The 143,199-nt window shown below is 39.3% G+C and overlaps 8 protein-coding genes, 1 long non-coding RNA gene and 1 pseudogene across 17 annotated transcripts; 7 read left to right on the forward strand and 3 right to left on the reverse strand.

Moving 5' to 3' along the window:
• Positions 1-2,539: 2,539 nt before the first annotated feature.
• On the forward strand, positions 2,540-13,610 carry pdgfbb (platelet-derived growth factor beta polypeptide b). The gene is made up of 8 exons (XM_068336593.1): positions 2,540-3,480; positions 7,738-7,834; positions 8,865-8,921; positions 9,130-9,323; positions 9,503-9,691; positions 10,102-10,918; positions 11,072-11,222; positions 11,306-13,610. The coding sequence occupies exons 1-7, from the start codon at positions 3,415-3,417 to the stop codon at positions 11,203-11,205; spliced, it is 1,554 nt and encodes a 517-aa protein (XP_068192694.1). The 5' UTR covers positions 2,540-3,414; the 3' UTR covers positions 11,206-11,222; positions 11,306-13,610.
• Positions 13,611-17,872: 4,262 nt separating this feature from the next.
• On the reverse strand, positions 17,873-24,191 carry csf2rb (colony stimulating factor 2 receptor subunit beta). 2 transcript variants are annotated; one of them, XM_068336592.1, is made up of 14 exons: positions 24,057-24,191; positions 23,289-23,406; positions 22,942-23,132; positions 22,691-22,845; positions 22,328-22,469; positions 21,910-22,042; positions 21,666-21,820; positions 20,856-20,989; positions 20,557-20,734; positions 20,159-20,255; positions 19,748-19,814; positions 19,563-19,645; positions 19,274-19,436; positions 17,873-18,963 (listed from the first exon to the last, which is right to left on the reverse strand). In XM_068336592.1, the coding sequence occupies exons 1-14, from the start codon at positions 24,148-24,150 to the stop codon at positions 18,622-18,624; spliced, it is 2,052 nt and encodes a 683-aa protein (XP_068192693.1). In that variant the 5' UTR covers positions 24,151-24,191; the 3' UTR covers positions 17,873-18,621. The 2 variants fall into 2 exon arrangements, with proteins under 2 accessions (XP_068192693.1, XP_068192692.1); XM_068336591.1 differs by having other exon boundaries at positions 19,274-19,460.
• Positions 24,192-30,729: 6,538 nt separating this feature from the next.
• pvalb6 (parvalbumin 6) lies at positions 30,730-62,802 on the forward strand. Of its 2 annotated transcripts, none has more exons than XM_068336608.1 (5): positions 30,730-30,946; positions 59,541-59,609; positions 60,005-60,137; positions 60,232-60,341; positions 62,113-62,802. In XM_068336608.1, the coding sequence occupies exons 2-5, from the start codon at positions 59,549-59,551 to the stop codon at positions 62,136-62,138; spliced, it is 330 nt and encodes a 109-aa protein (XP_068192709.1). In that variant the 5' UTR covers positions 30,730-30,946; positions 59,541-59,548; the 3' UTR covers positions 62,139-62,802. The 2 variants fall into 2 exon arrangements, with proteins under 2 accessions (XP_068192709.1, XP_068192708.1); XM_068336607.1 differs by having other exon boundaries at positions 59,544-59,609.
• Positions 62,803-63,847: 1,045 nt separating this feature from the next.
• On the reverse strand, positions 63,848-77,375 carry baiap2l2a (BAR/IMD domain containing adaptor protein 2 like 2a). Of its 2 annotated transcripts, none has more exons than XM_068337425.1 (14): positions 77,215-77,375; positions 76,726-76,801; positions 73,513-73,599; positions 72,341-72,402; positions 72,150-72,221; positions 71,804-71,884; positions 71,513-71,644; positions 70,667-70,765; positions 69,203-69,269; positions 68,291-68,498; positions 67,553-67,618; positions 66,564-66,729; positions 65,090-65,130; positions 63,848-64,696 (listed from the first exon to the last, which is right to left on the reverse strand). In XM_068337425.1, exons 1-14 carry the CDS (start codon positions 77,272-77,274, stop codon positions 64,615-64,617), a joined length of 1,299 nt encoding a protein of 432 aa, XP_068193526.1. In that variant the 5' UTR covers positions 77,275-77,375; the 3' UTR covers positions 63,848-64,614. The 2 variants fall into 2 exon arrangements, with proteins under 2 accessions (XP_068193526.1, XP_068193525.1); XM_068337424.1 differs by having other exon boundaries at positions 66,564-66,747.
• Positions 77,376-81,561: 4,186 nt separating this feature from the next.
• nptxra (neuronal pentraxin receptor a) lies at positions 81,562-91,207 on the forward strand. Its single transcript, XM_068337224.1, has 5 exons — positions 81,562-82,508; positions 85,359-85,641; positions 86,015-86,256; positions 87,676-87,855; positions 89,167-91,207. The coding sequence occupies exons 1-5, from the start codon at positions 81,807-81,809 to the stop codon at positions 89,395-89,397; spliced, it is 1,638 nt and encodes a 545-aa protein (XP_068193325.1). The 5' UTR covers positions 81,562-81,806; the 3' UTR covers positions 89,398-91,207.
• A 15,931-nt stretch (positions 91,208-107,138) lies between these two features.
• Positions 107,139-113,638, forward strand: LOC137609346 (extracellular serine/threonine protein kinase FAM20C-like; annotated as a pseudogene).
• A 1,061-nt stretch (positions 113,639-114,699) lies between these two features.
• On the forward strand, positions 114,700-123,963 carry sp100.1 (SP110 nuclear antigen, tandem duplicate 1). Of its 4 annotated transcripts, none has more exons than XM_068336756.1 (16): positions 114,700-115,053; positions 115,813-115,987; positions 117,280-117,501; positions 117,706-117,825; positions 118,018-118,151; positions 118,302-118,346; positions 118,444-118,486; positions 118,601-118,699; positions 118,831-118,956; positions 119,095-119,234; positions 119,600-119,668; positions 120,174-120,304; positions 121,297-121,375; positions 121,479-121,553; positions 121,698-121,841; positions 121,979-123,963. In XM_068336756.1, exons 1-16 carry the CDS (start codon positions 114,910-114,912, stop codon positions 122,063-122,065), a joined length of 1,833 nt encoding a protein of 610 aa, XP_068192857.1. In that variant the 5' UTR covers positions 114,700-114,909; the 3' UTR covers positions 122,066-123,963. The 4 variants fall into 4 exon arrangements, with proteins under 4 accessions (XP_068192857.1, XP_068192856.1, XP_068192858.1 ...); XM_068336755.1 differs by having other exon boundaries at positions 121,258-121,375; positions 121,979-123,962; XM_068336757.1 differs by having other exon boundaries at positions 121,258-121,375; positions 121,923-122,063.
• A 264-nt stretch (positions 123,964-124,227) lies between these two features.
• On the forward strand, positions 124,228-135,796 carry si:ch1073-357b18.4 (uncharacterized protein LOC797129 homolog). Of its 2 annotated transcripts, XM_068337708.1 has the most exons (5): positions 124,228-124,678; positions 125,503-125,568; positions 125,940-126,232; positions 127,311-128,211; positions 135,698-135,796. In XM_068337708.1, exons 1-4 carry the CDS (start codon positions 124,477-124,479, stop codon positions 128,181-128,183), a joined length of 1,434 nt encoding a protein of 477 aa, XP_068193809.1. In that variant the 5' UTR covers positions 124,228-124,476; the 3' UTR covers positions 128,184-128,211; positions 135,698-135,796. The 2 variants fall into 2 exon arrangements, with proteins under 2 accessions (XP_068193809.1, XP_068193808.1); XM_068337707.1 differs by lacking the exon at positions 135,698-135,796 and having other exon boundaries at positions 127,311-132,514.
• Positions 132,707-138,987, reverse strand: syngr3a (synaptogyrin 3a). 2 transcript variants are annotated; one of them, XM_068337710.1, is made up of 4 exons: positions 138,835-138,987; positions 136,321-136,468; positions 135,714-135,859; positions 132,707-133,790 (listed from the first exon to the last, which is right to left on the reverse strand). In XM_068337710.1, exons 1-4 carry the CDS (start codon positions 138,934-138,936, stop codon positions 133,581-133,583), a joined length of 606 nt encoding a protein of 201 aa, XP_068193811.1. In that variant the 5' UTR covers positions 138,937-138,987; the 3' UTR covers positions 132,707-133,580. The 2 variants fall into 2 exon arrangements, with proteins under 2 accessions (XP_068193811.1, XP_068193810.1); XM_068337709.1 differs by having other exon boundaries at positions 132,784-133,790; positions 136,321-136,555.
• A 1,154-nt stretch (positions 138,988-140,141) lies between these two features.
• LOC137609177 (uncharacterized) lies at positions 140,142-142,365 on the forward strand. Its single transcript, XR_011038306.1, has 6 exons — positions 140,142-140,277; positions 140,955-141,047; positions 141,190-141,267; positions 141,353-141,436; positions 141,560-141,767; positions 142,228-142,365. It is a non-coding gene; the product is annotated as an uncharacterized lncRNA (long non-coding RNA).
• Positions 142,366-143,199: the final 834 nt, after the last annotated feature.

A 143,199-nucleotide genomic window follows, 5' to 3' on the forward strand; every position in this document is an offset into this window, starting at 1 on the left:
CTCATAGCGCTGGATTTTCCATGAGTTCTAAAATTCAAACCTTCTAGATGGTCAAATCTTCAGTGATGTTTGAATCCAGGTCAGACATTGTTGTGTGGAGGATCTTTTGGAGTGAAATTACAAGCCAAAATCTTATCCTGCAATGGTACAGAATCCTTCAAAAATAAAAAAAGACTTCATACTTTATTTCCAGACACAAATATTGAAAAGTGATGAGGTGGTGCTTGCCACTGGGTGGCTTTTTAGCTTCAGATGTTCTTTACTACAGCGGTTACTGCTTTTTTGTGTTTGTGCTTCTTCTTCCGATAGTGAATGTGATGTTAATCGATATTTAACCACTTCCTGTTTAAGGTCGCTGCTTGTTTTTTGCAATAGATTTTTCTGTGTGAAGGTGTCGAATGGAAAGATCCCAATAAAAGAGATTCTGTGAGTTAGATGGTATGCAGGAATTCCTACTAAATCCTGAATATGGATTTTAAGTAAATCTGCTAAAATGCAGACAAACAAACTCTTTTGGTGGACTATTTTGTTCCCTTTTTAGAAATCTGTTTGTCAGTAATTTTTTGTTTTACAGTGAAAATGAATGGCAGAAAAGTATTTTTTTTAGAAACAGTTATTACATAAAGTCTGATCTTCTCACTGTACATCATCACTAATTCCTTAGTGGTGCTCCCTGCTTTCTTCTGTCACTATTGTTAACCCGTGGTGCCAGCGGCCTTGGCCAAACATGCAAATATAAAACGAATGTAAATATAGCTCCATCGCTCATGCTGTTTCCTCCATTTACTCATGTTAGGAAAACAATGGTATCCTAGTATTTGCCAGGTCATGATTGAACTAGAAGAAAAGAAAAAGTGCAGGGACATTGTTCATCATTATAGTGCAGAGACATGAAGGCAAACTACGGGAATAAGTTTTGACTTCATTTAACAGCTTTGTTATTTCACGTGCGCCACGTTTGAAACATTGAAAAAATGTTCTCGTTCTTTTCTGTCTGTCCCATATCGTTCTACGTCCTCCTGGTTGGCATCTTGGCATACTGTATATTTTTGTTTGAACATGCAAAGTCAGACATTGTGTAAAAATGTTCCCTAAACATGAGCGATCCCTCAAAGGTCAGAACTCTGAAAATAAGTCCTGCGATATTTAGAACACCTTTTGTTTCCTAATAGCCCAGCTAGAGGTGATGCTGAGGTAACAAGAGGAGTCTGTTGGTATGGCAAAAACCCCTGTGACCTCTCCAGCAATAATACACGCATATAAAGGTCTGTTATGCAATGGGCCTGATATAGGATCGTGGATTATTCATGTGTGTTCACATTGCTTCAAGCATCTTTTGTTTCACATTAAATCCATGAATCCCAACAGTGAATAAAAACTGATTTTAGGCATACATTTCTTATACAGCAAAGTTTCTCATTGATCATACACGTTATGTTTCTTTTTCTCCTGGTGTTTAATCCAGTATTTATTGGTGATGTAATGCCTGAGCTGTGGATATGTACAATTTCCGCCAGGATTAATAAAGTATCTATCTATCTATCTATCTATCTATCTATCTATCTATCTATCTATCTATCTATCTATCTATCTATCTATCTATCTATCTATCTATCTATCTATCTATCTATCTATCTATCTATCTATCTATCTATCTATCTATCTATCTATCTATCTATCTATCTATCTATCTATCTATCTATCTATCCATCCATCTATGATTGTTACTATTATTTAGAGATGGTTAATTCGAACTGCTAACAGATGATTTGGTTGTTGAGTTTGTTGATTAAGAGAGGAAAAAACATTTCCAGACTCTGCATTCATATCTGGTTTCACTCAGGATTAAAAATGAGTTCAGTTAATCCTACCCCAGGCTCAAATCAAATCCAACAATAGCTTTCTTGCTGACAAAAAACAAAACAAAAAACAAGCAAACAAATAAGCAGATTTACAAATGAATGATGAAGCAACTGAGAAAATGAATGAACAAATAAAAGGATGAAAGTACGAGAGTAACCAAAATAAACAGACACACATGCAAGCAAGCAAACAAACATGTTCTCAACAAAACCATACCAGCCATACAAACACACTAAAAAACAAACATCACATGACACTCAAACCATAAAATTGTTGTAATCTGTGTAGACCTACCCATAATTAGAGGTACAATTCATTTTTCTTAAACCATTAAGGTAAATCATTCCATCACAAGTCAATATGCTGCATAGCGAATACACTAAAGCTATATGCCCAGCTGTGGGTGTTGTCATTTATTAGTTGTTAGATTATAACTATAACTTTCTGTTGAGTTAATTCATCTATAATAATAATAATAATAATAATAATAATAATAATAATAATAATAATAATAATAATAATAATAATAATAATAATAACCAAACTTTATCCTGATCACGTGATTTACATAAAAACCTAATCTAACACAATTTGTGGAGTACTCTAAACCTTCCCTTTGAAACAAATTGTAAAAGCAACATAAAATGAAATAATCTAAGTAAACTGATCCAAAAATGGACCACAACGTCATTTTAGACGACATATATAGAAAGGTTTGACGACAGAGGAAATATTGCTGAGTGGCTGCTGTGAACACTTTCTTTTTCTTCTCAGATTATCATCCATTCTCCAGGCAGGGGGCGGGAGAGATACTGTTGAGTAAACCAGCAGCAGACTCTTGGAAATCTGCTCTTCCCCTCACCACCACCACCACCACCGCTGCGTAATCAGGCAGGTCCAGGGTTGAGGCGCACCGAGACGCACAGCTTTTCTTATTGATAAGACTCTTTAGGAGGAGAGGACAGCAAACTACCGAGCGTCCTTCTTTCAGAAGTTCGGCCTGTGAACTGGACTTTAGGGCTCATCACGGTTACTACTCTTGCCATAAGAGAGGTCAAATGGATTTTTAATTAATAGCCTTGGAATAATTTAAACTTCGCTTGCTTATTGAGAGTCCTGGATATTTTTCACATGACTGGATTTTGACTGGAAATGACGGTAAATCTTTAAAAAAAAAAACTATTTCATGTATCTGTTTTTATCAACAACAACAGCAACAAAAAAAACAACCCTCACATTTTTGCGCAAGGTGGATTAGTGGTAAATAAAGACGACTGAACACCAAAGAAAAACAACTGAAAGCGCGTTTTTAAGGAGCGTTGAGGAACCTTTTCCCCCTCCGACAAGAGAGTTTAAAACCTGCGCGTCCATCCGAACCCGAGTCCTCTCCTCTCTGCTGGAGCGACCACAGCTGCGGTAGCGGACCGTCCAGACGCGCGCAGTCCCCCGGTGCGAGCCGCTGTCCCCCCGCGCGCAGTGCTGAGGAGAGTGGGACCATCGCGCGTCCATAAATGCCCGGTCCGTCGAAGAGGCTCGAGGCTGGGCAGCAAGATGAGCTCGTCGGTACAGCTGCTCCTCGCGTTGCTGGCGGCGTGTCTGCGCTTTGGCTCAGCCGAGGTGAGTGGAGCATCCGACGCGGTTGGAATAACTTTTAAAAAATAGTTATATTATATTTATTCAGGACAGGCAGCAATAACTTCTACTACATGAGTTTACATCTCTCTTAAGTCCCTGGATATGTTCGTTGTGATTGAAAAAAAAGTTAAACTTTTTGAAATACTATAAAATATTCCTCATTTGGATCTTGACCATTTGCGCATTCCTTTCAAAAAAAAAGGCATACAGATCATCATGATTATCAATTAGGTGATTTTCATAATTTTGGAGTTTGTGCACCTGCTTCTTTTGGTTTGAGTCGTTTCCTTATTGCTTCAGAGAGGGGTGATCCTAGCAGAAAATAACAGTTATTCCTCTCATTAACTGGCGTTGTGACTGGATGCCCGGGGGCAGACGCACGCAGAGGTCGTCCTCCTTGGGTGATGAAGCAGGAAACAGAGGCTGCCATGACAGGCTCCTTCACAGCTGGGTGCTCCACGTGGGTTGAGGGATGGATGGATGAGGCTGCAGATGTTGAGCGAGTGAGCAGCATCATCATTCTGTCAAATCCTGCTGTTGAGGATTTTTTTTCATCATGTGAGGCTGGTAGCAGGGACGATGTTTGGTAATTTTGACACTCAGAGTAAAATGTGGGCCTGTGAAGGCAGGATGTGTGAAACAGACAGTACATATTTTAGTAGTGGTGCAGGATCAGCAGAGGTAAAAAAAGAAAGGTCTTACTGTAGATCATGGGTGCGTGGTCAATAATTGACATTGAGCTCAATTTAGGAAAAACATCTTGGAAGTAAGTTTACATCGAATCTGATCTTATCTATTTTCTGCCACAGATGCCATCTGTGTTTCTGAGCCGCACAATTCAACTCCACAATGAGGTGCCAGTCATACAGTTGTAAAACTAAATGGGCTCCAAACACACACGGCTAACAAGTCAGTCACAGGAAGTGGAGACTTAAAAAGTCAACAAAGAGGCTGCCACCCAATTGTGAATTTTGCTTTCTTATAATTTTTTTCATCCAGTCAGATGATGGAGTGGTTGCTCAGAGGAACTAGTGTCTTCACAGAGGAACAGGTTCAATACAAGTTAAGAGACTGGCTTAGAGCTTCCAGACCTCCTTTAATTCACGGAATCCATGCAATTAAATTTATGCTCATCGGATTTCTCCACATAAAGTTAGAATTAAGACAAACCCAGTTATGACAGAGGACTTTAATTTCCTACATTTTATAGTTTCTGAAGGGACAACATGTGAGAGAAAACTCAAATTTGACAGTTACAATATTTTAGAGGGAGACATGTACAAAGGCTTGAGAGCAGGAATTCCCCCCGTCTGCTTTTAAAGACATAGCAGCACAGCTGTGAAATGATGGCGTCTCCACATGATGAGAACGTGTTTGAGACACATCTAGTCCTGAGAGAGCGTGATGATTCAAAAGCTGCGCAATTTACATTCGTAGACTGTCAAAGAGGAGCTGAGACTTTTACCTTGAGCTGACTCAAAATGATCATTAACCTTGACTGCAGTGGACACCTTTCAACCCAGAGGTAAAGGAATTAACGAAAGTAACATTATTTGACCATTTTCATCTCTGCATACATGCAGACATCATTTCCTAAACAACATGCGGAACCTCACACGTGTGCCGCGCTGCAGCATCGGCAGCAGAGCCGACCCCCTAATTATATACGATTAGATGTTCCCTCTCCTCCTCATCTCACTGCAGCCTGAACCTGGCATTTCTCAATGTGTCCAACAAGCCCTAAGGGAGGGGGGGGGGGGGGGTTGGTGGATGGGGGGGGGTTAGCTAGCTTCAGGTAATAAGTGCTGGATTATATCACATCTAGGAAAAGTTTGGGACAACCTGAACCGTCATGATATAAAAAGGGAGTTTTTTTTGTAGATGTTCCTGACAGAACTTTTTTGTCACAGAGTGTGTTTTGTGTTGATATAGATTAAGTGAAATGAATAGCATGTGTCTGTACTTGCTATGATACACAAAACCTCATTCTGTTAACCTGAATGCAGGTCCACGACTCATCTTCTTCATCATCACCATCGTCTTGGTTTGAATAATGCATCCTCTTGCTGTGGCTGCACGTGCGTTTGCACATTCTGTCTGCTGATTCACAATCTGTTTATATCTGTTTTGTTTATTGGGAGCAATGTGTTTATTTAGTATTTCCTGCTTCGCAATTTGTCATGACAGCAGGCACCACCTTGGACAAAGGCACACATTCTATAATTAACATCAGACACAATTAGCAAAGCGAGCAGATTTGCTCCGTTGGCAAAGGGAAGAAATCACCATGATTGCTCCTCTGGGGCATCGGCAGCTCTGAAACAGAGATGTGTAATCTGGCAGGCATTTCCCTGCTGTAAAGTTTGATTCTCAGAAAAAGTTAACAATGGGGGAACGTCAATGGCGTGTAGTGTGAGCAGGATGGGAACACATGTTCATGCGTGGATTGCAGCTTCCTTTAACTAAAACCCGCGTCCTGCAGGGATTCATTATATTTGCTGGATGGAATCTCACACACAGTTTGTGTACATTGTGTATTTAAAAAAGCGGATAAATTTTAATTGTATGACGGTGACCAAAATGTGATGTGATAACTGCTGCGCTCACTGGAACGTGTCCCTTTGAGATCACTGACTTAAGTTCCAGCTCAACGTGAGTGGACAGACCAGATGAAGCACGTCCACAGTATTTAAACTAATGTGAGGAAGTGTCTCGACCCACGTCTGATCTTCACCCATTTTAACCTGTCTTTAATTCATCCATTATCTCTCTTTTATATGTTTATCCCTCTTCTTTAAATGCACCTTCTTTCACTGGTCCTCTCCATGTCACTCCTTCCCCCACTTCCTGACTCCTTCCTGACTTCTTTGACCCCTAAATGTTAGCAGATGAGAAGACACAACGCCAATAGTCATTCACCCCGCTCTTAGTGACCATTGTGTATCTGCTTTGGCTAATACCACCCCCTCCTCCCTGGCTGTCCTGCCATTAATGACTGCAGGGGGTTAAACCCACAGCCAGTCCACAGGACACAATGCAGAGCTGCTGCTTGGGGTTTTGGTTCGGTCATATGGAAATACTTGGTCAAATTAATTTTGTTTATTCACTTTAGGCTGGTGTTATTTTATGCTTTTGTTATGGCCGAAAAATCTTATGAGAAAAAGTAGAACAGGAAGACTTGTCCAGTCACTGATGCTGTTCCAACACCAATGTTAGCACATGTTGGCTGCGGTACCAGTGAGTAGAGGAGCATGCGTTGATCCAATAGCACATTGGTTATTAGTTGTGAAATGTGATTCAGGTATTGGTATTGCTTCTTGCTGCCCTCCACAGCAATGACGTGTACTTTGTTAAATATGTTTGTTTTTGTGTCTTGGTATTTTTACCAGCTGAGTAAAAGTCATGAAGAAATTCTAAAACATATACAAGTCAAAACATGCTTGTTTTTGGTGGTTGATCTTTGCTAATTTAATTTCTCAGTCAAACTGCAACAGATTGGGACACGTTGGTTCTGATGTACCAGTTTTCACAGTTGTTCAAAGAAACCATACAAACACAACAATTAATGACAACTTTGTTGGATGAAGTTCAAAAAATTTTTTTCAAAAGACTTAAAAACTTCAAACTTATGCTGTTCCACAAAATCCACATATAACAGGGCATTATGGGGCAGTTTGTTGGTGCTCTACGCCATCTGAAGGTTTGAATACAGTTTCTAGCTCAAGGTATGAATGGTGAACCGGTTTAAAATGTGGGACATTTCAATGTTTTTATCAACATGTGGGAACTTTTCACAGATGCTGAATGTATTATACTTATAAATAGCAAAAAGGAGCCGTCCCCAGAGGGCATCACAAACTAGATTTATGAGGTCGTTGTCTTTAAAACCTCATTAGTAAGTCAGCAGCGCAGGATGGAGTTCTCAATCTTAGCTTTTGGGTTTTGATAGAAAGGTTTCCATTTTTCTTACATTTTAAAAGACATGCAGAATAACACGCCTGTGAAATGGTTTTTGCAGACATGCTGCCGTCTTATTCCATTTCCTCAGAGGAATTGTTTAGAAAACTCTGTAGCACCTAAAGCAGGATGGATACAAGGCGGGGTACTTTCTGAAAGCTATTTTTGAATTTGTGTGCAATGCTGAAAAAATGTTTTCATGTGGTTTTCCCATGCACATTAGAGACTCTACAGTGTGGTCTTCTTCTGTGGTGACAGGATATTTATACGCATGTGTTTCAGGGGGACCCTCTGCCTGCAGCTCTGGTGGAGCTGGTTAGAAACAGCCCCATCTCCTCCATAGAGGACCTCCAGCTGCTGCTGCTCTCTGACTCCGTAGGTAAAGACCAGCGCATTCTGTTTTTATCTGACACAGATAATCAAAGCAGACACACTATTGGAGAAGCAATTTGGAAACCGTGCAGTGTTACTTAGATATTCATGTGGAAATTACATGGCTTAATGTAATGACTAAGTGTCTTTACATCTTAAATCAAACATTTGGTTATAAAAGGGTTTCTACCTTAAAATGCTGATCAGGTCTCTAATTCTGTGTAGGTGTAGCTCATTTAAGTATTTCTCATAAAACAAATATCTTTTCACAAAGTATTTTATTGAGAAACAAATGTCTTGTAATTGCATGCAGTTCAGTAAATATAAAGAACATACTTAGAACTTGAATGGACAATTTTCTATTTACAATTTTATGTTTGCATCAATGTGGATTATTACCTGTGCCCATAAGGGTCTAAATCTATCAGTAGTTCAACAAATGGGCTTCTAATCTCCTTTCAGAAGAAAGAACTTCTTAAAAATCAATTTTCATAAGATAATGTAATTATTTGAAGGCAGTATGGAGAAATGCAGTGCAGCCGTCTTTGTCAGTCAGAGTTTGTGGTGTTACTTTAATGGCAAACCATCACGGTGAGTTCACCATATAATATTACATAACACATAAAATGATTGTATATCAATACAAGCATGAAATGAAAATTAAAAAAGGGCTAATAAGTGGCAGCTTTTCTACAATAATTGTGACTAGCAAACATCACCAGTAATCAAACTGATTCAGACAAACAACAAGGAACAGTGAGGGACACACAAACACAAAAATACAAAAACATAAAGACATTATTAGTGAACAACACACTTGAGCTACATCTAGGTCTGTTTTTCTCACTCTGCATGTGAAAACTTAAATTTGATATGAAGTACCTTCCCCCCACCCTAATGTCCTATCTTCTTGGGCATGTTCACATTTACACACCCTCATAAAGATGGCGCTTGAAGGCCTCAGAGGAAAACGTACGGTACATCACATGCCAAAAACAAAGTAAAAATACTGTGTTGTGTTTGTTGTCTTGTTCCAGATGAGGTGGATGAGACTCCTGCAGCCAATGGAGGCCACAGACTACCAAGGAGCCTCGGTGAGTTTATCTAAGCTCTCTTCCTTCTGTTCAGCCATTTTTAGCCTCTTGTTATTTAGAAAAAAGTTAGAAACAAACTGTTGCTCGTACAGTGAGCCACACAAGCTAAACGGAACGGTAAATTTGGCTTCAACAATGAGCGTGCCTTTTCTACTACCCATAAAAACATTAGCCAGATGCTAACAGTAAATCATACTTCGTCCCTCAGATGCCCAGCCAGCCCAGCAGGCTTTGTGTAAAGTTCGTACAGAAGTGGTCGAGGTCACCAGGGCGATGTTGGACCGTAGCAACGCTAACTTCCTGTTATGGCCACCCTGCGTCGAGGTGCAACGCTGTTCTGGCTGCTGCAACACCAAGAGCCTGCAGTGTGTTCCCGTCATCACTCATACCAGACACTTGCAGGTAAACACAAACACACACGCATGCACACACACACACACGCACGCACGCACGCACGCACACACACACACACACACACGCACGCACAAATGCATAGACAGATGTCTAAATATTAATGATCTTCCTTGAGAGGAACTTTAATTACTATATTCTTTTTCCCATCCTCTTCTCAACCTCCCCAGGTCATGAAGATTGAGTACATGAACAAACGGCCTCTTTATGCTAAAGCGGTGGTGGCAGTGGTCGATCATGTGGAGTGCCGATGTCAGCCAGCTCCACGATCCCCTCCACCCAAGAAAAAATCCCCTCGCAAACAGCACAACCACCAGCATCGAAACCAAACCCTCAGCCAACGACAGGGGCATGAGCAGGTAAACGCACCGTCCAGGATGCTATCACCTCATAATCTATCCACTGGTGTCGTGTAATCCTATAAAACAACATTTAAACTAAACAAACACCTGAGAAACAAAAGCTTCATTGGTGAAGGAAATAAAGAAATAACATCAAAAATTTATACAATTTTACAATAATGGAGCTGAAAGAGAACAGTAACACAAGCAGATTATTTTTGTTATATGCATAAAGGGTGATAGATAAACGCTTTTCCAACATGGACCAAACAAACAACAACCTCTGCTGAAAATATTCAATGAATATTCAACTTACTGTAATTTTTTTAGTCTATCTCCAGTTTTCCACAAATACAAGTCTCTCTGGGTGTTTTATATTATTTGTGTATTTAATTGCTTAGTATTTTGTTGGATCCTTTTTCTCAAAGGTCAAGGTTCACTCCAAGGATGAGCTCCATCAGTGGGACGAGTTGAAACAGAACCAGAGGGCCCACCTGGAGGATCTTCTGGAGCAGCACTGGAACCCCAGAGGAGACACCTTCACAGAGGCTGGAGAAGGATACAGCTTGGCTGGGCGTGACGCATCTCACTCTGAGGAGGCTCTTCTCTTTGCTCCACACTGGGCACACAACTCCACCACTCTCCTTGGAACTAAAGTAAAAACTGAGACTCTAGAAAATGTGGCAAGGAGGAATGGTGGAATCTCAGGCAACAAGAGTGTTTCCTCACTGGAAAATGTTGGTGTTGATGTAAAAACATTGGGTGAAGGTGGGGATGGGTTTCTGATTAACCAGACCAAAGGGAAAGTTAGTGAGGTAAACAGGAGCAGGGAGGAAGACACACAAACAGAGAGTCCATTACAGTCAGAGGAAAATTCCAAATTTTCAAAGGATTTCTCTCACCTTGATTCTCAGAATCATGCAGGGAAGTTTAGTCCGACTGAGGTGACTGGTGAGAGAGTTAGGAGTAGGCTTCGACCGACCAAAGAGCCAAACCCAGAGCCTCGCGAACTTGCAAGACAGAGAGACAATGACACTCCTGAAGAGGTGAGGATATTACAGACTGAAGAGGAAAAACTGGAGCAGGAGAGAAAAGAGCTTCTACTTCTTCACAAGAGGCTGGACCAAGAGAAGGAGTTGCTGAGGCAGCAGCAGATGAACCGAGAAGGAGAGAGGCATAGAGGCAAGGAAACAGAGCACCACCTGCATCATCACCGCCTGAAGACGTTAACCACACAGAAACCAGGTAATGGGCCTCACCAGGTACTTTTTGTTAAGAAATATGAAATATGGCATGAAATATTTAACATTTAATCAAATCAATTTTCACGATAACATTCAGGAGCAAAGGAATATTTTTTTTGGCTTTTTTTAGTGATAAAATAAATTTTTCTGACAGTGACAACATCTACGACCACCACACGGCAGCCATCACCTCCAGCAGGACCCAGAACCCCACATCGACCAAAGAGGAAGATGAGGAAGAACCGAAGACGGATTAGCAAGGCAGCTATGAGAGCTATGCTAATGTAGAACTAAAACAATCCCAGGTGAACTCACAGTGAATGCACATTTAGTTCATCAGTAAATGCCAGTAGGTATGAATTTTAAGTGACATCTGTTTCCCCCACAGGGCCATAAAGTGAACTCGGTGAATTTCGTGGATCCAGAGGTGAAGCAGAGTGACTCCCTTTTTTTGAGTATTTATTCGCGTGTCAGTAACCTGCTTGTCCTGTGAGATCTCCTCCGTAACACTACTAATGACTGTCTGGCGAACCTGTAACTACACCTGAGTAAGACAAAAAAGTCAATAAAAGACAGAACTTGTTGACTCAAGTCAACTGAAGACTGATGAATTGTGCACGAGCACAGCGGCTGTGGGGGACTGAAACCGCATCACTGTAGAAAAGTGGATAACAGTGCAATCCTAACCTCTTCTGGAAACCTTCTTTTGATATCAGCAGAGACAAACTGCGCTCATACTTTGACCAAACTCATATGTGGGTGAAATGACAATGTTTGTTCTTGGGAGCCACAATCTGACTGGATGACAAAGTTGAAAAATGGACACAAAAATCAACATAAGACTCCTGTGACTTTGGGGAATCTGTTGTGTTTGGATACTCATAAAGACAGTCAGTAATTAGACATTAATGAGTAATGTTGATTGACATGTGCAGCATATCGACGTGCGATAGATGTCATACTGAGAGCTCAGTATTGGCAAGATAAAGCTGTGTAGACTCACCATACCAAGGACTGATATCATGTATTTGCTCTGCTAGCTTCTCTTTAACCGTATCTAATTATATGAAACTCATTGAAAACACTGGAATCACACAGATGTTATAAGAGAACAAAAATGTTGCATGAGTGGGTTTTGTCTGTTTCAAAGTCTAATCACAGGTGTGCAGAGAAAAGGTGCTATCTGAATACTAATGGATAGCATGACACTTGTGCTATGTTTCCTATTTATTTATCTCTACTATTACTGTGGATTAACTTTCTGTACAAATATCGCAAGCGGGATGAGATGTGGGTAAGATATGTGGCTCAAACAGAAAAAAAATGTAGAGAAACAGATGTCTTCATCCCCATCTCACTATTCTTGTAGAAGAATCCATTTTTCCTCATCTCTTTTAAAAAGCATGTTTTACTCCCACTGGCTAAATCTCTAGAAACAATCATATTTCTTTTAAACTCTAAGAAAAAGGAGAAAAGAGTCACAAAAGATGCTGTATGCACTCCATTACCACAACACATTGATTTTGACATTCGAGGGTAAATAAAGTTTCAAGAGGAAAGACAACGATGGAAAAAAGGCAAGGTTTGAAAATGTATAAATTTCTATTTTTTTGAGTAAATTATGCAGAAACACAGGTTGTCCAATAATCCACAATCATCCAGTCAGTTTAAATCTTTGGGAATAAAAAACTAGTATGTCCTTCCAGCCAATTTAAAGCCTACAACTGTTACTGGTTTTGTCTATTTTATAGGAAAGTAATATGAAACAACTGAATGTTTGTGATAACTTGTGCCAACTAATGCTATTTTCATATGGGTATAAGAAGCTAACATGCTTAAATCGTCTTGATTCTGTGTTTTTATTGGGTCTAATCAATTTTCTCCATTCATAAATTAGCCTCATATGGGCCAAAGTGAAGCAAACTATTTGGACTCACTCTGGTATAATGCGGTTGATGGTTCATCAAGAAAAACAGGATTTTAAGAATTCTTCAACTGCACATGTCCATACTTTAATTTGTTGGTCATCGTGAACTAGTGTACTGCTGTTATGTCTGACAGAGACAATCTAAAAAGTCCCATTTTACGAAGACCCTTAATCCAGATTCTCTCCTAATTTTAATGGCCAACCTTTTGACCAAGCAGAATCATTACCTCCTTAGTGAAGGTGAAGAAGAGTTCTTTGAGCTAAGGTAGATTGCAATGCCTTATTTTAAATTTTTATTTCAATATATTTTATTTACAAACAAAGGGCAAAGATATTTTGACCTGATGACAGTGCCTGATGAGCCTGAAAAATCATTACAGCTATTACAGTTAATCCTGGAGAAATAAATATGCCTCATTCCTATAGTGTCTTTAAAATTCTAATTTCCTTGTCACATTTATATGACAGTTCTCATTCGGCTTGAGATAAATAGTGTCTTCACTTTAACCTTTATGTTGCAGATTATAACAAGGAAAGTTTTTGTAGCACTTGTGATGTTACAAAAACAAAACCTGACATTTTTATGACACAATGAACTCGATGTGAACTCACTATGACTTTCTTACCACCTCAGCAGCCCAGGTGTATTTATTTACTGAGCCTGCGGTGTCTGCACATCTGCAGCTCCCCAGAGACATCATATTTACTCCTTAAATTCACAAGTTAAAGTCAGCTCTGCACAGCGAGGTTTGTTCAGTCTGACAAAATATAGAGGAAGAGAGAGATGCAATAAAGTGTGGGAGTAGATGTACTTTTGGTGAACTCTCTTGTCGTGTTTACTCACTTGGGTCTTGACTGTGAAAAGGCCCTCAACCCAGCATCCATCAAGTTATGTCTTCTAGTTATCTAGTAGAGAAGTCATTTGTTCACCTATCTAAATGAAATCATAAGAGGGATAGACTTAAATCATAAAAAAATGCCAATTAACTTGGTTTTAAACCACGTCTAGAATATATTATTTGCTGAAAAATTAATTTATCTTGACATCATTTGCAAAAAACAAACCTGTAGACAGCTGCCTATTGCATCACATCCTCTAATCCCCTACATGTGACTCATTTCAATGCACGTTCCTGCATTACTCCTGTTTGGCCTACTGTCTGTGTCACACACAAGTACGACTTCTAAACAGCAGGCCGTCTCCAAATTTAGCATTAAGGTGGGATGTACATTCCCAACCCCCCAGGGACTTCAAACAAGAAGAGAAGTGCATGCAGGCCTGTTGACCAGCATGCTCTCGCTCATTCAAAAACACATAGGGGTCAGCCACCATGACAGTATGGGAGGGTCTCCGAGCAACCAGAGGCTGTGACTAAGGACAAGAGATGGTTCAGAGCTGACTGATTGACCATAAAGGACGATATGGCTTGTTGGGTCTAAAAACACTGTTTCCTAACCGACAGACAGGCAGTGGCACGCTGTAATGACCCAACATGAATAGAACCCAGACAAATAGACAAATTAACCGAGACCAACTCGATCACAAACCATGACCCCTGTTATTATCAGTTCCAATCAGCAGCGTAGAAATAACAGGTTTGGGTTTCTATGGTGGTTTGCTCCTCAAGTTTTCAAACTTATTAACCATTTGTGAAATATAGTAAAACTAGAATTTGAAGGCTTCATTTGTTCATTCATTCATTGCCTAAAAGACTATCCCTGTCCTCCCTTTGGTTTAATTTTACTGATGTCTCTCATAAACCATGCAGTCATTACTTTCTCATAGACTGTGGTGTAGGTATGGATGAAGTTATGGAAATCTCTTGAGAATTAATGAATGCAATGGGTGTGAACTCACGCACTGAAACATGTGGAGGACCTCTGGGAATGTGCATCCATGCATAACTTGAGCTGCTTCAGTGTTAATTAAAAGTCTTGTCTCTTATCTTGGTGAACCAAGACATCCATCCAATCTTGCTTTAGCATCTCAATAATTTGAATAAAGTATTAACTCACTCTGCATCAGCAAGAAAAGCAGGCTATTGCTCATCTGTGATATTTAAAGTTTAACAAGGGCAATACCACCTGTGCTTCTCCAACTCTAATCAGTCGCGTTTTTCACATCCCGCCCAAGACCAGAGATAAAATAATATACACAGTGAAAGCCGAAAGAAGACACTAAACAACAGTGGCAGTAAACTTCCTTGATAATATGCATCTAATTGTCCAAACTGCCTTCAGCGACACATCCTTGACATAACTGTCTGTGTTGTGCTCTGGCCTAGAATTCCTGATTTACAGTAGTGAGGAAACAGGAGGCCTTTGAACAGGAGGTTACACAAGCATCCGTGTGGCGCCACACACTCTCTACACCTTCCAGTGCTTTTATTTTCCTGTTTTTATGTATGACAAAAGAAAAGGACATGCCGTACAGGGATTCACACAACTACCCTCTAAATAAGCTCATACACACAAACTCTCATCGTTCCATTGAGCTGTTCTGTTCATTAATGCAGACTAGAACAAAAATCTAACACATTTTCTCTGCTATACAGTCAAAGCTTCCTCTAGGGGACAATAGTCCTCTGATGTGAATGTGCGGGATACATGCTTTTCTTTTCATGTGGTGCTGTGCATCTGACAACAGCAGGAATGCTGGGAAAAAACATCAAATCATCTTTCCCTCACCTGCCACTACAATGGTCAAGGCCACATAGAAGAGAGTGTTTGCGGGCATCGTGACTCAGGCAGCGTGTCAAACTGTACCTCCACCACATCAGACAGGAAGTTGTACTATGGCGATGGGTTGAAAACACAGGAAGTCAATATCAGCATGCTTGAAATTCCTCTATGTTCACTTTGCACAAACACGAAAGACTCGTGCATGATTCACAATGTTCATGATATGAATGTAATCCAGCAATGTTACAATGCATCTTCGCTCATCTTACACACATCACATATTTGCAGCAATTTCACACTTACTTCCACTAACTGACCCTGAAATTATCTGTCAGGCTAGACAGATGTGCAGACAGAACAATTACGTAACACTGTAAAATTGTGTGTGTGTGTGTGTGTGTGTGTGTGTTTGTGTGTGTGTGTGTGTGTGTGTGTGTGCATGTTTGTGTGTTCTCATACATGCTAAATATGAATGAGAGAATGAACTTATATCTTGGCAGTAATACAGCTTTGCAGACTCAGTGATATACAGTCGGTCTTGGTATTCATTGAACAAATCGATTGTCATGTCTCATTTGGAAATGTTGCACCTGCAAATACAGTTCATGCACGAGTTAACAAAGGTGCAAGAGGAAAAAAACTCTCCTCAGTCAATAAGAATCTTCTTCATCTTCTTCTCCTCTCTGTTTTTCCCTTCAGGGGTCACCACAGCGAATCAGTTGCCTCCATCTAACCCTGTCTTCTGCATCCTCTTCTCTCACACTTAACTACCTTCATGTCCTCTTTCTCTACATCCATAAACCTCCTCTTTGGTCTTCTTTTAGGCCTCCTGCCTGGCAGTTCAAAACTCAGCATCCTTCTACCAATATATTCGCCATCTCCTCTGGACATGTCCAAACCATCTCAGTCTGGCCTCTCTGACTTTATCTCTAAAACCTCTAACATGTGCTGTCCCTCTGATGTACTCATTCCTGTTCCTATCCTTCCTGGTCACTCCCAGATAGAACCTCAGCATCTTCATCTCTGCTACCTCCAGCTCTGTCTCCTGTCTTTTCCTCAGTGACACTGTCTCTAGACCAAACAACATCGCTGGTCTCACCACAGTTTTGTACACCTTTCCTTTCATTTTAGCTGAAACTCTTCTATCACACATCACACCTGACACTTTCCTCCACCTGTTCCATCCTGCCTGTACACGCTTCTTCACCTCTTTTCCACACTCTCCATTGCTCTGGACTGTTGAGCCTAAGTACTTAAAATCCTCCACCTTCTTGATCTCTTCTCCCTGTAACCTCACTCTTCCACTTGGGTCCCTCTCATTCACACACATGTACTCTGTCTTACTGCAGCTAACCTTCATTCCTCTCCTTTCCAGGACAAACCTCCACCTCTCTAGCTTCTCCTCCACCTGTTCCCTGCTCTCACTGCAGATCACAATGTCATCTGCAAACATCATAGTCCATGGAGGTTCCTGTCTAATCTCGTCTGTCAGCCTGTCCATCACCATAGCGAACAAGAAGGGACTCAGAGCTGATCCCTGATGCAGTCCCACCTCCACCTTGAACTCCTCTGTCACACCTCACCACTGTCTTACAGTCCTCATACATATCTTCCACCACTCTAACATACTGTTTTGCCACTCCAGACTTCCTCATACAATACCACAGTTTCATACAATATCACAGTTGATAAGAATAAGAATGACCAGTCAATAAGAATGGGCTACTAAAATGAAATAGATGCAAATAATTGGGCCACCATGTTATGATGGCTGTCGTAATCATATTGTAACCCATATTAATGTATAATAAATTTCTACTGTCAGGTGTAATTTTTGGTCTGTTCTCAATTGTACCAAAGCTACAGTGTGCTATTAGCTACATAATCCAAATGACACAGGGATCTGTCCCCATCTGACAAGATTACATCCGTCTCTTGAAAACATTACATACATCGACTCATTGATCTTCAGAGTTCCATTGTGTAGTCAAGATGTGGTGTTGAGAGGGTATATGTTTGAACCTACGGTACCACCTTTGGACCAGGAGTTGTTAAACTTGTGGTAGAGACAGACATTTCTCCCCGTTAAGCCTAGAACTGGGTGCTTAAAACAGCCAACAGCTCACTGCAAAATGCTTGGCCACATCAAGCGAAGGCTATTTCACTTAAAACTTTAACTTAAATGACTCTAGTGTTAAACACTAGAGTCGTATTAGACTGCACTGAATGTAGCTAGTTAAGCTGTGCAGTTTACACTAACATGAACGCACCAAACCAGTTTATGGTTGCATATTTGAATGTGTGACATTCATAAAACACCAATACAAATCCACAAAAGTGAAAACCACAACAAATTCTGTTCCACTCAGATTACTTGATCGACCACTGACATCAAAACAGACAACTTTGATGTTTTATTGGTGTGTTTAATACATTTTAGTATTTTTATTGTCAAATGTGTATGCGAGCCTTTCACACACACATATCTGGTTCTGCATAACATATTGAATCAGCACACTTGTGTAGGTAACACTCTGTATATAACATTCAGCAACACCTGGGTTATAACATTGACAACAAGGTCTGAACTCACACACTTTTGTGCAAACATGCATCTGCTGCCACAGCCAATAAAGCAGTGAGAAAAGGTAGGTCATTAACAGCCATTTGCTTCATAATTCAGCTGTGACAGAAAAAGTAAATCAGAGGAAGTCATAAAACAAAAAATCACCTAGAACTCATGGTTCAATTCTGTATAAAATGTGTCACACATGGAAAATATAAAGGGAAGTACAGTTTTTATAAGGCCATGCAAACTGTCACTTATTTACTTCCAGTATAATTTACATCTTCAGCTCACCACTGCCCTCCACTGGTCACTCTATGACTAAGGCTTTTGATCCAATAAGTCTCAGGAATATAACCCACCAAACTGTTCTTCCTAATGTGTAAAAAACTATTCACCATCACACATTACTGCTTGTTCTCATACCATAGCATCAGTGGTTTTGCATAAACCTGAATGATTATTAATAAACAGAAAAACGCTGACTGTTTTATAGTTTTATCTGTTGAGAAATTCTGACAGGTCCACTTCAAACCGCCACCATGTGCGCTGTGGGTAGATGACAATACCCTGAAGGCTGTATGGATTCCTCCTGAGGCCAGGAAGGGAAAGGTCCTGAACTGTTGGCTGGCACATTGATGCCTGACTGGTCATCCATCTTATATGGCCACTGAATAGTATCAGAATGGTGTTGGTCCTGCTCAGTGGTGCCTTGCCTTTGTGTATTTGTGTTAACAAGATCCTGTTTGGATCTGAAGATTGTGTGACTGGGTAGACGTACATAATCTTTCCCATACAGCATGACATTTTCAGGTGAAGAAGATGCAGAACCATTCAGCAGCGTTTCTTTCTCCTTCTCTGATTCTGTCGTCTGTCACAATAGAAACAAAGCAGTTCAGTAAAATATTTAATGGCTGCTAACCTAGACAAAGAGCTGCCTCTTTTCCTAATTTCTAACCTGCTATACATCATGTACAAGTAGCTTCTACTGATATAGATTTTCAAGCAATTCAACAATATTTTTCAGGTTATATTGTTATTTTTATTATTAAGGAATAATTTAACATACCCTTTTTGTACTTTTTCCACTGATAGCTTACATATAAAGCAAATATGAGGCTACAACCAGCTTATTTGTCAGTCAGTTTCTGGACACCTGACCGTGCGTGTGGATACCTGACCTGACAGAAGATGTATGGCCCGCTGAAGCTCACGGAGGATGTGCTGGAGATGTTAACCTTCTTGGTAAGGCAGGGCAGGATATCACACTCCCGGCAGCCCTTGCCCTGCTCCAAACTCTCTTTCTCACTGTCGTTTCTTGGCCACGGAGGGTCATCTGATGACCTGCAGGGAGACAAGCAGCTGAAACTGTTCTTGCCATATAAAAGAGAAAGGGTTAAAGTCTGTAAAGTGTCCACTCATGCACCAGAGAAAACAGTTTCTGAAGTGCAAGTGTGTCTAGCATATTACCGTGTCGATAACATCACCATAACATGCTGCACTTTGCATGTGGATGTGTTCTTGGTCTGCTGGAGCGTCCATCTGGTGGCAGGCTGTATCACAACAGTGCAGGTGATTTAAAATTACAAAATAATTATGCAAATATGCACAACTATTACTGTACGTTAAGGGAATGGAAGCAGTTCCAGTCTCACCTTAATCTCTGACAGAGTTTTGCTTTTGCCTGGTGAAGGAAGTGAGTCCACCCACAGAGTTACCTTCCTGTTTATTCAACATATATCGTATAAAAATGCTTTTTATTAGAAATGAAAAAGGAATACTTAAAATGCACTTGTTCATTCTTAAATTAAATCTTTTGTATATCAGTTAAGTGTTTAGGCACATTGCTGTCAGGTTAGTGATATATAGAAACATTATCGGGTTTATGGGTGCTCAAACAAGTGATTTCATAACGTTCAGACCTATCGATTTCATTTACCTGTAGACGTTTATGAGATGAAACATGTATTTAATCTGATGCATAGAGTAATAACAGACATTAATTTTCATTGAAATGTTTAGATAATCTCATGTTTGAAGGCAATATATAAATACAAATAAAAGACCTTCGACAAGCCTGAATGGTGAAGTAGGCTGTGAGGAAGACTATGGCCACAGTCACACTGATGAAGCAGTAGATCAGGGTGGTCAATGACCAGGTGGCTGACAAGTGACAGAGAACAGATGATGCTCACAATGACGATAATGATAATAATAATAATGATGATGATGATGATGATGATGATGATGATGATGATGATGATGATGATGATAATAATAATAATAATAATAATAATAATAATAATAATAATAATAATAATAATAATAATAATAATAATATCATTATATTTTCAAAACATAAAGATTATTTTTGGCCTATGTTCTTTATTGATGTATAAACAATAAATAACAGACAGAATTTGTGAAATGTGAATGTATTGTCTTTACTGCTACTATAGCATACCCTCATGCGATTTCCAGTCCACAGGATTGGTCCATTCAGACGGGAATCCACCGTATATTGAATCTTCTCCCGGGATGACCAGAGACCTAACCTTCACCTTGTAGTCCTGGGATGGAGCCAGAGAAGCTCCCAGAATCATTACAGAAGTGGAGCCTGAAATATTCCTGATAGAACATTCCTGAAACATAAATGGATTTCATGCCTTAAATCTCTGATTGTAATTTGCGACCTGAATCACGATAAATGTTTAGTGTGTGTGTGCGTGTGTGTGTGTGTATATGTATGTTCATGTTTGTCACCTGATCCTGTGCCCTGTAATAACAGAGCTGATAATACAGTTTGACTTCTGAAGCTGTGCTTGATTCAGTCCATTCCACTATCCAGTTGGCGCCTTTCTCTCTCACCTTTACCTGCTGTGGTGAGTTTGGACGAACTGAACAACAAGACAGACGAGTCAAGATAACACGTCCCAATAGACACATAACAGAGTACAGTGTGTTTGGACATATTTTTTGTCTTGATGTTGGACTGAATTTGCATCCTTTTACTGGTTTGATTGTTTTTCTTGTGAATGTGTGTGTCACATATAACAGAACTTTGCCACAGAACTTTAATGGGACTCCACCAATGAACAACAGTGCTGCAGTGGTTAGGAAAATGTCATCCCACAAACATGTCTAAAATGTGATAATGTACAGTAAAGTATTTTTATGCAGATTAGAAAAAATCTTTCTTTAATCAATATCAATGGATTATTCTCTAAGAAATTAAAATAAAATGTCAGAAGGGATTCAACGATGAAAGTGAAAAAAACATTTATCTTCCCTTTTATTTATAAAAGTACCACAAAGACAATCCAACCCTCCAACCAAGTTTCCTGCAGGTGTGTTCATCAGTTTGGTGTCAACCAACCAGCCAACCAACAAAAAGATGTGAATGGAAAAAATAAAAAAACCCTTCTTGGTTGGCGAAGGGAGGGAACGAAACTAAAGCGATCCATTGCCATGCAGAAGAGGTGCAGTACTGCCACTCAAACACTAGGTAGGGCTACTCAATCACGTCTAAACATCGAGCTCCGGTGTTGGCCCTTCTGTCTCTTGTCTACTTACTGTGTTTGTGGGCCTTAAAAACTTTGCTGTTGCGTGTCGGGACGAGCTCCAGCTGCAGGAGAGCAGGGTCTGAGGCAGTCAGAGAGCAGCTGTACTTCACCAAGCTGCTGCTGGGGTCAGAGGTCTCAGTTGGGCTCACACAGCATCGCTTATCCCTGATGGGCAAGGATTAAAATGAGTGGACAGAAACTCTCAGATGAAGAATGAAAACCAGGTGGCGTTATCAGCGTCGCACTTGACCTACGGTGCAGCCTGGTTGCCATGACAGGCCAGCTGGTAGGAAACGAAGTGAGCCAGTTCTCTGCTCACCTCCCAGCTGCACATCACCTCCTTGTCACCATCCAGAACACAATGCAAACTGGGAGACTGCCAAGTGTCTGGAGCCAGAGAGAGGAAGAGAGAGAGAAAGAAATGGAAAGAGAGATAGGGCTAATAGGAACGGCTGCAAATCTCCACACTTTTCCTGGGCTCTAATAAAACTGGACAGAGGGAGGAGATTAGACATGTGAGAGAAAGAGATAAAGAGCCGAGACTGTCTGGGGAGAAAAGACCCTTCTGGAGTAAAATGAGGTGAACTTCAAAGTTGAAGTAATTGAAACACAGAAGTTATTAATGGCTTGTGTGTGAGTTTTGAATGATGCTTAATGATTTATTTTAATCACCTTCAGTCTGCCAAGTCACTGCAGGACTCCAGTGGCTCCACTGACCCACACTGGCCAAGGCCCTCACCCTGAATTCATACCTGCGACCTGGGATCAACAATCGTTCCTCCAATTTCACACTGGTGCTTGCAACATTTTCAGTCTGCGGAGAGAAACCACAGAAAGATGTTCACAAAGACTCAAGTGTCCATTAAATGCTGATCTTTTCCAGTTGAGGATTGCAAGACAAATGCAGTCACACTGGAAATGAAGCATTTAAGAAATGCTGAATTCCTTAATTTCACAATATATTACTCACCACACTAATACTGTATGTTTTGTGGTTACAAATGTGGAATCAGTACATGCAGGATGTGTGCTCACCATCCAGTCATCCTGTCCGTCTGTCCGGTAGCTAGGCTGATATGTGACGTCATTGTTCAGGGTGGAGGAGGAGGGGTAGGGGCTGGACCAGCTGAGCCACCAGCCTCCATCACCTGCATCATGAACCGCCACATCGACCGGTGGCCGCGACCTCACTGTTCAACACAACAACTAGATGATGATACTGTTATAATTTGTCCTTCATCATAGTAAGGTGAGGTTTGTGATTGATGGATGTCATGACAACTAACGGTGCTGAGAGAGATCCAGAGGCTTGCGAGAGGCGGACGAGCAGAGTGTTTCTGTGTTCGTCTCCAGGAAGAAGGCGACATGTTTGATGCCGATTGAAAACGCTCCAGTGTTATATCTGCACTGGACAGTCTTGTACTCACTCCTATGGCTGTGATGTTGGTCTGCAGCATCGTAAGGCAAACACTGCTGCCTGTAGGGACACCGACACAGAGCTGCAGGGAACACTAGAATGTGTTGACTCCATCAAATCCTAGATATTCATCTTTCAATAATTTCTCTAAATAAACACTGTTTTAGAATTCCAGACCCTTCCTTGTTGTTGTAGTTCCCCCCTTTCTATGTTTACCTGTGGTTGTGTTCCTTGAACCAGAGCTGCAGTGTTGCATTCATATGTTCGCTCCATTGGCAGTGGACGTAGGACTTGTAGTCGTTGTAACACTGTAAGGATTTCAGCAAGGGTGACTCTGGGTAAAAAGGAGGAATAGCTGCATTCAGATGATCAGTGAAGTGTACAGTTAAATAGATGATTCTGCTGAATGTGTATAAAGCAGTGGTGAAGAGAGGTGGAGAGGATATTTACATGTTTCGCTCAAGTAAAACAAAACAACAATAGAAAGATACAGTGTTAAAGTAGAATAATATCTTTCACAGTACTAAATACATATTTAAAGGATTAATAAAGTCAAGGATGAGCAGCCTTTTATTGCAGTTTTTAGTCTTGGGTAATGTGAACCTCCGCCCTATAAATCTGTCTATGATGTGAACCTTTACTTTTATTTCTTTTACGGCTTGTCCTGTGAGTGTAAATCAACTTTTTAAATATTCTGTAAAACTTTGTAAGAATAAGGTAATTTGATGCACTGGAATAATAGAAAAAGGCCTTGTAAGATTCTTGAAATGAAGTGATTTGGAATGAATACAGAAACAATGACAGCATTTATTTTCACTTCTCATATTAAACATCTCATTTAAAGGTTCCTGTATACACACAGTTTTGTCTCTCTGGACAGCTGATCATATTTTAAATGTAGAAATCAATGTAATTTACAACATATGCAATCAAAGAAGTAACTATTGTTAAAAAGTCCTGCTTGGACTCACTGTCATTACTTACTGCTGCTGTTCTCCTGGATAACACAACGGTCTAGAACAGAATCACAAGCCAGAGGACGGAGCAGAGACCAAATCATCACCCAGAAGAGAAGCATGTTTCCTGGGGATGGACGGTCTAACAATGTCAAGATGAGTGTTGATGTGTGTGTGTGTGTGTGTGTGTGTGTGTGAGAGAGATACTGTAGATAGATAGAGTGAGAGAGAGAGAGAGAGAGAGAGAGAGAGAGAGAGAGAGAGAGAGAGAGAGAGAGAGAGAGAGAGAGAGAGAATTTGTTCATTTACTAGAATTACTTAAAAATGAGTCATGACCTTAGCTCACTTCCACTTTTGTGGAATTACTGTGGGCTGTTACCACACATCTGTTTGCTTCTTATCCATCCCTCTCACATATGAGACAGAAGATATAAACATGCTGACTCTGCAGACACATGAATATAAATAATGAAACAAATGAGCAGGTTAGAGTCTATACAGTCATGTACAGCCAGGACTCACCACTGCTGTCTGTGACTCTACAGAATGCAGAAGAGCATTCCTCTGCTCTGCTCAACAATAAGCTAATTACAACTAATTTTAGTAAATCTTAATTAAAAAAAATTTTTTTTTTGGATGCTTGTCAGTCTCAGGAGAGGAGACAAATACAGGACTATTAAAATATTCAGGATTACATCCTGACATAATGACACACAGAGTCGCACTGCAGGAGGAATGAGTGTCATACCAGATACTTTCTTGTTTCATTCTCAAGTAGAAGTACAAGAATTGATTCATATTCTTTATGGAAGTAAAAGTGAAAGGACACAGGGTCTGAAGGGGAACCAAAGACTGTCAGAGATCCCACACATGTAACAGTTTCACTTTTCTTGATCCAAAAGCTGTCTGATGAATTTTATTCATGAATAAGAAGGAAAAAAGTAAAATGAGTGTAATGAAAAATTTGAGGGACATTCTTCCTTTATTTGAAGGCAGAGCCATAAATAATAGATGTACCAAAAGTCTTTAGATGTTGGTTAGGGAATCTTAAAAATCTTCACTGACAATTAACGTCAGTTCCATCTGCTGGTGAGAGTTTATTGTTTGCCGTGGCACACGGACAACTCACTGCTCTCTTTGGGTGAGTTTCATACAGTTATTAACTGTAATTCAAAAGGCTCAGATGAACATTTTCCCTCTGTGTCGTCCTCTGACTTTCTGCTCACAAACAGCTTTAACATCTCAGACTGAGCAAAGTTGATTACGAGTGAAGACAACATAACCAATTCCTCATTCGCTCTGCTAGCAAACTGCGTGTTGTAATTAGTTTCAGTGACAGCTACATGCTCAATCCAAGGTTATATTTAAACCCTACACACACACACAGGATAATAATATGTCTCCTATTTGCTGCAGGTTGGTATTTGTTTAATCCACAAAACTAAACTGACACAGGTAACAACCAGTGACAACCAGTGCTTGAATATGTCAGTGGTAGTTAGTTCTTTTTTCCGTCTTTCTAGAGAAAGAAGAAAAACAGCTTCCTGTCACTCTCAGTAACAGAGAGGAACTTGCCAATCAATTTACTGATCTCTTTGTGTGGTCAAACAATGGGGCAATAACATGGGCTCGTTTCTTCAAGAAATATATGAGGACATGGTATTTTGGAAAGGAGAATAAAATAAACCATCAAGTGTTCCTGAAATGATTGAATAGGAAGGAATAAAAAGCAAGGCTGGAGTTTCAGTTCTAGATAAAGATGCTGTTCCTTCAGGTCAATCCTTTTAATTCATTCTGAGGGTTTTTACTACATATGTTACTACAGTGTTGAGTTACAGCTATTTTCAATTAAGGTCTACATACTGGGATAGGAGCACAGAATCAAATAGTAAATATAGTAGAGTATTGTAGAGTAAAAATCACACCGCTACCCTGTTAAATACTGAAATACTACAGTTAAAATGAAAATGACTCACCCTATATCAAAATTAGAGCATTTGAATACGTACGGTTGTTTGTTTTGATGTCATCCTTAATAATCATCCAGTGATGCAACAGAACAACTGTCAAACATGAGAATATTGAATCTTCATTTCAGCCTGTACCACGGCACCTCATGACCTCCAATTTTCCACATATATTTCGACATCTCTATGATGACACTAAGCAGCGGGAAACAGTGTGAGTTTGAACTATTACAAAAAATGAGTTTGCTTCAATCAGTTCTTCTTATCCTACTAAACATATGAATAAAGCCCTTTAGCAGCAAAGACGATCCAGCAGTGCTGAGTAGTGGGAACTGATCTAATAATGCCTCAGCCTCTGGGAGATCCAATTGGCTTCTGTTTCAGTGGAATTATGTTTCTTTTTTCAAGAAGAGTAAATCGGTTCTAGAGACAATCATCTCCTCATGCTGCCCACAGCCAGCATGTCAATATCATCACAACCCAGACACATCAAAACAACATTTATTGTTTTTACATGTCTGGGCTGCTTCTTTCTTGACACTGTCAGTGAGTGTCTACTCATGGGGATGGGTGAGTGGGGGATGAGGGTGTTAGGGTTAAGATTGAACTCTAGAAATACAGTAAATCGATTAATGTTTGTGATTCTACACTAATGCAAATGACACCAGACTTTTATACGGTCACAGCTGTACAGAAATTGTGCATGGCATCCTTCAACATGCTTACAGGCACAGTGTAAGACTTGTTTATGCACATTAATAAACATTTTGGTTTCCAAATCGAAGGCAATATGCTTGATTATTAGCTATATTCATCCTCATTTACAGTTTAATGAACAACAACAATTTTAAGGTTAAAGTGTAACCTGATTTCTCCAGCGATGCAGTGAAGGCCAGCGTAGTTTATAACTTATTAAACACTAAATGTCATAAGCATCCTGTTCAGCCTGGTTGTCCAAAGCATAGGGAATTCAAAGAAATCAGAAATCGGAGATTTTTTTGAAAGTATAACGACCTCTCTACACAGGTAACAGATTATGCTGTTAAATTTAAATTTGCAATGTTGTTCGCTTTTTGATTTACTGATAAGAAAGAGGAGATGCTGTAAATCCCGCCAAACGTTATTAGAGTATGGGAGCGTGAATTATCGTCTCATTTCCATGTCTTAGGTTGATATATTTACTTTTTGGCAGCCGTTAGTGTCTTTGCAACGCTTCACTAAAAATAATGTTGCACGTAAAGGTTTACAGTCAGGGAAGATGATCAGAAAAATCCTATTTAAGGGTGGAATTCTGCTCTCAGCTCAGACAGAAGGATGTCATTTAGAGAGGCACAACTTTCACAGCAGACATTCCAGCCTCATCTGAAATGACTGACTGGAGACTGTTCTTACAGGTTCAACCTAAAAATGAACTAAGTTGATTTTAATTTCTCCATAAAAGCCTGAATTTGAAGCCCCAAAACATTACTGATGACATTCATGCACGATTTACATGGTTTGACCAATCTGTTGGTGTGGACTATAATTGTCCTGCTTTACACAGGCATCATCCTGCTGGTGTAACAATTAAACACTCTTTCAGGCTAATGAGAACTTAATGCAAATTAATTGGATCAATAACATGGTGGACAACAATGAAGAGTCAATTATTGCACAGTCTATCAAGAAAGACATCCATGTCTGATAAGAATGCGTAATTATAAAGGAGCTGCAGTTTAATCTAAAGTGGACACACACACGCAGGCACGCACACACAAATGCACACACACTACACTGCAATGTTATAAAAAATTACGCCAATGTGAGAAAAGACGCTTTTTACAAAATAAGCACAAATTTTGAATATCACTTTTATAAAAATCACAAAATATATATTTAAGACAAACACAGACAATAGTTTATTACACACACTATTTCACACTTAAGAACAATGAAGTCAACACAAGTAAGAACAGAAATCACATTTATTTATACTGGTGTCAGCATATAGCCAGCAAATTAGATGAACACTGAGAAGTATTAACTTAACAATACAAGTATATATATCTCAGTCACTTCCTTTGGTCTACTCAAATCAAACCTCCTACCTACCCCCCAGAGAGAAACAGAGATCCTTATCTGAATAAAGAACTTCTGTGCACTCAGTTCCTCATTTTGTTGTTAGTGCTGTTTGAGCTGGACCAGAAGTGAGAGTCTGATCTCGCATTGCCCCCTCTCTCCTGATGTTCATTTATGTTATAAAACCCACAAACATTTGAGGGGTTTGTTTGCAATAGGATTCACATGCAAATGTATAAAAACACATGTTCTGGGGGGTAATTTATCCTCACAGGGCGAATCCCGTGGTGCAGCATATTAGCATGTGGACAACAACTAATTACAGGCTAGCCTGGGGGTATTTTATATTGTTGCATTGATGATCTTAGCTGTTTGTCAGTAATGTGTTTCAACAGCTGAGTAAAGATCTTTTTATTTAACTGACACCAGAAGTTCCAGGACGAGCTGCTGTGTGGGACGGCGTCAAAAACAAAATTAGAAAAAATGAATCCTTCCTTCTTCATTTCCAGAGGCAGTGACCTCCAAACCTCTGAATACAACAAGATTCTGAAACACATCACAAACGTACAAGTCCTACTGAAAAACCCTCAGATCTGTTTCTGATGAATAAGACTTCAGCATAAATTTGTAATCAGGAATGATTTACTGAATGGTTCATTTGGGCAGGCAAAAACTGTTCCTCTATTTAAATGGCTGTTGAGATTTCCTGTTGGAGTTTCTTAATCAAAAACTTTATGAGAAGATTTAAAAGGTCTTGGTTAGGAGGTAAAAATGTCTTTTCTACAAATCCGATTGACTTCACTCAACACAAAGCTCTAACAGAGAGAGACATAAAATGAACAAAAAAGACATCATAAAACGTGCAGTACAAACTGATACAAAGAGACGCAAAACAACTAAAAAGATGAACAAGAAAAAAAATTACAGAAAAACGAGCAAAAAAACCAAAACACTGAAAAAGTCTGAAAAAAAATGTTTATTGAGACGCACTAACGAAAAAATAAATAAACAATCACAACTACAATAAACAAATAAACAACCACAAAAACATAACAAAAACTGACTTGAGACATCAACACACAGAGATGTGAAGTGACGACAAAAAAAAAAAAAAACGAACCAGAAGTCAAAAAGAACAAAAACAAACAAAAACAAATAAATATTGTAATACGCAGACATGACAAATGGTAGATTTGAACTGAGTTTTGCCTGTATTCATCCACAATGGATCCATTCTCCTTTTAACTGTCATTTTTATTGGTCAGATGCTTTTAATAGAAATTAGATCAATCAAATAAATGATGCTGTGACTGCTGTGACAAAAGGAGTTGTGTTACCAATAGCCTGTTGTTATGTGTCTGTTGTCTCATTATTATCACATTTTTAGTTGTTGCTACCATCATAGTTATATGTTTGTGTTCCACAAAGATTGTTAAGAAGGATTTTGGAGATCAGAGATTGATGTGGAGCAGAAATCGGGTTGACATGCATGATGGGACCAAATATAAAACCACCACAAAGACACACAAGGTCAGCACAGAGAATATGAATTTAAAAAAAAAAAGCAAACATGCGAGGATTCAAAATCCTACATAGAGATGCTAAACTGACTCCAAACAGTCAGCGTAGCCACAAAGAGGCCCAAGATGAGTGCGGCCATTGTTTAGCATCTCTTTTAGTCTGGGCGCTGCTCCGTAAGGAAGGTGGGAGGCTCTCACTCGTCTGTGCCCGGGGGGCCTCTTGTTTTATAATCCATCCATGCCTATAACACATTTTGAGGTCAGATGCATTCAGGATCGCCGTACTGTACCTTAGCATTCACTGGAGCCTCCAAAACTTTATTAAGCACTCAACAGATGAGTGGATTTTCATAATATCATGCCCTTCTATCAGGATCTTTTGTCTTCCACCTTTCTTCTTCACTGCCCCTTCATCATCATCATCTGCTGGAGGCAAATCTTCTCCTTTCTTCCTCTGTGCTCACTGATGCCCTCTTTTATTATCACATCATCCTTTTTTGTACAACCACCTTCTATTTCTGTCACAAGCATTCACAACACTCTCCAGTATGTTGTCCCTCTCTTCTTGCCTCTTCCGTTCTTCTCTCTCTCCATCAGCCCTTCATTCTTCAGCCTGTTCTGGTAAAGTTATGTCTCCAAAGTTGATTGCGGTACTACAACACAGTGTAGACAGAGTGGGATTACTGCCTGATTTAGTGGATGGAAGGACATTTTCTTCACTCTGAAATCGATCGTCTGTGAGGAGCAGCACCATGTGACGGCTTCACATGAGCTACAATTGTCTATTTGGTGGCTATAAATGTTAGTCGTAAGAGTTGTGTTGTAAAACCGCTCGCCGCCACTTTGCCTCCATCCTTTTCACTCATCATGCCTCCTCTCTCCTGTCCATCCACACTTTACGCTTCTCTTCTACATCCTCACCTTTCCTTCCTCCATCCATTTCCTGCCATCCCTCCTCCTCCTCCTCCTCCTCCTCCTCCTCCTCCTCCTCCTCCTCCTCCTCCTCCTCCTCCTCCTCCCCCTCCTCCTCCTCCTCCTATCAAACATCATACAATCCCCTCCTATCCCAATCCAGCACACTCTCCCTCTCTCCCTCCCTCTTCCTTTATTTCTCCCTCCCTCTCTCTTCCTCCCCTTCATCTCACCTCCAGCCAGCCAGAGCACCCTCCTCTTCTTCCCACTGCTCTTGTCTACTTTCTCTCTTTCTCCCTCTTTAAACCCCTCACTCACTGCTACAGCTTCTCTTTTATCTGCCTTTATCTCTTTTCTGTCTCTTTTTCTCCCCCAACTTGTATTCAGCTACCAGTAGCTCACCACTCCCTTCAACTACTGAGGATTCAGAAGCACCCGGGACGAAGACTCAACCACTAAAAGTAAGTATCTACAGCATGTTTGGGCGTGTTGGTGCTGGTCATTTACCTGCATCAGCTGTGGCATTAGTGAATGAAGATCAGGAAAAAAGATGTAGTGGTGCAAAGCCACTATTCTGCAGTATATGTGAGAGTGATATGACAGCATAGTGAAAAAGATGCAAATGAGGCAAACAACACCCAATGATGATGATGATGATGGAATATCAGAAGAAAGATGAAGAAACACCATGAGGGAAAAAAAGAAGCCATTTATGATGAAGCGAATTGTCTCTGTCGCATCAGATCAGAGGAAAAAAAAGTTCAAGGAGATGGAAAGAAAAGCATAAAATAGAAACAGAGGAGGTGCTTCAGACCCACAGAGAAAAACAAGAGAGAAAAGTGAGCGAAATATTTTATTAATAGCAGGAATTGAGAATGAGACGGTTTCCTTGGTGGAGACATGCAGCGATATCTACCTCCTCCTCTCCCGTAAAGATCCCATTCACAAACAGGACCTGAAAACAGGCGATGATGATTGGTTCCCTCAGCGCTGCGCGACTGTGTGTGTGTGTGTGTGTGTGTGTGTGTGTGTGTGTGTGTGTGTGTGTGTGTGAAAGACAGAGAAGGAGACAAGGTGGAGGGGTGGGAGAAAACCCATTATATCCCTGTGCGGGTGATGCTCAGGCTTCGCGGTATATGACTGAATGAAGCCGCAGGGCTCTTGCTTGTAAACCAGCACCACATGTTATACTCAGTCCATTCTGTACTGGAATGGAGAGATGACACTACATTTTTATGGGCAGAGGCATGTTGGTATTGTCTCAACAATATGACTGATGTGTGTCTTATACAAACTTCTTTCTTCATCATTGCATCATTCTTCACGTTGTTCCAGATCGCCATCTCTTTCCCTGCCAGCATCCCCACCACTGCCATGCCAGCCCCCCCCCCCCCAGATTAATAGCTGTGGTGCTTCGCCAATGCAGGCCAATTACAAAGTATGTGGGGGGAATGAAGGGAAAGCTGTCGAAGGGTGGAGAGGTCTCAAATTTTTTTCCCCTAGGCGCTTTCAGTTCAGTCCCCAGCAGCTGCATTTTGAGTGGTTAAAGTTAGAAATGAAGAAACTGAGTTTCACAGAAACACGACCAACAGAAGACAGGAATCACATCAGGACAAAGGATAATAGACAGAGATATTCTGGAGACAATGAGAGGTGAAAAGCACATGACAAATACATTAGAGGTAATTATTGATTAAATCAAGCCCCTTGCCTCTCCAATAAACAGGATATTACATACAGGCACATAAAAGCTAAACTGTCGATGCACAGCTCTGAACCTTCTCTCCCATCTCTACCTACACATCACTATAATAAATTCCCATAAACTTTATCACCTCTTCTCTATTGATATTGAAGTCAGAGTCATGAATTCTATAGCTTCTCCTTATCCTATGGGAACCTACTGATTACGGTAAAATGAGCATGGAGCTCTGTGGAATGTGAAATACTAAGGTTTGATATAGTGCTCCAGGGAGTGTGTGTGTGTGTGTGTGTGTGTGTGTGTGTGTGTGTGTGTGTGTGTGTGTGTGTGTGTGTGTGTGTGTGTGTGTGTGTATGTGTGTGTTGCTAAGATAGCAGCAGATTGAGAGTGTAGTGCTGGTGAATGCCAACTCTTTTCAACCGTGTAAACAAACACACCTACTGCAGTGATAATGCAATAGATGCAAACTGAGATACGGTGGTTACTTCTCTGTGTCTGATCACACACAAAGCTTTCCTGTGTCAAACCCTCCACATTTCATCCAATTGATAGCAACTCCTCCAAACCAATGTCTGCTCCTTCACCTCCAGCCTGGAAGAATCTTTAATGACAAAGGTAGTGAAGTACCAACCACTCATTGATATCACTTCAGATGTGTGTTGTAGTGACAGACTAAGGGTTTTGTTATACAGAAGCTTGATGGACTCAGAGCATGCTTGTTAGAGGGTTTCAAAAACATGCAGCGTTAAAAGAGGAGAATAAAGGTACCGTTCTAGAGAGAGAGAGAGAGAGAGAGAGAGAGGGAGAGTGTGTGTGTGCGTGTGTGTGTGTGTGTGTGTGTGTGTGCATAAGCAGCGATGGTATGAACAGGTGGAAGGACAGTTGGAAGCACTGATGAGTGAAATAGACCAGGGGATGGGTTCATGTGGAGTTGCGCTGATGCAGGTTGGAGCCCATTGAACCAGCATGGGAGGCATTTTGAACCATCACTGGGATTGATGGACTGGTAAAGAACCAGTCAGATTGGAGTTTTACTGAACATGTTGGTGTGTGTGTGTGTGTGTGTGTGTGTGTGTGTGTGTGAATGTTTAACAAAGAAAACAGTTTGTTATCTCAGTTTGACTTCATGGATGCACAAGCTGATATCATGCATCGTAAACAGACAGATGCCATCCATTAACATGTGATCTACTACTTTGAAGGTCAAATTTGCCGTCATTGCAGTCTCCAATCTTTTTACGGGGACAACAGTGAAGGTGAGGGCGGAGATGGAAAGGATAGATATTGTTAATCCAAGATGGGTCTGATGGAGAACAGGCCGTGCTGTCATAAGGACACCACAGTCACAAGGTAGATGTTTAGAGGTGGAACATCATGGTGTGTTGAAGAAAATGAGCGACTAGTGAACATGATCATAAACTCCTTAGGACAATGAGATCAGCCGTGTTTCTCATTAGCGTACGCAACCTGCTGTTACATGCAGTTCTGTGAAGCCAGTGGAGTCGCCCTTCAACCGTTGGAAAGATTGCATCTTCATGCATGTTAGCTACCATCTGCTCATCAGCTCTAAACACAAAGTACATCCTGACAAAAATGTCTTTGGATTTGAAGGTGTTCAATGATGAAAGTTACAAACTTTAAAGGAATCTGCAGAAAGACCAACATTGCTGGAGCCACACTGGCAGCATTGCTAGAACTATATGAGCAGAACCACAGTCATAGCAGCCGACAGTTATGTTCAGACGGCACGTACCAAATGATTCACTGTGTTTCCACCTTGGTTGTATTATGCAGGGTTGTATTCAGACCAAACGCACGACAAAAAACCCCCCACAGTTAGTTGGAATGATTATTTTGAGTGTATTGTTAGGGAGCGTTCCTTTGTCCGACGCTGCCAGATGCTCAGTGGTTGTCTATTTTCCCTGCTCTGCTGTTGGAGACTAGATTGTGGATGTAAGTCAGTGGGATGAAAGCTTGGCAGTGGGGGGACTGGACAGAAAAATGTGTCATTATTGGGAAAGATGAAGGGGTGCGGGGGGGTTGTTATTGTACAGGAAATGGTCAGTTAAATGCAAGGTGTGAGAATGAAAGTTGCACCTTGGGAAATCTAGATATGTCTCATCTGGTGCCATTCAGTTTTCAGTATTCATCATTGTCTTTTCCCTCTCCTGCCATCCCCTCATTTTGTACTTTCCTTCATTTAAATAAAAAAAAAATCTGTTGTCATTGTCGATCTTGTTCTTCCTTTCTTTCATGTCCTCCACCACCTGTGAATTGATGTATGACTGCAAGATAAGCTGTGACTGCTGAGCATATGGTCACCTCATAGGTGCTGCTTCTTCAACACTTATGAGCTTTTCCGGGTGCTTAAAACACTTTTCCCTGTCACAACATAGAGGGAGGAGATCAACGTTTGAGTTTTTAAAATTTATTTATTGTTTTTCACAAAAAGCACAATCAACCCTGACTTCGCTGCCTTTATTTACCAGTAAATGAATTAACTTAAACACAGATTTCCATAAAAGAAAGTGAAGGAGACAATGCCCCGTTGGCATTCATCTTGTACAGCTTCATAGGAATATGTACTGTGTGGCGTGTGCTGGTTTTCTTATCATTAAGGCTCATAATGTATTCAGGTTATGATGTGCTGTGGTACCACACTACATAGAAGTTTGTCTGGTAGATGTAAACTGATACAAGTACGCTGGTACAAGTGCAAACACAGGCAAACTGTGTTCTGGTATAATGAAGGTCATGCATGACATGGATACCTATCTTCTGCAACCAACCAGTCACATTAACACAACGCAGACATTAATTTAAAAAAAAGATAAGTTAAAAAAAGATCACAGAAAACTGTGAGCGGTAGACGGACTGGAATCTTCGTCATCAAGGTCAAGAGTATGTGTGTGTTTAGCGGCTGGAATCTGAAGGAGAACCTGATGGTATTGACACGCAGACGGATCAGAGAAAAACATACACGACGCTTCCAATTTGGAGATTACTTTGTGTGTGTGTATGTGTGTGTGTGTCTGTCTGTGCTTGTAGATGGAGGCATAAGGCTGTGTGTCAATGGGTATCAGTTATTGTTTGAGGCGGTGGGCTGGAACTAAGCCACCTGCTAATAAGGAATTATAAGCGTGAAGAGAACGGAATCTCCTGACGAATCATAAGCTGGAATTTAGCTAATATTTGACTAAGTGAGGGAAGCATAGCGGTGAAATAATGTCCTGCCAGACATGCTCAGATGTGACTTTTGTGACGTTATTTATTTATTTATTTATTTATTTTCCAGACATGTTATTACAACTGATTTTACTTTCATCAGTGTTGAGACATCAGCAACAACATCCGAAAAGAAAAAAAAAATGGGTAGAAGCCATTGGCTTGTAAGGTTCCTGTCCCCTAAATCAACAACATCTCTCTCATTACAGCACATTGTCAACCAATACATACTCTGCATGTCACAAATCAATTTCAATTATTTTATTCTGGTACATTGTTGTTTTAATCTGTCCATTTTGTCCAATAGGCGTGCATCTTTGCACACCTCTTTATCAGTTCTTGAGAAGAGTCCGAATTTTATTAATGTTCATTTTGTTTTTCCTTTCAAGGGTTGTTTCTGGTCAAATTTATTATTAATCGCCGTTGGAAAGACATTGGTTTGTGTGGGTTGAGTTTATGTTGCTTTCTGTGCCTTCCACACTCCTAATCACTGGCGTCAGCATCACGGTTTCTGGCCTTCACATCCAAACGTTTTCCCCATTTCTCCAGCTTTTGGGTGATATCCTCCTTGAGCCGAGCATTGGACTCCTCCTGCCGGTCACTCATCCTGGCTATGGCTTCATTCAGCATGATGGCCATAGCCTCCTTATACACCCTGGCTGTTGCCTCTGCTGCTCGGTCGGTATCCTCTTGTGCTTTGGTCTGTTGTAATCCCATTTTTCTCAGCTTGCGGTGCAGCATGAAAACACCAAAACCCAGTGCTGTTATCCCGATTGTCATGGTGGTGAAGATGTACACATCCTCGACGTCCTCCACATCCAGTGGGGCCAAACACATAGTTTTTAAAGTATCCCAGCTGTCCAGCATGTAGCCAGCCAAAAAAGTCCCATCTGGACAATGGCGCTCACCAGTTCCTACAGTTCTAGTGGAAAAAATTCTGTCGATCGCGTTAAGTGACCAGCTCTTGGTTAGCAGACTTAGTATGATGATATGGAATTATGTGAAGGTAATGGAAAGAAAAACTGAAACGGCTACCTACACTATAGATTTAAAGGATTTATGAATTCTAGTTCAATCAGGAGAGACCAGTGACTGTAAATAAGAATGTTCATTGCATCAAATGATATGTGATAATTAGTACGTTTGAAGGTCTTTGGTTTCAAAAAGTCTTTCAGGCTCAGACTTTTCAAGGAGATTGAGATCAAAGAGCGTCCGTCCTGAGCAGCAACAGGATATATATCCCCCTGCCCTTCCCTGGGAGTCCAGATACTGGTGATGGTGGCCGATGACCCTGGTGAACAAGATAAATGATAAAATTGGTGAATCACCAGTATCATCTGCAGGTTTAGACTTCCTGACTAAAATTACACAAGGTCTTCATTTCACTGCAACTTTTCTTGCTTAACCGAAAAGTTATTATTGGCATAATATGTTGAAATAATGTCTGAAAACACAAAAATACATACATGCTAGCCAGTTTTTTCACAAATTATCGAAGTAAAAATACCTTTTACTTCAGTCTTTCTGACTTCAAGAGTGAAATAAGTGTAACTATTTCAAGCAAGGTCAAAAAGTCAATGTTCACTTTAGACTGTCACTGAGGTCAGCTCAGTATGAGAAGAGGCGGCCCACTTCCAATTAAAAAACACATGACCTCTTAAATGAGATCATTAACAAACCCATGTTCAGATGGGAGGAACAAAATGGACCAAGACTTTTCTTATTTTAGAGCTTGGTCTTTTTTTGGAATATAAAAATTAAACAGGATGATGAGGTGACCTATTTTGTTAACAGAGTTTAAAGCCTGCATCTTTGGGGAACAAAGTAATTTCAAATATATTTAGAGTGAATTTTTAAAGGTGCAAATAATATAATTAATTAGCCTGAATATTTATTTAACAACAGTTTCTCCTTTATTCCTCTCATTGTTTGTTTATTTCGATATGTGAAAACTACAGGACTGAAACCTGATAGACAGTTAAGGCATAGTCCAGGAAATAACCCTTTATATTTTGTTGCATTTAGAAAAAGGGATGGATCAAGGAAGAATTTTGGGTGTCTAAGGGCATTCCTAAAAAAATAATAGTAAAAAAATACTTGACTAATAAATAAAGCTTCAATCCTGTATGTCTGACATGGTTTTTATTTATAGACTCTTTTGTGTCTTAAAAATCCAAATCTATAAAAGAAGCAAACAAAAACATTGCACTGCCCAAAAGTTCTCACTTCTTCTTCGTAGCTGTTGCACATTTAATATTTTGAGTAGCCTTAGTTAAAGTTGGTGAAAGGTTCTAGGCTCCCAGCAGAGTATAAGAGAGAGAGAAGGCTCAGTGCTCCAAATGGAAGAAGCAATATGTTTAAACCTCTCAAGATGATGCGGAACAACAAACTGTTGTTGGCCAGATCATAACTATTATCAGCTCATTGCAATGCTTGCTGTTAGGCAAAGTGAGCGTATCCCACATAACAGCATTCACTGTGAATACTAACCATCAATCCTCTTTGAATATCACATCCCAGGCCGGGTCCTGCCCCTCAAGAACAAAAGCCAGGATAGCTGAAGTTCTTTTTTTATCACGTTCTCCTCTCGCTGTATTCCCTTTACATATGACCTTCATTTCCAATTCCCTTAATTTAATTCACAATTCTCATCCCCATATCCAACACCCTTTCTTTCCCGCCTCAATCTAAACATTATGGTCTGATTTGCTGCTCTGGTTTATGCAGAACCTTTTTTTACTTTTTCTGTCAGTGCCTATCTTGTACCCATAATTGCTCAGGGGTAGACGGGGCCAAGGAAATACTGCTCATAGAAGTGCTTTAATTTGTGCAAACTGTTTCTGCAGATGTATGGTTAAGTACAGAACAGAGACAGGGAAGAAAAGAGGAGAGTCAGAAGGACAAAAACGATGAATATTAACGAATTTTGTACAGACACAGTAGGACTGAAAATAGAGTTTTTTAGAAAAGGATCAAGTTGATGCAGCAGAACCAGAACTGTATTTTCTCTCTAACACATTCTTAAGCCTTGTCATGACCTGCTGCCTTCATCAAACCATTATATCATTTTCAAACTTGTGGACCGCAGAACAAACTGACCAAATGAAACAGTTTTTCACAGCTCGTTCACATTTACAACAGAAGTACTCAAGACCCGCCTGAAGACGTTGGTTTGTAGAGAAAATGTAGTTCTCCATTAAATCAATCTTGCGTCAAGCAGCCCAAACTCAGAAAAAAATATCATTCAACCATTTTTTAGAAATCTGCAGAGCTTTGCATCTCCTTTATCCCTTTAGCTTTATCAGAGGCATGTGACACCACCTCATAGGGCTTGTTTTTTATTTTTTTGGCAAAAACGCTCGATCAATTTCACTCAAAGTCTAATTATGAAACTCACTAGCCACATTAAATACCGTGGTGTTTTCATTCCGCATTCGCTGATCTGATCCAGCAGGTTACACAAAAGTCAGTGACCGTTTTTATGCCTTATTGCACCGTTTCAAGAGAATCATTCATTTTGATATCAAATTCAATCTGGTGATGCCTGTTATTGTTATTAATAAGAGGCTACAGGCGGGAGACAGATGACACTTTGACGAGGCTATTTTCATTTCGCACTGGTATGGAATAACCTGATTTTTAAGTGGCACATTGTCTGGATGTGACAATGTGTAACAATATGACATACATTACCTTATCCTGTTTGTATTTGTACATTAAAGAATCATTAATGAACACACACATGCATGTACAGTAAATATATACTATCAAGTCCATCTCCATCCACTGCTTCCCCCGGAGCTCTAGGTCTTGTACCTCTTTCTCTCTCTTTACTAGCTTCATAAAAGACAACACATTTCTTCTCTCTACGTCAAAGTGCAGGTTTCATTCTCAACCCCCTACATTAAACACATCTTCCAATCCTGCTCTCCTGCTCTTGCTTTGTAAGGAGGCTGATCGCTTCAGAAAAGGCCCGAGGCGAGTCCTTAGCCCTAGAGTGTACACCAAGTTTTCAGAGTGAACACGAGATCGAGAGATGGGGAGTGTGTGTCTGTGATATACGCCCCCTCTTTGAGTCGGTGTCTGTGTAGCAGCATTTGATAGTGTGCTATTAATGCTGGGTTTTCTGCTGCAAGGTCAATGGAGAGCTACCCCTCCCCTCCTCCTAAACTTTTTCTCCAAGCAATGCCGTCAGTGAGTGTGTCATCTGCTTTTGCTGACCAGGCACCACTGCTGGGATTATGAATACAGGGCAATACACACATACTGGCAAAAACTGTCCTTCATGTGCATAGTCATGCATGTGAGCCGGTGTTGCTCTCATGCGAATGCAAATTCACATGCATGTCTGCACACCATGGTACCAGCAATGAAAAAAGTGTACTGATGGGTGCTTCAGTTGCAATCCCATTCACTCTCCATACTAAATGATTAATGCATCATTGTTCAGCTCTTAGGATACCCTGAGAGTCTGTATTCAGACAAATTGAAACACAGACAGGGAAAAGTTACGTCCTGACGTACAAGCTGCAGATGCAGTAGTGCATTAATTGAGATGGACGAATATTACTCTGCAAGCAGCCTCACTAAAACCAGCAGCAGAGAGAATCATTACATCAAATAGATGATGACGTGGTGAAGCACCTTCTCTTTTGACTAGACTTTGTCATGTTGACTCAAGGTCGAACTTTCCTCCTTAGAAAGAAGCAAAACTGCCGATGGGGAAGCCAAATGCTTCCAGACACATGGCAGTGACTGAAACTGTAATTTTCAATGACCCCTCCCAGCCGCACCACCTCACCATTCCCTTTCTTTCCTCACTCCATTTTCCTCTCGTATCACAGACGTGGCCCAGAATACAAATAGTGTTTTCCTTTCTTTATTTGGGAAGCCTATAATGCTGTGGGCCAAAGCGGAATGGGAGAACAGGACCGGATGTGTCCTACCCGAAAGAAAAGGGAGGCAACAATAGAACAGCGAAGCGCCTCTGCAGACAAAAAGACAAGAAAACAAAGAATCGAAATAAAGATAGAGATTAATGGAGGATACAAAAAAGAAAGATACATAATATAAAATGACGATGATAGAGGCTCCATTTGAGATGAGTTTGATAATGGGTAGACTGCTCAATAGTCCCCAGAGATGTGGTTCCATGTTTGCAACGAGCAGCAACGATATGATGTTGTATCTTAATAAAAAGGGCCTGAAGCTGCCCAGTACTGCAGTGTGATCAGTGGCATCAGTGACCCTTTCACATTAATGCAAGTCATTGGGTTCAATGTATTAAAAACATTGATCAATGGAGCCTGCGAGGTGATACAACACAACAGGTACCGCCCAACTCCCCAAGTCCAATGTCACAGATTTCAGATGTGGCTCCTAAATGACAGCATGAAGAGAAATGGTAGACTGATAGTTTGATGAATGTTTATTTATTTATTATGTATTATAAATTACTTTTTAAAATTGTTTCTTCTTTATTTCACCTCAAACCACATTTGAAAGCTTGGTTGCAAACTTGGCTCATCGAGTACATCAATGACATTGTTGGTGCTATTTTTCCAAACTTTAGAAAGCTCTCTCCAGACACACAGGAAGCTGGTCCTTGAATGGTTTCATTCATCTCAAAATAACTGAACCCAAGGAAATTAAAAGCAGAAATAAAAACATTATTTTTTAAAAATTAGACTGACGCTGACTCTTAAGTGACCTTGAAGATGCTTGTCTTCAGTAATACAGAGTTTGGGTGTTAGTCCTTTGATTAGCCCTCTGTACCACTGCAGTTTCATATGGAATAGAAGGTTACTTCTATTTTCCAGAGGTGCTATTGAGCAGCACGTTAAAACAGGCGGTTTCGGCCTGTGATTCACCAATTGTAGCACTGAAAAACTAATTTCCTACTGTTAACTAGACAAAGTTGTCTTGTGCCCCTTACAGACATTAAGCATTCAGCTAGAATTCTTAGCCCACCAACCTTCATCAAAATCTGTGGAAACTGGCCAGTTTGCCACTCACAGGTCCTGGATGTGTCTGCTGAACAGAGGGTAAACAGTCAGAGCGTCACTTACAGGCTGGACTGCTGTTTGCAGAGGCTGGAGGGGAAGCAGCGACGGCATTGTAGAGAACGAAGCAGAGCAGGACACAGCAGGAGGAGAGGATCAGTGTATGAATAGGTATCCTCATCAATAACTGTGTGTCTATAGTGTAATGTAATGATGGAGACTCTACCACTGCCTTGTATACATAGGAGTGAAAAGAAGACAGTCATGACTCCCTCTGGCTTCATCACATCAGCAATTTTTAAAAATGTATTTTTGGTTTCTAACTCCCTAGGAGGTGCGATCTACCTCTGTCCCACATGACTTATTGTTCTCCAGAAACAAAGCTCAGCCAAACTGGACTCCATCACTTTAAAGCAGCCAAGGAAAAAATGGGTCCTTACATCACACTGCTGAGAGCCGGCCAGGCGTGTCGAAGACTGCAGTACTTTTTCAGCTGGGGAGACACAAAGATCACACACACACACACACACACACACACACACACACACACACACACACACACACACACACACACACACACACACACACACACACACACACACACACACACACACACACACACACACACACACACATACACACACGCATTCAGATACCTCGGCTGAAGTCAACAACCCCCTTGATAATACCCATTCAGTTTTACTTATAGCAGACATTCTTGTCTGAGTACAGCCCAGCATTAAGGTTTCATTTGCACTTTGCTTTGCTTTCAGAATTAAAACTGAGATGCACGAAGCGCTACATCTCCTCATAATGCAGCTGTAAATATACAGTCATTCACCCATGCGTGTCAGACTTCTTTAAACACACCTGCTTCTATTTTGAATGAGTTATATGACAGTGCTTTGAGTCCTCAGGTCAATGCAGTTTCCAGCAGTTATGTCTGTGTGTGTGTGTGTGTGTGTGTGTGTGTGTGTGTGTGTGTGTGCGTGCGAGCGTGTGCGTGTGTGTTAGTGCATGTGTGTGTATTTTGGTTGCGTTGGCTTTAGCAGCATGCTGGCCTCCAGGCTGTCTGTCCCGTGATGCCAAAGAATAAAACAAGAAAAAACAAGACACTAAAGGATGAGGCGGTGCAGAACAGACACAGAGGAGAGATCAGTGATTTTCTGCCTGCGAGACAGACAATTCCGACATTTCATTGTCAAAGTTAAAGTGATGTATATCATTTGAATCAGATAAGGCAGAAGATGTCTGTCCTCAAAGTGTTTTAATTCAATCCAGTTCCGTGCAATGGCGCAATGAATTCTCAAAGGGATAATTTTTTTTTGTTTTTTGTTTATTAACTGTTTAATCCCTGAGAAGAAATTAAGTATCCACTCTACACACAGGTTAGTGGGTACATGCATATATAGTGTGTACAGGCCCGTAACACACACACAAGAGGCCTGTAGGCATGCAGGTGAGGGGGAGGTAGAGCAGCAGGCAGCTACTTCATGGTGCGCCTCCAGTGAGCAACTTGTAAAGGGGACGGCGCCTTGCTCAAGAGCGCCTCGGCAGTACTTGGGAGGTCAGCTGACACCTCCCACGGTCAGCTCACACTCTGAAGTGGTTGCGCAGGAGCGGGAATTGCCGATCTTTAATTATTTCTAAAACGATGGATCATTTTAGAAATTTTTTTTTTCTGTCAACATATAAATCAAATGAATAGTTCTCTGGTCAGTGTGTGTCATATGCTGATTCAGCGCCATGATGGACTGGAAACCTGTCCTGTATCAACCTGGAATTGGCTACAGTCACACGGCTCATTGCAACCTTGAAAGTATAAAGATGACTGAAACTCGCTGTAAAAATACTTTATGATGCGCCTTCAGGATTTGCAGAGACTTTAAAATCAGCAGCCAGCAGTGCATCAGTCAGATCATTTTCTACTGCTCCTTCAAGCAGATGCAATGATAAATTATCCACATGTGATGCATCTAGGGTAGCAGGGAGTCTTGTTATAAATTTATGGCATTCATAGTGTCATTGGTTTCTACAATGAGACTCTAACTCTGCGGCTTAATACTCAAAACACTGTGAACTCCCATTTCTCCCTGGCGAAGCAACAGAAGAGGCTCATCAATTTTTCTTTTCATCCAGATCATCACATCGCATCATTTGTTGCCCGAAGAAAATTTTTTAATACTGTAAAAGAGATGGAACCATGCTACACACAACAATCTGAATGGAGACTATTTGGAGTTCACCGTTTTTTTTGCTGCTCAATTTATGAGTTGATTAATCTTTTCTTTGCTGGTTATCTTGTTTTCTCTGCATAAAGTTTTAAAACTTTTTATATTCTTTGCTCAATTGTAATTATTAAAAATGGAGCCCTTTCCATTTTGTGATAAGTGTAGAAACTGCATAAATCCGTCCCTTAAGTCAGTCTCACATACAGTATACATCAGTAGCAGAAGTAATTACTTCGGATATTCTCCTTTACAGTTTCAAATCTTTCACTGATTTCCACCATGAAAAATTGCCTCCATTCTCAATCACCCGTTTACATACAGCGATTCTTCTCTCTTACCAAACAAGTTATAATAGCCTTTTTTACACCTCATTGAGCACAGAGAAAAAATATGATAGCGCAGTCTTGGAAAGTATTGATGCTTCTGTCTACTTAATCTACTCGCTGAATTAATCCATTTGGAGTTAGGAGAGGAGAGAGAGAGGAGGTGAAGGAGATAGTAATGGCTCGACAGAGGAATCATAGATGGTGTGGAATACTTATTAGTCACACGTGTCGCCTCAGATGACTTTGTGTGTTTGGACGCCTGCTTCCACTTCCATCTGAAATACTAAATAATAGTGGTGAGTATTATATATGTCCATTTCCGTGTGGCAAGACCATTGAATCTGGCACATAATAAAGACAGACTGGAACAACATGACATAGTCTTCCTGGAAAGAAAGGGGGAAAAAACAGAGATGTTCTGTGCAGGGAAATGTCGGGGTCATTGACTGCTCATACAAGTGTGTGATACACCGCTACACTCCCTTATGTGGCCGTCATTCAGTTCATCACTTCATGAGGATAACAACTTCTCTGCAAGAACCAAATAATCCCACCAGAGGGACACAGGAATGAACACAGATTGTGGGGAGATCAGAAAGCCAAGGGGTTGGAGAGTGGGGCATACAAAATGTGCCAGGAGGAGGGCGACACACATAGGTGTGTGTTGTTAAACAGAAACAGAAAGTGTAAAAGTCAATAAAATATAATAATAGAGAGATGGGGGGCTCGAGGAAGGACAGCCAAATGAGACAGAGGAAATGAATGAAGAGGCAGAAGGATAGATGAGTCTGTTAATTTGGGTCGCAGGGACACATTGTCTCAGCAGCTTCAGAAGGATGAAGAGGAGTCACACAGACAAATGAGGGGAATGACATTTAAAACCAAACAGGGAGACACAGAGAAAATGAATGGAGGAGAGGAGCAGGTCAAACTGTAATTAAAATAAAACACATTTCCTTTTGCTGGCAGTCTGGATCCTGTCCTGACGCATGATACCAGGGCATTATTTTGGAGGTACTTTAACATCATTCTGGCATTAAATGGATAAAAGTTAAATTCAAGGGCACACCTTCATCCAGCCAACTCATTTACTCACCCTAAAGAGCATCTTTCAAACTGACAGATCAGAGATGGTTGCAATTCTTTTATAATCTGGAATCCATGATTATAAAAGTTATTAAAACATATTTATTCTTATACATCTGTGTCAAATGGAAAAAAATATAATCAAGAGTTAAATGAAAGGCCCCAAAAAATCTCTAACTTTTTGCCAAACTTTAGTAACTAAACTACTGGTCACTGTCAGCGTTTCCAGATTAGCATATTTTCTCTGTCACAGCATTAATGGTCCTGAAATGATTAGCTTGATGGTTGTAATAGTAGCTTCCGACAAAGGGTCATCAGGTCACCGCTGTACCGGAACAGAAAAGAAGTGAATATTGACATAATATTAAAGATATAAAAAATTAACAGACTCAATAAATCCATAAAAGATATAATAGATTGGAAGCAGATGCAGGTGAGCCATATGTTATTACACACCAGGTGACGTCACAGTGTCCAACGCTGTGCCAAAATATGGCAATGAAGCCATAAAATCTACAGAACCTTAACATCTTAGGCACCAACCGTAGATGGTTGTAAGGAACTGAACTGACTTAACGGAAAATTAATGTTGTATCAAGGTTATTTGAAGGTCTCTTTGTCTTTTTTTATTTGATATTAAATGTGAATTAATTAAAAGAACTAAATTATTTAAATAAAGGCAGTATAATTGTTGTGTAAAACTCCCCCCCCCTTTGAACAATGATTGATCATCAGTATAACTTAATTTACGGTAACAGATTTACTTGTCTCACAAGTCCCATTATAGGCTCCTGATTTGAATTCAGACAGCTTTATTAAACCTAAGTGGGAAATGGAGTCTGACTGCCTTCCTATTCTGCATCATAAATAAATCAGTAAATAAAAGTTTTGAGTTTAGCAGCAACAGACAAACATCAGTAATTCATTGACAACAGATTACTTCATGGGGACAGCAGAACATTCTAGAAGCACCTCTCTTCAAAAATTATTCTTTCATTAGATGCTTGTCTGAGACACTCTGAGTGTCTGCAAAAAATGAACACACAAAACATTCAGTGAGTGTAAGAAAACTTAATAAAATTTCTCTTTGAGAACCACAACAAGGTCAACAGGAGGACTTTCATTTATTGTAATGTTTGCTTTAGGGACGAGGCAAAGGGTTCATTGTGACTTGTCTACTGTTAATTTATTATTTCACAAGATTGTTAAATGTCATGCAAATAATCAAATGGAGAAGTAACAATTTGTGAACTTTTCTCAATCTGTATTTGACTGCTGGGTCGTGATTGTAGCACAAAGCTTTAGGCGGCTACTTGAGATGCAAACAGCCTCCTGTCTGTTGAGGCAGCGCATCTGATCTTGTCTCGTTTTGCCTGAGTGGAGAAGGACATCATGATTTGACATTGACAAAACTGACAGGTGACAGCGCTCAGCTGAGGGAGACAGAGACAGATGTTTCTCCCACAATGAAATAAAGAAAGACATCCCTGCGACACAGATATTAGAGAATGAGATGACATGTATGTCAGATCGAGAATGAGTAAAAAGGACAAGGAGAAAAAAAAAAAAAAAAGCATAGCGAAAATGGCACAAACATGTTCCCGCTTTTGAAATTTTAAATAAAAATTTACTCGTTGGACATCGCTGGATTTTTTTATTTTTTTTCTTGTTTAGCTGAGAAGATGCTTGACTTTACTAAGATCATACAGGTCAAAGTGTGAATTTATTCTGCCTGAAGACATGAAGGCAGAATAAAGAGTCTTCAGGCAGCTCTGCGTGGCTACAGGGGTTTGATAAATGCTAACATGCATAATGACAATGATGACAAGCTGATAAACGGGAACATTGTTTATGTTAATTGATTTTTATTCATCATTTTATCATGGTAATTTAGCACATTTGATGATTATCCGGACACCCTTTCATTTTGTGGTACTTAAAACACTTGTTGAAAGTAAAATGTTTGAGCTAATGGTGATTGCTAATCACTAGCATTCAACATCAATGGACCGTGAACGTCTGCAGCAAATTTAATGACGATCTGTCCAAACATTATGAAGCATTTCAGTCTCCGCTTTGCCTAGAGCGAAGTGGAGAACGGTTTCGCTGACAATGCTTACATGAAGCAGCAACCACTCGCCCTCATCTGCCTCGTCACTACGGGCGACACACTCGCCAAACACTTCTTAGTCTTAGTCTCATCTCATCCTCCTGCAATATTGCTGAGCAGGCAAAAATAATTACAGTATTTTAGACTAACAATATATTACTAGAAACATGTTAAATTATGTCTGTTTCCTTTGAAAATTTGAAGTTACATGTTTGTCTTTCGCATCCTCCTATTCCAGATTATAGTACATTCCGGTAAATAATAAAATTAAACAGTACAAACATTTGCTATTCCTCCCAGAGCTCAAAATAAAGTGCATTATGTAATGTTTCAACAGATCTAACACAAGTTACCACTGTGAGCGGCTGTTATTGTGTGAGCATAGGCCTCGTGTGTGTTACTGTAGTGTAACAGTGAGCAGGTCGTAGTCTTCCCTCCTGTTATCATGAACCTGTTGTGACAGGTTCTGGGGGATGGGAGGGGTCTTTTGATCCAAAGCAACCTAAGCATGAAAGCAGGAGAAGGAAAAGAACTGGGGATGAAACTGAATCCTGAGGCTGCTGGAAGCTCTTCTGTCATAAAGGAGCTTTGACAAAACAGTTTAAAAAACTTTCTCTGCCTCTTTTCTTCTTTTCTTTTTCATCTTCACTGATTTCTATTTTTCTCTTTTTTTCTCCTTTGCTCCATTTCTCCTCTTCTCTCATTGAATTATATACAGTACATGAATATGCCTCAAAACACATGCATTAATTTCAGTTAGCTGTTGAACATAAATAACATCAAAATTCTTGATTTGCTGCAGCACTTCCAGCCCCACCAGCATCCCAGCACCCCAGCATTCACCTGTAGGCTCCCACTGGTGGAGTCAACAAGTTCTCTCATCACTCCACAAGATATGCATTTAAAATATCTGTGGGGAGTGTTGAGGTATGTGCCTGGATGCCAAACTCCTTGTCTAAATGTTCTGCTAACATTTCAAATTTGGGACTAATGATTGAGACGATTACGTTTAACTGATTAATTGTGGTTTGATTGTTTCTGATCAAAGATGGGATGAACCTTTAGTTTGAACCCAGTTGAATGAATAGATGTATTTTTGCAGAAGAACAGTGTGAGGAAGCCAGTCTTTAAAATATTAATTTCACCTGCTTCCAGAGCAGCCATGAATGATGTAGACTTTGACTTGGTGACACCTCACCCAAAGCGCTCAATTATTACTCCAGTGAGCTACTGTCTGTCTCATGAAGTTCAGTGGAGCTAGGTGTGGATGAACTCATTTTAATCCACCAATTATGATGAAACTAATGTATACTTGAGAATGAAATACTGACTGACTTTTTTTGGTTTTGATTTAATGGGCCTAGCAGAGCAAAAGCCCTTGTCATTACTTGCCTGACTTCAGCTAACTCTCCTTATTGTCACTGCTGCTGCGTTCAATGACAGAACCAATGGCTGCAGGTTCAGTCAATGCTCTTTTATCTAATTCCATTGTACTCTAGCCACGGGACTGCACTCAATGAGTTGAACTAGTCAGCCCACTATGGGACATTAGCAGAGAATAGATCAATGAGATTCCACTATGTTAATCTGACTGTATTGTAATGTCTTTGTCCTATCAAATTCAAACTATTCTCTCTGCAACACTGATAGATACGGTGTATATCTTTTTCAGCTACACTCTTCAAACATTATTCGAAATAAAAGAAGAAAAAAAAAATAGGCCAATTTTCCCGTTTATCAGTCAGGGCATTTGTTTAAATCGTTTGAAGGGCAAGACTTTGACTTTTGACCTTTAAACGATATGTAGCTATAATAATATACAGTGTGATCCTCCTTTCTGCGTGCTTCACCTTCATCCGAGAGCCTTTCTGTGATTTTAACTGCAGTGCGGCTTCCTTTCAGTGCACAATATCTGCCAGTTCACTCATTCATCTTATTGAAGACAAGATGATCGTAATCAGCTTGGCTTCAGCTGCTTATCCAAAACACAGGTGTCGTGGGTAATTCTGAGCCTATCCTGGCTGACTACAGGCGAAGGGTGGGGTACACCTCTTATGTATGTATGTTACATTTTTGGTTATAATTACTAAAATTATTGTTTATTTATACATTCTATTCTTAGGAAAGCATTTATTAGAGGGGGGAAATAAAGCCCAATATGTGCCGAATGAGAATATAAAGAACATGTCGTGTTCAGGAAGACAGGAACATATGGATGCCGTCTGAGTCATTCTTATTTGGTGACTGTCATAATCTGCAGATGTGGCCATGTGTAGATACGGTTTCTACACTGCAGAACCTAAAGAGGTTTTCTCTTTTTTTGCCTGGCACTACTAATTTGTTGCTCACACAAATGCAGACTTCAAGGTCAAATTCTGCTTTGCTTATTTATTATGGCATATGTCTCTCTGTATTTGTTCTGCTGTCTATTTTCATATGTACACACTTACACCTACATTTTAGCAAAATTGTATCTCTGAGGAAGGGAATGTTGTATTTATGTGTTTGAAGTCATCGTCTAGAGGTCATATAATATAATAGGAATTCCATTATTATCAATTTAAATCTTAAGTCAAAGTTGAAAGATGCCCTGTTTGACCCCTCGAAAAACTCTTCTCTCTGAGCAGATACTAAATCTCATCTTTTTCGGAGGCATTTCACGAAATCATTATCTGCTTTGGTTAATACAACCCATTGCAAATTATCTGCTGAAAATAAAATCAGTGAGCCTTGATTTTTCAAGAGATTATGTTGCTGATTGTACAACTCCTCGAGGGATGGTGGGGACTGCCAGCGATTGTTTTATAACCAAGAGTTAAGACATTTGTCTTGGTCCTTTTTTCTACCTGTCCCACCGTATCAGTGTGTTTCTTTTTTTAAATATTTTTGCTCATCTTGCCATCCAACAATTTCTCTTTCATCATCCCTTCCAACAATTTCTGTATCTAACTTTGTCAGGAACTCTCTGGAGCTGAAACCACAATGACCTGTTGATGAGTTCACAGCTTACGATCAAGGCAGATCCTGTGTGAATCACACAATCACCCCACTGTCACCTCAGCTTCCCTGCACATCCAACCATCACCGCACTGCCTTTTATATACATCTGAATGGGCTTTTTAAATGTATTTGGGCCTCAAGCAATTTCTGTGCAACTGCAATGCTGCTTTTAAATAAAATTATAAATAGAATTGAGATAGGATTTCGCCACTAGGTAATCATCAGCAATAACCATGCACACAAATATTCACACACTGATTGATAAATCCTGACTTTATCTTTCTCTGTCTGCAAAGAGGCTCATTTTACTCACTGATCATTGCTAATTATAATAATAATCAACAATAATAATAATTGATAAAGATAATTCAAAAATATCTATCTATCTATCTATCTATTTATCTATCTATCTATCTATCTATCTATCTATCTATCTATCTATCTATCTATCTATCTATCTATCTATCTATCTATCTATCTATCTATCTATCTATCTATCTATCTATCTATCTATCTATCTATCTATCTATCTATCTATCTATCTATCTATCTATCTATCTATCTACTGTATCTATCTTTTCAGTGTGAGGCAGAGACAGAAATGCTGATACAGTCTTTTACAATAATGTCCATTGAGTTTTTCCTACTTTGCGGTGATGGATACGACACATAAATCTGATGTGACGACGGACTGTGTTTTTGTCACATACAATCATTGTCACTTCAAACAGTGAAACTCATTCTCTATATAACTGATCCTAGAAAAGCTGTAGGCAACCTTTAGTACACACACACACACACACACACACACACACACACACACACACACACACACACACACACACACACACACACACACACACACACACACACAACACACACTGAGAGCATCAACCTGATGTACGGCGTTTGATGGCGTGATGTCAACAGTATAATGGAAAATGTTTCATTTCCATATGTCAGTATTAAAATACTGATGCAAGGCCTTATAGCCCATTACATCAGTTACACCACATAGCATAATCTGTGTGCTGTAACTATAAACGTGTGTAGTTTCTTAGGCATTATTCCTGGGGAAGGACTTATTGTGAAGTTTGTTTACTCTTAAGCGTTTCTGCTGTGCAGTGGTTTTCTTTCATGTTGTACCGATTCTCGTGTCGGTCTCTATCAAGCCTGTCACTTGGCAGAAAAATCAGCTTTTCATTTTCATAGACTCACAACAGAATAAGTCAAGTTCACTGGTGTTAACCGGTCATTGAAATATGTGAAACTTCATAATAAATACACAATATTGAGAAAGACCAGGTTTATATCAGATGATCTGTAGACATTCAACAAATGCTTGTATCCAGTGATCACTGGAGAGAAGAAATAGTAAACTAAGTAAATATTTATTTTAACACATTGACTGCCATAGCCTGATCCCAAAATTTCCTTTTTTTATTTTGTATATATTTTAAACAGTAAAATATAAATTTAATCCAAGATTTTACTGTTAACTTGAGCCGGTATTGTATCAAAAAATAAGACAAATGAGAAATCTGAATACGAATTGGTGGTTTTGTAGTTACAAAGATAGACTATATGAAAAAATGTGTTAAATTTTTAACCACGTTGCCCTACACTACAAATACGTGATTATCATTTGAGTAATGAGGTTCAGGGAGATCCCCTCAGGTGAATTTCAGAGTGAGCTTTGCTCATTTGTGTGATTAAGGGTGGATCTGGCGATGGTTTGCATGACTGATACTAACTCCCCAAAGGCAAAACATACATAATGCATGTGATGTAGTGTGGAAGGTTATAATTTTTCCATATGACTCAGTCAGCATGCAACTGACTTTCAAAACCATTGACAATATGACAGCGGGACAACTATGAGTGAGAATCTGACTGTTTTCTTGGACTCAGATAAAAAACCTTTCCCATGTCCCATGACTTAAATGTTATCTCCCTTTTGGTGAGTCATTGTGTTTTCTTGTTGCAACCCTCCATCCAATCGATTCCTCTTCTGATGACGCTCCGTGGTGGGACCCGTTGTTGACCTTGAGCTGCCTTCCATTTTACCATCGTCCCACTCTGCTTTTCTCTTTTGTTCTGCCGACATGCTTCTTGTAATCTCTCTCATTGCTCTTTTAATTGCTCCTCCTCATCATCATGTACCATTACCTCCAGGCTTCACTTGTCACTTTTCCATCACCTCTGTTTCTCATTCCCTTTTGCTTCACGTTCCCCTACTGAGGGAACTGCCAGGAGAGCCCTGGTTCGTGATGGAGCCCCCTTTGCAGCCATCAGTCTGCTATAAGAACTGATAATCGGGGAAGGTGATGTAGTTACTGGGAGCATGCCAGCAAATGGAATGAAGAAGGGAGAGAAAGTGAGAGATGGACACATGTGATCTGGAATGGTGAGAAAGAGAGAGAGAGAGAGAGAGAGAGAGAGAGAGAGAGAGAGAGAGAGAGAGAGAGAGAGAGAGAGAGAGAGAGAGAGAGAGAGAGAGAGAGAGAGAGAGAGAGAGAGAGAGAGAGAGAGAGATAGATATAGGACTTTGAGACGAAGGTTTGTGAATTGGACTGAGAGTAATGTCCCTGTGCAGTTACTCCATAGGGAATACACACGTGCACACACATGCACACACACACACACACACACACACACACACACACACACACACACACACACACACACACACACACACACACACACACACACACACACACACACACACACACACACACACAAACACACACACACACACACACACCATCTCCATTAACATCTGCCTGTTGTGTCCAGTGAAGGAAAGCACGATTAGTATTTTAAAATACACATCATTTTCAATAAGAAACATTACATATATTTCTATATATGTCACTTTTATTTATAAAGCATTAAATTGTAAAGCTGCATTCCAATAAAAGAAGGACTAGAGGACAAGAATGACCCTCAAGCGAGCACCTGGCAGCGGTGATGAGGATAAGTTGATTTTTAAGGGTCAGAAACCTCGAACAGATCCAAGACCCTAGGGGGACAGCCCTCTGCTTTGACTATTCAGGGTGAGAGAGATGGAGAGAAAAAGACGTAGATGGGGGGGGGGGGGGGGCAAAAAGATAAGGAGGACAGGTGAAAACAAAAAGGGAGTGAGTGAGTCAAGACTCTGAAACCCAAGGAAACGCAACTAATTTGAATTATTATTATTATTATTATTATTATTATTATTATTATTATTATTATTATTATTATTATTATTATTATTATTATTACTGTTATTATTATTACTATTACTGTTATTATTATTATTATTATTTTAACAGACAGTTCCTTAATTTTAATTCATTTTGCTCTTCTGTCACAGAATTATCTGCTATGTATTCTTCCTGAGTCTGAGATCAAAAAAATTATGAGAACGAATTTCAAACACTTGAAATAGCATGAGTTAACGACTTAAAACAAAGGTCAATATGGTGACCAGTACCCTCCACGCTGGTCCATCAACTACTTCTCAAGGAAAAAACGCTTAGTGTAAATCCCAGCGCGAAGCAGCCTGGTATTAACTCTTACATTAAAAGAATAACTTTGTGGGATGAAAAGACCTGTTTTTGAATTTCCAGACCGAGGTGGACTGCAGCGACTGGAAGGGCATCGCCGAAGTTGATTTGTTTCAGCCTGAAGGGCTGGTTCTCAACATGCACCAACATAATATCATCAGATTTAATGTCGCTGTGCAGGATACCAACAACCCTGAGTGTGTCAAAAGCCACTAACAGCTGCAGGGACAAACACAAAAGCACAGAATATAAGATTTGGTTTTCCATGTTGTGACATTTGTTATGTTATTATTTTAATAACTGGGTAGGGAGTCAGGTTGTTGAGAACTACAGTATTCTCCTGTTACATACGGGGTGAGTTTTCTGATTTGGTTACCTTTAATAGAGTATTACGCTGGACGTTTGGGAGGAGACGTGTTACCACCGTCTGCTTCCATCTCATCTCTGGGGTCGTGTTTTGACACCTCATGGATTTTAACAGGACCCCCCCCCATTGTCAAAGCAACAATGGGTGCAGGTTGACTTTGTACTTAAATGGATGCATTTCCGCAGTTTATCTTGCGACCATTGGAACACATGATTAAAACTAATGCTATTGTAATAACTCTCCTTTTAAATCCTTCGAAAACTTAATAGACGTACAGTGCAGAGTTAGTGGATGTAAAAAATCAGCTAATAACCAAAAAACTCACTAGTTTTACTCTACATAAGTAGTTCCTATCACTGTCTTTTACATCTTCCATTATTGGGTGAGGATGCTAACATTTTAGCATCTTTGTAGTTTTTTCCACAACGTCTGCCTTTGTGTAAGTATTTGAAACGTATTTTACAAGATTCCCAGAACAGCCAGAAACATTTGTAAGTCAGACTGCAGCAACCATAAACTACACAACCAGGTTAATAGTCAAGGTAAAAACTTACTAGCTTAATAACTGTCATTCCACTCGTGCTCAGAGGGGGAAAGCGAGACGGAGCGAGGTCTCTCCAGTGGGAGGTGTGAGAAAATGAGGTGGAGAAATCAAATGACTAGGAAGTGCAAAGAGGCAGTTACAGAGGAAGGGAGGGATGATAAAGGCAGAGTATAAGAAATGAAGTCTGCCTGATATGAGAGGTGGAAAATGATTGTCATGGATAGTCATGTCTGACTAACATGATTGGGAGACGGGAAAACGTCACGGGCCGACATGTAGCCTGACATCATTAACCTCCTGCTGAATCCCACTGTGTTCATTCCAAAATACTCTCTGATCTTTACATCCCTCCTGCCTCTCCCACCTCAACACACGTTGAGGAAAAGACAGATGACGATGAAGGTCGATGGTTTAATGTTTTGAGTTTTATGATGACAGATTTCAACAGAGTACAAAACGAGCACTGATAGTGGGTATTGACATCAATACAGTTGCAGTTCTTTATATTTGGCAATCAAATGCAGTGATAAATGAAACTAATAGCAGAGTTAACAGAGTAATAAGTGAAGAAACACATTTGATTTGTTTCACCGGCCCCTAGAATGAAATTAGATTTTGATGCAGAGATAGTTTATCAACAAGGCAATTACATCCTGACAGTAACATTAGAGGCACAGGTGTAATTTTGTTGCACTGCGTATGTGCGGTAACTGTCAAGGTCAAACTTTAATTGTAGCTAATAAGATTAAAGACAGCCTCCACTCGGGCTCCTGGGTAATGTAGTTTTGTTGAATTGCTGAAGCAATTCAAGTCATGGAGTTCCTCTGGAGAATTCTCTCCTCCGGTTGATCGCAGAAACGTAAAAAATGTTTCATGGACTCACGCAGTTGAAGCATTATATAACATGAATATTCATAGGCAGAATGGATGCTCTCTCGGCTCATTAATGATCGGGATGCCTAATATTTTGTTTGTGTGTCAAAATGAAATATGTAATGCTCTAGCAGATCAGACGGTAAATTAAATGGAATTTACATCTTTAATTTGTTTTCTAATATTTCATGCAAATGAATGTTCAGTCGGCACGCTTCCAGTTACTTTCATTGCATGTGTCTTTTGCGAAGTCATCTCTGAAGTGTTTGTGACATTCTAGGATTATGAATCTCAGAGGTTGTAACCCTGGCAATTCATACAGAATATACAGCATATTTACCATATATATTAACTATATATAGTGGATGCCATAACATCTGATTATTTCGCACATGTATTATGTCTATGGTGCTGGAAATCATCATATACCAACTGATAACATGTAAAAGAGAGAGAGATTAATAGAAAAAAATTTAATAAGAAAAGACATTAGGCATCCAGAAAATAATTACACCCAAAGTTTATGTTCATTTTAGGACTTCTGATGATAAACACAATATTGAACTTCCACTTGGTTATATAAATATAAGCGAGAGAAAAAATTGCCATCTAAACTAAAAGCCTGAATTTTAACCACATACAGGAACACTATCTAACTAAATAAGACAACACAATTAAAAGTATGGCTTTACCATTTAGAAGTTCGTTACAAAATAAATCTAATTATTGGTGACTTTATTTTGAACTTCAAACAGCATGAAGCCCAGGGGGTTTGTGAGTCACATGAAAACACTGATTCTACCAAACATTGCTCATAGTTAAATGTCTCACTGCTGGTGGGGGGTGTCGGGTGTGTGTGTGTGGGGGGGGGGGGGCAATACCTGCATTATCTGTTTCTGTAGAGGACAGGAGTTCACCTCCAGTTTGCAAAACATATGCATATGATAACTAACAGGAACATTTGCATGCTGCAGCTTCATTTTCTGCTTTACCCACCGAAAGTATCCTGTTTCCTGTGATACATGAAAATGTTTCCTCTTTTGGAGACAATTCTCTGAAAAACAAAAAAAATGAAGCTAAAGCTGCAACAAAATTTCATACTTTCATTTCATTCTTTCATTTCATTCTTTCATTCAAGCTGTCCATCCTTCTGCTCACTCTGTAAGGTACAACAATGTAAACCTGCATCACATATTTACACCATATTCATACTCACACTTATGCAGTTAAAGATGACTGGGGCATTGGCATTGCTGCTGCAGGCTTAGGTTTCCCACACCTAGACAAGCCATCGGGATGGTGGTACATCCCATGAAGGACACTCCACTTCCTGCACTGCAGAGTACCGACTTGTTGAACCCAGGGAGGAGAGATGCCATCAATATCCTGCAGAAGCTGCTTGTGTTTTCATCAGATGGAGACATCTGAGAACTCTCTCCATGCAAGTCCTGCATCAGCATTTTGCTTCAGTGATGACAACGTTGATTTGAAATAAACATCTGCCCCTTGGGTACAGAGAGTTAAAGCTGCAGAAATCATTTAACCAGGATTGGGGAAAAAAGCAAGGGCATCCCGTCCAACTCCAGTTGAATTCTTTTATCTACTGTGGTCCCCAATTATGACAACAGTGTGGTGGGTGCATCCATTCCGCAGTGCTGCAGCTGCAGATAACCTTGATGCTCATGCTGAATGTCAGAATGATCTTTAAGGGATAAGTGTTTAAGAAAAAGAAGAAGTCAGTGCTCCATGTATAGAATCCTGTGACGTTCTTAATATTAAATATCTGAAAACAGACACTCAAGCAGAACATAAATAGGAAGCATGAAGACAAAAACAGGGAATGGAAATTATGTTAATTAAATATATCTAAAACCCAGACTAACAATGGCGTTGAACAACTATGTGTTCCTATTAGGGCTTGGTAAAAAACAATAACAGTGAAAAAACACAAACCAGTCTGTTAACACTAAAACCTGAACAGTCAGAAAAAATTTTCTCAGCATGACACTTCCCTTTGCTTGGATCAGCGTCTTTCTCAATAAAGAAGTACTGGTACTCTTCAGTTCATCAGCTTGTAAGTCAAATCCTGGTGTTTGGAATCGTGTTAGTTTGTCATAATCTATTACAGGAGTTATCAGAAATTTGAGGTTTTCTATAATGGCAAATCTGGATCTATTCTCATTGACTTCAATATACCTTAATACCATTGACACAATAACATACTTTATTTGATTATCGAATTTTATTTCATTTTTCATGACAATAGTTTTTCTCAGTACAATGAAAAAAAGGAAAAAGTGATCCAACATTTGTATCTGCCCCTGAATCCACTGAAAATTTTATTGTGCCTTTCATTGGCCCAGGATGCCTTTTCTCAACTTTCCATGATATCCCATAGCCGAATAAACAAAGAGACAAAACAAACAAGAATATGAATGCACTTACAATGCCGTCTGACTCTTGTCAGTCAAGGTAAATATTGAACTTGCAAACATCCATTGCACAGAAGAGAGACACTATATACTGTATATTATTATGGTAAAGTCATCATATATCAGAAATGTTTCCAAAAACAAAGGTTATGGCACATTAACAAAAAAAAAAAGCATTTCAGATAAAAGATGAATTCAGAGAGAGACAGCAGATCGGCATAGCTATAAATGGTCTTCAATGTTCCTCTAAATAAATCACTATATAGTTGATGCGACTCTGCCGGCCGCTCACTGACTGAGCCATCTCACTAAATCAATCTTATCATCTTCATTTCATGGTGAATTGTTTCTTCTCCCCGTGGATACCTTTGTGATAAAGGTCACAGAAGCAGGTTGATAAAAGATTGAACCTGTGGCCACACAGGGTGAGTGCTGTTGTGTATTGATCCGTGTGCGCCGCAGAAGCAGATAACATTGTACCATTAAGAGAAACTCATACATCACTGCAGCTAGAAGAATGAATTGCTTCCAGCACAGACACTGCCTTTATCCTTCAGTGGATTACATCACTGATGATAGAGTTGAGCAACTTTGGACATACTTACCCTCTTCTGAAATATCTTAATTTATTTTAAATGAACATTGACTCGTCATCAACACTGCAGGTACACATTTTCATTTCTGTTCCTGTTCCTGTCAATTTTAAATGCAGCCAAATAAAATCGCAGTGTTGCTAGAATATTTGATCTGCAAAAAGGCAAGAAAAAAAAGCCTAATTTGAAATGGGTTAAAATGTAAATAAGAAGGTCAGAACAACATTAGAGGCTGACTCAGCATTATAGGTTGCACAGAGGGAACACAGTGACAATACAAGGATGATGTTGCTTTGGTGTCATGATCGTGACCTTTCTATGAAACGTCTCACTGCTCCGTCCTTTGTATCAGCATTTATTAGAACACTAAGCTGTCCTCTCAAAGACAAAAACTTTATCCTTGATTCATAAACTTTGGTTTATGGTAATATTTATAAAAAAGATTGACATTCTTTACAACCTCAAACTTACACTGGTAAAAAAAGTACAATTCCTCCTTTAAATACTGATTATAGACATTTAATTAATTAAGTAATTTAATTTCACTTATAAGTTAGTTTTAAGAAATCCTACACAATAAACTTCCTGAGTCATTTGTTATCTGGTCAGTTTTGCACTGACCAGTTTTGTACAAAAATAATAAAAATTATATTATTATAAGTGGGAAACACTGACTCGCATACTGTTGCCTTATGATCTGTGCTCCAAAGTTCAACAGCAGCCAGAAAGACAAGATCTTCACCTTGAAACCGCACTTAATTTGTCCGTCCCTCCCGGTTGGCTGTCTGTTATCCTTGACCCGACAACTTAACCTTTCTTCTCCTCCATCACATCTCTTTCCTCTTCCTCCCTTAGTCACTCCTTCAGTTCCACTAATCCATTCTGTCACTCCAGAGTCATCAGCTGCATTTGTCTCTGACAGTGTCTGTCTCCAGTGTAATATGAGAATGTGTGCTCTCTACAGCGACCTTGTTCTTAATCTTGTCCCTTCTCTGTCTTCCTCTTCTTTTTCCCAGCAGCTAAGATGGCCATGAACAGCATCCTCAACGCTGATGACATCAAAAAAGCTCTAGATACATTTGCAGGTAAACAGGACTCTGGATGTGCTCAGCAGAGACTCAGTTCCCGTTAGCAGAGATTGGCTTAGCTCCAGGCTGGTGATGTTATAAATACTGGTTTCTTAAAGTTTAAGACTAATAGTCTCTTAGTACAGATCCATTAAAATCCATCTCAGTCTGAACTTTAGATGGCTACCTTACCGCCTCTAGGCCTAATCACCCAGAATAATACAGGACAAGCAGTTCAACTTTTAGCTTCATTATATTTCCACTCCGCGGTGCACTGGCGTCGTGCCCGGAGTGTCCCCCGCCTCACGCCCTATGCCGCCGAGATAGGCTCCGGCTCCCCGTGACCCACTGTGGCGGATATAGCGGTGGTAATCTGAAGATGACTGACTGACTATATTTCCACTGGTGTGCAGTTGCTGACTCCTTTGACTTCAAGAAGTTTTTTGACATGGTGGGTCTGAAGAACAAGTCTTCTGATGATGTGAAGAAGGTCTTCACAGTGCTGGATGCCGACAACAGTGGTTTCATAGAGGAGGAGGAGCTCAAGTAAGACAAACACAAACAAATACACAAACCCATAAGATGATCAAGGAAAAACATTTGTGCCACAGTTTTGTTTTATGTCTCTATCTTGGGCTAGATTTGTTCTGAAAGGTTTCGCCAAAGATGGCAGGGACCTGACGGACAAAGAAACCAAAGCATTTTTAATAGCAGCCGACAAGGACGGCGATGGCAAAATTGGAATCAATGGTAAGCATCAGCTTCTATTAGAGGGAAGATCACAAGGTCATGCCAGCAGACAGCGTGAACGTCTAAAGAAAGTAACACAAACACACAAATAGTCTGCTTTGGGCCTCGAGGGTGTTATTTAAAGCTAATTAATGCATAATGTTAAAGCTATGGATGGAGGCCTCCAGTCTTTCTCTGCAATCACGTCATCTGTCTTTGTGCAAAAAAATGTGTAGTACCTTCAGAAATCACTGATAATCAAAAATCCGACATGCCACTTTATGATTGGTTACTGTGTTTAATTTCCATTAAGTTTCTCAGCTTAGACCAATATTTAACATCAAATATCAAAAACATTAAAAGTTCAGTATTAATTAAAGTTCAGTTAATGCTCCCAGGCAGAAACCTAATCCAGCCAGCATTGGTTCCTACATCATTTAGCTCCTACAGGGAGACAACCCAGTCAATAATTTAAAACAATGTTAAATAACAGGAAGGTTGCCACTGTGTTTTCTTGCAGGTATCCTATAGTCTACATTATCAGCACTAACTTTCAACCTGACCCAAATTGTCTGCAGTGCCCATATTTGCGGACGCCCCCATGCACATGAATACACTGTGTTCATTCCCTGTTGGAGTAAAGTTGTTCAATGGAAAATAAAGAATTAGGAATAGCATATGTGTTGTAGTACTACCTACTAGAGAATAAAAGTTGAAGAAAGAGACTTGATTTTGTCCTCTTTTTAAGGTTAAATGTCTTTATGATCCAAGGCACAAAACAAAGAACACACATTTTTAACATTTTGCCCTAATTATTCAGCATTTTTTGGTGAGTTAATGGAGTAAAATATGGAGAGTTGGAATGACACATAGCAAAGTGTATACCTCCACCACAGAAGATCCCTTTATTTCATTCAAAAATGACCCATGATCTCAAAGCCTTGGAACCACCGTTGGTAGATACAGGTTTACAGCCTTTTCTGTTACTGTACACCAGCAGCTGGGAAAAGGAAAACAGCTATGAAAACATATTTAAATATAGTTCATCTGGACTTTTGTTTAGATATGCGCCAAGTTGCACTATTATATAATCTATTTTTCAAAGAAACAAATGAAATACTTGTTCCTCAAAAATTCCCTACTACGCAATATTGAGACACCTGGATGAGGACCGAGGTTTAATGGTGTCTACTCCATTTACAAACCCATCCTCGCAGCAACTTTCATGGAAGTAGTGTTTTATGTTTTATATTTTATGTTATATATATATATATATATTATATTTATATTTTATGTTATATATATATATATATATATATATATATATATATATATATATATATATATATATATATATAGCTAGCAAATGCATAGGTGGATCAAAATAAAAGAAAGAGATAAAATATTAATCTGGGGGCATTAATCTGGGGCAGAGCAAAAAAATCAAAAATGCTTCCCAACACACTTATTCAAAACATTCTCAAAAAAATAAAAATAAATAAATAAAATGTTATATATATATATATATATATATATATATATATATATATATATATATATATATATATATAACATTTTATGTTATATATATATATATATATATATATATATATGAACCACCTGACTAACTAGCGAACTAATTAACTAAATAACTAACTAAATAGACTAAATAACTCCAGTCCTGATCTGCACAATATGCAAACATCATAATATTTTAATGCTGAGTATTTAATTGAGAATGTTTAAATGCAATTCTGTAACTTTTGATAACTTTTGTTTGTCTTCCTCTCAGAGTTTACTTGGCTGGTGAAAGAATAAAAGTTCACTCACTGTGACCAACTCCAAGATCATCTCCTATCAACCTCCTGACCTACATCTTGACTCCTGCACCCCACCCCAAACCCTGACCCAGCAGAGTGCAGCTGATTCCCACGGCACACGCTCCTCTTCCTCCCCCCCGCGCCTTTCCACACTGCTGTCTTTACTTAGCGCAGTGCTGCACAGTAGGAAGTAATGAACCCCTCACATGCATCTCCTCCAACGCCTATTCATCTTCTTTTTGGCCCTTTTTATACAAGCTGTTCTTGTTTCTGTTCATGAATAGATAAAACTTGCCTGCTAGAATAAATCATTCTAAAAGTAGATTTAAAGAAAACAGATTAGCTCCAAGAGAAAGACCCTCATTTCATCTGTGCTTTAGACTTACTCTCTTTCTTATCCCTTCATTTTCTTAGCCAACTCTTCCTCTTATTTTTCTCTTCATTTCTCTTTTTCCTTTTGGTTTCCTCTTCTCTCAATTTATTTTCACTTCTGGCACCATTCCTTTCCTGACTTTTCTTCCCGTCTACCTACACACCATTCATTGAAATCCCTCTATCTGTCCCTCCATCTATCTATTTATCCTTTCTCATCCGGTAATGAGCTGTTGTAAAACATACCAAAAGAAGACAGAAGTCAAGCTGTGAAAGAATCTAATAAAATGAAAGAGTAAAACAAAGTCTGTGAGACTCTCTCTGACTCTCCCGGGGATTCTTTCTGATGATGTCACTCTCATTTTCCATTTCTAGCTCCTTTTCTTATTCTGTCATTTTTACTCCCATTAAGTGAGCAAGTGAAGCGCATCTTGACAGCAACCTAATGATATAAAAAGGAGAGCACTATTAGAAAGTCAAAATTAGCTGTCAGTGCCACTTGTTAATATTCATTAATGCCGACTATGCAGGGAGAGGACAAATGGCATGATGACAAACTTTGAGAAGCGTCACTCTCCATCAGTGTTTTTTTGTTTTTGTAGTCCATTCTTCATAAAGAATGCAACTTCACTGAAAGACAAAAAGGAGGCAGAGGCCTCATTATCTTCACCCAGAAGCACCGCGCCAGTTTAACAGGTCCATGCTGTCGGGCTATTAGCAGAATTGGCTTCATGTTGAGGTTCAATTTGGGTTAAGTATCCCCAGTGGAAGACCCTCACAGGCAAATCCTGATCTTCTTTAGTAGGCCATTTCATTGCCTGAGCAGATGAACACAAAAGACTGTAAAGTGATCACTTAAAGGACATGGACAGTTCAGACAGGATCCTGATCGATCCCAGCAAGAAGTTGAGGTTATCAGAAAGAAGACAAGCAGTAACTGGAGAGAAGAATTGTGAGAAAAACAGGCCAACATCTTCAGCCCGTGGCTGATCAAAAGCCCCAGTGTGAGCTGCAGAAGTGTCAGTTTCACGTCAGTTTCATCAGCAAAATTTTGAAAATTGGGAGTTTCAGTAAACATCACAGATAACATTTAGCCATTCCTGATGAGTGAAGTAAAGATGACTTCACGATTCTCCACACAGCAGCCAGAATTGAAAATTTAAATCTGATGACAGCTTTCTAGTAACTGACAATTAAATCTGATGAAACCAAACACACAGCCCTAATGTAAAACAATCAGTTTGGAAATAAGGAGTAACAAGAATAATAACAAGAATAACATTTTTCTTTTTAATAACAGAAGAATATTCAATAGTATGAAACTGAAATGGTTATTAGTGGCTTTAACTGATGTAATACCAGCATTACAGGATTATGTAACAACATCAAAGAACACACCATTATCATCATTATGCCAGCAACAGAACCTTGCATCTTCTAAACACACTCATTATTATATGATGCATTATTATATGGTGCTATAAAATCTTATTACTTAACCCATAAATAAGCTGCATTTCCAGCTCAGACATTTATACATTTTTTTTCCACCAGAAGTTTTATTATCAACCAGGTTTTAATTTTTTATACAATTATGATTTGATGATGGATTTTCAATAAATGTAAAAAGAAATGGAAGCCATACAACCACAATAAAAAGGTGAAACATAAAAAAAAATCACAATTTGTTTCTCCAACAAAACATGACTTTTACACTCTATAAATATAATTCATGAAAGTAAAAATGACAATAATCCATTTATTGTATTGAAGCTAGTCTCATGTCATAAAACAAAGATTTCTATGCAGGAATGATGATTAAAGATGATCTGATCAATGAGTGCATAGGTTTATATTAATCATACATATCAGTGAATAATTATTTTTATTTTACATTTAACAAACCAATTTAAAAAAAATAAAAAAATATTTTTTTGTTTAAATTGAATTAAAAGTTTTAAAATATTGTTTGAAAATTTTATCTTGTTCCTCCAGTGTTGTGAGCAGAATGACTCTCCACTCCAGGCCCACTCTCCATTATGCTGCTATTCCCAGTATCAGAAAAGAAGCTCACTGAAAACATTTTTCTCTGGGTCAAGACGTCATCGCCGATTGAAATTTGGGGCAGATCTATCATTGGTGGCCGTGGGCTTCAGTTTAACTGTGGCAAATGGGTTGGCGCCCCTTCAAAATAAAAGAGTGTAGAGGAGAAGGAAATGAGTGTTGGAAGAAGAGAAAGATCAAAAAGGACAAAAAATGAACACTAGAAAATGCTAATGGTCTAAATATTATCACAGTAAAGGTTGTGACAAGAGGAATGAGCACCGACTTTGAAAACGAATAAGCATCATCCAACAAACTGCTCACCTGAAGCAAAAGTGAGGCAGTAGTGATAGTCAGAGCGTCCAAATGGTCATAATTGAAATGCTTTCAGTACTAAAATGCACTACAAACTATAATGGATGGAAAGTGATTTAGATCACTGCCCTCATATATTGTTTTCAGCTTTAATGGCTTCATGATGTGCTTGAAAAAATATCATTACTTTCTGCTGAGCCAGAGTTACATTTGTTTTACCTCGGGAAGAGTTCTGGTTGTGATCCATGTGGTTTTGATCTCTGGAAGAAAAAATGATTAAAGTACATGTGAGTGGAAGTCAAACTAAATTAAATAAAGATACATGAAACATCGCATTTTGTCCCTGACAAAAGGATGACTTGAACCACAATAAAACCACATCCTTAAAACGGAGATGAACAGCATGCCATGCAGAGATGCATTAAAAATGCATCTCATTGAAAAAACCCCCCCCCACGTATGTTATGAATAATAAATCTGTTTTTCATTTGCACTGTTGGCTTGAGAATGAGTTTCATCACTGAACGAAGCGCAACCTTCCATCATGAATATGTGTTGTACTTAAATAAACCATTCACAACCAGGAGCCACTTCATCAACTGAAATGTGAATGAATTGTTTATTGGATATGAAATGTGTGACGGATGTCAGGCAGAACGTGGAGAGAGGTGATGACAGCGGAGTGGAGAACACATCTAGAAGAAGCGCACACAACACCCATACATTTGAAACATTCGCATTATGGAATTATTTTACCTTAAATATCAACTGATTAGAAGAAGTAAACCCGTCAGAAACAGAGATGCTGTTCAAAGCTCTGTGTACTTCAATAGCGCAACAAAGAAAAGGCTACAGATACTACAGAAGGCTAAACATTATGTAAAACCCATTAAGTTCATTTGATGGGTCTTCAAAACAAGACCACACAGAAACACACAACTTCCTTCTTGCCCATACACCATCAGCAGCTGGAACTTCCTCCCTGCATCCACCAGAAAGAGGGCTGGGGAGCCATTGAGAACAACACCTTGCCACAGTGGACAGACTGGAAAATACATCAAAAATGTTCATTCTGTTGTGTCTCATCAGAGCTGCCCCATTGATTTTTCCCTCCTCACAAAGGTGTCCAATGTATACATATATATATTAAGGACAGCCATTTCAGCACTGATTTGGTTATCGGGAAACTGTTCCACTGATTATTTTAGTAAAGGTGCTATTCAGATATTGACATATCAGCTAATTGTAAAACTAGAGGGACAAAATGAACCCCATTGCAATACAGGAACACATTCTACTCTGGCGCCTTTTGTCAGTAATGTCACCTAACTTTAACTTCACAACAACAACACACCAACAAAATTAAACTGAGCTTTAGAATAATACAAAGGCAATATTATTATTATTATTATTATTATTATTATTATTATTATTATTATTATTATTATTATTATTATTATTATTATTATTAATAATAATAATAATAATAATAATAAAAATGATAATAATAATAATAATAATAATAATAATAATAATACAATAATAATAAAATACAACTGGAGATGTTGATGGAAAACTGTTATCAATGATTTCACACTGGTGTGTGAACTATAATACGAAATAGAAATAAACAATATCACAATCGATTTGTGCTGCGCTGATCCAAGTCAGTTAGGCTGATATTTAGGCCTACCTTGTGTTGTGAATAGGACTCAGGCCCTCTGTCAACAGGCCGTGTGATTGGCTGCACCTGAGTGTGTTGATCTGAAAATACAGGTGGAGGAGGAGGTGCAGGGGGTGGGGCTACGCTTCCGCTTCTGCTTCTTGATTGGGCAGGCAGGTCACTCATGCTGCTGCTGCTGTTGAGAGAGGAACTCCTGAAATTTAATGGAAGTCAGTTGTGTTATTTGTTTAAGAAGAAGGGAAATATTGAATGTCATTACTATGTGTTTCTTTGGATAGAAGCATTAACTAAATAAATATACTGTACTGCAATGTAAAGTACAGTTTAAAGTTTTGTTTTTTTGTTGTTGTTTTTTTGGCTTTCTGTCCAAAACTTTAATGTTTTTGATTCTCAAATACATGGACATTCACATTTCAAGCATTTACCTGTGGCAGTGACCGAGAAAACTTTAACTGTTTAAACTGTTTAAAATTGGTTTTTCTCACAGCTGTGGGTCACCCAAATATTTTAAATAGTTCATGTGATTATTCTAGGCCCTTAAAACAATAAGGACAACCTGAGGGAGCTTCAAAATGCATTGTGTGTAAGAAATAAGGTGAAAATCATGCAGATATATGCAAATAAGAATTTATTCTTTTCAGATAACACAAAGTTCTTTGGACTGTGGAAAAGGAGGTGAACAAATATGTGGCAGAGCACAACCCTCCTAAAATATTTTGCATCACCATCAGTTTACAATAGTTAACTGATAAAGAGGAGCTGTGGTTCTCTTTGTACTTGATGTTTGGGTCAAGGTGATGCAAACTCATTTAAGAATGTTCAGAATCAGTCATTTGATTATTAAAGAAACAGTTCAACTAATAAAGTGTTCTCAAGCTGTTAATCTACTTGTGGCTGGACTCATTTATAGTGTATTAAAAAATGAGTGTCTGTGATATACTGTATGACATTTCTGCATTCAGGATGACAAGCCTGAATGAATTTTATTGAATGTTTACCGATAGCCGGCTGTCATGGGAGGATCATCCACTGCTTCCACGTAGGAGGCTGGAAACCATCCCTGTCTGAAAACAAAAGAGCCGGAGAGAAAAGAGGATCATAAATAATCAGTGAATACACTATAAATTGTAACAAATAACTATTATAATAACTGAAAAGCTGCACAGATATTCACGGTCCTTGAAGTACATTGATGGCACCAGGATTCAGTTTGACAATTTGATTCTCAGCTTCACTGTTTAATGCACCTAACAAATGCTAACTCGCTAACAAATTAAACTATTGTAGGATGGATGTTGTTAGCATGTTAGCTTTCTCACTGAACTGTAAGGACAATTATTCTTGTTGGAAATCAGAATTTTTTAAAATATAAATTCGTTTAAAAAGGCCCCTTAGGCCTTGGTGGAGGTTAAGGTTTAGGATGAACAAACAGCCTTCTACTTTTAATTAATGCCTAGTAACTGTATGTTTTACTTTTTGTCCTTTCTTTTGATTCTTTTTCCTTATCTGATCTCCCTGTCCTCGACCTTTTTTAAATTTTATCAATCAAACTGTCACAAACAGTTTCCTCTATGAGAAAATGAACCTGTTTCCTGAGCCTCCATCCATCCATGTTCTTGCAGATGAGAGGTTCACAATAGTCTGGTGTAACTGCCATTGACTAACATGACATATTATCAATAGATACCGTATATACGGATCCCATCCCATCCATCACATATAGGAGCATCACTCACTGTGAGGTGCTGTCAGTACATCCATACAGCCAGCCGTTCCTGGGCTGTTGCACCAACACGGTGATCATCTCCCCCCTGGAGAAGGGCAGCAAGGTGGGTTTGGAGCTGCCAGGCTGATGGGCTACTCGTGCCCTCATGGTTCTCCCCCCACCACCACCTCCCACTGACTCTGATGTTGAGCGAGAAATGCTTCCCACAGGAGAGGGGGCTGGAAGACGGTAAGAACAAATGTTTTTTTTGCAGCTCAAGTTGGCTGATAAAGCCTCTTAAATGGCAAAGACAGATCCCTGGTGAAATGATTCATTAAAAATAATTACGCCTGTGATTTATTTCTTTATTAATTATGGAGCTGGTATTCATAACTCAGATGGCTAGCAGACTACTAAATATCTTACTCTGTGCATAATTACTTTTTGCTGGCTGGCAGGGTTGCAGTTAATTTAAAATACTTGTTATTTAATATTCCAGAGATATTTTTTTGTCTGTTTTCGGTACATTGTTGCTTCGTCTACTTCAACTCCAGATAAAAGAGTGAAATGATCAGACTTTATGCACCGAAAAACAGAAATAATTTAGGGACAAAAGAGCATAATGTGAAAATTTATTAGGAGGGAGAGAAAGACAGAAGAGAGAGAGAATTAAAAGGCTTGAAGAATGATGAGAGGGCGCTGAAGTGAAGACAAAATGAGCTCTGATATACAGGCGGAGGCATAAATGATTTAGAGGCAACAACAAACATTAAAACATATTTTCATTATAAAAAACATGACATATGCGGCAGCCAAGTCAAACCAGATGGTTTTATGACCTTGTTCCCTTTGAACCCTTGAACTTTGAAAGTTTTGAAATATAGTCTGTTCTCGTTCATCTTGTTGTTAAATGGAGGCCTGGTCAGATTACAGAACCACACACCTCTAGATGGGATGCTGCCAAGTGTCAGCTCCTCTCTGTACCATCTGCTATCCTCCCTCATCCCTGTCTGCAAAATAAACAACACAAAAACAAGTTAAAAACACTGTTTGACATCCCATGACTCTCAGTGTGTGTGGTTACATTAATACATTTTGTAAACCCAAACATGAATAAAGAAACAACAGCCTCAGAGTGAGCAAATGATGCTGCGTTGCATTGACTGGCTTGTTGGACCCTCAGCAATAGGTGAGAATAAATCACATCACAGCATCCACGTTCATTCTGACTGTTGTTACACTGGGATGTTATTACATTGACTGTTATTGCACTGGGGTGTGGGTCTGTGGGTCTCATTGAGGAGGAGAGTTCAGGGTTTATTTCAGGGGTTTCTTAAATGTATTTCAATCATTAGTACAGCCTTCATGCAAAAATTCTCCAAAGCAAATGAGGAAAAAAAAAACACCTCATGGTTTCATTAAGGAATAATCTGCAGTGTTATTTCCACTTATTTCAGATAATTATTTTTTTCTCAGGCCCATCAATGAGAAACAGTACAGTATTTGTTTTTTCAGGGACCCTTAACATGTTAAAAAAATCAGGCAGTGATTATGGGAAGTAGAACACGTTCAGATTTCTGTACTGTCAGTTCTTTCTTTGCTGAAATATACTTGTGTACAAACACTAATGAGAAAGGCTTTTTTTAAATATAAAATTTACTAAGGGAAAGTTATTCGTATTTATATGCTTGGCTTGTCTGTGATGACATTTTGTTGTTTGACTCTAAACCTCCAAATACAGAAATACTCATTTATATCTGTGCCAATGAAGCTGACTGATCAACTTAATAGACAAGTTTTCAGTCTGAATCTTTAACAGCAGTCTAGATTTGGGTTGATGTTGTGTTAACTTTCCAATTTTAATGAGTATGGTTTTGAAATTCATTTCTGACTGCCAAAATAAACATTCTAGTGGTTGAACAGGAAAATGCCACTTCTAAATATATATTAATTCCTTTAATGTAAGAAAATATGTAATCACAATCTTCTTTCTTATCTACAGAATTAATCCTCCTGAGAGTGTATTTTGTGTCCTACGTGAAGTCTGGTATATTGTGTAGGACTCAGATTATAGCACACTTTGACCAGCAGAGGACGCTCTAGTAACAAAAATATTTTTACACAAATTCACTGAACCTGTGCAAATATATCTTGGCTCACTTCTATCACAATTTTTATTTTTTATTTTTTTTTTACAGAGAAATTGGTTTTATGGATTCAGGAAAATTCACATTTTAAAACCGCATTTTTACATTTTTGAATGACTAAACTTTTGAATGACTAAAATCTAATTTCACCAATTTATTGGAAGAATTTTGGAAGAATCAAATGCGAGCCATCTCAGGCCTGCTTTAATAATTCAGTAACCAATTCAGTAACTAATTTCTGTAAATTCCTGTGGACTCACAAAGCTGTCCACAGATGGCGGCCTCTTGGGTTCGACTCCTCTGGTGGCGTTCACCTCCTTTGCCCAGGCATCGGCTCTCTGCTGGAGAGGACCTCCTGTCTGCCAAACAAACAAATGTAAAGAAATATACATCATCCCATAAAAGGTTTCCGTCAGATTTCCATATCTGTGTTCGTGAAACAATTATTCTGGTAAACTGTTTATAGCTACAGAATTTTGTTCTTCCCTCTCTTTTTACTGTTTCAGTGATGACTCGTCTGAATCAGACCAAGCTGTCTTTGTCCATCTGTCAAACCTTTGTCATTATGCGCTGCTCAGATGACAGGATGCACAATGATACACAACAGGAGGTATTTCCATGCTATTTGGGTGCAGTGCTTCAAAATCATATTAATCAGTATGAGCATTGTATTGTCATTTGCTATAGATTGAATGAAAATCCTCATCATGGCGTCAAATTATTCAGTCCTGAATCACTCAAGCTGGTTCAGATGGCTGTGGCAGCCTCATTGTGGAAAGGTCATGGTCCAGTTTACTGTACAATAAAAAGCAGGGAGTCCAGAGTTCAAGCAGACGAGCTGTTAATGGAGCAACAATCCTGATGAGGAAACGGAGTCTGCACCACTGAAGCCACTGATCTGACCCTGGGACAAAGGGAGGGAATGTCCCCACTGGGACTGAAGTTGCACATAATCATTAAACATGGTGAATTATTTTTCAGTGCAGCTACCTTTTATTGTCCTGCTGACATTCACCACTGTAAATCGTCATAAAATCTGACCTTTAGGCACAAAACAAAACAGAAAATATTGAATTCACAGATGCTTCTTGAGGTGAGCTGCATACTTTATTCATGAGGTGGGCGATGGATTGTATCAGGCCACAGTGCTTCTCAGCCAGGAAGCGGTGTCTCCTCTCTTCCTCCTTCAGAGCCTCACTGTGGCTCTTCCTCAGGAACTGCTCATACTCGCTGCAATCCTGAGGACACATACACGCACGCACGCACGCACGCACGCACGCACACACACACACACACACACACACACACACACACACACAGACACTTATATGTCATACAATGACATATGTGTGGTCTTGAATTTCCTTCCTTGGTTGGAGAATGACAGAAGTACAAACCTGGTTGGCTCCTCTCCTCAGCTGTCTCTCCAGAGTGACAGCCTGGTGGTGTACCTCCACCTCATAGTGCTTCCTACTATCCTGTATGACAGAACTCAGGTCACGTCTTCATCCATTCATTCTAATGATTTATTACTTCAAATTAAAAATAATTCTTTATTCTGTCAGAGGTGAGCTGTATTTCATTAATAAACCACATAACTAAACTAATAAATATTACTGAAATAATAAAGTAGTGAGTAATTTTATGTTCTCTTCCTCATATTCAACATCATGCCATGACTTATTGTTCTAGCAGTTCCTTATTGCCCTTATCAATCATACACATGCTTTGTTCCTCACTTACTGAGATGTAATCTCTGTCCAGTCTAATGCTGTTATCCATTTCCTGAATAACCTCCACACTGAACCAGCGGTACTAGAAAGACACGAAAAACAAAATAAATAATATAAATTGAATGCAGTTTGATCACGTGAAAAAATAGTGGGTTACTGCAATGGATCAATAATCCTGCACGCTGTCATCAGTGTTCTTACAACTGTTTCCAGCTCCATGGTGACCATCCTTTGGTTCTCAGACATCTGCATCAGGATATCTCCTTTAAAGCAATAGCAGTATGTTTTCAAATCATGTAAGATATTACTTGAGAACAAAAATTGACATATGGTTGGATAAATCTTTTGATTTGTTACCAATCTGTGTATTTGTTATATTGATATAATAAAGGTTACTGTCTCCTCATCAGTACAATGACTCACATTACTTCCCTGCATCTGGTCTATGTCTTTAATCAATACACCAACCTTTCCACCTATGCTAAACATAAAACGCTGTGTGTTTTTTTCCTTTAAAAAGAAAACAAAAGTTTGGGAAGACTCAATTTAAAATTTTAGAAGCCTTTTCTAGCAGAATATAGATTAGCTTTCAGAGGTATGTGTCCAGACTAAAGTCACATAAAAAAAAAGTTGAGTACTGGTGCACAGGTTCGTTTAGGTACAACAACATCCTGAAAAAAATGCCACACAGGAGTCATAAGCTTTCTTGTCGACATGTGTTTAGCGTTTAGCTGCTAATTTCTGTAAAGTAACATAATACTCTAAAGGTATTACACTTGTTTTGTTTCATTCATTACTGTCCTTGAAATGTACGGTGAGATTTGTTTCCACACAGAAACACAAAAGATCTATGTTGAACAATATCCCAGCTCCAGACACTAAACTGAAAACGACTCCCGTTTAGAAAGGCTTGCTTAAGTGAGCGGAGCATGGCCTTCTGCCTGTCATCCTTTATTATTCAGCTGTCAGCTGGCATCTGATACCCACTCTGCCAACACTCTTGTCTTGATGTTAGATAAAAGAGACTCAAACACACACCTGTGTGGCAATCTAACTCTGAGCCTGAATACTATCAGACAGCACTGCCACATTATTGACTTGACTTGGGCCAAACACAAATATTAGCTCAGTCTGAGCTTCAGTTTTAAGCCTTTCTGGGAAGAGAATGTATATATGATAAATTGCATTTGGTTAGAGAGATGAGGTGTTATTGAGGGTGAACTTTGGCCTTCTTGACAGTGGACAACACTGTTTGATTGGCCCTAAACACATAAAAGACAAACACTTACATCCTGGATTGCATATGGAGAAATAAAGTGAGTAATCGTGGTTCTGCAGACGCCATCCATGTCTAGATGGATGTCGACACATACCTAGAGAACGTGAGGACATGCTGCGGAAAGCCTTCTCTCCGATCTTTGAAAGTGTGCTGAAGTAAGCCTCACTTGTCACAGCGAGAGCTGAAACAGACACAGCAGTCACTTGAAATGCAGATGGATTTAACAGAATTCATTCTCCTGGCATAGAACTAGTGAAATAGGTAAGTACATAAATAAAAAAAGAAAATTATTACTTCAATCAATCCCTTTAAAATTACCATAACTGCCACACATCAGATCCCAAGGAACAGATAGATAGAGCTTAATGCTTATTACACTGTCTTAAAAAGACAGAATAAAGTAATTATATCATTATACTTAAGCATACATTGCCTTCCATCCATCCATTCATCCATCCATCCATCCAACCAGCCAGCCAGCCAGCCAGCCAGCCACCCAACCAGCCCAGGAGGCATTCAGATAGCCCAAACTACATCCAAGGATCCCTTTTGATATGAACGAGCCACGACTCCTCTTCTAGCTCCTCACCTCCTCTTCTGCAGGTCAACCAATTACACCAGCGACCTTAGATTGACCAGTAAGTCACACATTGGCCTCTGGTTGAGGTTCAACTTCACCACAACGACCTCACATCACTCCCGACACTCCATTGTACTATACTCTAGAAAAACACTCTACATGCGTGATCATTCCTGTGGGGCAGCAACTTAACCTGAACCCCTACAGAGAGTCAACTATTTTCCAGCAGAGAACCATGACTTCAGACTTGCATGTGTAAAGGCCAACAGAACTGTGACATTCAATTCACACGGTGGGCTAAAGCTTGCAATTCATTGAAGTCAGCAGAAAAACACCAAGACTTTTTAAAGAAGACACATGGATTCTCACTGCGGATGTGTCTTCTGATGCTGTCCATGAATATCCCACAACGTGAATGACTGTCTTTGTTGGAGCCCGACACCCATAGGGGAAATGTCTGACTTTGCGAGGGGAATAACAGTACCTTTTGCAGTACCTTCCACAAGTACATTGTGGGACTATGGGGTCATTAAAGACTTAACAAGCAGACACATCTATCAGACCTTCACCCTCATCACACACAAGGGTTTATTGGGTCTGTCTGGCAAGCTTTCTCACAAACTGACATAACATTGGCCTATTACGGGTCTGTTCTACTGATAGCCGTTGGAGCAATTTTGGTAAATCTTGTGGATTCTGATAGAATCACAAATATGTAAACTGTCTATATAAGGTCATTTCATTCATAGTGCCAGCTAAATCCACCTCTACTCTTTTTTAGTATTTCCATTAGGCAAAAAATCTTTGGTACCTGGTCCCTGGTACTGCTTTTTTTTTAGTACCACCAGGTTTGTGGTTGTGGTTCCACATAAGCTGAGCAAGTACTAAAAGTCACATAAAAGATTACAGATCAATGATCCTCAGTGCCCTTCAGCGCACAAATCAATGATAAATAAAAGTTTTGTGAGACATCCATCTACCCTGAGGAAGCTCTATCCCATAATGGGAAAACAACCTGCAGAAGAGTACCTGATACCAAAATGAGTCAGGTGGAACCAGGACCATCCAGTGGAACTGCAGTTTATTTCAATGTGTGTTTCATTCACATATGTTTACTGATGCCTTGTATAAGAACCATATACTGTATAATATTTATGACTACTTTCATTTCTATTTGTTTAAAATATATGATTATAAAACGATAAATTTTCTGGATCTAAATCTTAAATGATGTATGTTAGGATACCCATAGCTAAGATGCTCTTGTACCATATATAACATGATGAACTGTCTTATGCTTCAACGTGGTGTCTAATAAAAAACGCCTGCCCAGGCTCAGATCAGTTGGGCTGCAGTGCCTCCCAGATGAGGCGCTGCAGCACCTTCTTGGTCGATTCATTCGGTTGTGTGAATGTGTCGATTAAAAAAAAAAGCAGCAGCCCAATCCATTCTTGGAGACTGAAAACAGCTAAACTACTTCCTGCTAATTGAACTTCACACTGACAGAAGCCTGCTGGAAGTCTCAGGCTTTGACTTTAATGGAATTTATTACTTTGGGGGGGGGGGGTTAAGTATCTGCTCAGCCCATTTAAAAATGTTAAACTGTGATTTAATGTAGAAAGAAGAAGAAACTGTGATTTAATGAATATTAAGTTTTTAGCAAATGTTTGATAGAAAATGATAGTTCAAAGCTTGAATACGTCAAACTGTTCTCACAGCTTTAACTTTTTTCTGCTGATGTTTGCCTTTGCTGGCAAACCCAATCCCATTTCGACTTCACCTCTACTTGGTGTTGTGTCAAATCCTTGAGGTGATGCACAATGGAATTTGTTATGTCACAATACACAATACAATAAAACACAATACACAATATAATAAAAAACTGCTTTCTTTTTGAACTGATGGAAGTACAATTAATGATTATCAATCAAACACACACTGCCCAGGCCTGAAACAGTGATGGAATCTCTCATATACACTTATAATACCACATATGACTGAGTGGAACGATGCGAAGATCGTGCATTATTTAAAATAGAGCAAAACAAAACAAAACTGTATTTATATTCCATGAAATTGTGATTCTGTGCAGGGTCCTCATGTGGGGAAGATAGTATGAGTAATGTAATGCAAAAGTGGATGTGTGACGCCTATAGGAAGCATAAAGCCTCTCTGCACACATCATAATCAGAATTTTATCATCCAAGGGGCTTTGGGTGCAGCGGTGCTACTGAACCAGTTGATGAAATTGCATTGGTTCTCTCAGATATCATAAACAAAAACAACTCCATAATGCAATATAAAATGTAAAAGGGCCGTCAGAGTCAACATGTTAAAGCTTAATCCTGGCTCTGAAAAATCTCTTTGCATAGAAACATTCAAATTTAAAATAAATTCAGATCCAAAAGTCAAAACCACTTTCAATAAACCAAATCCCCACCCCTGTAAATGGAAATCAAATCCTAGTAGTGCTTTGTTTTGTCTGTCTGCACTCATGACAATCCCTACAGGCCTTAGGTGCAGGCCCATAACCAAGACTATAACAGCACCAGGATATTCCCAAAGCTTATGGACTTTGGAATTAGGTGTATTAAAACAGGCGGATCCAGTATTCCGTGTACTATCATTATAGTTTGTTTAATTTATAGCACTTATAAAAGCAGCCGTGTGAATGTCAAACACAAACGCCTTAAAAGTGAGAAATTGTGTGTTTTTCTTCCTTCTTACCCTGGAAGGCTTTAATGTAGCTGTGACCCAGTGAAACCAGTTTTTGTAGGCCTGGATTGAAATCATCCATCAAGCTCTGTTTGGAAAACACACGCACACACAGGGATATACATTTACACACTTTCTGTAGAGTTTTGACAAGGCTGAGAAACTTTAAGACCCAGCTAAAGGAGAATCAATAAAATCCCATTTTAATTCAATCTCTATTTATGAGCAGAAACTCTCCTGCTCCCTCCAAAAAACACCAGAGCGCAGCCTGCCCAACAACCCAAAATCTCTGGTGTGACCACGCAAAGGAAATGCTCTTTATTCACATCATGTTTGCTTGGGAGAAATGACACTAAAAGTTTTCTTTTCATCCAAAAACTCTTGTAAAGAGATATGACATGACAGGATAGACTACTATTCAGTTCTGCGATTATAATTGTACCTGTCTGTCTCACAGGTACTTTGACTATCTGAATTGAGCCACCAGGATCTGCTACTTACCGAGTAAATCCCCAAAGTGGAGCGATGCAGCTGATCGCCATTCATCCCCGACATGTTCATATCCAGAATTTTGCAACCCTGACACAGTCTTCAGGTCTTAAATCATAGAGCCAATGCACCAAAGCCTCTGTGAGACTTAATTGTGTTGAATACAAAGTGGAGTCTCAGACGCGAGCAGCTCCATGCGTTGGTAATCGACACCGCTGTGGGTTGACAGAGGCAAGAGTAAATAATTAAACGAGGCTCGACCATAAAACACACTGATATATGCTATAAACCCTGACCGCCTGTGTGTGTGTGTGTGTGTGTGTCTGTGTGTGTGTGTGTGTGTTTGCCACTATATTTGTTTAATACAAGACTATAACACAGTCCTCCATATTTCACTCAGCAGCTTGGTGACATTCAGATCCGTTATAAAACATGTTGTGATGTCATTAGTAACATGCAGTCCAGTGCAAAGTTGTCGGTCTGATTAATTGTTAATCATTTGTCTTCGGTTCAGAGGAGCAACTTATTGTACATCCTACTGTTTAATCATTTTATGCTTGACTTGTTTCGTTGACAGAAAATGTAAAATGTCAACAGTTTCACCCCTTAATCTGAGTGTCAAGTGTTTACAACAAAATGTCCAAAGTTTTTAGTGAGAGAATTAAGAATTAAGTGCCTAATAACAAAAACTTGCACAGTCATCAAGTTGGCATTAATTCTGTAGAGAAAAAAAAGTGAGAAATGTGTCACCTAGGGAAGTGGAAAGTTACTCAGTCACAAACACAGTGTACTTGCAACACTATCTGTTAGTATAATCATTCTTGACAACCGTGTAACTATCTATCCCCTTGTTTGTTTGTAATTGGTTGTAACAGAGGATTTATTTTTGGGAAGATTTTTTTTGTAGATTGCCTCATTTATTCTCACAGTTTAGTCATGAAGGACATCATTTTTCCTCATATTGTCTTTCTTCCTGCCACCTCATCACTGACCATGCTTCACAGCGTCACCACCACCAGTGTCCAGGGTTTCCAGTGGGGATGTAACTTGCTCTTTTTGGGGCAGAGCAGACCAAAGTAGTAGGGTGAAATATGTGCATTGCAATCTTAATGGAAGTTCATTTATTGGATTTTGCAGGCTGAAAAGTGGGCATTCCGGCAACATGTCTGGGACATATCCCTGGCTTGTGCCTGTAAGTCCACTGGGATAGGCTCCAGTAACCCCTGTGACCTGCATAAGCAGAAAAAGCCGTAAAGAAAACAAATGAATGAATGAATGAATGAATGAATGAATGAATGAATGAATGAATGAATGAATGAATGAATGAATGAATGAATGAATGAATGAATGAATGAAAGTTCTGCAGAGGGACACAAACACGACTGTACGAGACACTTCACATTTTTTTACAACAGAAGCAGATTTGAGAAAATTCTAGAGTTCTCAAAGCTAAGAAGCTGATATTTTTCCTCCAGCAAGGATACTGTGACGCTTTTATCCAACATTCTAATGGTTTGTTTGTGCAAAGAAGCTAGTAATCCAATGACCATTTCTGCTGCCTGCCCCCATCATGTAACACAATATCACAAGGAGAAAAGGATCATTACGTGAATAAGTTTCGTGTCTGTGGATACATAGAGAGAAAGAAATAACATCCTTGAATGAGTTTTTGCACTGTGCTCTTGTGGAGTCTGTCGTCTTTACAGGAGATCATGTGGCTGTAGTCTAAACATAACCTGGGTTAATTTATTCATACATCTAATATTATCATTCTGTTCATATTATAAATCAGATTCATTTTAGTTTTGTTTTAGTCTTTTTATACTATACTTCGATTGCATGGTTCCTATAATAAACATGTACATGTAGTGCAGTATTGTCACTACATGTACATGTAATTCCTCATTTTTGATTGGTCCTTAGTCATATAAGCTAAGAATGATCAATCTTTTAAATCACCTTATAGTGGCTTTCAAAATCTCATACATACCAACAGCAAATAAATGAATAAATAAAAATATTGATGAGATATGAATGAGACTGATTTACTGGAATAATGGCTGAACCGTCAACTGCATGTTGCCACTAGGACTAATTGCCGACCCCTTGCTGCCAAGTAAAAATATCGAATTCCATAAGTCGCACTCACAGATTTGATGTATTCATTATTGAGAAACTGTATTTTTCCACTGTCAGCATCAGTGAACTTGCCATGAACCCCCAAAAGAAGAGAGCAGGTGATACACTGACTGAGGTGGATTCCCTGTATGGATTCATGTTGGATTGGATGTTGTTCCATATAACAACTACGTGTTATTACTAGTATTATTAAATACAACACGTTTGTTTGTTTGAAAGACTCTACAATGGCAGAGTACGAATGGATTATTGATTCACAGCTTAATTGTTAACACATACTGAAAGAGATAATAGATAATAGACCCTGGCAGGAAGAGAAGGAGAGATGGAGAAGGAGAGAGAGAGACAGAGAGAGCAGCACCATCAACAAACTGGAGACATGCCTGGAATTTTAAGCAGCTTAACCTAATTTTATCTCTGATTTCTTCTCCTCTGCTCTTCTTTTCACGTATATAATACTGTATTAGATTTTGGTCTATATCTCAAGTAAAATTTCAAATCCCTTCTAAGTACTAACAGTGTCTTTTATAAGAAGCCGATCTGTATGGATTTATATGGTATTACACTCTCTGTCTTCTCTGATTACAAACAGCACTGCAAGAAGTCATGCAAGAAGTCACCTTTAATGAGGTTAAAGCCAAAGAAAGATGTTACACTGCAGCACAAATGACAAAAACATTGTTACTTTCTGTCACTAGCAACTCCTTGATGATTGTATGTAATGTTTTTGTCTTTTTTTCTCAGAGATGTATAAATTCAATTTCTACAGCTCTGGATTCAGCCCTGTAAACAGGTGAAGTCACACACTTTTATAAGAAATCAAGCTCAGGCTTCTAAGGACACAATCCACCAGTTGTTTGACCCAGTAAGGGCAGTGGTGTCCAGATTACTTCTCTCAGACTGGCCTTTTTAAAGTCTTCACACCCCTGGTAGCTCAGAATCAGTGGACTGTGCTGCAGGATTGATTGAATCTAAGGGAAAAATATATGTAATTTAGTACTTGCATACTTCAATTCCCAAATTCATTCATGAGCATAAACCAGTTTGTACACATTTCATCATCCTACAACCCTGAAATGAAAAAATTCAATGTAACAAATGTCACTACAGTAATTATTTTTTTAAAAAAGTACAGTGCAAATAATTCTACTTTGACTGTGTCACACATGATATTGTACATTACAGTATATTTTATTTGTGCAGGGTATTGTTAATCACTGTTTTTTTTTGTGATTTTCTACCACATGTTGCTTACTTGGATTATCACATTTGTGATGTTACTTATACATTACTTAAATCCTGTAATTTCTGAACCACACATAGTTATAAAGTGTGAGATTACAAAAAATTACCACAGAAATAGTCACACAATGAATTCTACAGTTTTTGGGCTGTACTCTAGTGGTCCAGTGAAGGTTTGATGCTGTTTCCATCATCCATCTCATATTAAAGCCTGTTACTTTCAGAAGCCTTATCTTAAATCCCCCTTAATACTTGTGTGAGAATGTACATCACACACTAATTTATACGCACAACAAGTATTTCCCTCACGCAGTAGGGTTTTCTCACATCGGTCTCTGCCAGTGTCTGGTTTTCACTCTGCCACTCAGTCATGAAAACTCATGATGTTTATTTTGTAATTCTGTGCATGTACATGTGTGTGTTGATCTGGAGATTAACACACATTTCACTGGCAAGGCTGCTGTAATGAAAATTCCTAATAACACAGCCTGCACCACAAACACTCTCACACACACTCTAAGGCTATCATTCTGTCATTCTTGGTGCTGTGGAGCTGTTCCACAGGGTCCCTTGAGGGTGACTTATGGCCAGCTACACGCCACATTACAGGAGGCCTGTAATGTGCTGCTGAGCAAGGAAATATTAAACTGGGGGAGAGGGGAAAGCAATTTACATACTGTTATGCAAGAAAAGATCATGTTTGAGACTGCGTCTTCAACGAGAGCGCACAAACAGGAGAATAAAATCTGCCTCTAATGATTTGATGCTCTATCTTCTGTCACAATTAAGAAAAAAAGAGTGTCTTACATCTTTAGGCTACAGGAGGAAGAAAGAACGTGTGCTCTACCAGAGCAGTCTTTCTCTCTCCCCCCTGATTCTGCTTCAGTATTAATAAGCTGGATTTTGCCTGAATACCCAGGACATGCGCGCTGAACAGGGGGAGGAGGTGTACTACACACGGCTCTGCTTCTGATATGTTTTTGCCTCCATGATCACTCAATTATGGTGTTTCCTTTCCTTTCTTTAACACCTGTTTTAGTGCAGAAGGATTAAAGTGATGTGTTTTTAACCCTTCTTACATTCAGGGGGGGAAAAAAAAAATCCAAATTTTATTGTTTTGCTGCTTTGAGTTTCTTGAAGTTTTATCGCCTATTAGATTTTTCTAATAATCGTTCTCCCCCGCTGCCAACCTGAAGTTCATCGTTGTCATACTGGCCGCCGGGATGGTGGCCTTCATCGGAGCGGTAATCTGCATCATCGCCGCCGTGCACACGGGATCCTCCAGGGCTGCCGCGGCTCAGCAGCAACCATCAACAGACAACCACTCACTGTACACGGACGAGTCCCCGCAGAGGGGCTCTGCAGCCCGGGTGGGATCTTTGGGAGCTCTCCATGGTTCTGAAACACCCGATTCCGAGGCACCGACCTTTAACATCGCGCTCGGCGGGCTGGACGGGGTCACCGGCCTCACCGGGCACGATCCCACCGTTAGTCGCCTCATCTGCACGCCGATCCCAGCGGGGGACTGCAAGCCGAAAAACTTTCAGCAACAAGCGGACGACCCTTCGCTGTACGCGGGGGAAGACTGGGGCTACCTCCGCAACACCGCTGAGGAGCTCCGGCAGACGGTCCTGCAGCAGAAGGACCAGATCTTAACGGACCAGCGGACCATCAGAGGACTGACGGGGAAGCTGTCCGAGTGTGAGAGGGGCTTGGGTGGTGGGATCAGCAGCGCCGACAGACGCGGCGGCGCCGCGGCGATGTTTGGGGGCCAAAGCGCAGCAGAGAAGAGCCACATGGAGCGGATGATGGTGCGGGACGGTCCGGGTTCGACGCCCGATAATGTCCATTTGCTCACCGTCAGGGCTGTGGATGAACTGGAGCAAGCCATCAATCAGCTCAAAGACCGCATAGAGAAGCTGGAGGTAAGAGGACGAGGAAAGAAAATCAGCTTTTGCTGAATAACAGGACAGTGTTTCATAATGTTGATTTAATCCTGTTATTACAACAATTTAATTTAATATTTCATGCTGAAATAAGTGATCCTTTTTGGGTTTCCGGACATCGAGCAGATTATAATTTTGAATTAGAACAAGGAAGTTATCCTCACTGTTATTTATTTAAACAACAACACAACAGTGGAATCTAAAAGATTATCCTCCTTTTTCCTACACTCTTAGACCTCTGGCAATCACCCAGATCACATGAATTCAAATTACACTGATGTAATTTGTGGAAAAAACATCAATATCTATGCATTCTGTACAGTCATCTGTTCCTTTCAAGAAAGGTTGCTAATACATTATGACAAGAATTTAAATTCAAGTGAGGAAAGGGAAAAAGAAAAACCAGTGGGAGGAGATGAGAGGAGGAGGGAAATGGGGAATGAGTGGATTGCTTTGTAAAAAAAAAAAAAAAAAAAAAAGGAGTAGTAGGCGAGGGAGAATATAGTAACATGAAACGTGTCTTCATCTGACCAGAATCAGATGATATATAACCTCATTTCTGGCTGAAGATGTGCCATCCATAATTTATGAGTTCCCTATACTGTTGTGAGCAGACATGCTTCTCTCCATTGTTGTGCTCCTCACCTCTATGTACTGTACTTGTACTTGAGGATTATGTGTACATTGTCTTTTTTTTATTTAAATATCACTATTGTCAGGTGAAAAACTGCATCCTGCAGAACGAGAAGATATTCTGACTGTTTGAGCTCATTAGAGCTGAATGGATTTTAAGGGTTTTAGGATGACATTTGGTTAATTGAAACTATACCGTAGCTAATCTAGTTTTTCCACCCCTTCTCTCTCTTCCTGTTGTCATCCAAGTCATATCTATGTGAACAGCAGGTACTTGGCCTACTTCAGTACCACAGAGTGTCTTTTTTTTTTTTTTTTTAACATCAGATCCCATTGTTCTGTCCTGCCCTATTAAAGAGCATTCATCTGGGACCACTCATATTTGAGGTCTGCATGTATTAGTGTTTGACTGATATGCTTAAGCATCTATTAACACCTCTCTCTAGCTGAGAAATCTTTAAAGCCATCTCAACATGGGGGAGGAAAAAGGCAATGAAGTTGGTTAATTGGGGAGGTGGAAGGAATATATACCAGTAGCACAAATTTACCAACGTAAAAAAAGTGAATTATTAAAAAATATTGGCTGTGCAATATTGGCTGTTGCATCTATCAATAGCCGTGCTATTGATAGATGCAACACCTGATATTTTTATTGCTTATAGACTAATAGTCAGAAATGTAGTCTGAGCAAAAACTGAATGATGAGATGGTACGTGTGTGTGTGTTAAGGAATAGTCCTCCTCACTGAAGTTTTTCCATGCTTCACACTGATCTAGATATTTTGTGATGATTATTTTTTCTGTGTTTAATCCTAGGCTGTGTTTAAAATATGATATTTGGTAATAATACAATTTAGCATATTGTACAAGTGGCAAATTTTCAATTTGTCATTGTGATTGTTGAAATGAAACAGAAAGAGATTTAATTTTCCTCTTGTTCTCACTGGGCTATGAGCCAAACAAAGACTAGTGTAAATCAATAGAATTTTAAATAGTCACATGGACTCTGAAAATTTGTTGTTGATGCATCTCTAATTTTGATATTACTTATTGTTTGTAGCTCTGCCAATATGTCCAGTCCATTGAAATAATTTATTTCATTATTTAGTGGGATTTGGCTATTTGCCGATGAGTGAATTTGTTTTCTCATTGCCTAGTCAGACTTTGAGTTGAACATGAGGAGGATTTGGTGCCTAAACTTTAAGTGGGACTTCACATAATGTGATAACCTGAAATTCACAATAAATAGTCACCCCTAATTTGGTCACGGAAATCAAAATATCCATTGAAGTAACATGGTAATTCTAACAAATAAATCCCAAAATATGACAAATATTCTGAGCAAACATTTGATAATGTAATAACATTTAACATTAATTGGCTTTCTTATGAAGTTGTAGATGAAAGGATTGATGCCACACATATACAGTATCTCTGTTTAATATCTTGTTATTATATGTTTATTATGATTGCTTCAGTTTTGCCTAGTGTTTACCATAAACCCTGGAAATATGGAGAAGCTAATAATCTGGGTATTACATTGCTTTACTGAATCTGTTTTTAGGGTTCATGCTCTTGACTTTAAACAAACCAAGATCACTTATATATATGAAAAGAAATGGTCACAGGACCTTATACACATTACAGGAATTCAAAAAAACAACAACACATTTAACAGGACTGATAAAAACTTTGTAACTTCAACCAAAGGGCAACTTTCATCCACAATCTTATCACATCTGAGATGTTCAAGTGGGCAAAACACATTAACATGATGTAATTTATTGCAGCATTCGCATGAATTTCCCTAAATGGGATCGGATTTTTTAGATTTTTCTAATATCACACTAATGCACCCTATTTCACACACAGAATTGCAACTGTGCCAAGCCAATACACAGTCCTCAACTATTCTAAATTAAAGTGTTACACTGACTACAGAACACCGAGTGAATTCAGCCTAATTAAATCTATCACCAGTGATTTGGTGTTTCAAGTAAATTAATTATTGATCGTGTCTGATAAGTTCTCCTTAAATGCAACTGAGTTAATGATGAGAAATACTGCTTTAACTATAATTCACATTTTAAGTACGTTGTAAACACACTATGTTACCCGAACTGTCCTCAATAGTGACTTCCTGTTGTAAAACCCACTTGGTGGAAAAGTTTCTATTGACTGTCTCGCTTTTCTGCAGTCAGACATTGGCCCATTCACTCACAACCAGACAGACAGCAATACCTCAGGAGGGGAAGGCGAAGGCAGCTTGTCCAGCAGCCCAGAAGGTTTGGCAGATCATGGTTCCAGAGCTGATGCTGAGGGGCCTTGGAAGATGGAAGACCTGGAGGGAAAGCTTGAGAGGAAGGTGGAGCTGATGGATAAAGAGAGAAAAGCCCTGAGGCTGGAAACAGAGAAACACAGACAGGAAGTCGACCAGGGTATCGATAAACTACACCACCGAATTTCAGGACTGGAGGAGGGTAGGTATCAACAATGAGACAGGAAGGAAAGACAGAAATAAAGTGTATAATTGTAATTGACTGTTCTGTTTAATTGTAATTGATGTATTAATCAACATACAGTATACAGTTATATTGAATTCTGAGATATTTGCTTCAGTAGATTTCTCAATTCCGTATGAAATAAATTAGGGAATGGAGTTTCTTTATGATGAATAAATTCTATTGAACTTAAGGAAGAGAAGAGACGATCAGATAGACTACGAAATCCATGAGCTGATGGTTTGATGTGAAGAAAGTACAGATCTATTTGATCCAGCTGTCAGATTGCTGCCGATGACTGAATTTATTTCTCTTTGCATATATCACTTCTTTAATTTCCATCATTTCCCAGGTATCTCAGGGCATTCCTTCCCTGATGGCTTCAGACTGTCCTTCCCGACTCGAACCAACTACATGCATGCCATTGTGAAACAAGCTGTCCCAACACTGCGGGAGTTCACGGTGTGCCTGTGGCTGCGACCTGCAGAGGGAGGGATTGGGACGCCTCTGTCTTATGCTGTTCGTTCACAACCCAATGAGCTGGTGCTGCTACAGGGTCTGCACACCCCCGCTGAGCTGCTCATCAATGACAAGGTATTAGATCCGTCATGCTCATATTATGTGTCAGAACTGAGCACTGCTTTGGTGCAGTTTGATCCTCCAATGATGGTAAATGTAATGTTTGCAGTTAATATTATGCAGTTAATATAATCAAGTATTGATTATATTCTGAAATTAGTAAGTGAATACAGATCTGTCAGAGCTTTTTAAGTAAGCTTGCTTTGCAGAGCCCTAACGAGTCAGGATGCTCAATACCAAGTCAAATCATGGAGAAAAAAAACATGTATACTCTGTGTATATATTGACATATAATTGCATTTTCCATAATTATTAAATGACAAAACATTGTGTACAGTGAATTGAAGTATATCGGTTACTCCCTCCTCTTCTCCAACCCTTCTCATTAGACAATGCCACATAACATTAGGTTCTATAACAGTTGGTTTTATCCTTCTGTCTAACCCAGCATGGAACATTCACACATTTGATTTGATTCAGGCTTTTTTTCCCACTGAATGTCCATCTTGATGCAATCCTCCCCTTTTACTCTCACTCAAGACAAGTGTATTGGATGTGCATCACCTGTTCCAGGGGAGATGCAGAGAGTTCAATCTTTGTGTGTCTCAGTATGTCAAGTACTGCTTCATAAAAGTTTAAATTTAGGATTTAAGTTTGTGGATATAAAGTACAGTAATTTATTGTAAAGTACATGTAAAATCGGCAATATTTAAGTAAGATCTTATTTATTAAATCTAAGTTTGTTGATGAACATTTTGCTTATGTTATCATAAAATCAATCACAGCTGTTCTTTGAAAAAAATCTTCTTGTCCTTTATGAAACACTTCAAGATGCTGCATTTCTGTTCATAAGTTCCAGTGCAGTATTAAATGTGGAAAGACAGTGAAAACAAAATTTGACAGCAGCCAGTGTACATATCTTGCATAATTCATTATCATCAAAATATTACCCCAGAAGAGAGTTTTAGTACTGCTCACCCTCTTTTTCATATTCTACCGCTTAAACTGTAAACAGAACCATCAGATATGTAAGTGGAATTTATATCTCTCACAGGAGAAACAGGGCACCGCATTACCATACAAATAAGAACACATCAAATAAAAGAGGCCGTTTAGAAGACAACCTAAATAGCCATTTGTGTGTTTAAATGATGTACTGTACCTCCTTGACAGCAGTGCAGAGTGGTGTAGTGGACTGCAGAGGCATTAGGTATGATTCAGTGAAGTCATTATCGTAATACATGCCTGGAAGAAAAGTTCTCTGTCCTTGGAGGCAGCAGGAAGTCTTTGGGGCTGAGGAAAGATTATTTGCCAACATTTGTAGCCTGAAGATATAAAACAACAACAACAAAACAGATGCAATGTCTTATATTCCATAACCCACCAAAAAACATTGGAACACCAACATGGAATTTATCTCAAAAATGTTCCTAGGTGGCACAGTTGCCCCTAAACCTCTCCAGAGGAAGCTGGCAGCACATCTGTGTGAGTTGGACCCAGAAGGAAGGAGCCTGGCAGGCTTACCAGGGGGGAAAGCTGAGAGGTGAGGGTCTCAGACTTGCACCCGGACATCACATCAGACCTGGAGGAGTGCTCGTACTGGGTCAGGAGCAGGTGAGCGCATAAAGAATCATTAAAAGAACTTTAACTGCAGTAAAGTTTAGTAGAATGTTCCAGAAGAAACCAAAATTTACACATGCATACATACTGTACATACATTGTTGTGTACTGGCCCCTGAAATACAACATACTAGGGGCCTGTGGGCATGCAATTAGTACACAGCAAACAGTATACAGTGCCTTGCGAAAGTATTGGCCCCCCCAAAGAACTTTTTGACATTTTGCCACATTTCAGGCTTCAAACGTAAAGATAACAAACTGAAAATATTTTTCAAGAATCAACAACATGTGAGACGCAAATTTATTTGACATTAAATATTGTGTTTACAAATAAAAAATTTAAAAAATAGGATGTGCAAAAGTATTGGCCCCCTGTTCTCTCAGCTCAGCTAAACGACTCCAGAAGTTCCCTGATGACTTCTGAAGGATCCAATGTTGATTTAAATGACCAACAATGACAAACAGAGTGATGTGTGTGTCATTTGGTCTCACATTTGCACATCCTACTTTTCAGTTTTATATTTGTAAGCACAATATAATATGTTGAATAAATTTGGTTCCACTTCATGATTGTGTCTCACATGTTATTGATTTTTCAAAAATATTTTCAGTTTGTTATCTTTAAGTTTGAAGCCTGAAATGTGGCAAAATGTCAACAAGTTTTTTGGGGGCCAATACTTTCGCAAGGCACTGTATAGGAGGAGGCAGAGTGACGGGTCGAGACTTTGGGGTGCGCCCCAAATGAGCAGGTTGTAAGAGGGACGGGGCCTTGCTTAAGGGCACCTCAGCAGTGTCTGGGAGGTGAGCTGACACCTCCCACTGTTAGCTCACACTCTGAGGATGCCTGGTGGGAGAGGGAATTGAACCGCCAATCTCCGATCATAGGGCTCTACCGCTGAGCCACTGTCGCCCCATGAAAATCAAAAAGAAGTAGCAAATTAAAGAGAAATTGAAACACTCTGAGAGGTTTGATGCTATAAGATGCAGTAAACAAAGATTTTGTTTAAAATAGACCTCCATTCGATTTCTGAAGCGGTGCGATGCCTCAGTGTTAGGAGGTATGTGTATGTAACAGTCAAAGGCAACCCTTGAAAAGGATGGTATCTCTGTGGTGCAGTCCTGCATTCACTTTTTATCACATCCTTCTCATCTTTACAAAGGAAAATCCTCCGAACTGCCCCAGGCAGAAAAGTAATGGAAACTGAAACAGTTTGTGAAAGAGAAAAAAAACATTTGATCCTCAGTATCCACTGGTTTCAAGCTTTGCTCGATGACCCATCTAACTTTACTTTTATTGGTCTCCAGGATTCCCTGGTCGGAGGGTTTGACTCAACCCAGGCTCTGGTTGGAGAGATATCCCAGGTGGGTCTTTGGGACAGGGTCCTGTCCTCCAGTCAGGTGGCCAGCTTGGCCCGCTGTGGGAGAGTATCCCAGGGCAGTGTGACCATCTGGAATGAGAATGGTGTAGAAGCTTACGGTGGAGCAACCAAGGACCCAGGAGAGCCTTGTAGTAAACATAGCAGGAGTTCTCAATAACCAATGGGGAAGGTTTTCAGGAAAAGGGAAGTGGAAGAAGACCAGAAGGGGAATTGCAATACTACAACAGGATTCTTTACACAATTCCATGTGGAATGGATTAAAATGTATGTGAGAAATTGGAAGTGAATGGCATATGAGACGTGATTAGAGGCTTTTCTGTTTCTAATCAAACTTATGGTGACTAAACTAAACTATGGCGTTAACAACCCTTCTTTATTAGTGTGCTAGCAAACTACCATCAGCTAGTTCAGCAAATGATCAAAATTTAACATGATTATCAATATTACACATTATCTGACTTCACTAGACTCTTATGAGGCCAGTAGATATGCATCTTTTCGCAGCTGCTAATTTACTTAACAAGTAATAGAAGGAAAGATTAGCCTGGCTCTGTTCAGTTTTTGCCGGTGCTTATTCTATTTAAAATTAGGATGCAAGCACCATCTCCACAGAAGACCCACAAGATTTGTTGGGGTCTATTTTGGCATAAAACACATGACCGACCACCAAATTTCACAGACATTCACTTTGATGTGATTGAGATGCTGAATCTGATTTGAAAAACCAACCAGCAGCACATATAGCAAGACATATCTTCTTTCATTTATTCCAAAATACATTTTATTCTTATATTCTTTTTTTATATGTAGAATAAGCTAACTGTAATAACTGAGGATTTGGTGAAATTTGTTGCCAGACCAGGCTAGTCTTTTACCCCGTTTTTAAGGTGATTGATCAAGTCAGATGTCATTAAACAGTTAAACCAGTTCCGGAATCACTACAGTCTATTTTCTGTATAGGCAGCTGTGAGCTGTCGACCTCTACTATGGCTTCAAGAAGTTGTGTGAAGCCAGCTGAAATCTCCGCACCAAGCGCTGACAGCTTAGTTAATTCTGAGCTGTGACAGCTTTAGAATTGGAGTCAACATAAGGTGATGAAACCTGTTGGAGACAATGATGGGAATGTTAAGTAGTAGATGGAAGTGAGGAATAGACAGGATGACGAAAGAGAAGAACAGGAGAAAAATGTGATGCTTTGTTGATGCATGATGTCTTCATATACTTGTAATGTGTTGCCATGGCGCAGTGTTTCATAAAAGACGACAGTACCTCCTGCATGGCTGACAGGCGGCTGTCTTTGTGTTTCCAAAGGCTCGAGAGTCTCTTTTCTGAACAAATCCAAAATGAAAAGTATTGTTCCCTGAGGAAATCACCACCACTAGCAGAATGTTTTCATGATGCATTTTAAACATTTATCACGGCTCATTTTTTCTCATTGTCTGCCATTTAAGTTATGCAGCCACTCAATAAAAAAAGTCACTAAAAAAAAAAATTCAACCACCAGCATTCTTGCGTTTCATGCATGATTTGTAAATTTGTATCCTGCAACATTATTTGATGATTGTTATCAACTGATTCTTCAAATTTAATGTAAAAAAAAAAAGTGTTAATTTCTAAAAGAAGCTGGTTCTCCCTATAGCATAGAATTAATCCATAGCAGAAAGTGCCTATCAGGGTGTTTGTGCCTAAGTAAGAAAACAATTTAAATTTATTATACTGATGGGAAATTCACTCTGCAACTTATTCTGAACTGATTAAGCCTCAATACAGTATTTCCCTGACTTTTTTGGTTTTAAGAGGTTTATTAAAACATTTTAAAGCACAGACCCAGGACTTCTCCGCTTTGCGGCCAAACTCATGCTCAGTCAGGCCAAAATCACCTGGCTTTGCCTCATAGTGTCTTTTTTGATGTCGCATAGACTGTAGTATTATTATTACTATTATGTCTGGTATCTGCTCAGCTTACGTCAGAGGTTTTAATTTAATTTAATTTAATTTTGTTTAATTTTTATGGTGATGCAACTGTTTTCTTTTTTGTTTTTTCAAGACTTTTAAGCTCAGTTAGACTAGTTTGTAGTTTCCCTATATGACACTTTATGGATCTGTATCTCTCTGTTTTCATGTTTGTGATTGTATAGGCTGAATACTGAATGTTCTTGTCTTGTATGGTGTTTGTATATGTACCGTGTACAAAGCTGAAATCTTTATTAAAGTCCACTTTTCAAATGTAAAGCGTGTGATTCTTTTCTTTGTATTTAACACCACAACAGCTTCTGACGAAAGAGATGTGAATGGAGACTATAAACGATCCTGTCCACTGCTTTATTACTGGAGGGAATGCAGAAATACACAGTTGTAAATTAAATGCAGCACCAACAAATCTATGCTATAAACTAAACCTTTGACACTAAGAGGTCTCTCCAGATTGCACAAGAAAATTACTTTTTGATATTTTTAGTAAATACACAAATTTTATTTTCTTGGTCATCCCCTAAATCTGTATCTACTCCTCAAGTCATGAAAACAATTATTCTATTTCTGCTGCAGTTGCACTGACAGATAATGGGTTCAGGACCTCACATTCAGCGTTCATCTAAAATGGATGGAACATTCGGGGGAAACACAAACACACAGTAGAGGGAACAGTCTATCTGTGTGTAGAAAACATCCATTAAGGGTGGCAACAGTTCAGTCCACTAAGACTGGACTGGGTGGGCCAAACATATTTGTGAACTGGCAGTGGGAGGTACTAGTCCACCCCATGAGCACTGCTGAGGCGCCCTTGAGCAAGGCAACCTTACAAGTCCCCTTACAAGTTGCTCATGGTGCACCCCATGTGAGAGCTGCCCACCATTCTGCCTTACACTATCAGCATGCCCAATGGCCTCGTGTGTGAATATATATATATATATATATATATATATATATATATATATATATATATATATATATATATATATATATATATATATATATATATATATATATATATATATATAAACGATATTTACATACACTACGTGTTCAAATATTTGAAGTGGAAAAAAAGTAATAATCCCCAAGGGGAGTACTAAAAGAATTTATTTATTTTTAAATCTCGGGAAGATATGCCATTTTAAACAAGTTAAAGAGTCCACACATCCATGTCTGATTTGATGACATTCAATAAAAAACACACATTGTTTAGAATCTTGAGTTAGACTTCATCTCTTTCTTGCTGATGATGGAGTTCAGCGCTTTCCTCTGTTCAGGGGTGTGTTCATTGTGTTGCTGGTAGCTGCTGCACTCAGATCACTGAGTCTATACAAGCACAAGTACAAAAGCACATAAGCTTTATATATTGTTTATGGAGTTAACACAACATGAGTTTTCCTGTGGGTTTCACTGACTTTTATGTGTTTTTAAGAAGTGAGTAACGTATTGTTCATTGTTACGTCTGAGCTGACACTGGTTTTCTCAGTTACCAGTTGGACACTACATCAAAGTCTACAGACTCAGCGATAATGTGATTCAGTACAGTCTGTTCTCTGTAACCATTCAATGTTAAAGACTTTTTCATGCAGTGAATGGCTATTAGTATTTCACTATTTCTTCTCCAGAAGACTTTAATTGCGTAAGTAAGGGAGAGATGCTGTCAATCTAATCTATTTCAAGAAAGAGACAGAACAATTAGAGATATTTTTATTACTATTACTCTGTTATTTTATTCTATTACAATTCCTTTAAATCCCTTTTATATGATATAAAATTTCCATGAGAGTAATAGCTGTCCCTCAAAATATTGTAGGTCTATTTTCCATTTGTGCTTATGTCAGAGCAAACATTCGATTTTCACTCCTCCGCTTTCCCCACCTCTTTGTCATCCCCGTGTTCTCACCCTCTTGCCATCTTGTCACTCTTCCTCTCCTGCTCTGGTGGCATAGCTATTTCACACCCTGCATTTCCCATGTCTTCTTGCCAACAATGATGATGATCTATATCTTGGTTCCATTCATCAACAAATTCCTCAGCAACACCCACAAAATATCTACCGACAAAAACAGATTTGCCTTCGGAGTAAGGTCAGGACCTTCCAATAATGCTTTTCTGAAAAATCTCACTTTTGTGGATACTTTAAGAATTTATTAACACAACATAGCATATAAATACAATATTTTTCTGATAATGGCTCCGAGACAGAAATTATTAAAAGGGCTTTGATCGTTCTTCATTTTAACGCATTTGATGATAATGTGGGAAATGTATTTCCTAGACTGGGTACCACAACTGATGCTGTACATCAGTGGCTGATGAAGAATTAAACAAAGCATTAATCCCTCATTAGTGTGACTCAATCTGCTTAACCGTTTAGTGGATAAAACACAAATAAAACACCATTTGTTCTCGCATCCTCCCTTGCAGTAATGGACTTACAATGCAAGTGCATTTTCTGTTCACCCTGGAAGGTGACAGTTTGCTGGCTTGTGTCACACAACACAGAACTAAACTGAGTTAAAGCCCTGCTAATCTCATTGCCTTGTTGGGTGGGAAACCAGTTAGGAGAGAACATTAAACCTGATTTACACGCATATTTAAATATTACTGGGGTTGTATCACAGTTCTAAAGAAAATGGAACTATCAAGATGTCATATACGGTAACTACTTAACTACATTACCTGATCTGATATATTTTGGTCATTTTAATTTTGTGGAATGTTATCCCACATTTCCGTGTACTTGAAAAATCCTTGGCTGTGCATGTTGTGATGGATGGAGGCTGGTAAAAGCATCCTGTTCTATTCCAATAAAAGAGAGCACACCAGTATCATGTTTGTGCGGCATCTTGCTGACCCGTGTTATGCAATATATGACAGGATGGGCTATATTTTGCCACATGTCTGTACATGCAAACAGAAGAGCTGTGGGAAGAAACATAAATCTGTGTCTGATTCTCACACATCCTATCAAATAGCTTCTCAGTTTTTTTTCTTGGTTTAGTACTTGTAACAAAAGTATCACACTTTGGATATGGCGTCTTTAGTCACTGTGCCATAATCATTTAGTACAGCAGCAGCCTGAGGCACAGTGTACAATGAAGGCAGACACTCAGTGATAGGATGCAGGGACTGCAGCAGGGGACTTAACCTGTGACCTTCCAGCTCCAGTAAAACCTTCATGAGCACCAGGCAACTGTCTTTACCACCCAACACATATCATCTGGAGCTAAAAGATGACATACTGAGTTGGATTACCAATCTAATCCATAATGTCCCATCCAGGAATGGATGATTTGTAATCTCATCTAATCCATCAAATGCAAGGGCCAACAAGCCAAGAGTCCGACTCATAGTAAATGACATTTTAGACTTCCATAGAGCACAAACTGTTAAAAAACACACACTTTAATATTTCATTGGGCCACATGCGTTCACTGTGGCATTGTTTCGTTAAGCTTCTGCAAAGTCACTAGATTATTTAAAGAGTCTGACCACTCCACAAAGCCTACTCCAACACATCCCAAAAATTCTCAACAAGGGGTCTAGACTCTGTGGTGGCCAATCCATGCGTGAAAATGATATTTTATGCTCCCTGAAATACTCTCACAATTTGAGCCCAATGAATCCTGGTATTGTCATCTTGGAATATACCTGTGCCATCAGGGAAGAAAAAATCCATTGTTGGAATAATTTGGTCATTCAGTATGTTCAGGTAGTCAGCAGACCTCATTCTTTGAGCTCTAGCATACTGTACTTTCACTATTAAACATAGTCCTGAGTTTTTAATATTGGTTGTTTAAGGACTGGGAAGCAATTCATAGCACCAGTTGGGGTTAAGCAACTTGTTTGCAGCTGAAAGATAATCGCCCATGCATTAATTAAGCTCGTACCTGTTTGCTTAGTTAAATCTAGGTGGCAACTTTTTTTTTTTTTGGCCAGGCATTGTATGAAATGGTTCATTGGTCCTAAATTTGTGATGTCACTGCATGTGGTAGTCTGCGTCTCTCAAATTGTAAGATTGCGCTCAATGTGAAAGAGCTGTACTGTTTATTGGAAAGCATTGTCTTTTAAAATCTCAGCGTATTCAAGAAGTGTGTTGAACATATGCTGGTATGGCTGCCGAAATATTTTTATTATTTGCAACTCCAGTAAGTGTTTTTTTAGACAGCCCCAATGGAAAATAAATTCTGTTGTGTTTCATGGTTTATTTTATCTTCAAACAAAGTGCTCTTCCTGGAGAGGCATGTGGAAAAGTCCTCCTCGTGTGACAATTACTTCATGCTTCAAGTGCTTGGGTTGCAGCACAATCAATAAAACCAATAAAACACATTTTACTACAAGATATCATTTAATGCTGATGTGAAGTTTCAGAGTAACTTTAAACTGCTGTGCTTTGCAGCCCTCACTGGCTAAGAGGTGCAATCATTTCTTGTGCTGTTAGGTGTAGTCAGATTGCTGTGATCACACATAACAGTTACGACAGCAGGTCTTGGAGTCCACTTGTATGACCTCCACAGCGTGGTGAGAAAATGAACTGCAGACACTGGCGAGAGGTGTACACCCTGGACAGGACGCCACTTCATAAGACAGTCTTTATGCAGAAACACAAACTAATGTAATGTTAGCATTGACAGGTATGGGTTTCAAGTCTGCTATTCACCTGCATTATTTGTGATTGGTCTATTAGAGTGAGGGGAGAATGGAGTGCAACAGATTATTAACAGATTAGTATCTTTTGCACTGAGGTTTCCACTATGGAGTCAGCTCTCTACAAGTTTGTTGTTGTTCACACTGAGTAATACAGGGATGGAACGACACTTGTCCTGTGTGTGATTCTACATTGTGTGCCAATGTTCTGCCACCAGAGGAAGTGTGATGTTTAATCCTCAGTTAAGTCAGTGCTTTTTCTCCAACAAGTGTGAGTTCATCTGTTCATCAGTCTTGTGAATGAACGCTTGTCTCAGCGTGAGGCCGACCAGTATAGCAGTGAGTTGTGTTATCACATGTCAGGTCCAGGCTGTGCTACAGGATGAGCCATTGGAACGTAAATTGAGCACTGAGTAGTGAAGTGATTTGTCTATTCTGTGACGTACGTTAAATCTTATTCAAGCAAGTAAAAAACATATGTATGATAAAATATTGTTGGTATTATATTACCCTGTTATTCACTGCAGAATAAAATATAAATTTGTGCCAGATGCGTCGGTTTATTCACAGAGTGACTGTTAAGCCATAGTAGGTAAAGCACAATAAAATTAGTGCTATTAATCATTTCTTAAATGCAGTGATATGTTGCTGTACTTTCCAAATAATAAAGTAAGGACTGTAGATCTAATTAAAACATTCTTGACTTCAATCAGTCAAAGTTTATTCTGTTTTCATAAGGAGTTTAAACACATTAAATAGGAACGTTAGAAAGTAATGAGCCTTAGATACCGTTATGCTTTCAGAAACAAAGAGAAGTCATGATTCAAGAGAAAAATTAAAAAATTACTTTTCATTAAATTTCACTCAGCCTGAAAGCAGCAGCTGGACTTCCATCAAATGATCCAGTAGATGGTTTATCCACTACGCCATCAGTAATGACCCTCCTCTTTGAATACTAGTCTTTCTTGCTATAACCCAGGTTAAACTCATCTTCCTCCTCCTCAACCGGAGTGTTCCTCCTCTGCTCCATTTGCCCTGAGTATAAGAGTAAAAATAACAGCATTCTATCCCAAGAGCCTACGGGGATGTACTGGAGCACAAAAAAAATCAACAATAAAGGAATTGCATTCCCAGAGGGAAATTTTACTGCTCTAAGCTTGCTCTTCTATGGATCAGGAGACAAATTTGAGATTCTCACCTCAGTCTCATTTTAGTTCCCATGTCTAAAATGTTTCTTGTAAGTTTCTCCTAAAATTCACTAGGAGAAAAAGGTGAGACTATTAGAAACTCTGAGAATTAAATTATCTGGAAATCAAACTGAATTTTAAGTCGTCAAGACGTCTGGACAAATTTAGTCTAAACCTGTAGGAGCAGCAGTTGAAGAAATATGATTTTTTTTTTCCCTGCAAAACTGTAGCACATTCTGTACATTTACTGTTGTATCGACTGCTGACCTTTGCTCCAATGTCATTCAACTGTTCTGCTGCTCACATGCATTGCAATATTTCCTAAAAGAATTATTTTACTCTAATATTAACCTATATGTAGTCAGCAGTGGATCTCTAAGTGATGGTTTGTATTTATTATTGCCACCTCCCTCAACTGTCACCATATATGTTTTTGGTAAAACCTTCGCACTTGATGGGACAACAAGATCTGTTTTCTCTTTTGGGGAATGTTATCCAATATGAGGCCCAATTTAAATCCAGCTCCTGGAGAAGGTCAGACTGTCGTCGATGTTGTACATTCTGATATTTGATGTGTCTTAATGTTAGAGACACCAGAGCCGTCTCTTGCTTAACAAGAAGGGCCAAAGAAGGGCCTCGTATTGTTACGGTGCTTAGCATTTTATTTATATTTACTTACATTTTTATTAGACCTGTGGTCCCGCTTTATGTTATTGTGTTTACGCACTTTATTTTGTTTTACTAATTTACTTGGTTCTTGTATTTTTAACATTGATTGAGGACAGTGATATCCTCTTGGTTGGGCAGTTCTGTCTCTTTTATGTATGTACAGTACAATCCTGCTGTCTTTGTATTGTCTTGTATGTTTTAAACGTTGATGCTGACTAAGTGCACCTTGCCCGAGACAAATTTCCCTGCGTGGGATAATAAAGTATATCTTATCTTTATCTCTTACCAAAGCCATTTCTTTTTCCTGAGGAGGCTGAGGTCCCTGAATATCTGCAACACCTTACTACATTGCTGAGGATGTTCTACCAGTCTGTGGTGGGTAGTGCTTTCCTCTCGGCTGTACCTCTGAACGGCATTGGGAATCTTTCTTTAGGTTATTGGATTTTCATGTCTTGCGAATCATTACATGCTTTACACTGCATTCACAACTTTTTTTTAGAAACAGGGTTGGGTTTTCACATTACACAGAAGCATTTTGACACAGCAGTTGTCATGATAAGTACATTCTATCAATATCCTTAAATCTGTGTACCCATCACTTTCCCCTTTGAACCAGAGTTGGTAATCCACCTACTCAGCCTCCGCATGGCAGTCGACCAGAATCTACACACACACACACACACACACACACACACACACACACACACACACACACACACACACACACACACACACACACACACACACACACACACACACACACACACACACACACACACACACACACACACACACACAGTTGAGCCAAGCTAATTCACACCACAATATAATGACAGCTGTATCACCTCCCTATTGACATGAGCTGTCATGACTAACATAACACGTTATGACATATCCCACACACCCTGATGTGTTCTATAGAGCACACATATACTGCCTCACGTCACTGGTAAATATTAATACTTCAGAACATTCAGTTATAGTCGATGTACATACATATACGTATACACATATACACACATGTACACACACGACGCACATTCTCCCCAGGACTTGAGTTGCATTAAAGTTTAAATGTGTTCAATTTGGACGGTCCTTGTGTTAGACTGGAGGATCATTACCCACCGTATTTGATGAGTCTGAGCAGAATGGATTTTTGCTGATGAGATGAAGACGCCTCGGGCGCACACACTCCATCCACCCACCCGATCCAACACACGCACACACACACTCCTTTAACATATGAGAACAAATTGTGTTCTATGGTGTTCTATTTTTGTCATCTATGGATGGGTGATATAATGTTTATTTCCACAAATGTTTAGCGTCATGATCTTGATTGTTTCATCAAAACATCCTCATGCAGGACACAGCTGATAATGAGCAAACAGCATGAAGTCCACACAATCCCTCACGAGGAGTATATTTAATTATTGAAAATTAGAAAGTTGTTGTCACGATTAATTTTCATTCTTGTTAAATGCAATCCACAATGATTCCCAATTTTCAGGCTGTCCATAAAACACACACACACACACACACACACACACACACACACACACACACACACACACACACACACACACACACACACACACACACACACACACACACACACACACACAACGGTCCAAAATTCCCAACAGAGGCTCCATCTGGAGAGGATCTCTCTTGGCTCTTCTTTCTTTTGTCACCCATTTTATAACTCATATCATTCCCTCCCTGGTTTAACGCATATTCTTCAAGCACAGATGGCCGTGTGTGATTCCATTAACATGATCGTAATACTTTTAATGTCAGCGCATTTGTTTCCTCTGAGGCCACTTTCCTCTGCTACTTTTTTGATGAACATAGTAGCAGTCTCAATGTGTCAGCCATGATTTCTCAGTCAGTATTTTGTTTTATTTAGGAAAATACTTCATTCCCATGTTTGTTTATTGTTCTATTTTTACCAATTCTCCTCTACTGAAAGGAATCCTTACCTATGCACATTTAGCAGGGTGGTCAGTGGAATGTGTCTCAAATTCAAAGCCAATATCTCTGCACTGCCAAAGTTAAAAAAGCAGTCTTACATTTTGACTGAAGAACCAGTGCAGGAGATTACTTATCGCTTTCAATAAAGTACAATCTTTACGTAATAGAAGCAGAACAGATGGGACCTGATCCCTTGTGGATTCTGGATGGTTGATTATAATGAGGGACAGCTAGATGACCTCACACTAGAACCTAGAGGAAAACAATTTACATTTTGCTCCAAAGCGCAAGTTTGTGATGATGTCATACCATCCACAACTGATCTTGTGCATTTTATCTAACTACAATATAAATCAGAATATCAGAGTGTTTCTTGCCGGTAATTGCATTTGCTTTCTACATTCACTCTTGAGCAGACATTGATCTTCCTGAACAGTTATTTCCGCACTCACATAATTCCTTCCCCTTCCCTCCGGATTTCCCGCCCTCTCCCCCTCACGTCTCTGCAGCCTCCTCTTTCTCAACCTGTTGTCTTTCATTTTCGTTACAATCGGGTGAGCAGATGCATAATAATGCTTTAAAGCATGTGACACAATTCAAAGAGGATTTTGGCTCCATTGTCAAGTTTGTGTGTGTGTGTGTGTGTGCGTGCGTGCGTGCGTGTGTGCGTGCGTGCGTGCGTGTGTGTGTGTGTGTGTAATCTCATCTTGCTCAGTTCTAGACTGTGTGTCTGTGCAGTAGAATCCGTTTTGTGCCTGTATTTATTTCTAAAACACCAAGTGATTTTCTTGGTACGTAGTACATCTTAAACAAAGTCACTTTTATTTGACTTTGACATTTTAATTACAAGAAAACAAGCGTATGACTTCTTGCAGACCTGTACCGAGTAGCCTGCTAGCTGCCATGTCTACGTAGAGGAAAGAGACCAATGGTGAGATAAAGAGGAGTCGTGTTTCTATTTTGTCACTTATATAAAAATATTATTATGCTCTCAATCATTCTCCATTCTTTTTACTGTGTTTGAAGTTGAGTGTGGTTCTCAATCAACCTGTTTCAAATAATCTCTTAGCAACCACATGTGTGTATTCCTTGGACCTTTTCACACCACATGGAAGAGATAGATAAGAAAGTTTTGCATTAATGCAGGTACAGACACACACGCAATGTCCATTCTTTGGTATTTTTTTGACAACCTCATATTGACAAAATTAAAGTTGTCTCGCTTTCTCCACGTGTCCTTTCAGCTCTGCTGATCACCATTTGAAAATTATTGTTAAAAAAACCAAAACACAACCCTATCTTGAAGCAGAATCATGAGCAAGTATTCATCCAAATCCATCACGCAATCATTCTGAACAAATAACTTATTAAATCAACTAACACTGCCTAGCAAAAGCAGCACAATACTGTTATCAGGATCACTACTCTCCTACAAAACAAGTGATGCCTCTCTGAGCTTTTCAGTTCTAATGGCAAAGTATTGCTCCATTTTTCACCGCCATTAACTGTTTATTAGCTCGAAGGACCTCTGACCTCATCTTTAGTTCTGTCTTTATAATAAGTCCAGTCAACCAGCAGTCATGCGTTCATGTTGCCTGAGGGACCAGGCTAGGCTGACAGCATTAAAATTAAATGGAAAAATTACAATGGATTAAGATACTGTATAAGATAAATTATCAACATCCTCTTGTTATAGCTAGTTAATCGCATATTATTTAAATCTGGTTGGCACTGAAACACTAAATTTCTCCTTGACAATAAACTGAACAACGATCTTATATGAAGAGATCCAGTAGTATGACACTGGATTGATTTTAACTATACACAATATTAAATATCAACATGTCCTTCCTTCCTTTCTTCCTTCCTTTCTTCTTTCCTCCCTTCCCTCCTCCCTCCCTTCCCTCCCCATACTCCCTAACACAGTAGCATGAACATACACAGATCCACACGCTGGGCTACAGCTGATTACAGATCATCCCATGCAGAGAGATAAAGGATTAGATTACAATCTGTCATCTTGAAATGGATGATGGGGGAAGGGATTGAATGAAGAAATCCAGGCGATGGGAAACGTTGGAATTACACTGAACACACACAGAGCCCGTGGTACAGCTCAATCAAATGGGTTTCCATGTTTTTGAGTTGTTTTTGTGAGTTGATATATCATGTGTACTCAGAGAAAAGTAAATGTGCCTCTGCCAATAATTTGTGATTGACGACTGATATCACAAATTTAGTATTCCACATTCTCTCCTGATCTCACTGTCCTTGAGCATCTGTTTTACTTCTCCTCTCCTCCATCCCTCTGTCATTCCTGCTTTTCTCATTTCTTCCACTTCTCCATATCTGTTTGTTCTGATTTACTTGCTCTCATTGCTCCCACCTGTTTTGAATCACCACTTCACTCTCTCTCCCTAGTTTATCCGTCACCTGTTTCATTCCCTGCCTCTATCCCCATCTATCTCTCCCTCCTCCCCCTCTCTCCTTTCTCTTTCTCTCCCCAGATAAAATATTCATGCTCATCCATAGTGGGAGTATAGCAGCAGCAGTCGAAGCCACAGGAGTCAATGCTTTCAAAGTCTTCAGGCCTCTGAGCTTACAGGAAGGGGAAAAGAGAGGGAGATGGTGGGAGAGGATAAGAGGAAATGGGTGGAAAGGGAGTGAAGAGATGAAAAAGAAAAGAGCAGTTAAAAAAGAAATAGATTAAATGTGATGGAGAAAGGAAGAGAGCGCGTAGGAGGTTGAGTGAAAGACAGGAGCTCCCTCATCACATCAAACACCCGGCAACACATGATGAAATGCTCTTATAGTATTACACACACACATGCGTACACACACATACACACACATGCACACACACACACACACACACACACACACACACACACACACACACACACACACACACACACACCTGCAAAAGACACCACCTCCAGCACTTCAAGCATCCATCTCACTTTGTATTCCATAATCATACACAACTAAAAAGATGTTCCAGTGCCCAGGCACACACAGATACACAAACTCTTTCTAAACGAACAATTTGCTCATGCACGTGTGCACAGAAAACACTCTTTGCTTTCAGCGGTCAACCCCTGGTCAGATCCTCCATCTAATGTGCCAGTTGTGATCTTTAGTTCACTTTTTCTCATTATCCTGCATTTGCACAACAGAATCGCCGAGCTTGCCAATATGTCTACACTTTAATTAGGCGCCAAATTCTAGGTTGTTTCCAGGCAACCTACATTAAGCTGTGAATGCTATGAGGAGAAACAGGACTTCAAAGATTTTTAGGGTGTTTCACTGTTTGAATGTGAGTGTCTGAGAGTGTCTTATGTGTATGCGGTTTGTGAAAGGGCAGTCAAGACAGAGACAGGCTATAAAGCAATTGGAAGCAGCACAAATTTTAAATATTTTACTATTTTTGATTTCCCAACATTGCGTAATAAATCCACTGACCAAACTGTGGATTGCTCCTTCATTTGAAAACTGTAATAACATTTGTCTTTACTATCCGTTGCTGTTTTTGAGCGGCTGAGTATAAAGTGACCCCAGATCTCTCCTTTCATTTGTAAGGTTTTATGCCTCACGCTGAAAGCTGAAACCCATTTTGCCAGTTGACTGAGGATCAAAAGACTGAGAGTATTATGAACATTTTGTTTCACACTGATGGTGTGATGAAGAGAGCTCCAGTGCTGTAGCAAAGTTACCACTTACCAGAACCTATAGAGATTTGAATGTCCCATTGTGGGGTTTTTTGTATACTGATAGGTAAGATCTGCCTGTATTACCATGTTATAGGTTTTTTTTAAATTTAAGAATGTTTTATCAACTTCTAACTAGAACAAGATTAAAAGCCAAACTAAAGTAAATAAAGCAGATTTTATTTGTACAGCACACAGCCACAAAAATTTAACTGAAGGCTGTCTCCAAAAAGATCAGGACTAGACTGCGCTCTTTATTCCACAGACACCCAACTGTTCTCAATTATGAGTAATACGTTAACATCTGGTGACGGCAGTGAGAAAAGTGAGCTGCCATTGCCAGTTTGGTTGGAGGAAAGAGAACAAAACAGAAAGAGTTACTGTTCGTGATGCATGATAAATGGTAAAGTATCCAAGTGGGTATGAGGCCTGGCTTGCTGAGATGCTCACAGAGACAAGAACAAGAACAAGATTGGGGAGACGAGTGCTGGAGATACTCTGCAGGGGTTGTAGCAGAAAGGGGAACAGCAGCAGTTGGATATGGCGGTGTGCCGTTGTTCGAATCTACAAATGTTCATAATAAGTTAGATGTTCATATCTTGAGGACTATGAAACAGGTTTAATACTAAATATAAAGTGGAACAAAGATGAAAAATAACGGCCAACCAATGACTTCCTCTTCTGACAGGTTCACAATTTCCTGAATCGTCTGAAATCACACAGATGATCTGTAAAACATGGTAGTTTCAGCATAAGACAAACAACGAGTGATCACATGACAAAAGGCTAGAACAGCTCACTGAAGGTCAACTCAGTCTTAACAAACCTGCTTGTGTCTCTTGGGTCAGTCTGACAGCTTTATTGACAGTAAGTGTTGGCCTGATTGTACAAATTTCATCTGGAGTAATTATCTCAGAAAGTCAATGCAGCTCTGATGGGGAAAAATAGAGAGACAGAGAGAGAGCAAGAGAGAGAGAGAGAGAGAGAGAGAGAGAGAGAGAGAGAGAGAGAGAGAGAGAGAGAGAGAGAGAGAGAGAGAGAGAGAGAGACAAATCCTTAGACCCTGCAGAGAACTAATTAATCACAACGTGACAAATGCTGCAAAATGAAACTTGGAAATTGCAAAATGTATACAATAAGAGTTGTAATTGTTATTGTAAGTTTAGTTGGATTGACTGATAAATTTGTACATTTATGTTAACTGCTTGAGAAGATTGAAATAGAGAACCTGCAACTGACATGAAAATAGGGGATAACAACATATTTATCCCATATATTCTGTTATTTGGCATCAATATTCAGCATGGAGGTAATTTCAGTGAATATGATGGCAACCACATCCCAGCATGTGGTGCATCATGATCTTCCTTTGTATTCTGTACTAAAAATCCAGCACGTATAACATAACAGCACACTGCCACCGGTTTGAAAAACAACCTATTCAGCTGGGACCTGCTGCTATATCCATAATAAATTCTCTCTTAGGGCAAAGAAATCTAATTAACAGAAATGTTATGTTAAGGATTTTCAAACCTCAGAGGATTTAAATCACTGGATGTCCTGGATGTCAGAGAGACGGATTAAAAGTCATAACAGGAGATATAATGAATGCCTTATGGTGAAAATGTTTGGGACAGGGAATACAAAATGTGTGTGTGTGTGTGTGTGTGTGTGTGTGTGTGTGTGTGTGTGTGTGTGTGTGTGTGTGTGTGTGTGCGCGCGCGCGTGTGTGTGTGTGTGTGTGTGTGTTTGCGCCCGTGCGCGCGCATGCACAGTGTTCTGACACTACTGAGACATTGTTTTTAACAATTTCTTCATTATCATTCGCTGCTGGATGAAACCGTTGTTTGAAAAATGCCATGAAAATGGTAGAGAAGAAAACTCTCAAAATGTCTTAAAGATAACTTTCGTTGTTCATATGTTTTTATTGAGGAATTACCAAACACGTTTGTATTAAGATTATTATATTATATATTACATAGTGATATTGTGCAGGATCTCTGTGCAGGTTTTACTCTAGGGGTCCACTTTCATTAACTAACCTGCATTGATCCAGGCAGCCTGTGTTGTGGTTTTATTCCTTTAACTGTGGTCATGCAGACACAGGTCACCACGACATTCTAGTCACCTTCATGTTTGGTTCGCAATGGTTGCATGATAATAAAACAAACAGTCACCTGAAATCTTCCTGGGAACAAAGAGGGCAAACAGTATCTAGAAATGCCACCAAACTCTTGACGATCGGCCTCATTATCAGAGCAACGGGAGTAGATCAGCGGGGGAGAAGGAAAAGTCTTAGGCTTGAAGAGATGTAAGTAAATCCTCCAGTTTGCTGGTCCACACAGGGAATTTAGGAGCAGGGGGTTGCTCAATAATGTATTGATTTTCTTACTGAGCTTTACTTTCACTGAGAATTTGATGTAAATGATTATCTGACAGTTTTCTGCCTAACAAGTGTAACGTGAGAATGTATAAGAGTGTCTCTCATCCACCTGTCAGTCTGATAGCATGAAAAATAATCACAGTCCTGTTTAGTCTTCTCAATGTTCAGCAATTAATGCTGGTTTTAAAAATGTCTGTAGTTTAAATGAAAGAGAGCAAGCAGAAATGTACTTCACACTCGAGCTGGGCTGTGAAGCGTTCCATGAAGTAATGCTTAAAGAGGGGAGAGCAAAACCATTTAACTGCATCCTGATCACAAGACAGGGCTGCTGAATTTGTTTTAAGTGGGATGTAACTGAGATAGAATGGGAGCTGCATTCGTTCCACTGGGTTTTCTGCTGGCGAAATATGTTGGCTGTATAACAAAACATTTAGTAAAATGAGTTTGGTGAAGTAGCACTCTAAAATTTATTACAGCTGGGATGATGTGACATTTTGTTTTACTTTCAAACCAGTGAAACATAAATACAAGTTCCTAGTGATACATTTTCCATCCATGTTTTCAGCAAAAGCAATTTGTGCCAGCAGCTTAGCCAAATATTTGTGAATGGACGGAGGAAGGATTACCAGATCAAATTAGAACATTTGCAAATATATTAAAAACTTGAAGTATAACACTGGTACCTCTTACGATATGGACCGGCGCATTTTGTACAGATATTTAGGTCCTAGAATGAGTCTTTTTTTAAAGAGAGATGTCCCAACAATTATTAGATGCTTTCCCATGAAATGTGACAGAACACCAATTCTGATCTCAAAATAACTGATAATCCTTGACATTTCAAATATTCATCTGTTCTCCACTGTTTATGTTCAAAACATTAAGAACATTTACAGCATTCTCTGCTTTTGTGTATCAGCAGAATATCGTGCTAATTAATTTAAGTCTGTACGGAGGCTAACATGCTTAATATAACACACATTATACTAACTAATCATATTAGCATTGTGATTGTGAGTATGCTGACATTAACACTTACAGAGCTCACAGAGCTGGATTGTCAGTACTTTCATTAATTACAATCCCTCAAACTATTTTCTGTATTTCAGCTTCATTCCAACTACCAACTACTTTTTTCTATATTCAATTCAATTTCCATTTACCTTAACATATCAGGGTTCGTTAGCATTCAATAACTTCAGGGAAAGTGTTTGTTTCGTCTGGAGTTTTCTTTTCTCATTTTGTCAATATTTTTTCACATTTAACTGGAACGCAATGATCACAAAATGTTACATCATGATTAGATATGAAGGATTGGAAAGGCACAACTCTTGTTTTTTTCTCTTTCTCCAGCATGATCAAATTGAGCCGCAGTCGATCAACTCGCACCATCTATCTGGGTCTGGCATTTCTGTCCCTTGCTCTTCACCTAGTGCTGGCATTTTTTTGTTTATCTGTCCTCCAAAATGCTTGTGTCCTGCCCACCTCCTCTAACTCTATTCTCAAAAGAGATGCTCAACACCCCCAGTCTATCTCCCACTCCTCATTCTCAGCTGCCTCATCCTCACAAAAACTGTCGGCAGTCTCCCATGATGAAGAACATCACAAGCGAAATGGTAAAGCCCTGCAGCATAATGAGAAAAACTCCTCCAATGATGCAACTGAGAAGGATAAGAAACTGGTTGGAGCAAGAAAAGCGATTCAAAAGATCAACAGCCATTCGAAGCTGGAGGCCCTGTTTAAGCACATGCTGTACAACCTCCCTCGCCCAGAGCCAAAAGATGATGATTGGCTGCTGAGATTGAAAAAAAATGAAGATGTAAAGGATCTGGAAAGCAAAAGAGATGGGGCGAAAGACTTAATCAGTAGTGACAGCCATTGGTAAGTAAAACAGTTAGATTACAGCATTCAGTATATTTAATATAAATAAATGCTCTGGGAGGAAAACATGTCCATTGATTTAAGTCATCTTTCTCAAATTGTCCAGTTTTTTCATGCAATAATACTGGTTTTTGAATGAATAATTCTAATTTCCAGTTGTCTACAAGAGAATCTGGTTTAACATGTGATTGTGAAAGGTTTAAGCTTGCTTTTACAAAAACTTTGACCACTTTTACAACCTTAACTTATTTTAAAAATGGCATAGTGACTTTTCTAATAGCACCACCATGAGGTTTTTGGTCATCTGTATATCATTTAATACCTGTTAATTTGCTATTAAATTAGATTTAAAAAATTTAAATCTAAACATCTGATTTTTAATCCAACAACTTTCTGGTCTTTGCACAGAATGTTGTTCTGTTCAGTAATTCATTTAGTGAATTAAAATGTAATACACCATAAAAAAGATTTTTTTAAAACTTAGGTTATATGTTAAAGAAAACACAGTCATGAATGTTCCCCTTGATGTGAAGCTCGTTTCTAATGTATATGATGGTTTGCGCAAAAATTTTTACCAAGGGCTATACCTACAGAAAAGATTATTTTTTAATAGTTTTTGCAATCCCATCCACTATGCAGAGGCATACGAAAATAGAACAGTAAACAATAATATAGTCTGTGCTTATCGTTTTAAGTTGCCTGGGTGTGCTAAGATGTAAAAGTAGTACACAGAATACTGCAAAACAAGCTTTCATCTCCTTATTTTTAGCATTCCAGAATTGTCAGTGTGAGCATGTTAGCATGCTGCCATTTAGCTCTTAGAGAAGCCTGTTGATTCTTAATCTGAAACCGTGATCACTCCACTGATTTCGTTATAAAATATTTCTTTTAGTTTTCTATTTAATCTTACCACTGCTGATGGGTTGCAACTCTATAAAGTAATGTTATGTATGTCATTTGCTGCATAAACTGTCAAAGCTTTAACTTTACGTAGAACTTTAAAACATTCTGTGTTTTGTATTTTACAGTTTATTCTACATCTCAGAGTCAACCTGAAACAAATTGTGCCATTCAATGTGACTGCAGGCTGACTAATTGTTGGTTTACATTTCTGTGTAATTCACATTCACTTCCTCTCAAAGGCAAAGGGCCAGTGAGGAGGAGGAGGATGAGGAGGAGGAGGAGGTGGAGGAGGAGGAGAAGGGCTATGACAAAGACATTTGGATGGACAGAGACGCCCACCCTCACTGGCTACGGTTCCATCTGGGCATCTCTCGCTGGGAACTGTACGACAGGAAGGATCCCAACGTGGACCAGCTGACTCACTATTTGTCCACACGGCGCATCCTGAGTGCTGGTGAGCATATGAAGAGGGCGGGGTCACCAGGTGAAAGGACAGATTGAAGTAATGAAAGAACCTGGCAACCCACCAGAAACAGAGGAAGAAGAGTAAGGGGATGTTAAAGATTGCCAGTGATTTTAATCTCACTTCAATTTCAATACATCCTGAAGTGTCAGCCAGTCACAACAGCATCTTTCTAACAACCCATGCATAAAAGATTTAAGAAACATACTGCAGATATTACTCTTTATATTTTACCCATGCTCTGCCAAAACCTTCGCAACCCACTGATGTGAAAAGATTTCATTTAGCATTCTAGATTTGTGGCTAGACATGAGCATTTCCTGGAGTGTAGTTTACTTGATTTAGATCCAACACTAAAATTAGATGAAGTTTTGGTCCTCTGTACATTTTTAGTGCCACTATCTACTGTGTTTGTTTATCTTGTTGGGTTTAAGGCCACTTATATAAGTGATAAAATACAAGATTTCACTTCAGACTACAAGATTACTCAATAATTCAAAATTAGACTTTAAAATTTATACTTTCGTCATTGATACAAATGCAAAACCACTATTATACTGCCTTAATGAGTGTTGAGAAGAAGATAATGTATTCACTCAGTGATTACAGGGAAGAGTGCAAAGGAAATATTTATATAAGGTTTTCATTTGTAGGAGCATATCCACTTAAAGTTACATGTGCAGTAGAATAGATGCTTTGGGGCATACAACTTAGACTCCTTTTTTATTTGCAAATTAGCACAGAGTGAAATACACTATTTTATTGCCCCACAAATACATTTAGATGCAAAATGTGAGTCTGATATAGAGGCACATTCAGTAGATTACATTTTGAATTTGTGTATATGCATAAAAATAATTTTCGAAAGTGTATAAAACTTGTAACGTTATGTTGCAACATGCGACTGAGTTTAGTGTCTTTTGTGTATTTTAATCATGATCACTGACAAAATATGAAGACACTGTTCGAAAAACACTGAAGTGAGCATCGTCAGATGAGGCCACAAAGCCTGCATAGACATGGTGAGAACATGAAAGTGGGACCTCCTTGCTGTGAGGCAGTGCTACCCTTCAGGATTAATGTTAAATAATTTACCTTCCCTACAAGCATGCATGCATCAAACCAATCAATCATTATTGCCCAGTAGTAGTGGTACGATTGTTTGATCAGCCACAATGTGGAGAAACATTATATACTCCATAAAACAAGGTGTAGGATGCAATATATGTGATGGTGTATATGTATCATATCGTGACAGTCAAGATGTGATCATTCCATTTTTCCATGTATTTCAGTTCAGAAGAACGGAGGTACCCAACTCAAACTCCTCATGTCCTTCCCAAACTACGGACAAGCACTGATGAAACCCATGAAGTAAGACAATAACATAATGGATAAAACTATGGTGTTTCTGTTGCCCCACTTGTTATGCTGAATGCTCAGTCACAAGTAGAGTTTATATTTCTAATATATGCACATCACCATACAGCTTTGTGCATAATGTGGGTTTTCACTGCTCAGGCAATCCAGGGATGCAGAGACGGATGTAAACCTCTTCTACTTCTCTGACTTTGAAAGACACAATGCAGAGATTGCTGCCTTCCACCTTGACAGGTAATGTCTGTTGGTTGCAGACAAATCAGAAGCAGATGGCAAGCAGCTACTGTACAGCTTAAAAAAACATATGAGAGTATTTGAGCAGTATAGCATCCTTTATATTGAATGAATGAGTGAATGAAAACCTTAATTTCCCCATAGCGAGAATTTGTTTTGTGTAGGACCCATACATATAATTTGTAAAAGAAAACCCAAAACCTTACATGACATCAGACAGGGCTTAATAAAACAATAACAATGATATTTAAATAACCTAAAGTGCAATTCAGAGCTTGTTGAATTTAACAGTGTTGTATTTTTGTAATCACTTCTTGAGTATCTTTCTGTGTTGATGCTGTCTTCCCATTGTTGCCTCAGATTGCTGGGCTTCAACCGGGTCCCTCCAGTGGTTGGGCGACTCATCAACGTGACCACAGAAATCCGAGAGATCACCACTGACCACAGGTTGTCTAGAACCTTCTTCACTTCCCCTGGTATGAGTGTCTGTAATCTGCCCTCACCCACCTGCACTTTCATATAGCTTGCATTATATTAGCCACACGAAACATGAACACCATCATATCACTAAGATCAAGCCTCTCTCTGCCTTCCACCAGCGGGGAATGTGTGTTTCTATGGCCGGTGTGAATATTACTGTTCAACCGAGCACCCGGTGTGTGGTAAACCACATACACTGGAGGTTTCCCTGGCTACCATGCTACCTGACCTTGCCCTAGCCCCCCGCAGGTCATGGAGGTCGCCATGGAGACGCTCCTACAGCCGTACCAAGCTTGCACAGTGGGTATATCATGCATTGTTCCTAAAAGTCAAGACATTTCTGGTATTTACATCTGTTAATAGTAAAAATGTACAAAAACAGTCCCATACTGATAACATTGTTTGATACTATATTACACTTGGTTTTGAAATATTCCCAATAAAGTAAAAGCTTACTCTTGTATTTTTCTGAGTGTGATGACTCTTAGATTAATCTTCATCTCCCTCCAGTGTTGTGAATGAAGAACTACAGACCACATTGTGTTGTGGTGGCAGCACAATTAGAACTAAATACAACTGGAATGGTTGTTTAGGAGCCAGTTTCAACTGGCTTTCAACTGTGTGCATTTCTTTAAGATGATGTTAGTTTTTACTTGTACTGTTATTTTCAGGAAGGTTTATGTGCAAACCTCATATATATGGGATTGTTAGCTTGTTCAAACCTGTTATGATAGACTGGAGTGACCACTTCTCAAATCTTGTTCTCCAATTTATATGCAAAAAAAGCAAGTTCACAGCCAGGTAACGAAGAGTGTTCACAATAATACAGAATTTACATACAGTTAATGCCTTTTAAAAAGTGAGTCTGTGTACTTTCCACATAAGTGGCAAATAATTTACTTACCGGTATATTGTGTTTGTATTTGTAAAATAACTTGTTTACCTTTCATGCAACTGGTGAAATCAGTCGAAAGATTGTTTCTAAATGCAACTAAATTTTATTACACTCTAGGTAAAATGCACTTTAGATACAGAGAGACAGACAGGCTGGTAAAATTAAGCTTTCATAAACTGATACTATAAATAAACCAAATTAATTTCTTGCCTTTACTGCCAACTTTAAAATAAGACACAAAGGATTTAGAATTCTTTGCAGCTGTTTGAATTTTTAAAGGAGTCTGGGGAAATCAGCTGAAACAACAAACGTCAGTCACAGAACATCAATGATGTAGTTTGTCCTCTGTGGCTCAAGCTCAAACGTTTTCAGACATTTTAGCAGTTAAATGATGTTAAAAAGAGAAAAAAAGAACAAATCAAAACATCACTGTGTTCAAACTGAAATTATTTATTCCAATTAAAGATTTCTCTGTGCCTTGTCTGCATTTGATTTCCTCAACTCAGATGTACTCTTATTCCCAGGTGGGAGAAAGACCCGGCCTACTGTGACACAGTGAAACAGACGCCTCCTTACAATCACAGCACCAGACTGGTGGATCTCATAGACATGGCGATACTGGACTTCCTCATGAGTTAGTATCGTTAGTTATCACTTTGCAGCAGCAGGGTTGATAGCTGCTGGGGTCTTTCTGTCTACTGGAGTCTTCACTGACCTCTTTGACTTCACTTTAAGAAAACGGGGAAACATTCAAAAATTTGAAGAAGAAATGTGACTCAACAACATGATAACTTAACTGTCTTTATTCACTCAGATATAACGGTGGCAGGGGAATCTTTGTATTTCATGCTGATTTCCTTTGTGCATATTCGTTTCATCTCTAAAAAAAAATGTCACTGATATAGTCTAAATTAACCTTTTTCATTCCAAGGCAACATGGACAGACATCATTACGAGACATTTGACAAATTTGGCAATGACACTTTCCTTTTGCATCTGGACCATGGACGGGCGTGAGTACCACAACTTTCTGTGTTACCAATTTCAGTTTATGTGATTGTTATGACTCATGATTTGGAGTCAGTTGTCAGTCATTGCGGTAACATTAAATTTATGCTGCTTTCAAGTTACTTTCTCACATTTTCCAGGTTTGGACGTCACTCTCAGGATGAGCCGTCTATTCTTGCTCCTTTGAAACAATGCTGCAGGTAAAACAAAGCAAGAAAATGTCTCACTTGCGGAACACAATAAAAAATTCTGTAAGAAACCTACCCATGTCATTCAAGAGTGTTGTGCAAACACTGAATGATGATACAGAAACATGTTTATATCTTTATTGGTCCTCCTCTTCCCATTCAGGATCCGCCGCTCCACCCTCCTTCGCTTGCACCTCTTGTCCATCCCCAGCTTCCGTCTGAGTGATGTCATGCGTGAATCACTGGTCCAGGATCCTCTGGCAGAAATTGCCCCCCTCTTGTCTGAACCACACCTGTCTGCTCTGGACAGACGCTTGAAAACCGTCTTACAGGTTGTTCAAACCTGTCAACACCACCACAAAGATGTAATTTACAATGACCTAGAAGGATATGATGAGGATTATGATCAACAGCTTGGCTGATGAAAAATAACAAAAACAATAAATTAATGTGTTGTATATTTGAGTCTGAATATTTTTGCCAGAAATAAGTTTCAGAAACGTGGGGTAAGTGGGGATCAACTGCCTGCAAAATGATAATACTGTATGTGGATGATACTGTATAATACAAATCTCAGGAGTAAACCTGCTAAATAACACATGAATCAATAAGACATTCATTCTTTTATCGTGTATCAATGGTGAGGGGACTGGAGCCTATCCCAGCTGGCTTTTGTTGGGAAGGTTAGTCAGAGAAAATATGCAAATGCCACACAGAAAACTCCCACGGTGCCCCCCTGCCAGCCTCCATAACACATCTTAGCCTAAGTAAAGATTGAGTAAGTCAAAGGTAATATTTCAGTCATCACAGACATACATAATATAGAAGGGTTTAAAATGGAATCAGGTGTCTCAGTAGCAATGAATTGTGCTAAAATTGTGGCAACTGAAGCTTGTCAGTGGAGTGTACAGGATTCCAGCATTTTTTAATAGTAGAGGCTCACATGCTCTTTTTACATGTCTGCACAAATTTCACAGATATTGCACATCTAACTGCTGAGATTTTAACATGGGACAAAGTTCAACAATGGTACACGGACCTTGGCAGCAAATTGTTTCTCTTGCAAATTGAACTTTGGAATTTGGGTTTGAGATCAACTGGGACACTGAAGGAGGACTTCCATCCCAACTCAGATTACTTTATCTGCTGTCAGCCCTGCAGATCAAAGAGAGCCCCACAGATACAGTGGTTTATAGAACTTTTACAGAATCGTAACAGGATCAATGTATTTATAAATTCTTATATATATTTCCGGGGAATCCTGAACGCTACTTGAAGGGATAGGTCTATATTAAGTCAATCACATTGTGACCAGGAACAGTTAAACCACATTCTGCCCTGGAATCTGTGTTATTTCCTGTTAAATCAGGCCTAGGTCTTAGTTTCACTTTCTAAACGTCACTTCTTATCCTGTTGTTTTTTTTATGGCCAGCTTTATTACTAAGCAGATAACAGGAAGTAGTTGTAGTGGGCTTCACCCCACGAAGGGATGAATTTCTCTGCGCGCAGAATTTTCACCCTGTGCAAAAATACAGTACTGTAGTTGGTTAATGTTTGTGCCCATTTCTGGAGAGTCGATCTTTATTTCCATTGTGTCTACAGGACTTAAATCTTAGAGCAGGACAGAGGATTTAATGCGCTTAGATCGCTGTGGCCTGGTGTCTGGAACAGCGCTCCTTTCCACCGACCAGAGATGGATCCATTGGATTTCCTGGAGCCAAAGGAACTGTTGGTTTTCTTCCGTCGTCACAAAACAGAACTGTCCTGTTTGGAGAATCCGAACACCTTCCTCAATCAGCTTAGGGATCACAACCTGATACCTGAGGACAGATACAAGGTGTGACACTCGGGAAAGCTTTTGGTATCAAGCCCCAGTGCGGAGTTTGAATGAAATGCGCGTGGAACGGAGTGGGAAGTGCGTAAATGTTAATGCAGTTGCGCATTTATTTATACCCAAATAAGTAATATGCGTAAATCAGAGTTCATCCTGTATTTTTGTGTGTAAACCTGTACAGCGTTTAAACTGTGATTAAAAATGGCTAAAAGTCAAATGTGAGATATTACTGGGCAACAGCAATGTGAATTTTAACTCTTAGCCCCTCTTCAGGAAACGCAAGCAGATGCTGCGATAAACCTGCAGTAAGTTTGGCTAATAGGAGGTGGTAAAAACAATTTATATACACTCTCAAACCTTTTATGCTTAATAGGTCAGTGAATATTGTTAAAATACACATACAGTACCACAGCGTCACGGTTACATTACATGAGGTGATTCGATCCATTCGTGATGTTAAAGCTGATCCAATTAATCATTTAAGGTCTAAATTATTTTAATTTATGAGATGAGAATCGAATAATTTTAATTGAGCAAATTTAAAAAAAAAAAATTCCCATCCATCTTTAGAGAAAATCATGAAAATAAAGTGTGTTATAGATTTTAGTTAAACCCCTCTGTGGTGCAACGGCGTCTGCCCGGAGTTACCCTGCAAGTCCGCTACAATATGCTCCAGCAACCACGGTGATCCCCAGAAGCAGATAAGAAGATGAATGAATTAATGTCAAACCCCTTTTTCTCTGTGCTTTTGTGCATTTGCAGAAGATGATTCGCATGAAAAGTAAAAATAACATGAAGCAAGCTCTTTACGACGTTCTGGACTGGCTGGAGAGAGAGAAGGCCCAGCACATTACAGTGTTCTGGATGTGTGTCTTCAAGGAGCCCATCATGAGTATTTACCCCAACCTGCGAATACTGAGGAACAGCCTCCTAGATGGTCAGTCTCTCTTGAGTCATTCTCTCTCTCTGGACTTGTTGCACCATTATTAGTTTGTTTGCATTAGATGAGGTTCTTATCAGCTGTTTGGACACATTCACACCAAGCAATATCAGTTGTCCATACTTTCCACCACTACCCCTTTTGAATGGAAGTGTGAACGCTTTCATTTGCCTTTCTTGTTGGTTGTGCCTTGATGGTGCCTCACATTTCTGCATAAAGACCAGTTGGAGGAGGGCCACTGTCAACTCTCATGCAATTTAGCTCAGCTCAAAACAGATTCCGATTTCAAATGTTTAGAGTAGATGGGATAAAATACATTACCCGGTACAAGTACAGTATTCAGCAGAAGCTAGAGAGGTGGAGGTTTGTCCTGGAAAGGAGAGGAATGAAGATAAGCTGCAGTAAGACAGTACATGTGTGTGAATGAGAGGGACCCAAGTGGAAGAGTGAGGTTACAGGGAGAAGAGATCAAGAAGGTGGAGGATTTTAAGTACTTAGGGTCAACAGTCCAGAGCAATGGAGAGTGTGGAAAAGAGGTGAAGAAGCGTGTCCAGGCAGGATGGAACGGGTGGAGGAAAGTGTCAGGTGTGATGTGTGATAGAAGAGTTTCAGCTCAAATGAAAGGAAAGGTGTACAAAACTGTGGTGCGACCAGCGATGTTGTTTGGTCTAGAGACAGTGTCACTGAGGAAAAGACAGGAGACAGAGCTGGAGGTAGCAGAGATGAAGATGCTGAGGTTCTCTCTGGGAGTGACCAGGAAGGATAGGATCAGGAATGAGTACATCAGAGGGACAGCACATGTTAGAGGTTTTGGAGATAAAGTCAGAGAGGCCAGACTGAGATGGTTTGGACATGTCCAGAGGAGAGATAGTGAATATATTGGTAGAAGGATGCTGAGTTTTGAACTGCCAGGCAGGAGGCCTAGAGGAAGACCAAAGAGGAGGTTTATGGATGTAGTGAAAGAGGACATGAAGGTAGTTGGCGTGAGGGAAGAGGATGCAGAAGACAGGGTTAGATGGAGGCAACTCATTTGCTGTGGCGACCCCTGAAGGGAAAAGCCGAAAGGAAAAGAAGAACAAGTATAATATTCAGCAAAGAAATGTAGCTCGGCATCCAATCCTTAGGAGCAGGTAGTGACATTTTCAGCGTTTAGTCAAGTGGATTGGTGAAAGAAACAAACGTAATTCAGTGTCTTCATGCATCCCAGGTGGTGCAAGGTGCGCAAGTTCTCTATTCAACATTATATACTTTTTTCTTCACTTCATTTATGGCCACATGTATAATTACAGGTTCTTTCCAGTTTGGCCCACAACTGCCCGAGAAGGTGGAGAAAAGAGACACGGAAAAGGGGAAAAGGAACGGGCTTTCAGAGGATGAGGAGGATGGTGAGACAGAAGCAAATGCAGTGAAGACGAAACAGAGGAGGAGTAGCCTGCCTGAGGAGGAGCAGGCTAGTACATCAGCTCCATCGACTCCGAGTCAGAGGACAAAACGCAGAAAAATAATTTTCTGTAAGTTTCCTCCTAGTGATGAAAATTTCATAGAACCATAAATAAGTGTATACGTTTTTCTTTATGAAAAGTTTACTGTTGAAAATTAGTCTATTCAGTCTAAATGCCTGGAAGATTTTTTCAACCTTGTGGAATCAACAGGAAACAAAAAGAATATATTTGATTTGGGATAAAGGAATCAAAATTAACTTTGTTATTCTCTAGCTTCTCCTCTGAAGAAGGGAGAGAAAAATGACATTTGGAATTGGCCCATGTGGAGGTTGCAGCTGCCTGTTACCTGTGGGAATGTCAAGGGGATGCTGAACAGAAACAAGCTGGCGAAAGGTAAGCAAAACTCCTTTAAGAGAAAATTATTTTAATTCTCTTACATACAAAAGAAAAAAAATGAAAAAATACTGATAGTAAATTCAATGCGAGATTATATTTGAGTAATTTTTTTGTCTTAAAAACATGTAAAAACAAAACCTCTGTCATATGATTGGCTGCTATGCTCTCCAAACCTTCGGAATGTTTCAGGGGAGAAGTGTATCGAGCACAACAAACAGAGGTTCACTCCTGGTGAATTTCAGAGGTTTGCAGGAAAGGAGAGCTACAGGAACTGGAAGTTGAGCATTCGATGTCGGGACACCCCGCTGGGAAAACTCATTCAGGTCTGTTGAAGGGGTTTTCTGCTTTGGGAAGAAAATGAAAGCGCAATTTTTTTGACTCTTCTTGTTTGTGTTGAAACATTTTCAATGTTGGAGTACTTTGTAGGATGACTTCACACACGATTTATCATTTTATCTTATATTTTTAACTAGGAAGGTCACCTGAAATCAGGCAAGTTCCAAAGAGGACGTCAAAAAGTAGGACAATAAACTTGTGAAAATGATTAAAAAACTATGACTTTGTTGTGTATTGTCTTCAATCACTTATTCGAGTTTTATTCTTCTTTGTCTTCAGGCCAAGAAATTACTCTTCCAATCTGACAATTCAGCCACAGCTGGTGATCTATCTGTTTGTCTTTCTGTAAAAAGAGACACATTCTTAATAATTTTTAATACTTGATTTAGAAATAGACAAGTAATATTGAAACTGCTTGTCACGGCTCCTTTTTTAGTATCTGAGGAGGAAAATGAAGATGGAGATGAGGAGTGTAGCTCAGACCAGGGAAACCAGACTGCATCAGCCAGCAAAGAAAGTTCCACAGAAATTACAGGTACCATTTCGACACAGAAAATCACAGTTGAATACATTTTATGCTAACACATAATAAGACAAATTGCCCCAGATGTCTCTGAGATGAAGGAAACAATTATGCTAACCATATTCTCAACATATGTCCATCAGATGAAGAGGGAGAGAAGGACAAACAAACTGAGCAGCAGCCAGAAGACAGCCATGACAGCAGGAAGACGTTCAGTGTAACATGTGGTACTTTAACTGGGACTTTACACAAGCTGCGGTTTGCATCAGGTATCTGTGTATGAAAGAAGGCACATTTGTGTATCTGTGCAGTAATTCCTGATTAATGTCTGTAATGAACTGTTGCTCCATCGGGGGATAATCAGCTAAACCAACCAGAATGTCTCCCTCCTGAATTCTCACCACCAGGGACCTGTGGAAAATGTATTCGCACGGAGGTGAGTTGGATGACCCCGATGGAGTTCATGGAAGCAGCGTCATGCCAGAAAGACTCCTCCTGGAGGATAGACATCAAGTGTGAAGGGAGACCACTCAGTGACCTAACAGAGGTAAGCACGGTCTGGACTGTGTAAGGTTATACGTAATCGTTAAGATGTCTGCTGTGTAAGGTACAAGACATGGTTATGTTAGTTACTATTCCAAGTACATGCATGGAAACTCCAGCACCACAGCAACACTAAGTACAACACTTATAACAGTTGTTGTGTAGTTGAATAAACAATCATATTCAGAGTTGTACATAATCACAAACACTTTGCAACTGTTGAATCACAGTAAAAGCCATCATCATTTTTTCCCTACATATGTGCACATTAAATATCAAAGGCAGGTTAGCGAACAGTTGAAAATAGGTATGATATGCCTAAACTATGAAACAGGAATGAGGAAGACATTGTTCATTTGTCTTTTTCAGGCCAAAATCCTGAAGATCCACTCACTGCTGTGCAATTGTCCAAAGTGCGCACCAGAACCTCAAGACCTGGTAACTATCTTTATCGGCTTCAGACAAGCAAGAGTTCCACATTCTGCAGTCACCTATGCTCTGATTGAAAATGGGATTCATGACCCCCCCCCCCCTTTTAAATAAAGGCCAAAGGCTCACTTATGCTTCTCCTTTTCCATGTATGGACGTCCACAAACTTCCAAGCGCCCTTTTCATTTACATTTACATTTACATTTACATTAATCAGCATGTCAACAAGAGTAAGTAAGAATGGAGTTTCTCATTCATCCAGGTCATGGTGATCCTTGAAGGCTGAACCTGAAGCACTGTTTAGCATTTGAGGACATTTCCCCTCTGAGCTAATAAATTTACCAGTGTGATGTGCATAATGTATCCCTAGAATGACTAATAACTTGTCTGTCATTCAGCTACAAAACAATTCTGCATTTATGTTTTTCCATCAATGGATTAGTTCGAAAATATAAAGTCACAGCATATGATTATACCCTTTGTAAATGTATACTTGTCATGTCTGCCTTCTCAGGAGAATCAGAAAAATGACGACGAGTGCTTCGTCTGTAAAGGTGAACAGGAACCGCTTGTGGTTTGTGATCACTGTCCTCGCTCCTTCCACCAGAACTGTCACCTGCCTTGCATAGAGGAAGCAATTGTCGGGTGAGGACATGCATGAATAACGAAATAATTAAAGATGTTGGTGATTTCTCTTTTGTGATATCATTTTTGTTGTTTTTTAAACTGTAAGTATTTTATTATGGCAAAGGACATCTTGTTTTCTCCATATGACTGCACAAATTGAAATAAAAGCTATTAGACAAGGACATCCTTTGATGCACTGAAAGTGTTTCCACTTGTTGACCCATCCACCAGGACCAGATATTATTTTCTTGTAAATCTCTTCTCCAAAGGGGTCAGTCTGCAGGAGTGAGGAGGTGCAGTCCAGAATCAGCCATCCTGCAGACAATCCCTGTCTCCACCACTAAGCTCCTAGATAGCAAAGAGCCGTACCGGAGAGGGAATGAAACCAAATATTTCTTTCACTCTATGAATCCTACTTTAATATACACAATCTTTAAATTTCCCAGTTTGGGATCAATAGAGTGCATCTTATTTTATCTTATCTTAATCTTAGCGGGGGTTAATAGTACTTTTGTGGAGTTGTCGTTACTGATGTATTACATTCATTCATCTTCAGAACCGCTTTATTCGTCGTAGCGGGTCATGGGAAGCTGGAGCCGATCCCAGCCATCTTAGGGCGTAGGGTTAGGGTTATGGGTTTTTTTTTTCACAATCTTGTGTTTACAAGATTTAGAATGCATTTCACAAACATAGGGAGTTCCAGGAACCCGACCCAAATGCTACCAATCCTGCATCCATTACATTAATATGGTTAAAATTATAAAAAAAATTTTTTTTTAAAAAAGGTTAAAATTAAACTAAAACTTGTGACTGCAAATAATTTTTATGTGTTAATTTTATTATCTAACATTTATGTGATGATAATTTAGCATTAGTGTAAACAGGGTCGCACCACATAGACATACAGATATCTTAAAGTGATTTGCAAAGGCAACCATGTTTGTGTTGTGTTTGTGTCTGTGAGTAAACAGGGATGACAGCCCGTGGATTTGTACATTCTGCATATACAGACGTAACAGACCCTACTATTATCTCGATGAACTGAAAAGAGAAGACGCCATGGCCCGTCGAATATCACAACACATGCTGGTGAGCATTTGTTAGTAGATCTTTATCACTGTTATACTGTCATTGCTTCCTCACATCTGTTTCACTGCCACACTCTCATCCCTCTTCTCTCATACTTAAACAGGAATGCCAGTACCTCCTCCTCCACTTGTGCGGTGCTGATGACGAACAAATATTTGCCAAGAGCCCAAGTCTCCATGTAAGTAATTGTTTGCTGTTCCTGTGCAAAGGAGGTACATTTAATGAGAGGGATACTGGAAGAATCACAACATCTTCAGGTCTTTTTTTTAATGTTGGTCCCAACACAACCCATTTCAGTATCATTCTTGCTTTGCACCCACAGATTCCAAATTACTCAACCCTGATTGAGACTCCGATGTGGCTGGGCATCATAGCAGACAACCTCCAGAGGCAGCACTACCAGACCGTTGGAGAGTTCGTGTCCGACATCCTGCTCATTTTCTCCAACTGCGCAACATACAACAGAGTAAGAAACTTTGTCATCAAACATATCTAGGTGATGGCCAGGGTTGGAGATTACTAATATTTTTATGTATGTTATTTACAGGATTTGATCAACTGTTAAGTTTTGAGAAGGTGACAGGATTTATTATCTTATTACAGGACAATGCTGAATTTCTGGATAAGGGCAGCAGATTGAAGAAGATATTTGACATAGAATTGAAGAATGCATTCAACATTTGTGAATAGGCTGTTGGTAGATTTTTGTGCTGTAGTTTTTAAAAAAAGTAAACATTCCTGTGCTGTGCTGGCGGCGCATCCGGGGTACACCCTGTCTCTCACCTGTAGAGAGCTGCAATGGGCTCCATCGTGACCCTGGAGCTGCAACGCTAAAAAGCAGCTGAGGACTAGATGACCGTCTTGTCTGAAAGAGGATATCTTTTTCTGTTACCCTCTTTTCCAGTCTTTTGTTGCACTTAGGCTTATTGTTTTGTGATTTTATTGGGTGAGCTCTATTTTTGGTCATTTCATTTTCTACGTAAGATTGAAAATTTTTTTAAAAATGTTTTAAGTTTTGTTATGTCCTCCATTAGCACTCTCAAGTTGAATTTATGAATTTCAAAATATGTCAATATTTTAATTAATAATATAATGAATTAATTACACTGTATTGTCTATTTACTGCTTTCATTTGACTATATATTAGTAGTATCTAGATGTGTTTTAAGTTTTAACACAATGTCTTAATGTATCTGAAGTCAGATACGTAATGTATAGGAGGCAGCAGGTTCTGTGCTGCTTAACATTGTTGTCTCACAGTAAGCAGGTTCTGGATTAAATGCTGATCTGGCGCTTGTCTGCTCAGAGTTAGTATGTTCTGTAGGTTACCCTCTATGTGCTCCAGCTTCCTCACACAGTCCAGTATAGAACAATGTAGTGATTCCATCCTGTGTATGTGAATGACAGGGTTATATCTCTGTGTTATCCCTAAGGTGACCTGACGGTCTATCCTGGGGGAGTCCTCCTCTTACCCAGTACTATTTAGAATGGTAAATGGGTGGATGGAACATGAAAGTATATCACAGGCATATGAGACCTGAATGAGTTTATAAAAGCATTTTATAAACTCATTCAGGTCTCTGCAGAAGGTCTGTATGAAATAATGTCACTTGTCTGTGTTGTAAGGGGCTCATCTCCAAGCTTGTTTTTCTTTCATGCTATTATGTATATGAATAAAATGGTAAATTACAGACTACAGGCTCAGTCCACTAGGTCTTGGACTGGGGACCGGAAGTCGCCGGTTCGAGACCCAGGTGGCCCAAAACATTTGGAGTGTGAGCTGGCAGTGGGAGGTGCCATCTCACCTCCCGAGTACTGTCAAGGCACCACCTTGCTACAAGCTGCTCAGCTGGGGGCGCACCTGGTTGGAGCTGCCCGACACTTTACCTCCCACTGTATATTCTGCATGCTTAGAGGAACCCTTGTGTGTCTGTCTCAGGTGCCTGTACAAACATTTATATATGTATGTTAATCTGTAAATGTGTGAAAAAAATAATTTCCCCAAGAGAAATTAATAAAGTACTTTTTACTTTCAACATTAGAAAATGTAGAACTAACCAGTATATACATTTTTGTTTATTTTTAATGAATAATTTTTGTTTTTTTTAATACGTTTTTTATTGATTTATAATAATACACCCACTAACACCCACTGCCCTCATGTCTTCCCTCACTACATCCATCCACCTTCTCTTTGGGCTTCCTCTTGCCTGGCAGCTCCATCCTCAACATCCTTTTACCAATATACTCACGACCTCTCTTTTAAAATTGTACAGAATAAAAAAAAACCTGAATTCACAATTAAAATGTGGCGATGTTTACCATATACTCTGGACGCTTTGTTTGTTGAGTGATGAAATAAGAACTTTTTTAAAGGTTATGAAGTAAATGCAGGAATTATTATCCAATAAACTATAAACTTTATTTTTCTGTGTATTTTTTTAAAGAACCAATACTGTATATAATTGACAATGACATAATTCGGAACCACGTAACCCAAGGTATACCTTTATTAGTAATACGAAGTACTTAAAAGTCAACTTGCCCATATTATGTACTGTATGTGGCTCCTTGTATTTCATAACATTATTAGTATTGATGATCTACAGCAAGAAGTGTTGCTGCTCTTATTTCTAAATTTGTGTTTTAAAATAAAGTGTTAACGCACATCGCTCATGGTCCCCTTGGATTTTGCTAACAGCCGCTAGAGATTGTGTAATCTGATTACAATACCACTGCATCTGAAGCTTCGCTGTGTGGAACGTGCTCTGCATGCGCGCTCAGTGACGTCACCGTCACAGTTACCAGCAGCAAATCTGCTTCGAGCTGCGCAGCCGATCTGCGCATCCGTCGTCTGAGGTGGACAGCGCAGCCATTTCTCTGCCCTCATGAAAACATACAGGGGTTGTTGGTGCCGTTTGACATTCTTAAATAAGCATAATTAATGTTCCGTGAGGAAGTAATGACTGTTGCGGTGCAGGCGGAGGCTTAACTCCCCGTCTGAGATCCGGGATCTCCAAACTTTCTCCAAATTCAACGCCTGCGCAGACTAAACGCGCTCTCTGTTCTGTTTGGATTAAGTGCGCCTGTCCGTGCGAGTTATGGAGGGAAATCTGCACGGAGGAAACAGAGATCTCGCCACGATGCACGTGAAGACTGAAGTGGGCGATGAGAACGCATCCGCGTTGGTTTTGGGCAGTCAAGAACCGCCTGCGCCCTGCGGAGATACCGCATGCAGAGGAGGAGTAGATCAGACTGCAGAGGAGCTGCAATCCGCCTCCACAACGACCCCTGTGCTGCTATGTGAGTGCACCATAGACTTGTAATATGCGGGGTTATTATTATTATTATATTTCTATATTAGACTTTAAACTATTTCTTTGTATTTTAATGACTAATAAAATGCATATTGAAGCAAAGTAGTGAATCAACATCTGTATATCAGGGTTACTGGCTCAACATATTGTCAGATGTTTCCAGTAATCAGACTAAACAAGGACAGTTCATTTAAGTCATCACATATAATTTCCCCAGGAACACCATAGGAAGGTAATATCTGGATATGCAGCACATGCAGCAGCAGCTTTGTGTTGTAGTTGTCAAAAACATTTCCAATATCATTTGTATTCATCAATTCTAACTGTTCCTGTATGATTCTCTTACTGCAAACAGCTGATGGTATTTTTTAAACAGGCACATCAGGGTCAAATAATTTTGCTTCCAGCTGTAAGTCTACTGCAGACATTCTGTCTGTAGTAGACTTACAGCAGAGAAAATTTCAATGGCAAAAAATACTGCTCTCTAGAAATTAAGATGAATAGAAATTAAATTTATAAGTTTAATAAAATGATCTTAAACCAAAAAAAAGCATCTCAACACAGAGACACGGAGATCCTTGTTTTATGCAGAGATGGTTCTCCTATATAACCTTGATATGCAGCATCCAGCAACAGAGCAGACACCTTTGCAACTGCAAGGTCTGTATCAGTTATTAAATGTTTGTAACAACTGAGTGCAAATGGTGAAATACTGGAAAGTGAAGGAACACAAATTATTATTGCATGTCGTACAAGTTATAAATTTCCATCACAGATGTTATGCATGTGTCTTCTCTGTCTTACTGTTAGATCCTGTGAGTACGGACCACTTCTTCCCATCGGGAGATGGAAAAACATACCTGAAGATCGCTCCAGGTGAGTGCATAAGTGTGAGGGGATCGTCCTGCGATGTCGGCTTTAGCTATCGCCACAACTCTTGTCACAACAATAAAACATGAACATGAACTTTAAGTCTTCTGACAAGTCATTAGAATAAAGTTAAATGTTTCTTTCAGTAAAGAGAATTTCAAATCGTGTTAACATAAAGAAATGTCACCAGCCTATTTCGTGTTTTGTTCACAAAAAACTTCTCCAATATATGTCTTCAAACATTCATTATTTATGATTAAGAACAATCAGCAGTGCAGAAAATTTTTGTGAAACAACTAAATCTGATCAGAATTTTGAAAAATGTTGAGAAAGTTGTTTAAAAAAATGTCTTGTTTTTTTTTTTGTTTTTTTTACAGCGTCATCAATGCCGTCGGCTTCTTCAGAGAGGACGCTTCCCTCTGGCTCTGATTTCTCCTCCAAAGCTGTTTTGTGTCTTATTGAAGCCGTTGGACGCCGCTGGGGTTTGTATGAGACCCGGGAGCGCTCCCAGCTTTTCCAAAGTGTCCAGGAGGAGATGGCCTCCAAGGGACACATGCTTCCTGTCGAAAAGATCCGCCGCAAGTGGAACAACCTCATTGTCACGTACAAGAGGGTTAAAGACCGCAGCCGGGAGACGGGACACGCTAAAACATCGTGGGAATTCTTTGATGTAAGTCCAGTAGTAGGAAAACAAGTGTTTCCTTTTTGCTGTCTGTTGCAGCAAAAAGGAATTTGTCATCAGTATGACCTGAAAATGTATATAGTACATTCATATTCACAAATTTTGAGAGGCTGAAGATAAATTCTTTATTTGTTGCTCCAGATTATAATTCAGATTGCTTCACTATTTTGTAATGAGATGTATTTAAATATTTTTTAAATACTGTATCTTGAAATGTAAATTTCCAATCATCATGAAAAACGTTTTGCACAGGCAGCATCTAATGGACTATATTCGCTTGTAGTATGATGTAGTTGCAGGGCCTTTCATATTAGATAACAAATTTAATTATGTAGCTCAGTAGGAGATTGCATACTTCACATGTCTGCTGCTCCAGGTTCAATCTGCAGCCCTGCTGGGGCTCAAGCCAGTGTCGACTGTAGGACGGCCCCAAGCCCGGATAAATGCAGATGGTTGTGGCAGGAAAAGAATGCAGCTTAAAAAGCTGCCCGACAAATATTAACGTTCATCAAAAATGGAAAAAAAGGATAACATGCTGTGGTGACCACTAACAGGAAAAGCCAATAGGAAGTTTTTTTTAATAAGAAATTGAGTTATATTTTCAGGAATAGATCATTTTATCAAAATCAATAAATCCTGATTGATTGGTTTAGAAATGTGGAACTGCAACCGATTTAAAGCTAAAACAATACTGATTTATAAAGTTTAAAACAAATACAACCATAAAAGACTTCAGTAGTTTGATTTTGTTTTCGGGGGTGCTGAATAAAAAAATTGTATTTCTATTATTCAGTTGTTTCATATTTATTTTTTATTTATAGTTGTTTCTTCTCATGCTAAGAGAAAATGTTTTTAATCAAATACGCACATTTAATTACATAAATTGAATGAACCTTTGTTTATTGAGGTAGAGCATAATTGTGTTTTAAATTTTTTATTGTAATAATTGTCAGGAAGAAGCGGAGAGCTGTAGATCTATTGGTATAGGTATATATGGTGTGTTGTTGCTTGTGTATTTACTTTGTGAAAGTCTAAAGCTTTCTGTGTTTCTCTTCTTTGGCTCTAGTTGATGGATGCCACACTCTGTGATACTGTTGGCACGCAAATCACCAGCAATAAAAGAAGTAAAGGTGGAAATTTGGTTTCAACACTGCCCAGTCCCTTGGCAAAAGTCGTAAAACCACAAGTTCCACAACCCCCCACCCTCATCCGGCCCAATGGGGATTTTGCTTCGACTGGCGTTGTGGAGTCAGCGGGTCAAGCAGGCATCGGCAGTCAGATTATCAGTAGCGCAGCTGCTATTACCTCATTGACTCCAGCCAGCATTAGTGCAAATGCTCCAGAACTCAAGCCGCTGATTGTCCTCAACAGTGACCTTGTTACCACCAGTGTATCCCCGGCTACCATTGTGCCATCTCCATCTTTTATCTCCTCACCATGTTTTACAGAGACAGCGTTATCTTCTCCTTCCCTTGGCTCAACTGGTAACCCAGACCTCAACACATCCCGCCACGCTGGCCGTAAAACGACATCTTTCTCTTCAGGCGTTGTGCCGTTTCACTTGAACAATGCTCCACATAACAACCAGAACCCGCATAGCCTTTCCTCCTGTTTCTCCACTGTGTCCTCATGTTTCTCATCTTCTAGCTTCACCTCCTCACCTTTAACTACCATGTCGGGAGCTGAAGGACAGATCCAGAAAAGAGGTGAGCAGCAAAATAGCATCACTTCCTTCCAGAAGATTTTGAAGCAACAGGAGGAGCAGGCCTACTTAAACCGGGTGGATCGACGCCGAACAGAGGCCAGAGATAAGAGGCGGGAGAGACGAGAGGTACGGATGGCAGAGTCCCTCGGCAGGATAGCGACAGCGCTGGAGTTGCTGTCCTCCAAACAGGACACAGTCATTGCCCTCCTGCAGAGGCTGGCTGATCGGAAGTGATGGGTGCAGGAACTGCCTCAAAAACTTGGTAACCTTTTTTCCTCCTGCTGTATGAAAACGTCTGCCACATGTGTTTAGGTTACTGGGACATGAAGTGACTCAATTCTGATTTTTTTTTGTTATGATGTGACACAAAACTCACGTTAAACCCAGTTAAAAACTGATCTAGTGAAGAATGGTTTGAGACACTTTTGTATCAGGTCCATGTTCCTAGATCAGATGCAGACACAATTTGTCCCCATTCAACGATCAGATCACAATGCTGTTTGCATGTCTTCAACAGCCGACATCATAGTGAAACAAATCAACCAGAGGAGGGATGAGAACCACAGTGTAAAATGTCACCTAACTGGCAGCTGGCATTCTTCATATTTTATATCTTGCAATTTTGCTGTTATTTATCAAGTAAAATTGTCTTTGAACATTCAATCAACAAGAACTTTCTTGAATAGTTTTTTGTCAGAAATATGCAGCATTTCTATGACATCACTCTATTGCCCAGTTCTAAAATATACGGACTGTACTGTAGTGTCACCATCTTTTTTCCAGGAACTAAACATTTTTAGTTCCTGGATCAGGTCACTATGAAAATATTTGAATTGGATTTGATTATTTTTCCAAGCAGATAAGAAAATAAACTAATAAATAACTAATATATTGCTGGGTAATAAAACTAGGCTAATCCATTAATGCATCCAACTGAGTTTAATTTTCTCAAGGCCTAAACCAATAATTACATTTCCCAACATCTGCTGAACAATCACAGTCATTTTGACAACCATTAATGGTGAATCATGCGGTCGTAGCTGCAGTTGTAACAGAACAGCATAACATGAGGTTTCAAAGCTCAGCTGTAACCTGCATTGGTCGTCTGTGTTCGGCTGTAATGAGATTAGAGGCGGGTTATAAAACCTATGGAGAGACGGTTCTATCACTCAAAAGGTTGGCCAAAACGAATGATGCTGAAGCCCCAAAATATAGGAATTTTGGGGGGAATAAAGATAATTACACTGGTCAATGTGCATTGTAAATGTTGCAGTAAGTGTAACAGGAATAAATAAATTTTCACATGGCGTGGGATTGTGATTAAATTGCAGATAGAAATGTTTTGGTGATACCAAATGTAATGAATGAGTACCTTGAAAGAAGAACCCATTTAAAAGAAATTTTGTCCTCCAGACATTCATCAATGTGAGCGACTCTTTCAGTGTTGCATTATAAAAATCTTTATTACTGCCACTTTGAAGATAATACAAAGTTCAACATATTAAGTCACGGACAGACACAGGCAGTCCAAAAACATATTTTCTTTTTTATTGGAGCGACATTGAGACTGCAGTCCAGAGACATTCAGATAATAGACGGTGACACACATCTCTGTACACAGCTTTTTACACCAAAGAGGTCAGAAACATGTTTAGGAGTAGCACACTATGAAATCAATGTTTTCTTGTTTATTGTCGATGGGGGTTCAATTTTTATTGTCAATATAGTAGGGGGTGATATTGTAATACCATGCATGTTTTATGCTGGGAACCACACAACCAATGGCACCAGCATCACTACATATCATCAGTCTAACAAAACAACAGCATGATCACAAGGAACTTTGATTTCAGAGCCAGTGGCTCTCTTTAGAGTAGTCAAACATAGTATGCTATTTCCAACAGAGCTCATTCTAGTTAATAAATAATTATTTTTTTTATTTTCAGTAGTACAGGACAAACCAGACCCTACACAGCATCACACACACGTTCCATTTACTTCAATAACATACTGAATTTTACAATCAATCAATACCACACTAGTGTAGAGGGGCCAGAGCACAAAACACAGAGGATGTTTGAATTATTTTTATCTATCACATAGACTGAAACGATTGAAGCACTGAGAACATGAACACAACCTGACCTGACAGCACCTGTTTGTACCCCCACTCCACAGTCACCATCCCAAACGAGTGTACCCACAATAAATAGGTTGCTAACAGTCCGTTGACACCAGAACTTAAACAATTGTTTGTCTGTTTGTTTTTCATATTCCATCACACATGTTGGAACTCAAAATCATTTCTGAGGTCAGTAATGTCATTGTGGAGTGAGCAGGAAAGTTGTTGAATCTGCAAATGTTTAGGGTTAACGTGTGAAAATAATACAGCTATTAGAATGATGTCAGACTGAAATGTGAAAGACAAACAGTAAGCACCAGTCCCAGATATGTCCTAATAATCTGCAAACTGGTGATATGACATACTTATGTAGAATAAACTTAAATTAGTGAGTAAGATTCTGTAAATAATTTCAAGCCATAATTGGAAGAAATTGTGAACAACATCCAGCTAATTGACTAAAATATGAAAAACAACAAACTATTGCTTGAACTACACTTCAGTAATGACACTACTATTACTGCATTATCCCTCAGTTTGTACTAATTTGTTACATCATACCAGACATTGTGGAATAAAAATTTAAGATCTTAAACTGAGTGTTCTTAGATATTATATTACAATGAAATTATTTTAATAATTTATAGCACAAATAGAAATTGGCATAGTTCCATTTGGATTTAGGGATTCAGAATAATGGCATTTTATTTATATTCATCCTGAGACGGGACATAGACCTGACACCTTCTGCCCTAATTACAGACTTTTGGGGAGTAGAACAAGAACACACTTTGTTAGCTGACAGTGTAGCTCAGTGCCTGAAAGCATCATGTGACATTCAGATTTCTTAACAATTTCACAATAAAATAATTAAATGTATATTGAAGCCAGCATCCTGGTACATACTGTCCCTAGAGCTTTAAGATTAGCACACACAAGCACATGACCAACTGGATATTATTGGTTGATATGGAGATTATACCTCAGAGGAAATAAAGAGTTGTTTGGGTATTTAGTCACAGGTTTTACAGTAAACTGATGAATACAACACTAGAGGAAATGCTGTAAGCTGCACTAATGGCTGGTGTGATGGCCCCTCTGCCCATATTACACTGTTATGGATGTGCTTTGTCTCTTCAGGTCTGCAGACTAGTTAAGAGCCTAAGCAGTGGTATGAGATACACCATCATAGCAGTGAGATACAGACACGCGTGAATCTCTGTAAAACATCTTAAAGTCAATGTGGGAATTGACACATTTTTCAATATGTACAAGTTCATGCATTATTATCATGACTACTTTAAGAACTGAGACCCCCAGTTGTCCTGCTGCTGCAGTACCTTCTCTGGTCTGCAGAGGGTGCTGTTTACAAATCAGAATAGGGAATTCAGGTACCTCGACAGGAATTCTGATTATATATTTTATACAGGGAAAATTATTCAACCGACCTATGATTTCCTCCTCTGCACTAAAAACGCACAAGTTATAAAGAAATTAAGTTTTATATTACCTCAAAATGAAAATTATCCAAATACATTCACACACAAGATCGAAAAATGTCCACACATCTCTCATGCATGACAGTACATGTGCACTAGTACACATGTTACACATGGAGACACTCACATACACTACCATTTAGATTTCGTTATGGCAAGTGGACCAAAACTATGATGAAGATAATGCTACACACTGACATGGTTGCTCATGGTTATTATTTACAACAGGGCCCTTAGTGACCCGTTCTCCCAACCCTGTGCCTGTCACCATGGCAACCCCCATCTCATCTTCAAAACCCCAAAACAGCTTTTTGACTAATACAATACTGAATAATCCAGCAAACTAGACCTCCCCCAAAAAATAAAAGCTCGTCTCATCCATCCTGCCATGTGATTACATAAACCACTATGGACATTGACAACATAGTAGTAAGATGGTAATCAGAAGACAGCAATAAGACACAACACAGGGCAGTTTGGCAGCTTCTAAAATGTAAACATAAACAGACCTGACTTGCCCAGAATCGCCCTAATCACCATAGTTTATACACACAGGAGTCAATGTAGAACATTGTCTCAAATAACACACTGCATACATTCCCTGGTACTATGGATGGATTGTGAGAAAACAAACTCCTGGGCGCAGACATGTGAAAGCGTCTCCACCTCACTTAGATGAAGGCGAGGCTCAAAATAACTACAAAAGCTGCCACGTGTTTTTTGGTCATTCTGAATCTTTGTATTTGCAGTTTTTGATTTTATTTTTAATTAATTGAAATCCTAATTTTCAATTTTGTCTCTCTTCATAATTGTTCTGATATTTAGCATTGACTGACTTTTTGCCCTGTATCAAAAGGGTCACATCCATCAAATGACACTAAACACAACAAATGTTTGAAAAGTGATTCATTGAGGTTACGGTGGTTTCTCCAAATAGAATGCATCCTAGGAGAACTGACCTTTACCCTATAGTGATGACATTTTTAAGGAGTCTGACACTACTTTTTATTTAAATTGTGTTTAAATAATGATTCTGCTACATCAATAACGGTTATAAATGGATGAAAAATTAACTTTGACCAATACAAACTTTATTCAAATGGTTAACAAGCTTTTGTAGATGAAAAGGTTTGTTGTTTGCAATTTTCACCAATCAGAGCAACAATTCAGAAACTTGCCTGAGATGTTTTACTATAATTCAAAAACTAGAATTTGACACAGAGCCTACAATTGGTTTATTCAGACAGTAAAGTATATGCCAACCTACAGTCCTATAGAAGAATGGAAGATATTGCACTTGGCCACAAAACACTGTCATTTTTTTGTTTGATTTTTTTTTTTTTACAGCATGTGGAAATCTACTAAATAAAGTCACTGTTTGAGACACACAGCACAGTATGGCACTTAGTTGATCTCTAAGTTTGGAAACATGCAGGTTCAGTAAATACATGATTACTATTAGCTGCTGTAGGTAAAGATGAAGGAAAGACCAGATTATACTTAAACAAAACCACATTCCCCATACTGTTTGGCAAAAGGGAATTTTGACACTCCAACAAATGAGTGGAATATGACCAAGGTGCTGTATGTTAGTGCTGAATGCAGTTTTAAGAAGCCAAATTCTGCTTTGCAGTTGAGCAGCTATCACACTGATGTCTTTGTCTCTTTTTTCTTCAAAATTGTTTTATTACTGCAAAATGACCTCTTCATCTACATTTCCTCTTCCTCTTGTTTCTTTTGCTGCTATACAAGGACACCAGTAGAAGAGTGGGTTTAATACAAGTCTAAAACAGTGTCGGTAACTCTGGAATGCTAAGGAAGGAAAGTAAATGTGAGGAGTGAAATAAAAGAAAAGAAGAAGGATAGGCAATTATTTAAAACAATTATTAAAAACCCTGTCCAGGTCAACACATAAACAACTGCAGATGAAACATCACAGAAAGTAATTTCCCGTCCCTTTCCTCTCATCCCACTCCTGACCTTCATCGCCCACCATCAGGTCTATCTTTTCTAGTAGATGGGGACCTGGTACGTGGGTGCTGCGTTGTTCTCGGTGAAGGGCGGGCTCTGGTAGGTCTCTGTGGTCTCGGCAGGGACACCAACTGGTGAATTGGAGGGGTATGGCTGGGTGGGAGCACTGCCATCCATGTGCTCCGTGGTGAACAGACTCATGTCTGTGCCAAGCAAGTACTTCTGGACTGCACGAGCTGTTAGTCCAGCCTACAGAAAAAGTAGCGCAAAAAAGATCACAAATACATAAAACCATGAAATCATTATTTTAGAATTTTTTGGATTACAATTGATAGTTTTGGTCCCACAACGGTTATCAATGTGACCTATCAAGCACAAACACTGGAGCCCAACTGGCCATGTTGTGTCTAATCCAGGACCTCTGTTTGATGTGGTATTAACATTACTCTTTACAAATCACATTCTTTAGTCTAAACTGGGGAGGTCCTGATTGTGTTCATGAAATAATAAGATTAAAAAAATAAATACAATGTGAGCCAAGCACTTTAAAGTGATGGGTCTTTTCGAGTGTAGTTGAACGTGGGAAAAAGTGTAAATTTTCCAGCTGGGGGTGGGTCAATGAGTCTGTTCCCAGGAGCCTTTTGCTTCTTGTATGTAGCTCAGTCATACTGATGCCACAAGTCAGTGAATAAACCACTGTCCAGATCATGTCAGGATCAGGATGCAAACACAGCATAATCATCCCCCTAATAGATTGGAAGAACTAAATACTATAAAATAAAATCGTCAAAGGTAGAATTGGACATAACCTTCTTTTCATTACGAAAGAAATGGTACAAAAGCAATGATCTCCTGCTCTGTTCACGAGAAAGAGCACATATAGGACACATTCCTAATTCTTTGCTGCCAGGTAGTTGAGTTATGGTGAGACACACAGATCACAAAAACATGAGCTAAGAGACTGCACCTGGTAGGAGGAAGGGAAACAGGACAGGAAAAAGGACAGCAAGGTTGCAAATGAAATGAAACGACAGGGACAACAAAGAGAGAAATAACGGATGAAGAATGAGCAAAAACTAATGAAGATGACTTTTAAAGTTACAAATGGAGGAGGTAGCAAGGCAGGTAGGAACTAAAGCTGAAACCTTTATTAAACATTTTGTTTATTTCTTTACTTAAAAAAGGTTTCAGCTTTAGTTCCTACCTGCCTTGCTACATCCTCCATTTGGTTATTTCTTTACTTCTTATTGTATTGACTGACATATCACATTATGTCAGTCAATCCGAATTGGGAGAGTCTATGTGTTGGATTTTGCTATTTTAAATGCTGACAAATATGTATTTCTTACTGAATAGTATGTGTCACAAAGTTGTTATAATATCCAGCAAACTGGGTGAATTTTTACCCACACACTCCTCAAATCAATGACAGTTTGAGTTCAAGACAATAGGCCACCTCTCAGGAGCAGTGGCATGTGTGGGGAAAATGTGGGTCCAAACCAAGCCTTGAAGACAACTGGTTAACAACACAATCTAGTTTTGACAAGCAGGCCTCAGTGATCTTTCAGAGCAGCACAAATGATGGGAAGATGAGCAGAGAATGCAAAGACTTTGGCAAAAGTTGTCTTCTCTATTTTGCCCATTGATGAGTCAACAAATTGATAAATTGATTTCAAGGAAATTAGAAATACAAAATGCATTTTTTAAAATCTCCAACTATGTGATCTGGGGCCAAATATGTCATCTGGATTAAAATAGACAACAATACCACATCACATATGAAAAGGAACCAGAGTAGAGGAAATAACTCACAATTATGTCAGATTGCACATCTGCAATTTCAAAACTTCATATGCCAAAGATTTGTATGTCAGATGTGTGTATGTTCTACAATCCTAACAAATCCCCCCAAAAAACAATGAGGTACAAGACAGGTTTATGTTCATGTCTCAGCAAAGCAGAACTCATGTAAGTTCTATTTTGGTTGGTTAAAGATAAAGCTAATCAGATCACAAAGTGACTCTGATCATCATCATCATCATCATCATCATCCCTTCACACAATCAGATGATGTAAGATGAGTCATTTAAAGTTTAATATTCTGTATTTATATCAACATATGTTACATTTCTATCCCCGATCTGATTTGTCTGTAGGGATTCAGCTTCTCACCCAGGTGATGATGGAGAAGAAGGAGAAGGCGATCGCAGCTCGGGCTGCATCTGCTCCTTGGTCGAGTGGCAGCTCATCGGCAGTGGTTCGAGACCATTGATTGGCCAGGAAGCAGAAACTTACAAAGTACAGGAATGTCCAGAAACCTGAGAAAAAAATTAAACAGAAAAAATAGAAAAAGGGAAATACCCGTAAGTAATTTTGAAGTTATTTTTACTCATGAAACAGCAGCTGCAGGTGTTGGCTTCTAAAATAATGATCCTTAGTTCTCTTTATTAAAAAGACTCCAATTCTCTGCCAGATTTCATTTGTCTTAAAATGAAGAACAGGTAATCTGAAACTATGTTTTGCTATCTTGGCGAAACCCAGTCCTGTATTAAACCTTCTCAAGTAATGATACTGACTTTGATTATGGACCACATTGGTTTATCTCAGTTTAAAAATATATTCACTTCTGTCACTCAACTGTAATGGCCATTAAAGAGACATAGGCTAAGCGTTAGACGCTGTAAATAACTACCAGTAATGTTATATAGCTATCAGAACAATGCTGAAAACAGGACAAAAAACATATTTCTGCCAACTCTGGACGTCAATGTTTCCTCACCTGAGAATCCAACTTCAAGCATTACAGCCTTCTTCCTATCTTTGATCGAGCTGATGGAGGAGAATTTGTAGTCAAGAAGGCCGAAGAAGGAGCACGCCAACAAACCCACCAGGCCCACAAACACACCATAGTTACAGGCGTCGGCATTCTTGTTAAAGACACAGTGGAGACGTTCACTGCCCATGTTAACATAACCTTCATTCACAATGGAGGCAAAGACCACCAGGGAAAATATCTGTGAAGAGGTGAAACATGGAGGATTCAGGAGAATGAGATGTAATAAGAAAGAAAGAACATGGTAATTATTGTCTAAGCATCCCTGCTGTTGTCTCACAGAAGCATTGTTGTATTCTAACTTGAAAGGACACAACTGCAAGTCCTACATTTCCTTGAGCCTGCCGAGACCAAAGGCATTAACCTAATTTCCTCTCTCTCTCTTAGTGACTGAAAAGGTGGATGATTCACTTCTCTTTGAAATGTACGTCAACCAGAGGTAATATGTACATGAAATGAACAAATGTACTAAAGGTTGCTATCACATTTTTATGAAGGTCCCTTCATTACATCTGACCTGTAGTTAATTCCTTGTATTTTGTCTTGACACACTCACTGCCTCTGGTCAGCTGACTAACACTCAGTGGCAGAATAGGGTCATGTGACACACACACGAGGAGAGAAAGGCATCACACTTGGGGGTTTCGGTCATATGATGGTGGATAAGCACACAGCGAGAAAACAGTTTTAACTAATCACATGCGTGGATGTAATCTGAGGAGATACACACCCAGGTGCTTTTAGTGAATCAGCATGTTATACATCAACATGTCTACAAATAAAAACTTCCATCACTTCCATCTCTGTATTTTTTAATTTTTAAAAGAAAAAAATCATGGAAAACAACTATGTGACAGAACTCGCTACAGTTACATTTTAAGTCTAATGAAATCCCATATTAAACTGACCTGCCATGCTTTCATTCCTGGGTTGCCTAAAAAAACAGCCTGGATATATGCACATTATTATGAAGAACAATTTACCTGTAACACTTAAACTCAAGAGGGATTTTGAATGCAGGAAGTTAATTTGTAACACAGTATTTTAAAATTCTGTACTGATACTGACAAATATTCAAATGTGATATTATGTGATCATGAGGGATTTAAAAATGCACCAACTATGACTTGGCCCAATTTTAAAGAACTTTTTCCCCCCTATTTTGAAGTTAGTTTTTAATCTATAAATGGTTTGCATAATTGTTCGAGAAATTGCAATGACTTTTTCCAATTAATCCTCAGAGAGCACCCCCTCCTTAAGCTAACCCAAAGGCATGAAGATCACTGAGTACACGACATCTGCAAGAATGGAAGGGTAACATGATGGGATTAATCAGTATGAGTACAAAATGTTACTGCAGTTGTTTCCCATGAAAAATTCATGGCCATCATGTTTTTGGTGTTGCTTATGTTACTTGTCTTTTTTTTTGACATTGATGAAACTAAGAACAAGATCTACAAATTAAATGCATCACAAACCCTGACCATTGGTGGGGTATGAAAGCTTTCAGTGCATATTTAGGTTTTCAGCAGCAAGGGTAAAATTAGGCTCATGTAAAAAATGAGAACATTGGTTGTTGTTTTTTTTTGCTTCATAGTGGATCGACAACGCATCCAGGTGACTTTGTAATACATCCTCTCTAACTTCAACATATTTTTCTATATTTATTACTTGTAAACCCATGAAACTAAAAGTTAGTTAGGATGAGATTATTAGCACGCACTTGAGGCTCTTGAATGCCTCAATCCTCGACGTGTTTCGGAGATTCTGGTACTGGCAACCTTCTCTGTGTCACCCAAAGGTGATGCGTTACATCAAACGTCAAGGGAAGACGCGTTTCCGTGGCCCTGCGTGCGTAATGGTGAACGCCGACCAATCATAGGTGGAATAACGGACGACGACCGTGTAGGGTAAATTGGCAAAATTCTTATCTGTAAATATGATTTTCTACATAAATACAATAAGTGCGATTATTGTATTTTGGAGATGAAGACTGATAAGACCTGAAGCGACTATCAGGAAGGAGGATGCTCGGAACTGAGCAGATTATGGATCCGTCTTTTTCATTTCCACCAAATCTAGGTCTGGTTCACTGCAATTCAATTAGAAAGATTTTTCAAATGAGCATGAATCTTTTTCTTAATTTGGTCTCTGGAAAAAAACAACAACAAAAAAAGAAAAACAACGTGATCAGTTTCATGGTCTGGGTGTGAGACAATCACCAGGCCTTGGTTACACCCTGAACGGTATATATCAATAAAAACACTCTGATAGAAACGTTCATCTCATGGTTTCTATTTAAGCACCCCAATTGTCAATTATCGATGGATTTCTGGTGGCTGTGGTTGCAGCGAGAACACGTCACGAGGATCGCGCAGCAACGACAACAGAGAGGATCTCAGCACATTCACAAACGCACGCAAAACAGCAGCACCGGGAGGGGGCAAAAAGCACTCTCACCCAGGATAGCACTCTGAGGATGGTCTGCGGCTGCTTGGCAAAGGCAATCGGGTCGACAGTGGACCCGGTCCGGCCAGCTCCGAACGATCCCACTCCGTCCATCTTCTGTGGCTCTCTCTCTCTCTCGCAGTGCACTCCCCTCGGCTCCACGGTAGCGGCTCCACGGCAGGATGGATGCGCTGCTGCTCTGTGCAGTCGGGATTGGGTATTGCGGGCGCGCTCAGTGACGCGCGGGTACGTGTGTGGAGCGTGCACGGATTTATGTTCCCGCAGCGTGACAAGTCACTGAGACACATTTTATCTTGTCAGAACATACATGAACGATTGAAAGCAACAGACACCAAGATGTCTTAGCTATCAACACCAAAAACTCTGATCACTTATCAAAAATGCATTATGGGTGAGAATTTAGTAAACATTTTCATTAACATCCACACTTCCAAAATGCAAATTGTCATATGAAAAGCAGCTTAATTCTCAAGTTCAATCAAACTAAGCCTCATGTCACTGTTGCCTCATGATGGGTCATCTGCTCTTCCTTAAACGATCATTGTAGGGCCTTTTTCACTGCCTGAGTTGGGAGACCACAACTGCCCACAGCTTAAAAGAAAGATATCAATCAAATATTATACTCTGGAATATGCTGGCTTTATTTTAGAGAAAATAACACACATTGAGTTTGTCCCCGTCATTCTCTGTGACAGATACAGGCCTGGAGCTGCATTCTAAGTTCAGAAAAAAAATATTATGATAAACTAACAGAAAGCTAAAAATACAAATAATGCAACACATAATGCATAAATGAAAAGTCCTGTTTGATCTCACGAGTCACCGCACTAGTTGGGGACTAGAGGGTGGAGGGTTCAAGGCCCATGAAAGACCAAAAAAAGTTTGGAGTGTGAACTGGCAGTGGAGAGGTGCCAGTTTTCTTCCTGAGCACTTTGAACTGTGCTCCTCTTGAGCACAGTTCAATATGCTGTTGTTTCTAAAATCATGAATTACCACTACGAGGCCACCGACATTTACAAAAGTTAGTATTCCATCAGTTTTATGTTAATTATGAGGTAAACATTCATACGCTCGTTTTAGAAAGGAAATGCAGATGAAAACCGATTGTGGACTGAAATAAAAAATGAGGATGCGAAACAATCATATAACACTTGGTACCTTGAACTTTAAAGCATATTCAGTCTGGGTCTCACATTTCTCTTATGACTTTATTTCTGTTTCAGAATCATATCAAACAAAAGGAGAGGAGAACATGTCCCATCTGACAGCTCTGCTCCAGACTAAGTGGGAGGGAGGAGGCAGGCACAAACTCACACAGTTAACTACTGACGGGACATTTTAGCACACCTCACTAAAGAAAGAAACTCTCATTCTAGGGCTAAGAAACCCAGAAGTTTTCCTAAACCCATCCACTGACTCCAACTGCTGGTGAAGGTAAAGTATGACAGAAATTAAAGCAAAATTCTGAAACAGAATATTTGCAATATTCAGAGAATTATTTATCAACTGTTGGTTTTTATAGTCTTTTTACTTCCGGTTGGTCTGTTTGATTTTATCAATGGATAGGCTTTAGCACAATATTGAATTACTGTAGATAAAAATAGATGTTATGTTGAAAAAGATAGGATTTCAAAAAACAAAGGAGGTATTATCAATGCCTTGACACAAGAGATAAACAAGCTCAGAATCATCTGCAAGAAGAAATTAGAAATTAAGAACGTATAACACTAAAATATGGTAATAAGTATATGTATTTCGAGAACGTATTACTGGAAAATTCAACAGCTCTTCCTCATAGCTTCTGTTTCTCAAAGAGGGGCAGTAGAGAAACAACAGGAACTGTAGTTCTTGTTTTCAGTACCTGATATGCAGCTCAGTTACATTCCTGCATTCCCACATGAGTGCATATAAGGGCAAACTGCAAAGAGACTGAAATAATTACTCACCCAAAAACATTAATTGAATCGATAGAGCAAAGTTTTTATATACATTTCTTTATATTGTGGAAAAAAAGTGGAAAAAATAATAAGTACAAGACACGGATGCAGAAACAAGTCAAAGAGAGGGGAGTTGTTGTTCAAAGATTTAATACAATTTTTTACACACTCCAGAATCCATCTACTCCTGACCCACCAGAGAGACTGACAACGAACAACCGATCAATACAGGATTCATCAATCTTCTCCATCTGTTCCTATATGTCAGTAAGTGTTGGCAGGCCTCTATCTAATGTTAAAAAGCTGCAACCTTGATCTCTCAGAGGGGGTGGAGGAGTTGTTACAGTATTAACAGATTTTGGGTGTGTTTCATGAGGCTTTACTCATTTTGTTTTTCCTGCCAACCAAGAGGAGCATCAGTTGTAAAAATCCTGCATCATGATGTCAATTACGATCAAAAACGAAGACTATATCATTATCATACCAGGTAAACTAGAGCACATTAGCTAGCAGATTAAGTCATGATGGTTGTTCATGTCTCACCTGCTGTTTGCATTTTTATTCTTCCTCAGCTTCTGTTGAACAAAGAAAGAAACAAGTGGCTATGTACCCTGCCCCCAACACAAATGACCCTCCAGATAACTCCAGCCCATCAGGTAAACACACACTGGCTCTTAAGTCAAACCTCCTTCCTGATTCCTCACCTCTTCCCCTTCTTCTATTCTCATCACCTTCAGCGGTCTCCTGCATTTATCTCTTCTCTTGTCTCTTTAAATCAGTGAGCACCATTCAAACAATAACAAAAAGCAGTCCTTCAAATGTAAAAACTGAAAATGAAACAGAGACAGCTGTGAACTATGAGGGAACCTTGGGAAGAGCTCCTGCCATGACAACCTGCATTTATTGCAAACAGAAGATTGTGACCCGCATCAACTTCAAACCAGGGGCATTTTTCTGGGTGATGCTTGTACTCACCTTCATCTTGGGGTGAGGGTGAACTTAATAGAATGTTTGTCCTCGTAGCATTTACACTTTAACTTACATCTCTATTGCGCACTGATAGATCACCTTATATAGCACACAACCCCTATACCTCAGATACCACTGATGACCCATACAAGGTCGCACAGGAAGTGAACCCACACTATCAATGTAATACAAATCTGTACCAGTCCAGAAGATCACCAAAAGTTCTTTGTCTATTCAAAGCCACATTATTCATGATTCGGTCACAATCAAAAATCTATTAATCTTTAAGGATGATGTGATGTCAGTGTGAGCAGCATCACAACGGAATTACACCGTTGTTCCATCTAATAAAGGCAAAATTGCAAAGAAGAAAAGTGCAGAATTTTAAGTAAAAAAAAAAAAGCTTCTGGCATACGATCACATGATCCTAACTGTGTGTGTGTGTGTGTGTGTGTATGTGTTTGTGTGTGTGTTGTAGAATGCTACCACTCCTCATTTTCCTTTTCAGCGTGAGAGTAAGCTTGGATGTGCACCACTCATGCCCATGCTGCCACAAACTCCTGTATGTTAAGAAGAAGAAATGCTGTGACGAAAGAAAGAGTGTAAAGAACTAGACCAATAGAAAGATGAAGCAACATCCTTACTATCATTTTCATCTGAGATGGAATCTTGTTTGGTGTCTAAACATCAAAAGCTTTGAAATCAAGAACCGCTATGACCACAAATAAGACTATCTTCTTCTCTGCTGTCAATCCACAATGGATTTGTAGAATATTACTCATCTTAGATGATATCAATAGCGAAGCTACTATAATCTGTAAAGTATGGACAAATTCCAAAAGCCCCTTTCACATGGATCAAGGTCCATGTGATGCTGTGAAAAGCAGGTATAAGAAAAAGAACCTTTATTATTTTCATTATTCAGATTGTACAAGGTCGCTCCAAGGTTAGAGTGGACAGTTAGCTGCTGCAACTTGAGTGCGCTGCCACAATGTGCCAACACAGCGTTCCCAAGATACATGTTTTTGATGATGAAAATCCCAACAAATAATAAGGTAGAATTTAAATGTTTCTAATCAGCGCGATAAAACTGATAGAACATAAGGCCACACAATTCACAGCAAAAATAGACACAACAGATACTTATTCTAGTTTTTTCCTCCATAAATAGTGGATAAATTAAAATGCGTTGAAATGGATTGAAATCCACCAGAGGATAGGATAACAATGTGATATTACTTTATATGACTTTAATGATCAACTGCTGCACTAAATTATGCAAATAAAGTTTGGTTTCATAATGAAGAAGCATTCTGTGATGGTGACGGTAAGATACATATTTTTTTTCAAGACATTTTCAAAATTATAATATTATGTAATGAACACTCAAGAATGTGTTATTTCCTGTTGTACTGGGTAATACAGGTAAAAAAACAACAACATACATTTG

The sequence above is a fragment of the Antennarius striatus genome, chromosome 16 (assembly GCF_040054535.1).
Source record: "Antennarius striatus isolate MH-2024 chromosome 16, ASM4005453v1, whole genome shotgun sequence".
Taxonomy (NCBI): domain Eukaryota; kingdom Metazoa; phylum Chordata; class Actinopteri; order Lophiiformes; family Antennariidae; genus Antennarius; species Antennarius striatus.

What these genes read in the sequence shown, in the direction of transcription:
- pdgfbb (XM_068336593.1), top strand. Translation starts at nt 3,415, where the DNA reads ATGAGCTCGTCGGTACAGCTGCTCCTCGCGTTGCTGGCGGCGTGTCTG. An exon ending in TGCGCTTTGGCTCAGCCGAG is followed by an intron (nt 3,481 to 7,737) that starts GTGAGTGGAGCA and finishes CATGTGTTTCAG; the next exon opens with GGGGACCCTCTGCCTGCAGC. An exon ending in AACGACAGGGGCATGAGCAG is followed by an intron (nt 9,692 to 10,101) that starts GTAAACGCACCG and finishes TTTTTCTCAAAG; the next exon opens with GTCAAGGTTCACTCCAAGGA.
- csf2rb (XM_068336591.1), bottom strand. Translation starts at nt 24,150, where the DNA reads ATGCTTCTCTTCTGGGTGATGATTTGGTCTCTGCTCCGTCCTCTGGCT. An exon ending in ACGGACAGGATGACTGGATG is followed by an intron (nt 22,470 to 22,690) that starts GTGAGCACACAT and finishes TTCTCTCCGCAG; the next exon opens with ACTGAAAATGTTGCAAGCAC. An exon ending in AAACTCTGTCAGAGATTAAG is followed by an intron (nt 19,646 to 19,747) that starts GTGAGACTGGAA and finishes GTTGTGATACAG; the next exon opens with CCTGCCACCAGATGGACGCT.
- pvalb6 (XM_068336608.1), top strand. Translation starts at nt 59,549, where the DNA reads ATGGCCATGAACAGCATCCTCAACGCTGATGACATCAAAAAAGCTCTA. An exon ending in ATAGAGGAGGAGGAGCTCAA is followed by an intron (nt 60,138 to 60,231) that starts GTAAGACAAACA and finishes ATCTTGGGCTAG; the next exon opens with ATTTGTTCTGAAAGGTTTCG. An exon ending in TGGCAAAATTGGAATCAATG is followed by an intron (nt 60,342 to 62,112) that starts GTAAGCATCAGC and finishes TCTTCCTCTCAG; the next exon opens with AGTTTACTTGGCTGGTGAAA.
- baiap2l2a (XM_068337424.1), bottom strand. Translation starts at nt 77,274, where the DNA reads ATGAACATGTCGGGGATGAATGGCGATCAGCTGCATCGCTCCACTTTG. An exon ending in CTACATTAAAGCCTTCCAGG is followed by an intron (nt 73,600 to 76,725) that starts GTAAGAAGGAAG and finishes TGTCTGTTTCAG; the next exon opens with CTCTCGCTGTGACAAGTGAG. An exon ending in CCATGGAGCTGGAAACAGTT is followed by an intron (nt 72,222 to 72,340) that starts GTAAGAACACTG and finishes GTGTCTTTCTAG; the next exon opens with TACCGCTGGTTCAGTGTGGA.
- nptxra (XM_068337224.1), top strand. Translation starts at nt 81,807, where the DNA reads ATGGTGGCCTTCATCGGAGCGGTAATCTGCATCATCGCCGCCGTGCAC. An exon ending in ACCGCATAGAGAAGCTGGAG is followed by an intron (nt 82,509 to 85,358) that starts GTAAGAGGACGA and finishes GCTTTTCTGCAG; the next exon opens with TCAGACATTGGCCCATTCAC. An exon ending in AATTTCAGGACTGGAGGAGG is followed by an intron (nt 85,642 to 86,014) that starts GTAGGTATCAAC and finishes ATCATTTCCCAG; the next exon opens with GTATCTCAGGGCATTCCTTC.
- sp100.1 (XM_068336755.1), top strand. Translation starts at nt 114,910, where the DNA reads ATGGATCCATTGGATTTCCTGGAGCCAAAGGAACTGTTGGTTTTCTTC. An exon ending in CGCTGGGAAAACTCATTCAG is followed by an intron (nt 118,152 to 118,301) that starts GTCTGTTGAAGG and finishes ATTTTTAACTAG; the next exon opens with GAAGGTCACCTGAAATCAGG. An exon ending in TCCAAAGAGGACGTCAAAAA is followed by an intron (nt 118,347 to 118,443) that starts GTAGGACAATAA and finishes CTTTGTCTTCAG; the next exon opens with GCCAAGAAATTACTCTTCCA.
- si:ch1073-357b18.4 (XM_068337708.1), top strand. Translation starts at nt 124,477, where the DNA reads ATGGAGGGAAATCTGCACGGAGGAAACAGAGATCTCGCCACGATGCAC. An exon ending in ATACCTGAAGATCGCTCCAG is followed by an intron (nt 125,569 to 125,939) that starts GTGAGTGCATAA and finishes TTTTTTTTACAG; the next exon opens with CGTCATCAATGCCGTCGGCT. An exon ending in CATCGTGGGAATTCTTTGAT is followed by an intron (nt 126,233 to 127,310) that starts GTAAGTCCAGTA and finishes CTTTGGCTCTAG; the next exon opens with TTGATGGATGCCACACTCTG.
- syngr3a (XM_068337709.1), bottom strand. Translation starts at nt 138,936, where the DNA reads ATGGACGGAGTGGGATCGTTCGGAGCTGGCCGGACCGGGTCCACTGTC. An exon ending in GCTTGAAGTTGGATTCTCAG is followed by an intron (nt 135,860 to 136,320) that starts GTGAGGAAACAT and finishes TTTTTTTCTCAG; the next exon opens with GTTTCTGGACATTCCTGTAC. An exon ending in TCTTCTCCATCATCACCTGG is followed by an intron (nt 133,791 to 135,713) that starts GTGAGAAGCTGA and finishes CTTTTTCTGTAG; the next exon opens with GCTGGACTAACAGCTCGTGC.